The 126074-nt window shown below is 40.2% G+C and overlaps 2 protein-coding genes across 8 annotated transcripts; one reads left to right on the top strand and one right to left on the bottom strand.

The window, feature by feature from the left end:
- Positions 1 to 6920: 6920 nt before the first annotated feature.
- Positions 6921 to 20818, top strand: LOC124797808 (pyroglutamyl-peptidase 1). 5 transcript variants are annotated; one of them, XM_047260827.1, is made up of 4 exons: positions 6921 to 7019; positions 8220 to 8434; positions 16552 to 16784; positions 19957 to 20818. In XM_047260827.1, the coding sequence occupies exons 2-4, from the start codon at positions 8222 to 8224 to the stop codon at positions 20138 to 20140; spliced, it is 630 nt and encodes a 209-aa protein (XP_047116783.1). In that variant the 5' UTR covers positions 6921 to 7019; positions 8220 to 8221; the 3' UTR covers positions 20141 to 20818. The 5 variants fall into 5 exon arrangements, with proteins under 5 accessions (XP_047116783.1, XP_047116779.1, XP_047116781.1 ...); XM_047260823.1 differs by lacking the exon at positions 6921 to 7019 and adding an exon at positions 7528 to 7660; XM_047260825.1 differs by lacking the exon at positions 6921 to 7019 and adding an exon at positions 7774 to 7902.
- LOC124797806 (integrator complex subunit 14) lies at positions 20334 to 98491 on the bottom strand. 3 transcript variants are annotated; one of them, XM_047260820.1, is made up of 8 exons: positions 98342 to 98472; positions 65126 to 65207; positions 47801 to 47993; positions 40473 to 40643; positions 25778 to 26143; positions 21395 to 21554; positions 20865 to 21316; positions 20334 to 20610 (listed from the first exon to the last, which is right to left on the bottom strand). In XM_047260820.1, exons 3-8 carry the CDS (start codon positions 47960 to 47962, stop codon positions 20386 to 20388), a joined length of 1536 nt encoding a protein of 511 aa, XP_047116776.1. In that variant the 5' UTR covers positions 47963 to 47993; positions 65126 to 65207; positions 98342 to 98472; the 3' UTR covers positions 20334 to 20385. The 3 variants fall into 3 exon arrangements, with proteins under 3 accessions (XP_047116776.1, XP_047116778.1, XP_047116777.1); XM_047260822.1 differs by lacking the exon at positions 98342 to 98472 and adding an exon at positions 75196 to 75234; XM_047260821.1 differs by lacking the exon at positions 65126 to 65207 and having other exon boundaries at positions 98342 to 98491.
- Positions 98492 to 126074: the final 27583 nt, after the last annotated feature.

The raw sequence follows: 126074 nt of genomic DNA, 5'->3' as shown, positions 1-126074 counted from the left end.
CGTAAAAGCCACAAGACTAATTCACTCATGACAAAGAATGTATCAGGAGGAATCAATTGAGAAATGCTTTTTGGAATCCTTTCGTAAGTCGTAAGAAAGAACTGTCATTGGTTTTATAATTTTTCCAGTAGCAGAAACATTAGCCAGTACAGTGACAAAGTCTTCCCCTTTGCCAGGAGCAATAGTAAAAAAATTCTTATGGTTTTTTGGACGTAAGACTTCTGCAACATTCAACTCCTGTCTCATCAGTGTTAAATATTCAGCTACCATCAAGGAGAATGTCCTGATAATTTTCTTCTTGAAAGTATTTTTCAAGCTCCTCGAGCCAACGTTCTATGAAGCCTTCAGTCAAACCTGCTTTTCCTTTCGATATGATTTCCTTATTACGACATGAAATAGGTGGATTTCTTTTAAGAAATAGTTTCACCTATTTCTCTCCTGGCTTATAATTTGTAAAGGGATTCTTCTTCCTGTATCCGCCATAAATTTGTGCACAGAATCTTTCACATCATCTGGACGCATTGGAAAACCAGTTTTTGCTTTTACTAATATACAGTATTCCAGGAACTGGTCTTCCTGTGCTATTAAGATGTAGGTTGTCCCCATCTGCCTTCCTTCAATGCTTTTGGCACTTACCTTTGTTGATGACGTCGCTTTTGAAACATTGTGCTGTGCTAATGCTTTATTTAAAATCAAGATTCCAGGTTTTACTGCCTGTAATGCATCATCTAATCGCTTTTATGAATGTTTAAAGCTACTGCATTTTCTTCTGTTTCACTGTAGGTTCAATTCTTCGTCAGACATCTGTAAAAAAGAAAACAGACTATCAGGTTGATCTGAGGGAACAGATCCAGTTTACAGAAAATGACACTGTGTCAAACACTTCTTTGAAGTTCTTATAGGCGAATTCTTAACTGTTGTCTGGATTGGGGCTTAATTGTTTTGCATTTAGCTGAGTGGAATAATTTCTGGAAAAATCTCACAAGCCATGTTTATTCAATGAGAACCCATATCACTCCTTCCACTGAATGAACACACATTACATTTACATGCGAAATATTTTCTGAAGGCGAAAACGGAATTTTTGAAATCGTTTTTGCTGTTGTGTTTAGGTGTTATGGCTTGAAGCAGATTTGCTAGCCCAGTCAAATATGGCGCCTGGAAAACAGCTCTTCCACTTTCTGATTTAGTGAGTACGAGTTTACATCGGACCGAAAATCGACTGTGAAAGTGGAAATCCGGCACTTAGAACCAGATTTCCACAACTGATTTTGAAATGTTTACGTGACCAACCAGAAGCGGTATTGGGATACCACTTTACGTTATCCGGTTTCGGAAGCGCCATGTAAACACAGTGGCTGGGTGTTCAGTAAGTGGGCAGAGGTACAGAGAATATTAAAAACTGAATGTAAAATATGTTTGCCGTAGTGAGCGGTTTATTTAGGCTGATTTGGTTTCAAGAAGGTGTTAAAAACCCTAGTGAATTAAAAGACGTTCATTTGTCGGCAAATCTTGATTTTACTGTCCAGTTAGTAAACAACCCCCACCCCCACCTCAAAATAAAACACTTCTGATTTATTTTTTATCGTTCCAAATGTTATATATCCATTACAGTGTATACATACTATGCAAAACAAGCAACTATGTTTACGAAAATACTAATATTTGGAATAAAATGACTTATGATGCAACTCTTACCTTAGTACTGGACAGCACTACACAATAGCTACAGGTGCATCAAACAATCAAGTTGACGTCCAGTTAGCTGGCAGCCATATCCCAATTTCTCTATATAAGCATGTGTTCACAGTAGCACTGACAACGGACTCCAGACGTCGTCGCCAAAGATTGCTGGATAACATTGGCTGACAGCTTCGTCACTATGCGTCCGATCTCATTTGTTGGATTTTGAGGATTTTGACAGGACTGATGTAGTTAGGTTAGAATCAGTTTTACGAATGGAGTAGGTTATATTTTAACCTCCAAGTATAGGGTAGATACCGCGACGCCTCTGTGCTAGGAGGCGAGTGCTGCAGTGCAGATTTCACTCTTAAAATATGCATGTAAATGAGCTAAATCTGTCTCGAAAGGAACGTGGCGAGTACTGTACAATCTGTCCTCTGTTACTGGAATTATAAGACAAGTTTTACGAATATATGAGATGAAGGAAAAAAACACCAAGCCACAAAAGTTAAAAACGCTTTAAGTTTGTGACACCACTTTCCTTCTCTCACCAACAATTAAAGAAAAGGGACCACCATCTTATAAACTAACTGGCTGTAATTGATGTTTTTCATATTTATACGCGTGATACACTGTACTAATGATCTCTCCAAATCACATTCTTCATAATGTTGTTTATTATGTTACACTGGCAGGATGTGTGACTTGGGTGTGTACAGTTTTTGCCAGTGAGGTTTTGAGCACATAATGGTAATTTATATGGTGAAACTACGTGTTTCCATTATATGAAGAATGGATAAAATTTGGGTGTAAGCAAGCTACTAATATCTAACTAATGAAAGATAAATTTGTGGTTTCACAGCAACTCACTTTATTCTAAAAATGGTGAAAATTAATGCATTACTGGCAGGATATTCAGATAATCAGATTCTAGTACATTTCACTACATTCTAAACACTTACCCAGTCGATTTGAGAAAGGGGGTAACATTATTCCCTGAGGCAGTATTATTTTAGATTTATTGCTGCTTTTAATAAAAAAATCAACAATATTAAATTGTCTTTTAGTGCACTTGCACAGCTCCAAAATTCAGTATAGAAAAAATTAAAAACTTCATAGTATAGATAATTCAGGTGCAAGAGTGAAAATGTTGTTGTTGCTGTGGTCTTCAGTCCTGAGACTGGTTTGATGCAGCTTTCTATGCTACTCTATTCTGTGCAAGCTTCTTCATCTCCCAGTACCTACTGCAGCCTACATCCTTCTGAACCTGCTTAGTCTATTCATCTCTTAGTCTCCCTCTACGATTTTTACCCTCCACGCTGCCCTCCAATACTAAATTGGCATTCCCTCGATGTCTCAGAACATGTCCTACCAACTGATCCCTTCTTCTAGTCAAGTTGTGCCACAAGCTCCTCTTCTCCCCAATTCTATTCAATACCTCCTCATTAGTTATGTGATCTACCCATCTTGTCTTCAGCATTCTTCTGTAGCACCACATTTCGAAAGCTTCTATTCTCTTCTTGTCTAAACTATTTATCGTCCACGTTTCACTTCCATACATGGCTACACTCCATACAAATACTTTCAGAAACGACTTCCTGACATTTAAATTTACACTCGATGTTAACAAATTTTTCTTCTTCAGAAACGCTTCCCTTGCCATTGCCAGTCTACATTTTATATCCCCTCTACTTCGATCATCATCAGTTATTTTGCTCCCCAAATAGCAAAACTCCTTTACTACTTTAAGTGCCTCATTTCCTAATCTCATTCCCTCAGCATCACCCGACTTAATTCGACTACATTCCATTATCCTCGTTTTGCTTTTGTTGATGTATATCTTATATCCTCGTTTCAAGACACTGTCCATTCCATTCAACAGCTCTTCCAAGTCCTTTGCTGTCTCTGACAGATTACAATGTCATTGGCGAACCTCAAAGTTTTTATTTCTTCTCCATGGATTTAATACCTACTCCACATTTTTCTTTTGTTTCCTTTATTGCTTGCTCAATATACAGATTGAATAACATCGGGGATAGGCTACAACCCGGTCTCACTCCCATCCCAACCACTGCTTCCCTTTCATGCCCCTCGACTCTTATAACCGCCATCTGGTTTCTGTACAAATTGTAAATAGCTTTTCGCTCCCTGTATTTTACCCTGCCACCTTCAGAATTTGAAAGAGAGTATTCCAATCAACATTGTCAAAAGCTTTCTCTAAGTCTACAAATGCTAGAAACGTAGGTTTGCCTTTCCTTAATCTTTCTTCTAAGATAAGTCGTAGGGTCAGTATTGCCTCACGTGTTCCAACATTTCTACGGAATTCAAACTGATCTTCCCCGAGGTCGGCTTCTATCAGTTTTTACATTCGTCTGTAAAGAATTCGCGTTAGTATTTTGCAGCTGAGACTCATTAAACTGATAGTTCGGTAATTTTCACATCTGTCAACACCTGCTTTCTTTGGGATTGGAATTATTATATTATTCTTGAAGTCTGAGGGTATTTCGCATGTGTCATACATCTTGCTCACCAGATGGTAGAGTTTTGACAGGACTGGATTTCCCAAGGCTGTCAGTAGTTCTAATGGAATGTTGTCTACTCCGGGGGCCTTGTTTCGACTCAGGTCTTTCAGTGATCTGTCAAACTCTTCACGCAGTATCATATCTCCCATTTCATCTTCAACTACATCCTCTTCCATTTCCATAATATTGCCCTGAAGTACATCGCCCTTGTATAGACCCTCTATATACTGATTCCATCTTTCTGCTTTCCCTTCTTTGCTTAGATCTGGGTTTCCATCAAAGCTCTTGATATTCATGCAAGTGGTTCTCTTTTCTCCAAAGGTCTCTTTAATTTTCCTGTAGGCAGTATCTATCTTACCCCTAGTGAGATAAGCCTCTACATCCTTACATTTGTCCTCTAGCCATCCCCACTTAGCCATTTTGCAGTTCCTGTCGATCTCATTTTTGAGATGTTTGTATTCCTTTTTGCCTGCTTCATTGACTGAATTTTTATATTTTCTCCTTTCATCAATTACATTCAATATTTCTTCTGTTACCCAAGGGTTTCTGCTAGCCCTCGTCTTTTGCCTATTTGATCCTCTGCTGCCTTCACTACTTCATCCCTCAGAGCTACCCATTCTTCTTCTACTGTATTTCTTTCCCCCATTCCTGTCAATTGTTCCCTTATGCTCTCCCTGAAACTCTGTACAACCTCTGGTTCTTTCAGTTTATCCAGGTCCCATCTCCTTAAATTCCTACCTTTTTGCAGTTTCTTCAGTTTCAATCTACAGTTCATAACCAATAGATTGTGGTCAGAGTCCACATCTGCCCCTGAAAATGTCTTACAATTTAAAATCTGGTTTCTAAATCTCTGTCTTACCATTATATAATCTATCTGATACCTTTTAGTATCTCCAGGGTTCTTCCATGTATACAACCTTCTTTCATGATTCTTAAACCAAGTGTTAGCTATGATTAAGTTATGCTCTGTGCAAAATTCTACAAGGCGGCTTCCTCTTTCATTTCTTAGCCCCCAATCCATATTCACCTACTATGTTTCCTTCTCTCCCTTTTCCTACTCTTGAATTCCAGTCACCCATGACTACTAAATTTTCGTCTCCCTTCACTACCTGAATAATTTCTTTTATCTCATCATACATTTCATCAATTTCTTCGTCTTCTGCAGACCTAGTTGGCATATAAACTTGTACTACTGTAGTATGCGTGGGCTTTTGTGTCTATCTTGGCCACAATAATGCGTTCACTATGCTGTTTGTAGTAGCTTACCCATACTCCTATTTTTTATTCATTATTAAACCTACTCCTGCATTACCCCTATTTGATTTTGTATTTATAACCCTGTATTCACCTGACCAAAAGTCTTGTTCCTCCTGCCACAGAACTTCACTAATTCCCACTATATCTAACTTTAACCTATCCATTTCCCTTTTTAAATTTTCTAAGCTACCTGCCCAATTAATGGATCTGACATTCCACGCTTCGATCCGTAGAACGCCAGTTTTCTTTCTCCTGATAACGACGTCCTCTTGAGTAGTCCCCGCCCGGAGATCCGAATGGGGAACTATTTTACCTCCGGAATATTTTACCCAAGAGGACGCCATCATTTATCCATACAGTAGAGCTGCATGCACTCGGGAAAAATGACGGCTGAAGTTTCCCCTTGCTTTCAGCCGTTCGCAGTACCAGTACAGCAAGGCTATTTTGGTTAGTGTTACAAGGCCAGATCAGTCAATCATTCAGACTGTTGCTCCTGCTACTACTGAAAAGGCTGCTGCCCCTCTTCAGGAGCCACACGTTTGTCTGGCCTCTCAACAGATACCGCATACAAGCCTCCCCACCAACGGCAGGGTCCATGGTTCATGGGGGGAAGGGGTGGGCGGAGTGAAAATATTAGATTTTAAATTAGTATTTACAGTGTCGTAAATAACATGTAATATATCACACCAAAACTGAAGCTTTACTTTTCAGAAAGTAGTATAGGTGTAATTATTAGAAGGACGTAATCAACAGATGGCAAATATCAATGTGTCACTTCTGGTTTTACTTGAACCAAAACTGCATCTTTAAAATGAGAATTGGATTTTTTACTAGACCTCAAATCACACCTCTACGAGTAGGGGCGTACTCGAAATCTGTTTTGTTGAATTTATTGTCGTTGTGCAAGCATACGTCAATTAACCTTCAATGGCTCTTATTCAATATATATGTGAAATACAAACAAAGTTTACTGTAAGATACTTCGATCACCTAAAGCACTACATTTGCAAACCATTTCACGTAACTGAATCACCGTCCTACTGCAGTAAGCTGTAGTAACAATCTATAGACAGCTGATGTCCACCTTCCACAACCCAAAAGATTCATTACAGTAACTTTGAGTAAAAGATAAGCTATCGCTGTCACCTGAACAAATATTTTTCTATTTTTACGGTTCACAATCCACACCTAAAATTTCTGATAAAGATTTTGCCTTCATGTGGTTTCCAATAAACCTGCAGTTTCAGTACATAGATTCCGAACTGTATCCTGGTTATGATATTTTTTATGCTCGGGATGCCACAAACTCTGACTTTGACTAAACTTATCAATTTCTCGCAGCTCATGTTTCTTGTCGTGTCGGCTATTATGACCGAAAAAAAAACATATGAATTTCGCTGGTTGTTGTACGAAATATGTAGGCCATACGTTCGGACGATGAGGTCGGCTACATTGTGACCGCGCACGTAGTGGCGTACTGATTTGATACGACCGGCCGCCTTCGGCCGATGTAGGTCGTCGATGGATCCTCCGATATCGAGCCGCTGTGACCACATCGTAAGAAAACTAAGTTCACCGAATTGGGAGGGGGGGGGGGTTTCTTAGAGCGAGTTATTAAATTTATATCTTCTTTGTTCGTTCACTAGTGTCTGTTCACTGTACTGAGTAATAGTTACCCTGTCTTTTGTGCTGCCCTGTATACAATTACTGTACCGACAATCAAATACCTGCCAACTTTTGCCAGAACATCATTCTATGAGAATAATGTAATTCACTGCGTCATACGGTGCAATATAACACCAGAAGAAAATCGCTAGAATCAGTTTTCTAGATCAAACTAAACGTATTTCTAGTAAGTCATTTTGTCGCTGCGCAGGAATTTCTGAATATTCAAAATCAGTACCGTAATCGCTCTTTAAATGTATGCACTTTAACTAACGCAAGATGTTAGAAATATGTAGGCCTATATACTTTTTTATTTGTTGATACAATTTTGAGGCGCTTCTATAAAGAAAGACACGAAATGTCTGTTTTATGCGAGTATCATTTCGCGTGTGGGCCCCAGGCAGGTGACCAGTACCTACTTAGTCAACCAGAAAACATACCTACGCAATCAGCTATTACGTGCCGTATTTCTAAACCTGATCAGTGAAACGCCTAGGTTTATATGCTGCAAGTAGATATTCTCTGCTGACACGGTATGGAATTGTATAATATATTTCGGCACAAATAAATCGAAATATGTTATAACTTTATAAGCAGTCATTCTTCCTAGATTTAGTCCAATAATATTTATCGAAATGAAACAGAACTCATTTTCTCGCCGGTATTCAAGTGTAAGTTGGCAACATGTTGGAACTTATAAAGTGCACAATGTGATCTCGTGACAGGGATTATTGTTTATCGCGCTCATATGGATAGGTAAACCTGTGAATAATAGGTACCAGGTATTCTATTCGTAATATTACCCGTTATAATGTAAACAATAATTACAATACATACACACATACTTGCTTGCCCTACCTTGCCGCATGTTCTGTAGTTAAATCCGTTAGACGCACGTAAATGTGAATTTATTCCAGATTAGAAACATTGATTTAGCCTTTTCGTTATTCTTGCCAAGTCTTAAAGGACGATAGCCTACAAAAGACTTCAGTATAAACTTTTCAGCACTCACTATGATACTGGTACTCGTCAACCGTAAGTTGACATTTGTTTCCAAATTTTTGCAAATAATAGTGATCCAATTTTGTGCAGGTATGCCCGGAACCATTGAGGAATGTGTTGTTGTCACCGGTTTTGGGCCTTTTCAAGGCCACGACATCAATGCAAGCTGGGAGGCGGTGAAACTTTTGCCAGAACTAGAATCTGAGGAACAACTTGGAGTGAAACTGATAGTAATGAAGCTTCCTGTTGCGTACGAAGATGTTGTTAAAATGATCCCAGCAATTTGGACAGAACACAAACCAATGGTTCGTAAGTGATATGGTCATCGTTATAGAAGTTTTTGTATGGTGCTTTCAGGGTTAACTTTCGTTAGTAAGAGATTTAGCATTAAATAAGGGGAGCAAAGCCGTTTACTAGCTACTTCAAACGCAGGATCAATAATGTACTGATCTATTTTTGATACCTCTCTTGCAGACACTATATATACTGACAATAAATTATCTCCAGGTATTATCCTCACTAGTCTTGCATTTATACACTGACATAGGTAAACATAGATTTCTCCCAGTAACTATAATTGAAACAAATAGTTTTGGATTTACAGTCTTTCTGGTCTCATAGAATGTCCATCTGTGACTTACAAAACACTTACCTTACAGAAAACTTCCACTGCAATACTTTAGTAAATCAAAGCAGTTACCGAAATAATACTGAGAGAGATGGCACAGCGGTTAGCACACTGGACTCTCATTCGATAGGATGACAGGTCAAACCCAGTTTTCTGTGATTGCCCTATATCACTTCAGGCAAATGCCAGGACAGTTCCTTTGAAAGGGCGCTGCCAACTTCCTTCCCCATCCTTCCCTAATCTGATGGGACCAATGACCTCACTGTTTGGCCCAATCCCCTTTACGAACCAACCAACAAAAATAATATCTCAACAGTACACTATTGGCATCCAACAAAAATTGCGTCTTTTTCCTCATGTTATTATAAAAATGAAATGTCGTGTGGCTAGGGTCTCCCGTTGGGTAGTCCGGTCGCCGGGTGCAAGTCTTTTGAGTTGACGCCACTTCGGCGACTTGCACGTCAATGGGGATGAGATGATGATGATGATGATGATAAAGACAACACAACATCCAGTCCCTGAGTGGAGAAAGTCTCTGACCCAGCTGGGAATCAAACCTGGGCCCCTTAGCAGACCACACAGCTATTGGGGTGGACATGTTGTTCATGTCACTCACAGTGTTCTTTTTACACTGACCATATGCACAGAATACGAGGTGGATAAAACTCGGCACATTTTAAACATTTATCATTGCTAAAATATTTAAAAACACACAGCATCTTGCCCAAAAGGCCATATCCATATACATATTGCTTACTTATTTGTACCATGTAGCAAGCACCTGTAAGCAATATGTATATGGAAATGGCCTTTTAGACAAGATGCTGTGTTTTTTTAAATATTTTAGCAATGACAAATGTTTGTAATGTGCTGAGATTTTTTTAAAAATTGAATTTTCATATTGATCTCAGGACAGTGGCTGTGCTTTTTGAACGTGGCAGTTGCTGGCGTGTTTCAGTTCTCTGTTCTATGCCAGAACTATTGCTGGAAGTTCCTTATACTTTATGCCAGAAGATTATTGCATTTGAAAACTAGTGCTCTTTTTAAGTGACAGTTGGATCTACCATATAGCACATGATGGGGAGGACACATTTGCAAGCTACAATCACATTGAATCTTGACCAGTGAAACTGGAAGATAATGTGATTCACTATGCAACATCTGCATATGTAATTTTCATGCCTTTGTTAAAACATTTAAAAGTGACAGCCTTATATGGTAACTGTTGAATGTGGCAATTCCAATATTTGACAAAGAAATGATAAAATTGCTACAACTAATGCAGTATCTATTATATCTGTGTGTCAGTTTAATTATCTACATATACATCCATATTCCGCGAGCCACCTGACGGTGTGTGGCCGGAGGGTACCTACATGTTGCAGTTTGTTAGTGCATCTGTCAGAAATCTTATTTTCTGCAAGTTCCACTCGTTTGCAACCTCACAAGAAAATAGGGTGAAATCCTGCGAGTCAGAAGTCAGATTGTTAAAAAAAAAAAATGAGGCACATTACCTGTTTCTGGTCTGATGAAATATAACAGTTTGTAAGTGTAATAGCAATGCTTCTATTGTGTTGTAACTTGCTGGATGGAATACAAACAATGGAAAGAGTATAAGATAACCATCCACCATATAGTTGAGTCTTTGGTAGACAGGCATGTAATCAACATTCCACGTGTAGCTAAACTTTTGGGCAGCGTTCTTCCTTAGAACTAGAACTATAACACACACACACACACACACACACACACACACACACAAACTCTGTTGTCAGGATGCAGAGACCCAACTGATACTAAAAATATCTGACTATGTATGATGGAGGTGTTTCACAAACTGATTTCCTTCACTGAAATGTATTTGTTTTCTCTTTTTCATCACTCTAGAAGCCTGTGTCATTATCCTGTAACTGACAAGACAGTCACTGTAATTTTCTTCTTTTATATCACAGCCCATTCTTTTGTTCAAAATTTAGTAATCAGTATCAGCAACTGCTGGATTGCTCTTGTCATGTGAGTATTCATCTCAATGCATTAACTAAATTTCTTTTTGTTCATCAAACTATTTGTAAGCTTCCACCGAGTGATATAGAGCAGTGCTACGATATTTGACTCGCTTTCAGGATAGCAGTTCAGATCCTCATTAGGCCATCATGATGTAGGGTTCGGACATCATGATTTGGGTCTTCCATTGGCTCCCGAAACTGCTTAAGGAAAATGCTGGGATGGTTACTTTGATACAGAACTTGGCTGATTTTCTTCTGCAATCAGAACTTGTACTCCATCTGGGATAATGCGATGTTACACTCTAATCTTCCTCATTTCCTTTAAAAGCCCCCAATCTTTTTATAGCAGCATGTACTGCCACTAAAAGTAAGGGGGGAGGGGGGGGGGAGAGAGAGAGAGAGAGAGAGCTCAGGTAATACATAAGCTGACAAGAAAGAGATGATAACTGACATTATGCTGTTCTAAATCAAACAATGGAAAAAACAGGATTGGAATGTAACAGTATTATGAAAAGATAGTTGCTATTCACCATATAGTGGAGTTGCTGTTCTAAGATTCATCAAATTTATGAACCCAGTGGCAGTGGATGAACATCTTGTTAGAGATGCTTTACTGCACTCTATTGGAAAGTGAAAGCAGGGAAAATCTTGCTCAACCTCAAGGAAACTGAACACAGAAATGCTTTGAACAAGCAGTGGGGGGAATGCAGTTATCCATGGACAAAAACTTCAGCATCAGTCTCATTTCTTTTGTGTGAGGTTTTATAGGCAATACTTTCCAGCAGAGCATGAACACATCTGTGGTACATAGTTCATCCACTGACACTGAGTTGAGCAGTTTTCATGGAACTTTTCATATTGTGAGGACACACTTAAAAGATGAGAAATAGGCACATGCTTAACATACCATGACAAAGAATTCATTTTTATTGCAAGCGACCCTGTTGTACTTTTCCCCAGATCTTATACACAGTTGAACAGAATTTTTTTAAAAAATCAGCTACTTGTATGAGATAAAATACCAGATGGTAAAACTATTGGGTTGTGTTTAATGTTACAAAACAACATAACCACAGTTTTTCCTTTTGCTGTAAATAATTTGCCTCATAATTTTGTAAGCATTACTTTCTAAACTGATGGTTCAGAATTCAGACCTGTCAGCATCTTTCTTCTTGAATTAAAATTATTACATTCTTCTTGAAGTCTAAAGGTATGTCACATGTGTCATATAGAATAATTTAGTCATGGCTGGCTCTCCCAAAGATCTCAGTTATTCTGAGGGAAAGCCATCTACTCCAAGAGTCTGTTTCAACTTAGGTCTTTCACTGCTCTGTCAGATTCTTTTGTAGCGTCATATCTCCTGCCTCATCTAATTCCTCTTCCCTTTGTAAATTACTGCCTTTCAAGTTCATTTCCCTTCTACAGCTTTTCTGTATATGCTTTCCACTTTTCCCTTCATTGCTGAGCATGGTTGCCATTCGAGATCTAGATATTCAAACTGCTAAACAGCATCTATTTTACTCCCAGTTATACATGCTTCTATAGTCTTGCATTTGTATTGTAGGCCTAGCTTTTCCTGCTTTGCCATTTTGCATTTTCTGTCAACCTCATTTTTTAGATGCCTGCATTCCCTTTCACCTGCCTCATTTGTTGGATTTTCATACTTCCTCCTTTTGCCAATCAAATTCAATATCTTCTGTTATCCAGAGAATTTTAATAGACCTTTTTATGTGGTTGATCCTCTGTTGCCTTCTCTTACATCTCTCAAAGCTACCTATTCTTCTATTGTACTCTTTTGCCCTTTTTCAGTCCAACATTGTCCAATGCCCTTTCTGAAATCCTCAGTAACCCCTGTTTCTTTCAATCTATCCAGGTCCAATCTCTTCAGTTTCCTACCGCTTTGTAAATTCTTCAGTTTTATCCTTCAGTTCATAACCAATAAATTATTGTCAGAGTCCACATATGCCCCTGGAAAGATCTTACAGTTTAAAATCTGGTTCCAAAATCTCTGTTTTACCATTATGTAATCAATCTGGAATCTAGCAGTGTGTCTCCACGTCTCTTCCACATTTACAACATTTTTTTGTGTTTCTTGGAATTGCACCAGGCAGCTTCCTCTTTCATTCCCATCCTCCAGTCCATGTTCTATTATTTTTCCTACTCTTCCTACTACCAAATTTCAGTCACCCATCACAGTTAAATTTTCCTGTCCCTTAACTCTCTGTAGTATTTCTCTTATTTCATCATACATTTTTTTTCCCAATTTCCTTACTGTTGCTTAACTCTCTGTAGGATTTCTCTTATCTCATCATACTTTTTTTTTTTTTCAATTTTTCTTATCATTTACAGAACTAGTAGGAATATAAACTTGTGCTGCTATAGTGGTTGTTGACTTTGTTTCTATCTCAGCTACTATAATATCTTCACCAGGATGGCTACTCAAACTTGGGATAAAAATTTGTTGAGGATTCCAGTTGGGGAGTGGGAGGAGAGGGGGCAGCATACCACGATGACTTTTCTTTCCTCTCAGTTCAGCTATACCAGCCATAAGCAGTTTTTAAACATTGGTAATTTATATGGAATAATATTCATATAACAACACACTTTAAAATATTAAGTATTTTAAAATTAAGTATTTCCAAATGCCCACTCACACCTCAGCCGATTGGCCTGGACCGACGAGGGTGGCATGCTAGGGTAGTCTGGGCTGTTGTGTAAAGCCACTGTGCCAGGGTGGCGTAGGGGTAGCGCATCTTGCCTAGTGAGCAGGAGATCCGGGATTGAATCCCAGCCTTGGTGCAAACTTTCATTTGTCACTTCAAACGGCATATATACATAATAAACATTTGAGATTTGAAAAGGTCTCTAGAACCATATAATTTCATTTGACTCTCTTCTTGCTGATTAAAATCTCTTCTTTGATATTAGTGTTATGTGGCTGGCTCTGAGCACTATGGGACTTAACATCCATGGTCATCAGTCCCCTAGAACTTAGAACTACTTAGACCTAACTAACCTAAGGACAGCACACAACACCCAGCCATCACGAGGCAGAGAAAATCCCTGACCCCGCCGGGAATCGAACCCGGGAACCCGGGCGTGAGAAGCTAGAACGCTACCGCACGACCACGAGATGCGGGCTAGTGTTATGTTCCATGATACAAGTTGGTAGCGTTTTACAATACAGTGTTTCATCTCGCATCTTTTTTCATGTACATTTGACTCCAAATGAAAGAGAGAAAAAGTTGCAGTCAGCCGCATATGCATATGAATAACTAGAAATTTGCAAAATAATAAAGTATATAATGTTATGTAATTGCATGGTTAAAAAATCTACTCATCAAGCAGTGGCAGGTAAACACACACAAAAAGGATATTAAGTATGCGAGCTTTTGGAGCCAATGGCTCCTTCTTCTGGCAGAAGGGTTGAAGAGGAAGGATGAGGGGTGAAGAAAAAGGATTGGTGAGGTTTAGGGGAAGCGGTGGACTTCAGAAAGGTCACCCAGAACCCCAGGGTCTGGTAAGTCTCCCTAGATCTGCGATTCTGGTTGACTTTTTCCGAACTCTACCCTTTCTCCTTCACCCCTCTTCCTTCTCCTTCACCCTCCTGCTGGAAGAAGGGGCCATTGGCTCCAAAAGCTCGCATACGTAATACTTTTTATTTTTGTGTCTGCTGCAGCTGTTTGGCGAGTAGATTTTTTTATGTATCCAATTATATTTTCAAAAATTATTTTTGTTGAAGCATATAATTTGCTTACTTGCAGTAATTATTGTGGCAACTAATGGACATTGGAAAGTCTTAGTTGGAATAAAATCTGCTGTAAAAAGTAAAGCTAACTAAACACACACACACACACACACACACACACACACACACACAGTCACACTCTGATGCCCCTCTTTCCCATCACCTCTTCCTGTCTTTGCTCTTCTCACCCACACTCCATTTGATACAACCCCTCTCATTCCTGTCTCACAGCACCAGGATAAAGTAGCCCCTTCTCTCTCTCTCTCTCTCTCTCTCTCACTCATATGTGGGGGTGAGGGGAAGATTTTCACTGAAAGAGAGAGACTGACTCATTGTTACAGTTAAAATGTTGTTAGATTGGTCTGCACTTTGATGGTAAAATGTTAGCTAATATTGGCCACTTGTCACCAAGAATTTCAAAATGTTTTGTAATTATTCAAGATAAGGCAACTATCTTTCAACTTACACAGAGTCATACTTCGTTTTTTTCTCTGTACCTTCAAGACATCCTCTGATATTCCTTTGTGAAAGCTTTAGAATAACTGCTTCATAAAGCTGTAGCCTTTCCTCGTAAGATGAGATGGCCCTTTGGTCTGCTACTGTACCTGAAAGTGTGAGGCCCACAAAATTTCTTTTAGCCAACTGCTCAGCAGTTTGTATTTTACATGACAGTATCAGCTGGCTGCATCAATAACATTTTGTAGGACTTGCAGTTTGAGATACAAAAAAATTTGAAGAATATTTTGTTACAAAGATGGGTATGAGCAATGCCTACTAAGTATCTCTTTATCACATGTGATCTCATTTTATTATGTTTATGAGGATGTGCCATTTTCTTTGTTGTGCTGTTAACAATTTAGGGTTAGATAATTACTAATTTTGTTTGTGGGATTAGTCAATTAGTTTTAATTCTGTGTTAGCAGAACAAACAAACAATAACAAATTTTAATTTAAAAATATAATTTTTGAACTCAGTTATTTTTAATATCAGATTCATAACCCCTTAACCTACAACCATGTGCGAGACTAGTGGTTCGGTATTCGGGCCAAATGTGATTATCACAAACCTGGCTGGTGGTACATTGGTCAGGCAAAATGTAAATTGCATGGGCAAGGCCTTTTGTGCGTTGATCAGGTAAAGTTTGCACAAAGAATTAAAAAAAAGTAGTGAAACAATGTGGGTCTGCAAAAGATGCAAAGTTCCATCACATGTACCCATATGTTTTGAATGATAGAACACCCTTGAGGATTACTGCTTTGTGTTGTTGCATTTTTTAAAACTGCTATTTATGTTTAGAGGAATTGGATACAAATGGTATTGATTTATATTATATTGTATTGTTGTTGTTGTTGTTGTTGTGGTCTTCAGTCCTGAGACTGGTTTGATGCAGCTCTCCATGCTACTCTATCCTGTGCAAGCTTCTTCATCTCCCAGTACCTACTGCAACCTACATCCTTCTGAATCTGCTTAGTGTATTCATCTCTTGGTCTCCCCCTATGATTTTTACCCTCCACACTGCCCTCTAATACTAAATTGGTGATCCCTTATATTGTATTAATTGATGATAGATATTTTGTGGTATTTCTAACACTATTATTACATGAGATTAAGATTATGATTACGTATCAGGTATTTCACAAAATTAATCCAGCTGGATCTTACATATGTACTTACATTGCGTAAGTTGTGCATGATTGGTGGAACCAATTTGCCGAACGAAGAAATGGTTCGAAGGCCAGGCAGCAGTGTTTATATTTTGGGCCCGAGCCATTGGGACATAAATCATACGTTAAGGGGTTAAAATATAGCCATACTGAATGTTGATAACTCAGAAAATCTTCCTATCTATTATATCAGACCCATGAGATATTTTGTGCTTACTATAGTGTGGTATTCTCTTACTTCCAAATACTGCATAAGTAACACATTTCAAACTCAGAACATTTTTAAGGCATCAAGAATCTTAGCACCCACAGTCTTTTAGCTTCCAGCTGTTCACAGTGTTTATTTACTGATTGAACTTGTGGTATACATTACAGTTAGTTATCCATGTTGGTGTATCTGGTCTGGCAGACAAAATAACTCTTGAGAAAGTGGCACACAGATCAGGATACAAAAAAGCTGATATTTTTGGGCAGTTACCAGCAGAAGGCGAATGTTGCCTTGGTTGCAGCGATGAAGCTTGTTCCTCATTGGATGTTGAGCAGATATGCTGTAAACTGAATGAAAGCGAATGTGGACTTACTTCTTCTGTTTCATCAAATGCAGGAAGGTGAATTTGCATTTCTTTTTAATATTTCATTTACAAATGCATTAAAAGATTTTTTTTCTTAATTGCAGACACAAATATCATTGCAGTTGTAGACAGGAAACAAGTTCAAGACATGATAATGATGTGCTATCTACCACAGTGATCAGTTCTGAAAATTTAAGGTGTGTGTGTGTGTGTGTGTGTGTGTGTGTGTGTGTGTGTGTGTGTGTGTGTGTGTGTGTGAGAGAGAGAGAGAGAGAGAGAGAGAGAGAGAGAGAGAGCATGTGTGTGCGTGCCTGTGTTTATTATTATTATTATTATTATTATTTATTTATATATGAGATTGGTGCTTTGTTTTTGAGCTGAGTAGTTGTAATGTGTTTACTACTGAAATTGGAAAGATGTGTATTAAAAAGTATTTAGTGCTAGTTTCTCCGTGAACTCTGAGACCTGTATTAAGTTTCCTTTATGTGTGATGAAATACTGCATTTATGTTATCAAAAATTACTGGTATTTCCATCCCCCCTCCCCAACAGCCTGAGGGAGGGGGAGGAATATGAAAGTTTTGGATGATCATCTCTTATGGTTTAAACACTTATTTAAAATGTTTCTGGAACTCCTTTCATAATAGTGTCTTGACACATTAGTAGTGACATATGACTTAACATTCCGCAATTGGTAACATTTATTCAGTGACATATTGAAATGTCTGATTTTGGGCCATCTCTCTTAAATTTCCCAAATGTCATAAGGTGGTGCAAGCATGCTCAAAAAGTGATGAAGGGCATAGGTGTAGGAACTAAGAGAAGGTTTCACATAGGCTGAAACAGTGCTGCAAATGTGGGGAAAATGCTATCTTTCAAATTTCTGGTAAAGAAAGTACTAAGGTTAAGTGTGTAGTTTGGCTCCCACCATACACAAATAAGAGCAGAAGCATAGGTACATGAGAACAGTAATAGAAAATCCAGGATGGAATGTAACAATATTAGGGAAGGAAAGTTTCTACTCACCATATAGCGGAGATGTTCAGTCGCGATAGGCACAACAAAAAGGTTCACATAATTATAGCTTTCGGCCATGAAGGCCTTTTTCAGCAATAGATACACATACACACACACTCTCGCTAACACAACTTGCACACATGTCTGCTGTCTCAGAGAACAGTTGTCTGAGACAGCAGACGTGTGTGCAAGTTGCATTTGCGTACGCGTGTGCGTGTGTGTGTGTTTGTGTGTCTGTTGCTGACAAAGGCCTTAATGACCGAAAGCTATAATTGTGTGAATCTTTTTGTTGTGCCTATCGCGACTCAGCATCTCTGCTATATGGTGTGTAGCAACTTTCCTTTCCTAATATTGATAACAGTAATAAAAAAATGTTTTTTCTAGTCTTACTGTTCGATCTTGACCATAGGGCATGGAAGAACATAACAAAAGGGTACATACTTGACACCTCAAATGAACAAAAGCTAGTGCCATTGAAGTTAAATAATTATATTTGCTAGAACATTTACATTATTTAAAAATTTACTGGTACTTTAAACTGAGTTGACTACTACAGTGAGTGCTTAGTGATAAACATGAAATCACAAGTTGTGCCCTTCCCTTCTGTTGTTGCATTACAGCTGTTCAAGAAAAAAATTGTGCTATGACCGATGGCAAGATTGTGAAACTGGAACAGGCTCTTTGAGCATATTGTCAGGCAATTGGCAAATCATGGCTGATCAGGACACAAACAGTGAAATGAGCGACAACATCCACTAATGAAGACCATGAGTAATAGATAGCCCCATAAACAAGAATCTGAATGTAGCATCTCAACATATGAACATATGCTCCTTTTCAGAGTGCAAACACACATATAGAAACCATAGCTACAATGTCTCTGAGCTACGGCCGAAATCACAGTAGTCATGATGCTGAGGTGAATGTGCAGGATATGGAATGGGCAGAAGAGAGGATAAGAATATCACACCAAAGAAAGTTCCTCCTTGTAGGCAGAAGTTTGCCTCTGTATCCTCACAACATGCTACTATCCCTGCATACACAAAGATGAGTTATCTCTGATGCTGCCCCCCCCCCCCCCCCCCCCAAAAAAACATCTCTATCTCTATACCATGTTCACTCTGCTAGTGTCACAAGTAAGGCTACTGTTCATACCAGTCTGACCATAGTCCTGAGATAGTGTAAAGTGTTTGTCTATGCATATGCATGTCCCTCAACACCTCCAGTATATAGTGTCCAGATATCTCTGCACATTACAAGAAAAAAATTTTCTGAAGGAGATTTGAAAAATTAACTTACACAGTAATACTTCCTACTTCATCTTTGATGCAACAATTTGGTGTCGAAGAAACAAAAGTTAGACTTAAGTTCTTTGTGCATGTATCTAATTTCAAAGGACTAAAAGGGGATTTTTTTATAATATTCTCAATTTAAAGACCATTACCATTAAGAGTGGCTGTAACATTGTAAAAGAATGTTGCCCTAATTATCTACAATTTGCCTTATTTTTAACCTTTGTGATATTAAGTTATTGTCAGATTTATGGTTTTAGAAAAAAATCCTACTTGCCAAAAAGCAGCTAGGCACAGACACAAAAAAGTTGATACACTCTCAAAGTCAGAGGTCAATCAACAGGAAAGGAAAGGAAAGGAAAGGAAAGGAAAGAAAAGGGTTGAGAAAGCAATATTATTCTAACACACACAGAAAATACAATCGCACAGCATACACTTAAGCCTGCTAGCCTTGGCACCTACTTCATCATGTATACAATGTTTTTCTCCCTTGTAGTATTTTACAAATAGAAACTTCCCTTATAGCAGATACTTGGTACCAACCGACCAACTATATTCATCTCATTTATATACTGTAGCCACACACTTCTGTTACCTGTTGTTAGCATTTCATTATTGATTTTCCTCTGAACCTGTCGTGCTCTTCCTTTCACAATATCCAAGATGAAGAAGTATTATCTAACCTGGATTATTTTGTTTCTGCCAACTCTATCTCCTCTGTTTACAAAAGTCAATACTTATATCTACAACACCCTTTTTTTCCTCTTTTGCCTGGGTCTATGTCAGCTGGTGAGTATTTTCTACTTTTTTTGTGATTTTAATTTTTGTGTATGCTTCAGTGTCAAGTGTTTATGTAAAGCTCAGTTACATAAATCCTAAGTTTTTAATTTTCTTTTCCAGGTATCTGTGCGAGTTCACGTACTATTCCTCATTAAGTATTGATAATTCTCGAACACTGTTTATTCATGTACCTGATTTAAATAAGCCTTACTCAGCACTAGAGCTTGCCAGAGGAATAAAACAAATAATAAGTATCATTCTTAATGACATTCGTGGCACAGATCAAACCACAAATCATCTGTAGATGATACATTCAAAATTCAGAGCATCATTTTAAATAACCAAGGATGTTTAAGCATAATAAGATCATCATCACATTGAAACTAAATTATATCTATGGTTGCTGGAATGATCAGTAGATGCAAAGGGGTTATTCTTTCCAAGATCTGATGCCCACATTCTGTTAAGAGAATGGATATTCATTTATGAACAGTTACTGATATTTAAAAAAATATATTTGGTGGGACTTCACATATCACAAAGGTAGAGTTATTCACAAATTTGGAATTTTGTTAACAGAGGTGTCACATTGAACTTGATATCACGACAGTAAGGCCTGCGTAAAACTCCCGCTGCATGTGTAAGTTGCAATGCACAATCTGGATGGGCACCTCCAGGGAGTAGAGTGCACTCCCTCTCGAATATTGCTGCTAAACCATCCAGCAGTTCAATAAATCCAAATGATATTGCAGCTCTTTTCAACCTGTTTAACTCCTGCAACAGTTAAAGAAGTATTAATTGCCTGAAAGAATATGCTTACTACCAGTGCACAGTGCAGTCAATAACATGTTAGCACATCAAAGTCTTAACAAAGTTCCAATTATTTTTCTGGGATATGATAATATGTATTTTAAAGTGTGAGAATTTTATCATGCATTCTCTTTGAGAAAAATATTGAAATAAATTTTAAATGTTGCCTATATTGTCTGCTATTTAAATAAAATGCACAAAACTAATTCATTACACACCTTATAAAACTGTTGTGTTTTGTCTGGAAGTTTGCGAGCATGCCGCAAGATCTTTTGTATATCAGACTGTAATCCTGCCTGCCTTATCCAAACCACACAATTTTGTGAGTAACTTCTTTTTTCTAGAGGACGAACTGGAAACTGTGGTGGCGGATCTTCCTCACCATTCACTGCACGAAAATCTTCCAAAGAACCTAAGTTATTTAAATTTCCCAGCCATGGCACAACATTCGTTCCAGGTTCCAACACTGTTAACATTAAATTTGATTTCTTCTTGCTGTCAGCCCAAGAGTAAACAAAGCCAAACCAGTCCTTGGCTAAAAGACACAAGGCAGCCATGTTTTCCACTTTAAGTGCACCATGAAGTAGTACACAAAATGAGGCGACTTTTCCTTCATCTACACCTGAATCATCATCAGAGTCTCCTTCTGACTTCATGACAGAGGAAATACCTGCAAAAATATTTAAAATATTTTTATTTTTTATTTTTGAAACTGGTATCTGTATCTTACAAGTAAACAATAACGAACCATCTGCCTCCTCCATTTTCCCTGAACCATGAGGTAGCACCAGATGACGTGAAATAGCCATAGGGCTTCCAACATCAGCAACATCAATAAATCCGCATACTTCAATAGTATCTGATATATTCCTTTTGATATACTCAAAATCAGTAGCTTTATTGAAAGGCTGTAGGGGGAAAAAGCATACATACGAGGTATTACAGTTTTTAGCAACACAAGAGAGAATTAGCACAGCAATTAGTAGCTTGGACCACGGAGATAAACAAGGTAGCATGACACAAGGTAAGGAACTCTCAATTTTAGAATTACGAACTGGCAGTCTTTTGTTGCTTTCCCTTGAAAACTGGGCCAACTAAACACTTAGAGTATTAGCTCCCACATATAAAGACAAAATTTTCTGCAGTTCACAATCAAATGGCACATCTTTACACCAACAGTGGTTTAGACAGGATATTCAATTGCAGTAGCACATAAAGGATCTACCCAAAGAGGCCAAAAAAAGTTTTAGTTAAAAAAGAACTGTGAGAATGACCTTCAGGCTAAACAAAGATGTGGAATAAGAATAGAATTCGTTGAATTTTTCCGTTCATCCCAAGTAATTTCAATTCTAAATTGTGTTTGATTCAACTGAGAAGGGACCAAGTAGTGAAATACCCAAAACTTTGTTAATTTCAAATTTACAGGAAATATCACAAATTACATTTTTACAGCAGTAATGAACTTTGACAGCACCACCATTTGTATATCTTCTTTCCTTTTTAACCCCAAAACTCTCTCTCACTAGCTCCACATTTCAAAAGTTTATTGTTGAACCTGTTCAATTCTGTTCCTCTCTCAAAACTCAATTCCAATCACCTATCAGTTAAACAGCTTGTTTGTGTGGTTTTAATGACTGGATTGTTTCTGGTCTCTTAAGACTAATAAAATACTCAATGGGCCTCTTAATGACACAGCGAAATTTGAGTCTCAATTGCAAAGGTATGCATGGCCACATCATATTCCCCCGTCTTCATAAAAACTTTTTAATGACTGGATTGTTTCTGGTCTCTTAAGACTAATAAAATACTCAATGGGCCTCTTAATGACACAGCGAAATTTGAGTCTCAATTGCAAAGGTATGCATGTGTTCACAACATTGAACTTAATCTTCAGCCTTCCCCATCCCCCTCATAGTCGTTTGGCAATGTGACATAATGATTACACTAGTTTCAGCTCATACCAGACATGATGTGCGGGTTTGAGTTCCCAACTCAAAAGTAAATTGTGTCTGTTTAAGAGCCTCAAGAACCAACAACATTGTCAAGAGCACCAAAAGATTTCAAAACCTGAATTTCAACAAGAAAGCAGCTTTTGTGTTGTGAGACTTACAAGGCCTTCTTCTTTCTGATTTCATGTCTCTCTGATAAATTTTGATTCCTCTGTGCCATGGAACTACATGTTCCACAGCAACCTTTTTTCACTAATAGTTCAGGGGGGCACAGATCATTCTCTGAATTGCTCACTCTTGTTCAATTCAGACAAGATATCATGCTGTAACATGGCATGACAGTGTGACTGATTTGAATGAGAATGAGCACTTGAAATGGAACTGTTACCCCAAAACTAGTAATGAACAAAGAAATAAAGCAGTGCAGCTGTGAACTGTTACCCCCCAAAAGAATATACGTGGGATGTTCAATAAGCAATGCAACACATTATTTTTCCTCGACTAATTTCGGTGGAAAAAATGCATAATTTGTTGAAGGGCTGAAGTGGTAATATTCCCACTTCAGACTCATAGTTTCATGAAGGTTTGATAGGTGGTGGTTCTATGCATAGTTTTCAAAATAGCATCTGTAATGGAGGTGCATTCCAAGCAGAGAATCGTCACTTAGTTTCTCTTGGCGGAAAACCAGAGCATCACAGGTCTTCATAGGCACTTGCAGAATGTCTTTGGAGACTTGGCATTGAACAAAAGCATGGCAAGTCATTGTGCACGGCATCTATCATCATCACGACAAGGTCGTGCAAGCCTGTCCACTCTCCCATGTGCCAACCGGTCCCACACAGCTTTGACTCCTGCAATGTTGGAATGTGTGGACACACTAATGTGAGGTGATTGACTAATCACAAAGCAAGACCTCGCTGTACGACTGGACATTTCTGTTGATAGTATTGACATACACATCCACCAGCTGTGGTACTCACAGGATTCACTCACTGGATTCCTCATGCTTAACAGAAGATCATAAAAAGCAACGAAGGACCACTCGTGCAGAATTGCTTGTGCATTATGAGGCTCATCGAGATAATTCTTTGTCAAACATCTTCGCAGCGATGAAACATGGGTTCATCACTTCTAACCAGAAACAAAACAGCAATCCATAGGGTGACCCCGAACCGTCTACTCCAAAGAAAAATTTCAAAGCCACACCTTCAGCTGGTAAAGTCATGGTGACAGTCTTGAGGGAGTTTAATATCTCCCTTCATAGTGCATCGCAGTAAGGTGTCATAAGGCCTTTGCACTGACTAGAGATTATGTTGAAAAATAGGGTTTTCTAGACAAAAGGGTGGGGAATAATATGATTATTGGAATCCTGAATAACACCAACCTGCTTGCAGAAAAAAATGTGTTGCATTACTTATTGAACACCCCTCGTACTATGACAGTTGCCCAGAAAGTCATGCACCCCCTTATTTTCTCAGCCAAAAACAATGCTACAAATGTGAAACGTTACATATGTATTATTTGAAGTCTGCTGAGTGAGTGTGCCAAGTTTCCGTCACATTCAACAGCTAGCGTAGCTGCAGGAGAGTTTCAAAATGGCATCTATATGTGATGAAGCAATGCGCCCTCATTGAATTTCTCACTGTAGAAAAAGAAACTGTGGGGAATATTCACAAACACTTGTGTAAAGTCTATGGAGCATCTGCTGTTGACAGATGTACATTAGTCGCTGGGCACGGAAGGTGAGGTCATCAGAAGGCGGTTCGGCAGAGCTCCACGATTTGCAGCAGTTGGGGAGACCTGACATGCTCAGCACTGAATCTTCCACTTTTTTTGGCGATTAAAGGATGCCATTCGTGGAACAAATTTTGAGGATGATGAGGAGGTGATTCACACATTAAAGCGCTGGCTCCGCCATCAGAACAAGGATTGGTACCAACTGGACATACACGCCCTTGTTTCGCACTGGTCGAAGGCCATATAATGGGATGGAGACTGGAAAAATAGGGTGTGTCGATAAAACATCATTCTTTCAAGTGTGTAATTCTCATTATGTTCAATAAAGAATTGTCGAAGAAAAAAAATGTGGTGCATTACTTTCTGGGCAACCCTCTCGTATATTAGCTAAGGACAAACACAAAAAATTCTCCTTATAAAATAATAGGGAAGATCATGATAAATTTTTCTGTTCAACTGGTCAGAACCAGCACTGGGGTTTGTGAAAAATGTCATCAGAGGGTTGTTCACAAGTGTACAGTGAAAAGTGTCAAACAATCCCCTATGCAGTTCAAAATTTACAACTGGTATCTCCATATCTTTTTTAACCTCAAATGCAATCAACAAAAAAGGCAACGCTTTCAGTCACGATGAGTTCAAGACTGAAGTGTCTTTTTGACATGTTACAGGTGCATTCTATGGTAGTGACATATAAAATTTTTCAGTGTAGTTACAGTGCTGCAATAACTGAGACAATTTTATCACTCTGTGAGCTGAAGCTACAAAGTAGTAATGCTTTTCATTACCCATCTGGTTAACAAAAATATTTTCAAGCAATTTCTTGCTTTTTTACATCGGCTCTTATTTTTTGCAAGGTCAGTGTTACAGCCGTTACCGTGTTAGCGCTCATGCTTCTGTACTCTTCGAAAATCTTTTTCCTAGGCTAAAAATTTTCTCTGCGTTTCTCACACATTCATTTAATTATTTACTCTGGGTTGATCACGGTCTCCGATCAACCATCTCAGTTTTTACAACACTGCCACAAATACATGAGTGAGTGTCTTCAATTTATATAACTGTAACACAAAATCAAAGCCTACATCAATAATGAAAGAAGAGTGTGACTATATTTGGCTTGCAGTTTCATAATTTTAATATTCGTGGTCTTTTTTGTACTCTGACCTTCATGTCCAGTAAATCACACGGTAAGTTATTAGTACAATTAATATTATACTGAAAATCAATATCTCCAGAAGCTGCTGTCCAAACTCTTGACAATTTTTACCTGCATTTCACAATACACATTATTGTTTTCATTATAACTATAGAATTACAGTTAATATGTCTAAGGATTTGAGCTGCACATTTCTTATAGTTTAAGTCTGCTTTACTAATACTTTTGTGTATACACACAAGATAAAAATAATGATCAATGTAGACCTACGTAATGTAAGATTAAGTCATACCTGAGGGGCAGGTGAGAGAATAATGCGGGAACCCAAATTGCCACACTTCAGTGTGCCCTGAAAGGATGCAAAATTTGCCTCTGCCAGTTTCTGGAACATTGCCTGAACTGAAGAGATAGTAAGTGCTGCTTCAGGTACATGAACACAGCTATCAAGGCCTGCCAATTCAACAAGACGACTATACAGAGGAAGGCCTAACTGTAATGATGGATCATCAGGCGGAGCAATGCACATTACACTCAGTTTACATGGAAACGAAAACGGCAACGGGAACGGTGTAGCAAAATCTCGTTGTCCCAAAGTGCTCAGTGAATGCTTCAAGGACAATGGTCCTACACCAGGGCTGCCATCAGTAACAAGCACAACCTGAAAGAGAAGCTTTTCTTAAAAACTGAATACCACATAGAATTTTGAAATAATACAACAGTACAACTTTTCATAGAGAAGTTTCCTTTAATTTACATCTATGGTCACAAACTTTTTGTATAAAAAAAAAAAAAAAAAAAGGGGGGGGGCAGGTGGTTTAATTTTGGAAATATATACAAAAAACACAATTCATCATCAGTTCCAAATGCTTTTTATACTTCATTATTTTTTGATAAATAGATAATGAATAATTTTAAAAAAAATGATTACTTCCTGCTTGAGTAAAGGTAGTCCATCCAATACTTTGAAGTGCCCCAGAGGATAAGTATTGCACCATGCAAAACTGAGTTATACTGAGGTAACTAAACAGCTGTATCAGCATTGTGGGGAGGCCGTAACTTTAGTAGTTAAATATGTAACTTAAGGCTGAGGAGCAAGTTTATATTTTTTTCCTTTAATTTGAAACTGGCAGCTGCATTGGAGCAATGATGAGCTCAAGTGCATGGCTCCTTTTAACCTAGCAGATGGTGTTTGGATGTTCCTCATCTCTCATCGACAAAAGTTACTGTTACAGTTACATGAAGGGCTGTAACAGTATTACAGATCTAAAAGCAAATGTCGGTACTATAAGGAGGAGTTAAGGAACATTACAGGGATCACAGAATTTCTATATGATGCCAGGAAACTCGAACAGTGCTGATAATGTTAAGCACAGCTATCACGCATTAAGCAGAACAAGGAATTCTTGACTTTTTTCCTTTTAAGGCCTACCAGCAGACTTGTCCCACACAGTAAGATCTGAATTCCCAAAGATACTACAGGTCACAAATTCACAACTCCAGCTTTGGCAGAAATCAAAGCTGTAAAGCATTCCAGGTTAAGAAAGAGTATGCAACAGAGGTAAGTACACAAGGCACACACACAGGAAACACAGTACAGTGGAACTTCACTTAACGAGCACCTCCCTGAAACATGCAATTTGCATGATGAGAAAAACAAATTATAAAAAAAAATGACTAGCTTAACGAGCGATGTTTTGCATAACAAGGGACAATGATTTATTGTGACGTCATCAGCTGTTCGTGCACAGTGGGGGAAACGTTCAACAATACGAACACTTTTCACTGCCGGCAGCAGCATATCAACAATGTCTTTAGTACACACTGCAGTCTAGTTTAAGCACTCTTTCTGCTACAATCTTAGAGCAGCTTGTGATCACACATTTTTCTAAACTGGCACTCAGGCCAGCACTACCCATAAATGAAGCTACCACTGCTCACTGCGAACTATAGCAGCATAATTCCGTATTACTAAAGGGGCAGCATAATTCTGTATTACTACAGGGCAAGAATGTAAATTGTTATTGAACTCAGGATCATAAGTGCCCATACTTTGTCATAGAATACATGGAGCTGATTGTAAGGGTCTACCACAATGCAAATTGCATGCAATTGTAAGTACCAGTAAGTCCATAATAAGTTCAGCATTAGAAGATTTATAAACTTGCAGAAGGGAATTCTCCAGAGTTTCTATGGGTACACTATGTTGTAACTGACCATGTGGCATACTGTGGAGATTGAGGGTTATGTGGCCAAAATTAGCAAAGTGTCAAAAAGCACTACTAGAGACAATGGGGAGCCAAATAATCCACATACATGGTCATTTAGGCCCAATTTCCATGATTGGATTCTAAAAGGAATAGGATAAATACCATGGGTGGATGGCAGAATGGAAATACCTGTACCTGGGCCACTGAAACATGCTGCTTCAAATCACTCTACAAGTGCCATAAAATTGGAAGTATGATTGACGAACAAACAAGGATCTCGATGTGCTGCGTATTCTGAACTAATTACAGCACAGCAACAAAAGCTGATTCCAGCACCGACACTACCATGTTGCCAGCTTCTGTGTAAACATTGTGTGTTAATGTGCGACTACCTGCTTCTATATAGTTATGCTGTGTTACTGCCTAGACTACAGTTTCTGTTTACTGAAGAATGTCACAAAAATGACATTGTTCACCAAGTGACAACTTGTTGCATTGTAGAGTACCATTAAATAATCCGGCTTTGGAATTGCTATGAACAGCGTTTAAGTTTTATGAGCAAGAAAAAGAATTTGTTTCTGTTCATGGGCATGTATCGATACCTGCTGATAAAAGTTTTAGAATTTACCTTGAAAACTCCAGGATTCAGTCAAAGAACTGTTACAAGTAACGGGGTGCTACTTCCAGACTTGCAAGATTTTTAAGTAAACCGTGTGGAGCAAATACCCTTGTGGATAAAACAGTGTATTTTTAAGGACTACTGGATAGGAAAAAAAGCAGCCTCATTCAGTTACAAATTTTGATTACCAAACCGATGCAGTTTATTGGTACGTTTGGATATTATAATAGGAAAGATTAACCAACAAAAGCAAATTTCTAATTTCTTTAAAAGAATGTGAACTTTTCTCAGGTATGAAAACATCAATTAAAAATGTGTTAAAAAGTATTGGCTTCCATTTTGACAGTTAGACAGGCAAAAACTGTTGCTCAAAAAAGCTCGTGTTGTTGCAGCTCATAATGTTTCCTTGAATAAAATTGCAGAAAAAGGATATACATTCAATTACACAGTTATATGAAACCTGGGACAATGCTGGAGAAGCAGCTGATAAATGTTGGACAGACGATACTCTGAATAGCAGCAGTCATCAGCCAACAGGAAGAGGATCCCAATTAATTGTGACTCATGCAAGTTTTTCAAATCTTTTGTGCATGAAGGACTTTAAGCTTTTCAATCGAGAAAAACTGGTGACTGCCATGACGGTGTGGACCACCCATGATTTCTGCAGTGGTTTAAAACAGCTTAGTGTTACAAAAGTGTTTGTAATGGATAATGCACCTTACCATTCTGTGATTTTAACAAAACTCGAACTAGTGACCTCAAAGAAATTCTGTGCAGTGGTTGCAGATGAGAGGCGCTGCTGCAGACATGAGCGTAACAAAGTTGCTGTTATATTCACTTGTAAAACAAAATAACCCTGTTGCAGATGAAACTGCAAGGGAGCAGGGTCATATGGTAATCAGGCTACTGCCTTATCAGTGGCATTTTACCCCAACTGAACTGGTTAGGAATGATGTCAAGCCTTACATTCAAAATAATAACAAGGCATAATCCGTATCACTTCAGGCACGGGGGTTACTTTCATAGTATCGGATGTTATTGAATTTAGCATATGTTAAAATTTAGGAGTAAGTAAGAAATATGTATTTTCTTGTTTTCTCAAAAAAAAAAAAAAAAAAAAAAAAAAAAAAAAAAACACCTACCCCAAGATACAGGCCTCCAAATAGGACACTGTGAACACCATTTTGAAGATGTGAATTTCGGATTTTTTTTTTTTTTTAATGCTGTATGTCTGTTAACAGTTCTAGATATTTTGTTGGAGTTTTTTTCATCTGAAAGATAATTGCTTTATGATTACAATGGTATCTGTCAAAGTTCTCTTACTGTTGCCTTTTGAATTTTTTTTATAATTTACAGGAAAAACATTTTTTTTTTCAAAAATGCCAATCCAGAAAAGTTAGATTTTTTTCTGTTGATTAGTACCATGTAGTACTATATTCTCTGTAAATGAGAGCTCCACTTTTAAGTTGGACAGGTTTTATTTAATTTTTTTTTTTTTTACTTTCAAGGGTAATGTATGTCTTCACTGAAGTTATTTCTTACTAATTTCTTTGTTACAATGTTTATTTCTATTGTCTTTATTGCAGTTATTTCTTATCACTATTTTGTTGCAGTTATTTCTTTTCACTTTCATTGTTGCAGATACTACTTACACTATATGCAGTTTCTTGTCAGTTTCTTTGTCGTGGTTGTTCATTGCAGGTTTCCGTATTGTTGTTGTTCAGTGCTAATTTGTTTACTGAAAAGGCATCTTAGAAATCTGATACCATCCAGTGAGTTCTGTGTTTTCGTGAGGAAGTTGTCAGTTGACACAGGTTCAGTGTGTTTTGTAAAAGGACTGTTTGCAAACAAAAAAACAGACTTTGTTCAGGTTGGGAATACGTGTTCTCATCTGAAAAATGTTTCAAAGTGAAGATGTTTACAGTGACGACTTTTTGTGTTCTAAATGTTTTGACAGAGTATAATGATAATGATAGTATCTGAACAAGGTGAAGCCTCCCACAGTGGAGATGATGTAGATTCTGCATCAATAGAGGAAGAATTAAATACCCTGAATCAGTCATCAGTCAACTACAGAGGTAGCCGTTAGTCCTGTTAAGAAACCGTGGTCAGTGAAGTCGAGTCATAAGCTCTATGCATCAAGAAAGTGCAGAGAAATTACTAAAGCTACGGATGAATATACTACAGCAAAACTGACCACATTCTTCAAAGTAGATATTCCATCTTCAGAAGAAAATGAACCAAAGCACCCTTGCACCTCTTGCCATGAATTTTTCACAAATATCAATCCAGTTGTTGAATACTGTGCATCCTACAGTGAAAAGGTGCAAGTTTTAACTATTATTTCTGAGACATTTTCAAAGAAAACAATTTTGAACCACTTTCCATCAGTATCAAAGTACATCGTAGACAAATTAAGAAATGTGAGGTCTGCAAAAGGAGTCTTTGGAAGACCAGTCCCTATTATGGTCATCCTGTAGAAGCAACTAGTGCAGTCATTTTGTCTGGAACGTAAATGGGACTGTTCTCGCCAGAGTGCCAGCAAAAAAAGACACTTTAACTGTAATAGTTGAAGGACAAAAAAGTTGTGAAAGTGAAGAGGTGCGTGACTCGCAGTATTACAGAAACTTTTGCAATTTATAAGAGCAACTGTACGACTTCACATAAGATCAAAATCTTATGCACTACGACCTAAGTGGGTAGTTCCACACCTACCTAGAGATGTCTGTTTATGTGTATACTGCACGAATTTTGAACTTTGTGTGGTAACTTTGAAGAAATTACTGGAGCACGTGACATGCGACACCTTGGTTCGGCAGGTGAAGTTATTAGTAGCCTGTGACGTAAAGCGACAGACTTGTTTGTTTCAAGAATGTGGTGACTGCCTTGGAAAGGGAGGACTGCCTTTACAGATATTTGGCCTGGAAGACATAGCAGATAACTCTGCACAAATTACATATGCAACATGGGAGGAAAATAAACTAATTAAGAAAACTGTCGCCTTTGACAGTTTCATTGATGAACTTGGTAAATGGCCAGTGAAAGCAGTAACACACCAGCATCTGAAAAAATTGCAGCACCACCACGCTGCAGAAGCGAAAGGGTGTGTACAGGCTAAAGAACTATGTTTAGTGCTTCACTGTGATTTTGCTAAGAAATAGTCTGCAATTCTCCCACAAGAAGTACAAGGGTGTCATTGGAGTAATGATCAGGTTTCAATTTTTACAGGAGTGACATATTTTTGAAACAAGACCATAAGTATTGCAGTTATAAATGATGACACAGGACATGACTCAGCACATGCTTTGCTAGCAACGCACAAAATTCTTCAACTGTAAACAGGGGATGAGAAGATCATCATTATTTGTGATGGTGCTCCTAGTCATTTTAAAAATTGTTACCAGCTGTTTGAATTGAATATGTCACTTGTGCCAACTGACTGGGAATACCGTGATACTGGTCACGGGACAGGGCCTTGTGATGGTGTAGGAGGTCTGCTGAAGCACCATGCTACATAACACAATCTTTCCAGACCAAATACAGCTGCGATTCAGAATGCTGAGCGTTTTATGATAGTCATGAAATCTTACACATCCACAGCCCTCATTATTTTGTCCAAAGAGGAAATCGAAGAATTCCATAAGCAGAAAAAAGAAGAATGGTCCAAACAAACTACTCCTGTGAAAGGAATTCAGAAGACACATTTTTGGACCCAAAGTGATGGGCGAACTCATATTGCACGCACTTTAAAGAGCAAGAAGAAATTTCGCTCGTTCGGCCAACACCTCAGAAAAAGCAGGACAATATTCAGATTCACAAACTGAGAAGGGGGATGTTTGTGGTGCGTTTGTATGACTGTGAATGGTGCATTGCAGAGATTATAGACACCAGTTATGAGTTAAACGAAATTGTAGTGGACTTTATGCTACCGCATGGACTAGCTGCTGGACATAGGTTTGCAGCTGAAGGACAGCAACAACGACATCAGTGTTCACTTCCTGTTCACAATGTTTTGAAGATTGTATGTGCTCCAGTTCCTATTGGTTCAACAGGAAAGCGTCACTCTATATCAAAGGAAGATATTGGAGCAGTGGAACACATTTTTAGTTCATAGAATAGACAGGCCAATTTCAGTACAAAACAGAGTGCACACAAGTTGTATAAATTGAAACCTTCAAATTTTTGGAACTTTCACTCAATTTTGGAACCATTTAAAATGCTTGAAGAATGAGTCTCTTACTCATCTTTCCAAACTAAAATTATGTTCAATAAGGCTACGTTTTGATTTTTATGAGCCTGTAATGTGATAATGTGGTAATAAAACATGCTTTATGTATGGCAAAAATTTCAATTGTTTATAAAACCTGTTCAACCTAACAGTGGGAGCTCTCCTTTTCAGGGAATGTAGAACTATGTGGTACTAATCAACAGAAAAAAAAAATCAAAATTTAATGGATAGGCATTAAAAAAAAATTTTTCTCCTTAAATTATAAAAAAAGTTCAGAATGCTATAGTAAAAGAACTTTGACAGATAAGTCCAAATGGAGGATTTATTTGTTATCATAAATCAATTATCTTCCAAATCAAAAATAAATAAATAAATAAAATATCTAGAACTGGTCCAGAGATTTTAAATTTTTTTCCAAAATTTGCATCTTAAAGACAGTGTGTGCAGTGTCATCTTTCGAGGGCTGCATCTTGGAGAAGAAATTTTTTTGGAGAAAACAAAAAAATACATGTTCCTTACTTAGTCCTTCATTTTAACATAGGCTAAATTCAATAATATCCGAGACTGTGAAGGTAAGATTTTTTCCTAGCCTGCCTGAATTGATAGGACTATGCCACAAGTCTTTTATAACAAAACAAGTGGAAAGACTGCTACATGAAGGTCTTGCTACTGTAGACACCACGCCTTAGAAGAAGAAAGCAGACCATGTTGGTAAGCTTATCAGAGAAGCACAGACTATAGACAGAATTATAGAATTATACATGAGAATGAACAATTGATGATTTCTGTTAATGGTGATGACAATGATTTTGGCGCCAATTTCAATGATGGTGAAAGAGAACTGCACGTAATTGCGCCACTGACATCATAAATAGGTGGGTGTAAATGTATACAGAATTATTTCTTTCTCTCTGCAATTGAGTAGGCTGTGCATCTTTTTTTATTTAGTTATACGATTGTGGACAGTGTGTTATTTAGTATGCTCAGGTTTACATTATTGTATGATGTTTTATATACAGCCATTATAGTAACAATTTGTAGCAACTTCTCGTACAGATTGTCATTAACTTTGGGGATTGTTTTTATTTCACAGTTTTATATACTATCAAACACTTTTTCTCCATTGTTGTTCTCTCCACTGTTAAAAAAAATTCATACATGTATACATTATTACGCAATGGCTTATATACACATTGATTGTAGCTTACATTTACAAAACATACTTTAAGAGCTATCAGCTGTTGGCGTGTGCAGTGGCAACTACTGAAACTTTGCAGTCGCAGTACAGCCAACTACACATAAGCTGTCAAGTGACGTATTTCAGTGGCTCGGATATAACAACAAATTATATGTTGAAAAATTCTTGTGATAAAATGGAAATATGGATTAGGTGGGCAGTCTTATGTAAGGTGCAACAGATCATACGCTCATGGCGATAATGATTTTATGGCAACCATCATTGTTGATACTTTTATCTCAGGGTATCCCGGAAGTCAATCCGGGAGTAATAAAAGATAATTGGAGGAGAGAGAAGCTCTCTTGAAGCAGTCAACTGGGAAAACCTGTCAATGCCATCACAATTAGACACACATTATCACATTTCTAACATGAAAACAGAGGAAGGAAATTTTCTAATGCTATTAGTGGAGCATTCTGAGTGGTCCAATTTGATAGGCCTTCCATTTACGCATCACTGAACTGTGACTGTAAACTAGCTACTCCTTTATTGGAAATCCTATTGCTTTTCTCATCACTTTAAATCAATAATGAAAGATATCATTAAACTGCATGTAATTGCATTATAGAGGAAAATGCAAACCAGTTGGCTTCACCCAAGAAATGTGTGACTGGAGCCAATACGAACTGATTCTTTGTGACGGCATGCACTTGTGCCAGTGTGTAGTTTACCCAGTGGGCTGTTTAGACACACCTGAGGTTACAGAGATCCTAGACAATATGGGCAGTGCTTGTATTTTACTATCATGAGTTTATACAGTGGATATCATTGGCTTGAGATGCAAATAGAATCGTCCATTAACTACATTTACTATCACTTCACTTCAGGACTTTTTGAGTACTATAGAATGCCCTTTGGATTAAAAAAAATGAACCCATCAGTTACATCTGATGTGTGAACATTTTAAGCATACTAATGCATGGACAACACAGAGTGTATGAATCTGAATGATATACAAGGAGATTTCAAAAAGTAAGTTAAACATTATTATGGCAGACCATATAACTTTCATTTAATGCTGCACTACACTCCAAAGTGATACAGATACATGAAACTACTATTTTTCAACATAATCACAAAGTCTCTGTGAACAATGGTTGGAATGTTTTACGAAATGTTCAGTTCCTCAATGTCAGAAATCTGTTTCTTGGTCACAGGACCACTTGACAACCACTGTGTGAACATACGGATCATTGGACAATCTCCCTTGCCCCAACGTTTTTTCAGCTTGGGGAGGGGGGGGGGGGGGGGGGCGAAATCACATGGTTCATGATCCGGACTTTCCAATCAGCATCTGTGTGGTCTGATCAAATTATTGGCACCATTTCACTATGGCTGAGTGTGACTCTAAATTTGGTCCATATACCTTCAAAATTTCACGATGAATCTGTGTGCAATTTACACATTTTGCCAAGAATCATACTTTGGAGTATGTTTTCACCTGCTGTGCCGTTTTAATCACTCACTCTTATGCACCCGTTGTCCATACCACAGCAAAAACCCAGCATGTGTACACTCTTCTGACAATGTGCCACTCTTGTTGCACAATGGTCTAGCATTGGACCAAATGTGTAGCTTATTTTCTGGAGTCCTTACATTTGCTCTCTAAGGACACTGACAGATGTGAAATACGGATGTGCAACATCCTAAAATGCCTCACACTGAGTCTCAAAACCTGTTGTTCCACACTAGTAGTTGATACTCGCACATCATCAACTGGGATGGAATTTGACCAGATCTCCATCTATTAGAAGCTGTAAAATTGTCAAGCCAGTTGTGGACTTGTAGAGGAAAGGAGATACATTTCACCGGACAACAAAAGGTGAGGGAATTGTGCCTTAAGCCAGGAAGTAGATGGACAAAGTGCATTTGCTAGCTTATGCCTCATGGCAACTTAACAGAGGTGAAGAATATTATACACCACAGATAGACAATCTAAATCTGACCTATGGTAGTTCCAGTGTTATCTAACTGGATTAGTACACTGAGTAATTACCATCCATGCAACATTCAAATGGCAGCTGGTGCAAAGACGCATCCAGTCACACTGCCTGTCAGCAGGTTTGATTATGATGTGACACAGTGGCCTGGATATGCACAAGGCAACAGAGATGGGCCAAGTCAAAACGTGCAGTAGAATGTCAACAGTTCACACCAAAAGTGGAGTTTGTCAATGACAAAGAAATTCTGTTTATGGAAACGGAAGCATGGCACAAATCACAGCGCCAATTAGATTTCAACATGCCAAAACTATAGCACAAACTGCTGTAACACCCTCACTGTGGACCTGGGCACCAATCTTTTTTCAGAACGAATTATCTAATTGCGTCAGCTCATTAAGATCCCCAATTTACGAAATAGTGGGCTAGTTCTCTGCACCCACCTCCCAAGGGACGTACAGAATTAGCATACATGATAGTAAAGGAAATGCGGAATCACTACGGAAATAGTTAGCATAACAGTTAACATACACTTCTAACATATGCGGTAGCCACATATAATTCAAAGGTCACAAGAGCTCAAGACTCCTTGTGTATTAGATTGTGAATGGCTAGCAAATTGCTTCCCTGTTAGAACTGGTTATGCCCACCAACATCAGACATTTTTCATATTTGCAAAAAGATTAAAGTTTATGCTGAAGCCTTAGGAAGTCAAGAAACTTGAAGAACACGAAAGCAACACTTCTAAAATTATTATAGGACAGCGGGTATTCTTGAGTAATCTACAAACACTGAAGAGTAAACCAAAAAAAAAATTAGTTACTGGTTGCTAGAACAAAACATGAATGGTTCATAGCTTTACAATACATTCATATTAGTATGGAATGTTTGTTACTGAATTTACACCAGGGCTGAAGAAAGATTCTACACACAGTCATAACAATGCGTGCTTTCTCCTTCACTGGACTTGTGGTATTACTTGCTAAAGGAATTATGATTTACCAGCACAGGCAGCACATCAATGAATCTGCACGTGTAGTGCATGATACTAAGTGAACAAAGAATTTGTGTGCATACTGATGCAAAGCTGTTACCAAACGAATACCATGTCGATTTCACAATATTGTTCCGTAACATTCTGGTAAATTGGGGGAAATTTGCAAATTTACTGTGCTTTGTTTCTCTTTGCACCTGAAGTGGAGCTTGAGTGAAAACAGGTAGAAGAAGGTAGAGGAGGAAGTGGTTGGGGGGGGGGGGGGGCAGTAACGCAGAGCATAAAAATTGCATCATGCAGAAATGGTAGTGGTTAGACCTTGTTTATACTTCTTCACAAACAACAAACTGCCTCTACTTATTGACCATGATGTTGTCTGCCTGGATGAGCACCACCTGCCATGACACAGTATCGAGCCATCGACCTGCGAACCTAATACCTCAGCCCACAGGGTTCAGACCCAGCTGACTCTTTCTGACACACAAGTTGAGCCAGGCCTATATTATTTGTGAATTCACATGGATGAAGATGGACAGTCTGGTTAAATACATCCAAATGTCTTTAGAAATGTAGGTGCATCAAGTGAAAAATTACACATTTTCAACACTAGACCATACAATAATGTGTCCTCACTGGTGACAATGAGATTAATTTTGTCTTTTAAACATATGCCCATTTTTATTGACTGTGTGCTTTTCAAAAAGAAGAAAGAAGTTCTAATATTGTCTGAAATCAGTTTTTGTGTAGCTCAAATTACATTAGATACAACTAAAACTACCTTGAAAACAAATGACACACAAACAGTTTATGAGCAAAACTTAAGGACAAAACTAGCTCACGTTTTGCTCGATGGAACTCGGACCATATACAAAAAGAAATGTTGCCATATACTAAAGAAGATAACTACAAGAACTACTCAATGAGACAAACGGAAATGAACTTTTATTCAAAGACAATAATTACTCGGAAGTCACTACTATTTATGATGACCCCCAGACATTAAAAAAGGCAGGACATGGTTCTTAATAGCGTGTGATCACCATGGACAGCAATGCATACACTGCCATGTGCTCTCATAATGGCCACAAGGTTGGTAAGGAGTTCTTGTGGCAGGGCATCCCATTTCTCCACCAGTGTGGCTAACAACTGTTGGATGGTCATTGACATGTGGGCATGTTGCAATACGTCACCCCAACACGTCCCACACATGCTCAATATGATTTAAATCAGGGAAACGGGCAGGCCAGTCCATTCGCTGAATATCCTCTCATACAGAGAGCTCCTCCACCTGCGCTGTTCAGTGAAGTTGTGCATTGTCATCTATAAAAGTGAAGTCAGGACCAAATGCACTGCTCAAAAGAGGCACATGGGGGAGGAGTATCTTTTTAATCTTCACGGCTATAAAAATGTGGAAATCATATGGAGTGTGATTGGGACTCTGTGGAGGATGTGTGGTGGCTCCACACGTTGCCAAGGCTGTTTCACCCATACTGCAGAAGTTTCATTGGGAAGCCCTTTCATGTCCTCCCTGAATGAAGAAGAAGAACACGACGTTCCTCCAATAGAGACTGAAAGTGGCAACAGTTCGTCATCTGACTGACAAGTGTTCACCAGTACTCCGAGATAAATACAGCCATCGTACACCACCCAACTCCTCAAAGACTTCTGTTCACAGGTAACCATTGTGAAATAAATGGTTTTACTTCCTAGATTCATAGAAACTAAAGAATGACTTCAAGTTTCAGTATAATTCAGTCAAAGTCCAGTGCACGAGTATACTTGGAATTTTATTAATGGTGCTCTCCAAAAATTTGCAGCTCTTTATTGTGAACTTTAAGAGCTGCATTTATGTGTCTGTATGTGATGTCATTCAATATAAAAGTTTTATAATAATAAAAAATACTATTTTTTGGAACATAATTTGAAGAAAAAAAAAATCAATATCTTAAGGGGTTAATCAAGTATCTCCATACACTCTGAATAGTTTGGGAGACTTTCTACAACATTGTCACGTTCCACACTCAATTTTAAAACAATTGGTGCCACTGATCCTCCATTATAATTTTACATTTTGTTCCATAAACAAATTGTAAATTAATCACCAATTTTTGCAAACTACTCCAATTTGGATCAGTACTTTCAGAAACAGGAAGTAGATGAAGATAAGAGGGAAGTTCTAAGGGTTGCAGGGATCAAATACAGGGACCAAAAGGTTATCTGCAAAATGTACACAGAATCAATTGAAGTACCCTCTGCCTCCCACTTCACATGGTTTCCACACAGTATAGGCACAGGAGATCTACTGTATGGCTGTGGCCACACCAGCCGCTACCACCATAAGACTCAAAGGATATGAGAGGGAAGTAGCAGTTGTGCAGGGCATGGGAAAAGGCTGTAGTCTACTCATGATGTTAGCCAATCTGTACACTGTACAATTTGTGAAGGAAACAAAGAAGAAATTTGGAAATGGAATTATAGTTCAGTAGACAAAATTAAAACTTTGAGGTTTGCCACTGACACTGTAATATCTAGATGAATATCAACCAAAGTAAATATCAACCTTGTACAAAACCACATCTCCCATGCAACTGAATTACATTCTCTGCCAGGGTTTCGATTACCTCTCATCGTGTCCTGAAATGAGAAATTCCCTCCCCACTATCCTTCCCACCCCTCCCACAATGGTATTCTGCCGTCCATTGAACCTACACAACATACTCATCCATCCTTACACAATCCCTGTTTCCAATCCCTTACATCATAACTCTTACCCCTGTAATAGACCTAGATGCAAGATCTGTCCCATACATCCTCCCACCACCACCTACTCCAGTCGTCACTAACATCACCTATCCCATCAAAGGCAGGGCTACCTGTGAATCAATCATGTGGTCTACAAGCTAAGTTGCAAACAGTGTGCTGCATTCTATGTAGGCATGACAACCAATAAGCTGTCTGTCCGCATGAATGGCCACTGACAAACTGTGGTCAAGAAACAAGTGGACTACACTATTGCTGAACACACTGCCAATCATGATATCTCCATTTAAATGACTGCTTCACAGCCTGTGGCATGTGGATTCTTCCCAGTGACACCAGCTTTTCTGAACTGTGCAGGTGGGAACTTTCCCTGCAATACATCCTACATCCCTGTAACCCTCTGCCCTCAACCTTTGTTAATCACTGTCCTCACCCATCCAGCCCCTTCCCTGTTTCCATTTCAGCACTACACAGCCGTCATTACACCACCACATCGAGTCTTTTTATTATTTTTTTCTCTCTTTTTCCATTAAGTCCTCCCCCCCTTCCCATCTCTCCCCTACCCTCTGTCTAACCTGCAGCTTTTCACTGTCCACCACCCCCACCATAGTATCCCTCACCCTCCCCGCCCTTTACTCCTCCTTACCACCACCCAGTCACCCCAGTCACCACTCCCATCATGCACTGGTGCTGCTGCTCGCAGTGTGGTTTCAGTTGCCTGAGACTGCAGTTTGTGTGTGTGTGTGTGTGTGTGTGTGTGTGTGTGTGTGTGTGTGTGTGTGTGTGTGTGTGTCTTGTTGACAAAGGCCTTAATGGACAAAAGCTTTAACTGTGAGAGTCTTTTTGTTGTACATATCTGCAACTCAGCATCTCCACTATATGGTGAGTAGCAACTTTCCTTCTCATAGTATTGTTGCATTTCATCCTGGATTTTCTATTGTTTAAGTTTTGTTTTTCAGTATAATAATTATTTACAACATTCTGCCATACTGTTTTACTCACCTGGCAAGGTGTTGCACTTCCCCATTCACTCAATATAAGTCTATTTACTCCATGAAGAGCTGTTTCAACACATGTCTTATCAAATTCTTCTAGCTGCTGAAGCTTTGATTTTATTGTGTCAAAATCTCGTGTAAAAGGTGAAACAATTTCATAAAGTGATGAAAATGCAATCTGTACAAAGAAAGAATAACAAATTACAATGGTTATGTACTATGTAACATTAATGCACAAACTAAAGATAGTTACCAATAAGTACAAAAACTAATCACAAACAAATGTAGAGTAACTTTTGGGGGATTTCTGCACTTCTCAGATATCTAAATTTTGTTAACATGATAGCTACAGCAGATCCACTGAACATTTTAAGCTACATTTCACTTTTGAGATTAAAAAAAGAGATGATTCTAGGTCTGACAATTGCAGCAGACAGTGAAGAACTTTACCCTGTATGGCCCAAAACATAAAAACATGAGGATTAGCAAAGTGCCATGCCGTCATTAGAAGAAATTCTTTGTGTAATACCCAAACAAATACCTGAACACATTTACAAACATCTATTATAATTGAAACTACTTGGCACATTAAAACTGTGTGCCGGACCAAGACTCGAACTCAGGAGCTTTGCCTTTCGCGGGAAGGTGCTCTACTGCAGCTACTGTGCCATACTGGCAGAAATGAAACTGTGGGGATGGGTCGAGAGTCATGCTTGGGTAGCTCAGATGGTAGAACACTTGCCTGCAAAAGGCAAAGGTCGCAAGTTTGAGTCTCGCTCCAGCACACGGTTTTAATCTGCCAGTAAGTTTCATATCAGCACACACTCCGCTGCAGTGTGAAAATCTCATTCTGGAAACATCCCTCAGGCTGTGGCTCAGCCATGTCTCCACAATATCCTTTATTCCACGAGTGCTAGTTCTGCAAGGTTCGCAGAAGAGCTTCTGGCAGTTTGGAAGGTAGGAGACGAGATAGAGCACTTGCCCGTGAAAGGCAAAGGCCCCGAGTTCGAATCTCAGTCCGGCACACAGTTTTAATCTGCCAGGAAGTTTCATATCAGTACACACTCCACTGCAGAGTGAAACTCTCATTCTGGAACTATTATTATTATTATTATTATTATTATTATTATTATTTACTAGACCAGACTCTTAAAGACACCCTCCTCCTCAACAACAACCAAATGGTAACAAGTACAACTTATTTATTTATATTTATTTCATCTGACCATATTACTAGCTTCAGACTCACTGTTACATGGGACCACCAATAATGATGACGTTGATGAGGCATAAATATTCCCTACATCAGAGCTCTTGCAACTCAAAAACTAATATGGAAGCTGAATAGGTAAAAGAATCCACTTTTCCTCAAAGAGAGCAGGAATTACTTGATGGCTTTCTAACTATCTGCCTGTAGCAAACTTCTGAACATGATATATGAATCTGTTGAAGCTAGTAAAGTGAAAATAAAATTTTTGAGCAGCTGACAAATAATTTTTATTTTGATGAAAAGGACCCAGCAAGGGCTAACAATCTGAAAAAAGAGGTAGAGGCAATTCGCAAGCTCTTCCCTTGACACAGTGATTACTAAGAGTCATTCCAACACCTTCGATCAGATGTGAAGTGGATGGACCAATTAAAAAATAAAGGTTGGACGAAATGTGCTTTGTAACTTCCCCTCATATGATATGCCAACTGATGTTTGATCCCTCAAGTTAAGGAATTCAGTGATCTTATTATTTCCAAGCACATCAGGTAGTCTGTGGTGGACTGAAATAAAAACCATATTGCTACTGAGAAGATTCAAATCCTCAGATCAATTGGAGGTTTATCTCCTATGCAAGGGCGGTGATATAACAATTCTGACATTTGAAGTTCAATGAGAAAGGCAGAATATGCTCCATCAAGTTGTTGGACCTGAGCAACTGTATAGTGGCCACTGCAATTCTATTCTACTGTAAATGGTGTGTGTGTGTGTGTGTGTGTGTGTGTGTGTGTGTGTGTGTGTGTGTGTGTTTGGGGGGGGGGGAGGGAGGGAGGGAGGGAGAGGGAGAGAGGGAGGGGGGGGGGGAGAGAGAGAGAGAGAGAGAGAGAGAGAGAGAGAGAGAGAGAGAGTTGGAATCACTTTGCTGCCCTTATACAGGCTGAATGGTTTCTGCATGGTAGCTAAAAGGCCTAAGCATCTTTCGTCCTGTGATGAGACATCTATGGAGGCCCAATGGAGTCATTAAAATCGGCATTGTCTCATTGGCTGATGTCTGATCATCTACTTCATTCTGGGCACAAGGGTCATGACAGGTCTATAAAATTTGAGGGATTGGACCAAGTTACACATCATGAAAACATGAAGGTTCACAGCGCTGGCCACATCTATAGAAAACTTTTGCTGGCCAATGAATGTGATGTCTTCCATGGGTGACAAATAAATCCAGATTCAGAGCTAGGTGGAGTACTTGGGACTAATGAAGGCCTTAACAAATCATGTCTAGTGCCAGTTATTTTGTGGCACACTATAATAATAATAATAATAATAATAATAATAATAATAATAATAATAATCATCATCATCATCCTGTAGTCTTCGTTCACTAACCTCTTCAGTTTCTCATAACTGTTTTCTATCCTTATACTATCCACCATCTGGTATCTTCTATGTCCTTTTCTTCTTCTTTTATTCACCATTCCTTCTACAGCATCCAACAGTAAACAATTTCTCTCATTCACTGTCCAAGCCAATTCTGTTACCGCTTCCTGATTACCTTTAAAATTTCTCTCCCTTCCCCCCACCCTCTCTTCTAAACACCACCACAGTTCTCACTTTGTCTACCCATGTTATCCCTTCCATCTTCCTCCTAAGCCAGATTTCAAATGCTTCTGTCCTTTCTTCCTGTCCCCCCCCCCCCCCCCCCCCCCCCAGTGACCAAGTCTCAGCTCTGTGTAATGCCACATTTCATATAAAGCACTTCACTATTTCTTTCACAGGTCCCTGTCGATGCACCCACATAGAAGCCTCCTTCTCTTATTAAATGTCTCACTACCCTCGCAATTGTGCTTTCCTCTGCTGTCTCATTCCCAAGCTGTACTTGTATTTTTTGTTTTAGGTATAGATTCTTAATTAGCCTTCTATCCTTCCAATCGATTTCATTCTTAGAATGTCTATTAATTTAGTCAAATGTACTCTATCAAAGGCTTTCTTCAAGCCAATGAAAACAGTAAAAACTTTTCTTCTTCCTTCAATGTATCTCTCACCTATAATTCTCAACAGCCAAACTGCATCTCTTGTACCTTTACCTCTTATAAATTCATGCTGTTCCTCTGCAATACCTTTATCCAGTCTATCATGAAGTCTTATACTCATCACTCTTGTGTTGTTGTGGTCTTCAGTCCTGAGACTGGTTTGATGCAGTTCTCCATGCTACCCTATCCTGTGCAAGTTTCTTCATCTCCCAGTACCTACTGCAACCTACATCCTTCTCAATCTGCTTAGTGTATTCATCTCTTGGACTCCCTCTATGATTTTTACCATCCACACTGCCCTCCAATGCTAAATTTGTGATCCATTGATGCCTCAGAACATGTCCTACCAACCGGTCCCTTCTTCTCGTCAAGATGTGCCACAAACTCCTTGTCTCCCCAATTCTATTCAATACCTCCTCATTAGTTATATGATCTACCCATCTTATCTTCAGCATTCTTCTGTAGCACCACATTTCGAAAGTTTCTATTCTCTTATTGTCCAAACTATTTATCGTCCATGTTTCACTTCCATACATGGCTACACTCCATACGAATACATTCAGAAACGACTTCCTGACACTTAAATCTAAACTCGATGTTAACAAATTTCTCCTTCAGAAACGCTTCCCTTGCCATTGCCAGTCTACATTTTATATCCTCTCTACTTTGACCATCATCAGTTATTTTGCTCCCCAAATGGCAAAACTCCTTTACTACTTTAAGTGTCTCATTTCCTAATCTAATTCCCTCAGCATCACCTGACTTAATTCGACTACATTCCATTATCCTCGTTTTGCTTTTGTTGATGTTCATCTTATATCCTCTTTTCAAGACACTGTTCATTCCGCTCAACTGCTCTTCCAAGTCCTTTGCTGTCTCTGACAGAATTACAATGTCATCGGCGAACCTCAACGCTTTTATTTCTTCTCCATTGACTTTAATACCTACTCCGAATTTTTCTTTTGTTTCCTTTACTGCTTGCTCAATATACAGATTGAATAACATCGGGGACAGGCTACAACCCTGTCTCACTCCCTTCCCAACCACTGCTTCCCTTTCATGCCCCTTGATTCTTATAACTGCCATCTGGTTTCTGTACAAATTGTAAATAGCTTTTCGTTCCCTGTATTTTACCGAAGCCACCTTTAGAATTTGAAAGAGAGTATTCCAGTCAACATTGTCAAAAGCTTTCTCTAAGTCTACAAATGCTAGAAACGTAGGTTTGCCTTTCCTTAATCTTTCTTCTAAGACAAGTTGTAGGGTCAGTATTGCCTCACGTGTTCCAATATTTCTACGGAATCCAAACTGATCTTCCCCGAGGTTGGCTTCTACCAGCTTTTCCATTCTTCTGTAAAGAATTCATGTTCGTATTTTGCAGCAGTGACTTATTAAACTGATAGTTCGGTAATTTTCACATCTGTCAACACCTGCTTTCATTGAGATTGGAATTATTATATTCTTCTTGAAGCCCGAGGGTATTTCGCCTGTCTCATACATCTTGCTCACCAGATGGTAGAGTTTTGTCAGGACTGGCTCTCCCAAGGCCGTCAGTAGTTCTAATGGAATGCTGTCTACTCCCAGGGCCTTGTTTCGACTCAGATCTTTCAGTGCTCTGTCAAACTCTTCACGCAGTATCGTACCTCCCATTTCATCTTCATCTACATTCTCTTCCATTTCCACACTATTGTCCTCAAGTACATCGCCCTTGTATAGATCCTCTATATACTCCTTCCACCTTTCTGCTTTCCCTTCTTTGCTTAGAACTGGGTTTCCATCTGAGCTCTTGATATTCATACAAATGGTTCTCCTTTCTCCAAAGGTCTGTTTAATTTTCCTGTAGGCAGTATCTATCTTACCCCTAGTGAGATAAGCCTCCACATCCTTACATTTGTCCTGTAGCCATCCCTGCTTAGCCATTTTGCACTTCCTGTCGATATCATTTTCGAGACGTTTGTATTCCTTTTTGCCTGCTTCATTTACTGCATTTTTATATATTCTCCTTTCATCAATTAAATTCAATATATCTTTTGTTACCCAAGGGTTTCTAGTAGCCTACTTGCTCCTCTGCTGCCTTCACTACTTCATCCCTCAGAGCTACCCATTCTTCTTCTACTGTATTTCTTTCCCCCATTGCTGTCAATTGTTTCCTTATGCTCTCCCTGAAACTCTGTGCATCCTCTGGTTTAGTCAGTTTATTCAGGTCCCATCTCCTTAAATTCCCACCTTTTTGCAGTTTCTTCAGTTTTAATCTACAGTTCATAACCAATAGACTGTGGTCAGAGTCCACATCTGCCCCTGGAAATGTTTTACAATTTAAAACTTGGTTCCTAAATCTTTGTCTTACCATTATATAATCTATCTGATACCTTTTAGTATCTCCGGGATTCTTCCATGTATACAACCTTCTTTTATGATTCTTGAAAAAAGTGTTAGCTATGATTAAGTTATGCTCTGTGCAAAATTCTACCAGGCGGCTTCCTCTTTCATTTCTTACTCCCAATCCATATTGAACTACTATGTTTCCTTCTCTCCCTTTTCCTACTCTCAAATTCCAGTCACCCATAACTATTAAATTTTCATCCCCCTTCACTACCTGAATAATTTCTTTTATCTCATCATACATTTCATCAATTTCTTCTCATCATCTGCAGAGCTAGCTGGCATATAAACTAGTACTACTGTAGTAGGCGTGGGCGTCATGTCTATCTTGGCCACAATAATGCGCTCACTATGCTGTTTGTAGTAGCTTACCCGCACTCCTATTATTTTTTATTCATTATTAAACCTACTCCTGCATTACCCCTATTTGATTTTGTATTTATAACCCTGTATTCACCTGACCAAAAGTCTTGTTCCTCCTGCCACCGAACTTCACTAATTCCCACTATATCTAACTTTAACCTATCCATTTCCCTTTTTAAATTTTCTAACCTACCTGCTCGATTAAGGGATCTGACATTCCACGCTCCGATCCGCAGAACACCAGTTTTCTTTCTCCTGATAACGACGTCCTCCTGAGTAGTCCCCGCCCAGAGATCCAAATGGGGGACTATTTTATCTCCAGAATATTTTATCTAAGAGGACGCCATCATCATTGAACCATACAGTAAAGCTGCATGCCCTCGGGAAAAATTACGGCTGTAGTTTCCCCTTGCTTTCAGCCGTTCGCAGTACCAGCACAGCAAGGCCGTTTTGGTTATTGTTACAGGGCCAGATCAGTCAATCATCACTCTTAGTAGAACTATTTCTCCTTGAGAAATCAAACTTATGGTTCTAAAAATCCTCACTTTTATTGGCATTGGTTTTCTTCTCAATCAGTATCATCACTGTGAAGAGAAATTTATCAGGCCATCCACCTTTTTCATATATGTTATTACAAGGCTAAATTAACTCATTCATACCACTACCCCCAAGGTTCTTAAACAACTCTGCTGGTAATCCATTCTTTCCACTTCATCTCTCTTAAGTCCTTTCTACTTCTCTTCTTAAGATACAGCATCCTTTGCCCGCTTCTATCATAAGAAAAGTACAAAGACAGAACAGAAGCATGGAGTCATCTCTACATTTTGGCAGACAATGTTGAAAGAAAAAAATCAATAAATTAAAGCTTAAAGCTTACTAAGGAATTTATAGTGATCTCAATGTTTGTGTAGTGTCAACAGCTATTAGCTGCTTAACACACTTTGATGTCCATTTGATGCAATGGATCATGATGAGCAGTTTATTAGTTGGAATGATGTGAACTGTTTGAACATGAAACCTAACATCACTTCCAACAACCTTATATGATATGGAACTTATAATCCTTAAGCATTAAGATTTAGTCCAATTATCTTCCACTGGATAACATGAAAACCAACAGAACAATTATTCCTCTACAGACACACTCTTCAAATATGCTTCAGAACAAAGGCAGAAATAAAGAATTAACAACTGGGAACTTTAAAACAACTTATATTATGTATATCATACAGCACGGTTTCAAAACTGCCTTATGCCCTGATTTTAATAAGCAACTTACAAAAGTAAATGCATAACAATATATACTTAAATGCCATGCAAAAATGAATTATCAATACTTCTGTTCATAATTCTTACCAATGCTACAAATTCAAGTTTACTATGGACAGCTAGGTAGTCCAATAATGTGTTTATTCCATGAATTGCGAGGTTATGTCTGGTATATACTTCACCACTCTCAGGCAAAGCAACAGGTCTTGTCATCGACAATGACACATCAACAACTATTACCGTTGGCATCTTTGCACTGACTGTCAATCGTTGGGGCTACCTAAGCAATCAGGAAAACAGTTACATTAATTATAAAAGACAATTGGGGTTGGTTAAATGTAAAATATAATACACATGAAATCATTTAAAGTGGCTTTGGAAAATAGCAGTAGACATTTACAGTCAAAATTATGATTGGCCTATATGATAAATAGAAATGTATATTACACATAACAGTTTTCTTCTTCTTGATAAAGAAGGCTGATTGAGAATAATGTGAGATGAGCATGTTAATCTGAGATGTACATATAATAAATAAGGATTCTTGTTTTATGGCCACTATGCCGGGGTCCAAGGCAAGTTTCTGTGGCAAAAGTTTCATCTCATAATGTTAGAGACATCACTAAGGCTATACAGATACAAACAACGGTTTCAAACTGAAATAAGCTAAGCTGATAATGTCTGCACAGTAAAAACAGGATTTAACATTCTGGGGAGAATATGGTCATTAGAAATGAGCACAAAATTGAATGTCACAAGAATTAGGGAGGAAAAGACAGTATCCTCAAAGGAACTAGCCCAGCATTCGCCTTAGTGATTCAGGAGAGAGACACAAATCTGAATGGATAAACAGGGATGTGAATCCTACTATTCCCAAATTGTAGTACAGTGACTTAATCCCAAAAGGCAGTACAGTACCTTAACCATCACAACCTTACATAATTTGTATGGAATATGAATCTCCAAATATACAGAGGGTGGATGAAAAATTGAAACAGTGTGAGAAATGCATGCTGGGACATAAATGCAGAATGCAGTGGAAGACTCTGCAGGAGAGATGCTCAGTAGCTTGTTACGGGCTTTTGTTGAAGTTTCGAGAACATACCTTCACCGAGGAATCAAGCAGTATATTGCTCCCTCCTACGTATATCTTGCGAAGAGACCATGAGGATAAAATCAGAGAGATTAGAGCCCACACAGAGGCATACCGACAATCCTTCTTTCCACGAACAATACGAGACTGGAATAGAAGGGAGAACCGAAAGAGGTACTCAAGGTACCCTCCGCCACACACCATCAGGTGGCTTGCGGAGTATGGATGTAGATGTAGATGTAGATGCTACCCAAACCTGCAGGTCATGCCTTATATTTTACCACAAACAGCACCTGTGCTATGTCCTCAACATGTTACAAGAGGCAGTCATAGTCAGAACAGTGTTCTGTGTAGTTATGAGTGCATTATAATGGAGAAAAGGAAATTCAAACACAGTTGGTTCTTGTATTGCACATTCTTCTGTAACCAAGGGAGCCGAAGTGTTTGGTGTTTCACAAAGCATTGTATCTAAGATTCATACCACATACAAGTGGAATGGAAAAACACCATCTGCTAAGCCACAATATGGACAAAAGTGTGTGTGTGTGTGTGTTTGTGTGACATCGTGATGGACAATCACTGAAGAGGATTGTGATGAAAAATAAGAACAAGATTGCTGCAATGGTCACTGAATCTACATACCTCATATTACTGTAAAACAAGCAATGGAAATATAATGGAGAAAAGACTCTTTCAAATTAAAAAAAATGTTGCTGTAGTAAATAATTAAAAAAAACAGAAAGAAATTATAACCAAGCTCTTAACAGTAGCAGGGAAAGAGAAACATTGGGATTTAACATTCTGTCCACTACAAAATCATTAGAGGTAGAATTTGAGCCTCAAACTCATCAAGAATGAGAAAGGAAACTGACCATGCGATTTTTTAAAGGAACCATTCTGGGAATTTAGAGAAACTACAGATCACTATAGCGTCCCCAGTGCCATACTACGAAAAGACAATATTTATAAAGAAGACATTCATAATTTGTAAGAGATTTTTTTTTTGTGTAGCCGTAAAATAATAATTTCTCTGTGTAGGTTTAGATTGCAAAGAGATAATTTATGACAGAATGATCTAAAGAGACGACAAGTTACACTCTTTTGTTAATTTTTTAGTCGTCTTCACTTCTTCGCTTGTCTTGAATGTGTCTAGAGGGAATCTTGCGTGTGCTGACAAATGTAAGCATATTTGTATGAGTTAAGCATATAATATACCGATTTAATATTATTGTGTACTTTTAATTTGTAAGAGGTGATCCCGATTTCATGTCCGCCTTCCTTGAATTAATCTGCATTCAAGTAAATTACAGCTCAACAATCGCAGCGGCCGATGCAGCCAACGACGCCATTACGTGGCGAATTTAACTTATGAAAAATTAGCGGAAGCGGAAAACTCGCCCGCTATTAGCATAATATTAATTTTTCTCCACAGCCGCACGAAGTTGCAGAAATACTTAGGTTTAAGATTCTTATTTTCAGTAGCATAGCCGAGACCCAGAGCCAGGACTCTGACTACAATACAATGGTTAACGGAGGTAAGAAAAATACTCTCGCGCGTGTGTGGGCCGCAATCGTAATTAATAACTAAAGATCTTTTGCTTTAACGTCAACTGACTAGCCGAGGAAATTTATATGAAAAGTTTATTACATTGTTCAACTTAAATATCATTTTTATGAAGGCCCACCACGTAAGTCGGCAACAATCAAAAAATAATAATAACAATAATAATATATACATTAAATTACGACGGCCGACGGACGCGAGATTGGCGCCCAACGTGGGGCCCGATTAAAGAAAATACGAAAGTTACGAAATCTGACTCTATCGTAATGAATGTAATTATGTATGTGTCTAATTGTTGTAAAATATTAATGCTTGTATGAATTCTTTTACATGTACAACAACAAAACCACACCCTGAGGAGATCTGGAGAGGAAAAAGTGTAGAAAAGAAAAAGGATTGCGAGAAAGAAAAATAAGTAAGGTAAGGCCTATTGTGCAAGCATCCTGTGTAGCTCTGTGCGGAATATCGAACCCATGTGCACATGAGATACCTTCGGTGTTTTGTGTATTTATGTGTTTATTTTTGGAGGGGATAATTATTCGTTTTGTGTATTTATATGTTTATTTTTGGAGGGGATAATTAATCGTGTGTGTATCAGTGTTAAAGATTTGTCAGTGGCTTAAAGTGAATTTAGTATGGGTAAGATAGGACAACCTAAAGCATCCGTACCAGAAGAACAAAATTCTGTTAATATGGAAAGTGAGGATCATTTGCAATACGTAAACGAATCCCAAGCCACCGCCTCGGATAACATAATTTCCGGAGCGGGGGGCGAGGATCTGTGGACGGTGAATGACGCTCCACAGCAGAATGGGAATAGAGTAACAACTCCACTGCCTGGGCAGGGGGGCCAATCGAGTGCTAGATTAAGCGGGGCACCAGTATGCTCACCGATTGCAGACCCATTTGCAGAATTTCTGCGCAGGTTAGAAGAAAGAGATAGGGAAAGAGACGAAAAACTGGCTCAGATGCTACGTGAGCAAGAGCAGCGCAATGAAGCAAAACTAGATAGGATCCAAAGCGAACTAGCCGAGATGCGGGACGCGTGCAAAGAAATACCCGATCTTGTGCAAAGCTTAGCCGGCGAAATGCAAAAATTACAGATATCGCAGGCTAGGCTTGAAGATAATGTCCAGACTTTAACCAACCGCGTAGATAATGTGGAGATAGATGCACGGAAAAGTATTGACGCATATTTGGAAGTGCAAGCTCAAAAAGTAGAAAAAGAATTAAATGAATGGCTAGAAGTAAAGGATCGCGAGATATCTGCAAAGATTGAAAGCGACGTAAGAACAGCTGTAGAACAAGCGACTGCGGCCGCGAGTGTAAATATTGACGCTAGCGCTGCTGCACTACATGCCGAATTAACACAGATCAAGTCCCGTGTGACTGCGGAGTTGCCAAATTGGCAACAGGAGGTCGCGCGGAGACTGTCTGCGTTGGAAAGCAATGTAAACAGTGGCGGACAGATCATGAATCAGACTCCGCGTACTGATTACTATAATAACGCTGACGGTAGCCAGGGTGCGAGTGCGCAACCGCAACCTAATGCGAATTATGAGCACGAACAACATGCGATACCGTGCAGCGCACATCACGAAGTGATGAATGTCCCAGAATGTAGCAATCAGACATGCAAAAAAGAGGACAATGTAATAAAACACAGGACATTCCAACCCTTCAATAGCGAAAAACGAAATGTCCACCCTGTTGTATTTATTAAGAGCTTTAGGAATGTGTTTCCCAGGACATGGACGGAAAGACAAAGAATACAGTTCGTGGTCTCCTTTATTCAAGGTGACGCGGCACTGTGGGCCACCGACGTGTCCGAAAAATGTCTAACGATGCAACAGTTTGAAGGTGCATTCTTGCAAAAATTCTGGTCCGATAGCGTCCAAGAAAGACTACGAAAGGAGTTGTACAGTCCAGAAATGTACAATCCTAAGATGGGAACGTTACGCAAATATTTCGAAAAGTATATAAACAAAACCAGGTACTGGGACGAGCCAATGTCCGATCGTGATATAATCAGATTAATAAAAATGAAGTTGCCCAGTGAAATTAAAAGATATTTCATCAATGTGCCGGAATACGATATAGAACAATTCATGGAAATAGTGGATTCTGTTGACCTATTGATCGAAGATATGAAAACCGAAAACAAGTGGAACCATGCAGGCTATAATCAACACAAAGCCGATTACAATAGCAGCCACAGTAACGGTAGTAACTTAGTACCAAATGGTAACGGGAATAGGCAAGAGCACCGGCAACAGAATCAAGGCACAAACAATGGCAATGGTTATAACGGCAACGGTTATAATCGTGAAAATCGAAAGAGACATCATGATGGACGCATGAGTAATGGATATAATGGTAACGGCAATCCGCAATGGCGGAACAACCGAAACCAGTGGCGTGGTCGTAACGAACCGACACCACAGTGGCAACAAAACACAGCGCCACAATGGAACGCCAACCCAGGTCCATCACAGAACATGTCAGGAAGTTACAACCGACCACCGCAAAACCAGAGCCATACACAATATCAAAATACACCATCGGGGAGGCAGGGCGGCCAACGCAACAGTAGCAACAACAACAACCAGAACCACAATGTGAGGTTAGTGGTAGTGACAGACAACTGTCAACCCACTAATGCTCATCCGTTAAACTAAAGACAGCCACAATACGCTCTCCGTTGTTGGCTGCAGGATGGTGTAGTGAGGGCACATTCACGGATGACAGCCATAAACTTTGTATGCTGAGATACAATGAAGGAACAAAAATAGAAAAGGAACTTGTAGACATACCGCAGACATGTAACCGAACCGACAAAAGTGTTGTGCAGGCTATATTGCAAGCAGATATGTATGGAGCACCAATACACATAATAGTCGATACCGGTGCGTCAACCAATGTCATGAGTGCAAATTTTTACAAGTACTTGAGTCAAAATAATAGAATACCAGTATTGCCAGTGAAGAATTGTCGTGTAACAGGTGCAATAGGTGCACAATCTCATATCATAAAGCACCAGGTGCAAGTCGAGTTTACGGTAGGAAATGAAGCAATGAAAAGCTCGTTCCTAGTAGTTAAGGGATTAGGTGTTGCTTGCATCCTGGGGATGGAATTTTTACGCCAGAGGGACGCAAAAATCGACCTCTTGTGCGGGGAAGTAAGCCTTATGAATGAGGGTACACGTGTAGTTTTGCCATTGTTGAGGACACGGGAAGTGCACGGTAAATATTGCCGGAGCTTTCAAACGAGATTCGAAGGAATACAGGTAATGAATTTATATTCTGACTTAAGTACAAGACAAGCATGTTATAAGGAGTTTATTACTGAAGACAGAGAGGAAAAAAGGAAACTGATAGCCATGAAAGTTAGGGAGTCAGAACATTTGACTGAAGCACAACAAAACGAATTGACTCAGCTACTTACAGATTATGAGAGTGTGTTTTCGGAAAAACCCGGTGTTATCGAGGGCTACACCTATAACATCGAAGTGGTACCTCATGATACTTTCTGTCACGCAAACTACACCATCCCGTGGTCAAAGAGGGAGGCAGTTACGAAGGAAATAAGAAAAATGCTTGATTGGGGGATAATTGAACCATCTCTGTCCCCGTACAGCAGTCCGCTCGTGGCCGTAGCGAAAGCGGACGGCAGTATACGTCTCGTGCTTGATGCGCGCGACATTAACAAAATAATTGTACCTGTCAGAACGCGACCAGAAAACCTGGATGAACAGATACAGAAGTTTTATGGAGTTAAATATCTGACCTCTGTCGATATGCGTTCGTCGTATTGGCAAATCCCACTAACTGAATCATCAAGAAAGTACACTGCCTTTGTGTTTGCCGGCAGAAGTTACCAATTTAAAGTTTTACCATTTGGATTAAATGTTAGTGCAGGTGTCTTCATTGCAGCGCTCGATAAAGTATTAGGACCAGATTTGTTGGACCGAGTAACGTTGTATGTCGATGACTTATTAATAGCTACTCCCGATAGGGAAAGCCACATGGACACGCTGAGATGCGTACTAAAAAGATTTTCTGAGGTAGGCGTAACAGCAAACCTCGCAAAATCCAAATTTGCCAGGGAGAGAATAAAATTTCTTGGTCATGTAATATCACCTACAGGTATTGTGCCCGATCCGAAGAAAATGGCAGCAATTGAGAACTTCCCTCCTCCTAGAACCAAGAAACAGTTAAAGGCATTTCTGGGTCTAGTGTCATTTTTCAGACGATTCATACCTGACCAGCTTTTAAATGATAATACCCTGTTAAACTTGTTGAGAAAGAATACACCCTGGATATGGAATGAACTGTGCCAGCAGTCATTTGAGCAAATACGACAAGCCCTTCTAAATGCTAATCTACTGTCACATCCTGACATGTCAAAGGAATTTTGCCTTGCTACAGACGCCTCCACTGTCGGACTAGGCGCGTGTTTATTTCAAATCGATGAGGATGGTGGAAACAAGAACGTAAGAATAATCGGTTTCGCAAGCCGAGTGTTGTCAAGTTGTGAACGATCATATACAGTCACCGAACTCGAAACACTAGCAGTAGTATGGGCCATGAAGAAGTTCAGATACTATGTGTACGGAAAAAATGTAAAAATTTTCTGTGATCATCAGGCCTTAAGTTTTTTGCTGACATGCAAGTTAATGCACGACAGGTTGACTAGGTGGGTGCTTGCTCTGCAGGAATATCAATTTCAAATAATGTATATAAAAGGTTGTGACAACGTAGTGCCTGATGCTTTGTCACGGTTGCCGCAAGGTCTGCCTGAGTTAACAACAATACTAGAACAGGCAACAGAGTACAAAATTTTAGTTATGAAAGACCCTACTTGTCGAAAAAAGTTCCTGCAGACGTGCAAGCAACTGCCTAGTTTACAGGACGAAGATGCAGCTTGGGGAAAAGTCAAACAAGAACTCCTATCTTCGGGTGGAAATCAGATAGGTAGCCATTATTCTGTGCAAAATGGGGTATTATATTACCGGAAGGAGGTTAACAAGGACTTGTGGTGTGTCTGTGTACCAGAAGTATGTATCAGTGATTTAATCCGGCACGTGCACCTTTCGTGGGGACACGTGGGTATTGAAAAATGTAGAGCACTTCTCGCAAGACAATGTCATTTTAAGAATATGAAAAGAATAATTCAGAATGTTGTAAGGACATGTGTAGTTTGTCAAAGGACGAAACCTACAAATCTGCCCACTGTAAGTGAATTGCATCCTGTTGTTCCTAACAAACCATTACGACTAGTTTCTGTTGACATTCTAGGGCCACTACCCACTGGCAGAGGTGGTGTGAAATATGTATTTGCTGTATATGATGCCTTTTCCAAATTTCTAAAATTGTATCCTGTAAAAGCTTCAACGGCCACACCCCTCATTCAAAAATTACGAACAGATTATTTTGTTAATGTTGGCAAACCACAGATTATATTATCCGATAATGCCACCTATTTTACTGGTCTCAAATGGAAAACGTTTCTACAAGAGCAAGGTGTTAAACACATTTTTGTAGCTCGATTTCACCCGGAGAGCAGTCTTGTAGAGCGTACCTTTAAAGAGTTGAACAGGTTCATGAGAACTTACATTCCGAATCGCCACACCAAGTGGGCAGAATACGTTTCGACTTTTGAGGAACTCCATAATAGATTGCCACATTCAGCCACCGGTTATACTCCACTAGAAGTCATGTTTGGAAAGAATGAAACCGACAGCTGGCTGTCACCATTACCAACTGTACCACGACAAGTTGTACCTCACGAACAAATTATAGCTGAGACTAAATAACTTAACGAGGTGCGCGGAGCGCCGAAAGGAAAAGCATGACAAGAAAATAAAGAAGGTAACAGTGTATCAACCAGGTGACTTAGTTCTAATAAGGACTCATCCCAAGTCATCTCTGTTAGCGAAAAAGAATAAAAAATGGCAACTGGTGTATGCCGGGCCCTACAAAATCATAGACATACCACATGGATGTAGCTATTTGTTGGGTGACGTAGAATCGGGAGAGATTAAAGGACTCTATCCATACAAAGACTTAAAGAAGTTCGCTCAGTAGAGCAACGTTTACATATGTGTAGTAGGTTAAGTTTAGAGTGTATTTTTTTCTGTGTGTAAATGTTAAGATTTTAGTGTAACATTTAAAGACAATGACGCACACAAGATTAGTGCGATTTAATTTTGTAGACGTTAAGGAATAATAGTATTTTTAAGCAATTGCATTTTGAAAAAAAAATGAACGTAGGTTTAAGAATATTTTACAAATGTCATGTTTAAAAATGCTTTAAAAAAAATGTTTAAAAAAAAAAGTCAACAGCATGTAACGATGAAAGAATTTTTCATTAGTGTGTCATGAATATTTTTGAACTGTAGTAGTAATGCAACTTATGAAATTCAAAATTATAGTGTATAAGTCGTTTCATGTATTTATGTCTATACCGATTTTGAAATATGCTCAATCATAATTTACTAAACAACATGAGTGCAGGGTGTACATCACCCAAGGTACCTCATGTGTTATGGACAAGGTACAAAGCAAATCAGTAAACGCGACTACCGCTATGCACTGTTAAAATATATTGCCATCTGCTAAGGCAGAGATTTGCACGAATTTGTAGTGCAAACAAAAGTCACAAATCTAACATTAATCTAGGAACTTGCACGCTAGGCCTAGATTATAAAATGTCTACAATAATGCGAGAGGCAAAGTTTTGTAAAGTCGAGCCTGGCTCTGGGGAGCAAGTACGCAATGAGTGGGCAGACATGACATGGGGACTTACCTCAGATGAGACGGAAATACAATTGTATAGTCAAAAAATCTGAAGGCAAGTACGACTCTAAGTGGAAAATAAAAAGAGATAATTAGTGCGAGAGACTGGTAAAATCCAGCACTAGCCAAAATCCAGTTCAGACTGAACGAAATACATTCGTGTTTGTGAACTAATCGAAACAGTTACTTTAAGCAGTGTGAAAAACTGTGAAGGTGAAACTGTGATATGGACAGTGAGGTGCTAGTATTGAACGTTCAACAGCGGTGAGGACGCCAAACGCCAATATTACGCACGAAAAACTGTGAATTTGCTTATAAATGTGAACTGTTAACGTGAAGTGAACCCACAGTCAATATTTTTGGGACAGACTGTAGTTTCAGTGAGCACAATAATGCGAGATTGGAATGCGATGCGTGGACTGTTGCAAAACAGCGACCGCAGAAACGGCGAATGTTTGTGCTAAGCTCGTATTAGGACACTCACCAGTGCCTGCGAGTGCGGCGAAAACATAAATAATTTTATCAAGACAAAAACTGACGTGTAATGGAAACAGTATTGCATCAAAACTGCATTCATGGGAGAAGGTCCATGTCATGTTTTCTGCAAGACAGTGCTAGCTTGACACTCGGAAACTGGCGAAAACTTAACAACAACTGCCGCACTAATAAATGCTCCTTTCCCACTAGCGTAACCATCTGCAGCGGGAAACAAATATTACGTTGGTTGTGTGTGTGTTTCATGTACTACGTCGGAGATGCGTAGCAGAGCTGACTCCTGCCAACAAGAGCGGGGGGCGAATATCATCCCACTCCGCCACACCCGGGCGAGACAGAAGCGCATCGCCAACGGTGCAGCCGATCAGCTGATTCTGACGTTCCGCGACGGCGAGACACACGCTGGCGTCGAGCGGGCGTTGACCTCTCCGCAGCCGCCGCGAACGCCGAGCACCGAACACACCAACCGACGCCGTCGCGAGCCAAACGTCGCGGCGTAGATCATCAACGACACCGCAATCAATTGTTTTAATGACCTCATTTTTTGCATAGTGCAACAAAAATATTTGTATGCACATTCTGTACTCCAATGACATTCCAGAAACAATTAAGTGAAAGTGACCAAAGCAGTTAGTCTGTCGCTCCGCCGAGGTTTTCCCCAGGTTTCCCTACGGCCGCGCCAAATGGGGAGCGAACAGTTGACACCCCTGGGACTTCAAATATTCCGGACTAACTCGTGGTTGTATACCTTGAACCTCATCTGTATTACACTTTGTGGACAACACACCTCAGTAATTACAACATACGATGTGACATATATAGACTATGAAAGAAAACTCTGCGTGTGGACACTGTGGACATGAAAGTGGAAATATTTATGTCAAAAAACACGAACATTTTTTATGACATAAACATTTCGGGGGGCAATATAGCGTCCCCAGTGCCATACTACGAAAAGACAATATTTATAAAGAAGACATTCATAATTTGTAAGAGATTTTTTTTTTTGTGTAGCCGTAAAATAATAATTTCTCTGTGTAGGTTTAGATTGCAAAGAGATAATTTATGACAGAATGATCTAAAGAGACGACAAGTTACACTCTTTTGTTAATTTTTTAGTCGTCTTCACTTCTTCGCTTGTCTTGAATGTGTCTAGAGGGAATCTTGCGTGTGCTGACAAATGTAAGCATATTTGTATGAGTTAAGCATATAATATACCGATTTAATATTATTGTGTACTTTTAATTTGTAAGAGGTGATCCCGATTTCATGTCCGCCTTCCTTGAATTAATCTGCATTCAAGTAAATTACAGCTCAACAATCGCAGCGGCCGATGCAGCCAACGACGCCATTACGTGGCGAATTTAACTTATGAAAAATTAGCGGAAGCGGAAAACTCGCCCGCTATTAGCATAATATTAATTTTTCTCCACAGCCGCACGAAGTTGCAGAAATACTTAGGTTTAAGATTCTTATTTTCAGTAGCATAGCCGAGACCCAGAGCCAGGACTCTGACTACAATACAATGGTTAACGGAGGTAAGAAAAATACTCTCGCGCGTGTGTGGGCCGCAATCGTAATTAATAACTAAAGATCTTTTGCTTTAACGTCAACTGACTAGCCGAGGAAATTTATATGAAAAGTTTATTACATTGTTCAACTTAAATATCATTTTTATGAAGGCCCACCACGTAAGTCGGCAACAATCAAAAAATAATAATAACAATAATAATATATACATTAAATTACGACGGCCGACGGACGCGAGATCACACAAAACAGGATGACTAGCCAGGGATTTGTGTCCTGATCCTCCCATAAGAGAGCATCGCAAGTGGTAATGATAAACATCAATGCCACAATTTTACATAATAGTCTGCAAACCACTACGAAGTGAATGGCAGAGGTTACTCACAATAATACCCCAAATTAGGGGTTCTTCTCATTTCAATAACGTATGAAATGCAGGAAAGATGACTACGAGTGCTGTAAATAGTTTAATCTTACCATCACAAACCCCAGAGAGATGATTTGTAGGAAGCTGAAAATATCTCTAGATCCTTCACTTAAAACTAATTCTTGAAACTTCATAAGTTCGGTTTCCCAAGATAATTGGTGTCTATCTTCAAGGGTCTGTCAATTCAGATTTTTCCACATTTCTGGGACACTCTCTCTTGAGTCATACAATCCTGTGACCATTCACACCATATTTCTTTGTGCACGCTCAGTATCTTCTGTTATTATTTGTTGTGCGTGCCTTACATTTGGGTAATTTTCTACAGGGTGATTCAAAAAGAATACCACAACTTTAAAAATGTGTATTTAATGAAAGAAACATAATATAACCTTCTGTTATACATCATTACAAAGAGTATTTAAAAAGGTTTTTTTCTTTTTCACTCAAAAACAAGTTCAGAGATGTTCAATATGGCCCCCTCCAGACACACGAGAAATATCAACCCGATACTCCAACTCGTTCCACACTCTCTGTAGCATATCAGGCGTAACAGTTTGGATAGCTGCTGTTATTTCTAGTTTCAAATCATCAATGGTGGCTGGGAGAGGTGGCCGAAACACCATATCCTTAACATACCCCCATAAGAAAAAATCGCAGGGGGTAAGATCAGGGCTTCTTGGAGGCCAGTGATGATGTGCTCTGTCATGGGCTGCCTGGCGGCCGATCCATCGCCTCGGGTAGTTGACGTTCAGGTAGTTACGGACAGATAAGTGCCAATGTGGTGGCGCTCCATCCTGCTGAAATATGAATTGTTGTGCTTCTTGTTCGAGCTGAGGGAACAGCCAATTCTCTAACATCTCCAGATACTGTAGTCCAGTTACAGTAGCACCTTCGAAGAAAAAGGGACCAAAAACTTTATTGGCTGAAATGGCGAACAAATGTACAACTAAATGAAATTTTATAGCTCCCTTAATTCGCCGACAGATAGTGCTTAGCTCTGCCTTTTGTCGTTGCAGAGTTTTAAATTCCTAAAGTTGTGGTATTCTTTTTGAATCACCCTGTATAATGGGATGCACAAGTGATTTCTATGCCGTTCACTTTACAGACCAACTGCAATTTCTCAGTATCCTGCCAATGAACTAAGTAATGCCACCTGTATTATCTACAGCTGAGCCTCAGTGACTGTCCCATTTCATATTCCTGAAAATTGTTACAGTCAGATATTTGTAGGAGCTGACCGAGTCCAACTGTAGCTCACTGATGTTGCTCTCGTATGATACTTTTCTGCATTTTGTGAAGTACACAATTTTGCATTTCTGAATGATTAAAACAAGTTGCCAATCTTTGCACCATATAGAAATCCTCAATGGGAGTCAAATTTTGTTTGATACTCCATATAATCATACTTTTGTTAATAAGCTTCACTCTGGTATTGAGTTAAATTTTTTTTCAGAAGTCACTATATACCACATCCAGCAGATTGACTTGATCCTTGTTTTTACAAATGTCACGTGAGAAAAGCCCAAGTTAGATTTTCCATGAGCGACATTATCAGACACTGTGCTAGTTGGCATGGAGTAGGTCATTCTATTTGAGATGCCTCACTATGTTTACCTGTAAACATGTTCTAGGATTAGGATTATTCAACAGATGGATGCCAATGAAAGTGTGTGGTAATTTTGTGGATCACTTCCGCTACACTTTTTGCATACCGGTGTGACCTGTACTTTTTTCCAATTACTGGGCACAGTCTTTAGTTTGAGGGAGTACCAGGAAAAAGCAATCCGAAGGATCAGATAAAGTTACTACATAGAAATGTATGTTACTGAAACTTCAAATTCTGGCTTTTTAAATGCATACATTCTAATCATCAGTATGAAGCTCCATGAACATAAAGGAAGAAGAAGAAGAAGAAGGGGAAGAAGAAGAAGGGAGATGCTGTAACAAGTGAGTGGACACTCTTGTAAATGCACAAACCACTTAAATGCATTAAAAATATTCTGCCAGGACAAAGTCACAACTGATAAATTGCTCACTGTAGATTTAAATGAAATCTAGAAAACACACAATAAAACTGTAAAAAGAAAATGATGTGATAATGTTTTTATCAGACAGGTATAAAAATGAAAGATTTGAGGTGATCATATTTTCTTGACAGATTTACAAGTCTACTTTTCACAAAACTGGTTGGTTATCATAAAAAACGTATCACAGCATGCAAGCATGGTAGTTTGGAAAAGATTATTTTAGATGCTGCACACAACAAAACTAACTTAAAGAAATCTTGAATATATTTATTGAGAAAGTGTTATTATTATGTTTTAAGACTTGACCAATAACTGGTTGCTTTGTTGCTAGGTCAGCAATACTTCAGCAATGCAATAATAGTTTATTCACATGCTACGTATGCTCAGTGATTTTATTTCTTTTACAGCACTGAAATTAAATTACAGTTAATAAAATGTTCCGAGCTATTACGCCATGGTTGAATGGATTTCACCTTGGGCTCTTAAGGTGAAATTCATTTGACCACGGCACAACAGCCCGGAACATTTTATTAATTGTAGCTCTTCCGGACATGAAAGTTTACATCTTGCAGCATGGAAGTTGTTTTTACTTATTTATTGATCTCCCCCTCCCCACACACACACACACACACACACACACACACACACACACACACACAAAGTTGCAGCTCTTTTATATTTCTTAGAGCAGGAAAATCATCAATTGTACTTGTGACATACGGATTTGGCTTAAAACCTGCAGCATTTATAATATAACCAAGATACACAGTTTGCAACTTTGGGATTGAGTATTTCTCTAATTTCAAGCTCAAATTCGCAAACTGTGGACAAGACAGAATGTCTGTTCCTCAACTGACTGAGAAAAACAATGATGTCATCAAGATACCTGAGACACATATTGTACAAATCAGTAAACCGCTAAAATGTAGTGGAAGAATTCCTTAGCCCAAAAGGCAATCTGAGACATTCAGACAACCTGCACAGCATCAAGAAAACCATTTTGGCTCTATCCTAAGCTCATATATAAGGTGAAAAAATGCTTGTAATTCCCTAAGCAGTTGCCCACCTTGTCTAGTCGTAGTATCGCATAAATATCTGGCATGATAACTTTGTTTCCTCTCGCATGTAGACATATAAGCAATAGGTATTTTCCCCTCTGATTCTCTATGTACGTAAAATGACAATGGTCTGTGCCCAAAGGATACAAGAAGGCCAGATTATGCCCCTGTTTAACTGCTGCTTTATATTTTCCCTTCTATCGACTATAGATGGTATAGTATTCTGAGCTACTGGCTGTGTGTCTCCAGTCAGGATTTTGTGTTGTGTCAAGTCAGTGGCAGGAAAATACCGTCTTTCCTTGAACAACCATGTGAATCACTCCAATACCAGTTATAACACATTTAAATTCAACAAATGCAACAGTCTTTATTCTTACTGATTTTAAATAAATGGTAGGACTGAAACTTCCTGGCAGATTAAAACTGTGTGCCCGACCGAGACTCTGCAAGGTTCGCAGGAGAGCTTCTGTAAAGTTTGGAAGGTAGGAGACGAGATACTGGCAGAAGTAAAGCTGTGAGGACCGGGCGTGAGTCGTGCTTTGGTAGCTCAGATGGTAGAGCACTTGCCTGTGAAAGGCAAAGCTCCCGAGTTCGAGTCTCGGTCGGGCACACAGTTTTAATCTGCCAGGAAGTTTCATATCAGCGCACACTCCGCTGCAGAGTGAAAATCTCATTCTGAGTGGTAGGACTATTTACAAGGTGTGATAAAAAAGTAATGGAATTTTTTAAATTTTGTGGTTGCTATATATCCAACTTTCATTGTTTTTTTATCTTGTTAGCACACGTGTTCCTGACGTATGATTGCATTTTCAGCTGTTTTGAATCTTTAGTTTGTTGTTGACAGTCAAAGTTACGTGTGTTTTTGAGTATTTGGCAAATTTTAACTTTTCTAAAAGACGGTTCGGAGAATCTGCATTAAATTTTGCTTGAAAAATGTAACAAAGTGCAGCATGCATTAATGTTGACTGTGGCTTTTGATGGATCTACTATGAATAAAACAAGAGTGAGTGGTATAAACGTTTCAAAGAGCGTCAACAAGATGTTGAAGGTGATGACCACCCTGGATGCCCTAGCAAACCAACTACCGATGATAATGTGAAAGAAGTAAAGAAAATCATCTGCAAAATTGCAGAATCACAATCAGAGAGGTTGCTGATGATGTCAGCGTATCCTCTGGCTCACGACAAGCAATTTTTTAGAATGTATTGGGCATGATACAGGTAGCAATAACTTTGATCCACAACTGCTGAATTTTGACCGAATTGCTGAATGAAGCTGACAATGATCCAGAACTTCTAACAAAGGTTATAACAGGTAACAGAACATGGGTGTATGGGTATGATGTTGAAACCAAGATCCAACCATCCTAGTGGAAAATGCCTGGGGGAAAAAGAAACCTACCTGAAAGTTATGCACCATTTGCGTGAAGTAATCCAAAGAATACGACCAGAATTTATGCAAAACTACTTGCAGAAATTGCATCACAGTAATGCTCCCACTCACATCTCGATACTCGTTTGTGATATTTTGGCAAAAAATAAAAAAAAAACATTATGTTGCCTCAGTCATTATATTCGCTAGATATGACCCCCTGTGACTTCTTTCCATTCCCGCAGCTGAAGAGAACCATCAGAGGACGTTATTTTCCCATGACTGATTAGATAAAAACAGAATCGTTGAAGGATGCGAACACTGTCACAAAAAGTGAGTTCCAGAAGTGCTTCCAAGATTGGAAAAAGTGCTGACACGTTGATGAATAAATAAAGATTATTTAAGAAAAATAAAAATTCCCACTACTTTTTGATCACACCTCATATATTTTTCACCATGGCAACATTTTCAACCTGTTCAAAGTAATCCAACCATACAAGGACAAGTATTTCTTCTCTGATACTTTCAGCTTGTTGTATTCCTCTTTTTGCATGCAATTGGAGGTGGTTGTAACTTCATTTCTTGTAAGCAAATCAACCGTCAGCTCTTTGGTTTTGATAGTTATCCACAGAACTCTTGACATCCCATCAAAGTTTTTGAGGTATGTTCCTTCAACACTAATGCAACTGTGTGGAGACCATAAGGCTCCTTGTCACCAGGGGGGGAAAATGTATACTAAGTGACAGTACACGATCTTTACCAGTCAGAGGATAATGTTGCCCTGCACAATCAAGTCTGCCACCTTGGAAAATCCTTGAATACAGACTGGAAGATATCATTTTAATGGAAGCTTGGGGCGGAAGCAGAACTGTCTCTCTGTCCTTAGGCTGAATATCTCTTTCCCAGAAGTGTTTCCATTATTTGTCTAAAAGTTCTCACAATTTGTGGGTTTATACTCGCTTTAAGATTACGCTGTGATTGACAGACTGCAAGGGTAGGGCAGTACTGCCGGCCTGCAGCCAGCTATGTTTCACAAGGTGCTGCACGTACCTACAGAATAAGCATCACAGCAAGCATGTGGTGCTGCAAAGAACTACAATTGGATGGCGGCTGGCCCCTACCACTCAACTCACTGAAACATCAAACACAAAGTAATTTAGTATCAACTGCCAAGATGCCGGATAAGAAAAGTATAAATTTTATTGTTTAACAACATTTGAACCAATTATAGATGGTTATGTTCTAATGAAGGATGCTGTGGACCCTGCAAATAAATCGTTGATTATTAATTACAAAATAATGTATCTTTATTGCATACAGTATTCATGTTACCTACTTCCAACATGAATTCATCTTCCGCCACAGCTATGCAGACTGAGCTTTAGGTCAGACTGTCAGATATGTTAATGAAGACAGAGACACACACACACACACACACACACACACACACACACACACACACACACACACACGCTAATAAAGTTGGATTTGTGAGTTGTAACAATCCCACTCAGTTAAATTCCATGCTGTGCCAGCCACCTTTAGAAGGACTACCAAGCTAGTAAATTGATGAGAAAACACAAGAATCTAACTGTACAGTCAGCAAGTCACTGTAAATCTTATATATTTTCAGCCAGTTATAGGGTTTGTGATGTTCATACCTTACAAAAATATATGTCACCTTGCCAATTTGTCACTTTAACATCCAGCTTCATTATCAAATTTAAGCTGTCAACATAAAATTCAACACTGAGTACATCATCATGACAAAGGTTATATTGAAATTGTGTCTCCATGGGCAATTCACCAAATAACACCAACATGGTTTGCTTATAAAAATACTGCTCATAAATTCAACAGTTCGCTTTCACTTACATGCAGAATCTACAATCAAAAACACTTTCTGTTGTGACAGTGCCACGACATTTAACAGTGCCACCATGACAGTACGCGCAAACGGCGATAGAGGCGCTCCGCAACTCGGCTGAGCGCGGGAGCGCCACCTAGCTACAAACGGCGCCGGCCGCATGTCACGGCACGGCAGTCGAATAAGAGATACTGAGTTGTTATCATGTAACGAGCTATTGTTTCTAAGTGAGTGTGTTTGAATATCCAAGCAATTTTTGGTGATTAAAGGTTATAACACCTTTTGGCGACGAGGTCAGATATTTTCTCTGCGTTGTGGATTTGTGTGTTCGTGACGGGGCAGACATGGAACAGCTTATGCAAGCGCTCATTGAACAACAAACACAGCTGACGGCTACTATTCAGGTGTTGTCGACGTCGCTTACTCATTGTCTGTCTTCCTCTTCTCCGCCTCCATTCCCTCCTTACGACGAGGCCGCTGAAGATTGGGAGGATTATGAAAAGCGTTTGCGGCAACACTTCTTGGCTTTCGGCGTTTAAGTCGTTATTTCTATCTTGGATTTCTCCACTGATCTATTAGCTGCTATCTCAGTTAGCCCCTCTGCGGGAACCTGCCTATCTGTCCTTCCAAGAAATATGAGACTTATTGTCTAACTATTGCCGAAAAAACACCCACATCGTTGCCGCCCGCGTGGCGTTCTACCGGTGTCGTAAACAGTCCCATCAATCTTACCGGGTTTGGGCGGCGGAACTACACAGTCTGAGTAGGAAATGTCAGTTTGTCATGGACACTCATCATGAGTCTTATGCTGATTCAATGGTTAGGGATGCTATTCTACGGCTTGCTCCTGATAAACAAGTTCGGCAACATACCCTACAACTGCCAAACCCGTCGTTGTCGAAAGTTCTAAGCATCGCTCAATCCTTTGAAGTGTCTCACGCTGCTGGCGTGCAAATAGACACATGGTGTGATGTAGGCGCTGTACAGTCAACTTTCGACACAGACAATTTGCCTGTTTCACAGGAGAACGAAGATGTGGCGGCGGTTCACTCGTGTAAACAACGTCGCGTTGGGCCACAACACTCGCAGCGAAAACAGCAACCACAGAAGCAGGTTCGTTCCGCACTTCCTTCTTGTCCATGTTGTTTCTTACAGCATGACAGGGCCACGTGTCCAAAACGTTGGGCCACGTGTAATGCATGTAGGAAAAAAGGCCACATTGCTTCTGTGTGTCAGTCCCCTAAAGTTCCTGTCGACGAGGACGAGGCATCGGACATGGATGTTAACTGTGTGCTTTCTCAAACAAATAAGATGTTTGTTACTGTTCGTGTTCTGGAAAAAGACATTCGCATGCAAGTGGACACTGGCTCTGCAGTAACTCTCATTAATTGGCTCTGAGCACTATGGGACTTAACATCTATGGTCATCAGTCCCCTAGAACTTAGAACTACTTAAACCTAACTAACCTAAGGACATCACACAACACCCAGCCATCACGAGGCAGAGAAAATCCCTGACCCCGCCGGGAATCGAACCCGGGAACCCGGCTCTCATTAATTCTTGCACATATTTGGAGTTGGGCTCCCCTCCCTTGTCTCCAGTTACGCAAAATCTGAGAACTTATAATAAACAGACAATTCCTATCATTGGCCAGTTTGATGCTTCCACTGCCTACAAGTCTGTTGTTAGGCCCCTCACGTTTTATGTGGTGGATCATGCGGGCACTGAAAACCTGTTCGGTTATGATGCTTTCCAGTTGTTCGGGTTCTCCATTGATGATGATGTGCACCTCATATCTGAGGATATTCCGTATCAACAGCTGGATGGATTGTGTTCTGAATTTTCGTCCGTGTTCTCTGCTGGTCTGGGTCATGCCTAGGATTTTGAAGCCCACATTATCTTAAACCTACAGCTCGCCCTAAGTTTTTCCGGGCACGCCCTATTCCGGTGGCGTTGCATGCACCTGTCAAGGCTGAGATAGACAGGTTAACAGCTTCAGGGATTCTCCTTCCTGTTACCTCCAGCGAATGGGCATCGCCAATCGTGGTGGTTTCTAAACCAAACGGGAGTCTGCGATTGTGTGGTGATTTTAAAGCCACTGTCAATGCTCAGAGCCTCATTGACACTTATCCTCTTCCCCGTCCTGAGGAGTTATTTACCAAGCTAGCTGGGGGCCAGTTCTTTTCCAAACTTGACTTATCGGAGGCGTACCATCAGTTGCCGTTGGATGCTTCTTCCAAGGAATTTCTCGTCAATAACACTCCTTGTGGGTTGTATCAGTACCAGCGGTTACCATTTGGCGTTGCTAGTGCGCCGGCCATTTTTCAGCGGTTTTTGGAACAGCTCACGGCTTCCGTTCCCGGCTGGATAAACTATCTGGATGACATTGCTGTCACGGGGGCCTCCGCTGAGGAGCACCTTCGCAATTTGCGTTCACTGTTTCGGGTTTTGCATTCGGCTGGGTTGAGGTGCAATCTGAACAAGTCACAGTTCTTCCAACCCTCCATTGTGTATCTTGGCTTCCACTTGTCCCGTGAGGGTATACGTCCTCTACGTCAGCACGTTGTGGCCATTAACGCTCTACCCCGGCTGTCTACGGTCAAAGAACTTCAGGCGTTTCTAGTCAAGATTGCTTATTATCACAAATTCATTCCATCCGCGGCGGCAGTAGCTCATCCTCTGCATCAGCTATTACGCGAAAACGTCCCTTTCTGTTGGTCCGACGAGTGTGAGCAGGCTTTTGTCCGCCTGAAGGCTCATTTGCAGTCGGCGCCTTGTCTTGCCACATTCCGTCCGGGTCAGCACTTGGTTCTGGCGACTGACGCGTCACAGTATGGCCTAGGGGCTGTTCTCACCCATCGGTATGAGGATGGGTCAGAACAACCCATCGCCTATGCTTCCAAGACCCTCAACGATGCGCAACAGCATTACTCTCAAATCGAAAAGGAGGCGCTCGCTATCATTTATGCTCTAAAAAAGTTCAGCGTTTTTTTTGTATGGTTCTAAGTTTCACCTCATCACCGACCACAAGCTGCTGGTCTCTCTGTTCAGCCCATCGGCGTCGCTTCCGGACAAGGCAGCTCACCGCCTGCAACGTTAGGCTTTATACTTGTCTCGTTTTCACTATGAGATTCACTATCGCCCCACGGCCCAGCACGGCAACGCTGACGCATTGTCGCGATTGCCAGAGGGCCCCGACCCGGTTTTCGATCGTGATGAACTACTCTGTTTCCACATTGATGAGGAAGAATGTCGTGCGGTCGAGGGTTTTCCACTTACAGGTTTGCAGGTCGCGTTGGCTACTGCGCGGGACCCGGTCCTGTGTCAGGTGATCGGTTTGGTTCAATGGGGATGGCTGGACATGAGCAAGGGCCGGGCATCGGATCCCCTTCGCAACTACCGTGCCTTGCGCCTTCGTCTGTCTGTTTGTGATGGTGTTGTTCTTCTGGCCACAGATGATGCATCTCCACGGGTTGTGGTGCCAGCCTCTCTTTGCAAAGATGTTCTCAAACTGTTGCATGAAGGCCATTGGGGTATTTCTCGGACTAAGTCCCTGGCCCGCAGGCACGTTTATTGGCCCGGTATTGATTCGGACATCGCCCACATGGTTGCTGCGTGTGGTCAGTGTGCTCAACAACTGGCTGCACCTCATACAATGCCCTCTCCGTGGCCTGATCCAGCGCAGCCATGGGAACGGGTGCACGCTGACTTTGCCGGCCCCTTCCTCGGTACTTATTGGCTACTGTTGATTGACACCTTCTCGAAGTTTCTGTTTGTTGTTCGATGTCCGTCGCCCACCACTGCGGCGACGACGCTGGCTTTGTCCAAAATCTTTGCGCTAGAAGGTCTTCCATCCACGATCGTCACGGACAATGGCCCTCAGTTCTCTTCGCAGGCCTTCCGGGATTTTTGTACTGGACAAGGGATTCATCATGTTACAGCACCACCCTTCCATCCGCAATCGAATGGGGATGTCGAGCGCCTTGTCCGCACTTTCAAAAGCCACATGAAAAACTTCCTTAGTGATTTTTCCATAGATGACGCTCTGCTGCAATTTCTGAGTTCTTATCGCTTCACGCCTCTGGGTGATCGCAGCCCTGCTGAACTCCTGCATGGCCACCAACCATGCACTCTACTGCACCTGCTTCACCCTGTCAGGCCTTGTGCTGTGTCCCCTAGTGCGGGAAAATACTCGGTGGGCGCCGACGTGTGGGCACGAGGGTATGGATCTCGCCCTAAATGGATTCCAGGGGTGGTCAAGGCTCTTCGCGGCCGCCGGCTTTGTGAAATACGTACGGACTACGGCATGGTTGTTCGCCATTACGACCAGATGCACCCACGAGTGGTGGCCACGCCGGTGCCACCGCCCCTTCCTTCGCCTCCACCAGCCCGAGAAGCCAGTCCTGTCGCTGCTGCCGATCTACCGTACGTGTTGATGCAGCCGACGTCGCTACCGCTTCCGAGTACGCCAGAACCGGCCCCAGTCGCGACGCCGCCTCTCCGGGACCCATCTCGCTGGAGCACACCCCCGGGTCCACGACACCTATGGATGCTGCTCCGGAGTTTTCACCCATCATCTCATCCAGGAGGCACGTTCCACGCACGAGCTTCCGTCCTGGACATTTTCGACCATACTCTCGTGTCTCTCCATGGGATCTTCTCGGCGCCTCACAAGAGGCCATGGATGTCTCCACACTGTCCATGTCTCCAAGGAAGTGAGTGTTTTTTTGTTTTTTTTCAAGGGGGGAAAAGTGTTGTGACAGTGCCACGACATTTAACAGTGCCGCCATGACAGTACGCGCAAACAGCGATAGAGGCGCTCCGAAACTCGGCTGAGCGTGGGAGCGCCACCTAGCTACAAACGGCGCCGGCCGCATGTCACAGCACGGCAGTCGTATAAGAGATACTGAGTTGTTATCATGTAACGAGCTATTGTTTCTAAGTGAGTGTGTTTGAATATCCATGCAATTATTGGTGATTAAAGGTTATAACACTTTCATCATAAATTAAAAAATATTTGAAGGCAGACCCCCAACAATTACAGAGAAGTATCACTGCTGGATATAATATACAAGATTCTTTCTAAGTCCTTTTGAACAGGACAGAGCCGCAATTGGACCCACAAATCAGGGAATACCAGGGGGATTCTAGAAAGGGTAGATCACGTTCAGAACAAGTACTAAACCTTAAAAACATCATGGCATGCCAAAAACCACGGGCAAAGACATACGCAATCTCCTTCATTGATTTCAAAATAGCATATGATTCGACTGACAGAGAATCCTTATTATCAGTCCTGGAAGAAATTGGTTTGGATAAGAAAACAACTAATATTATAAGAGCGACCCTTACAAATACATTTTCGAAAGTTAAATTTATAGGCAAATTATCGGAACCCTTTGAAGTAAAAACAGCAGTGCGACAGGGGGATGGGCTCTCACTGTTGCTGTTCAATTGTGCGCTTGAGAAAGTAGTCAGAGTATGGAATACAAATATTAGGAGTGGTATAAGACTGGGTTGCAAAAAGAAGAAACTTAAAGTAAATTGCATTGCTTTTGCAGATGATATGGCCCTGTTTGCTGAAACAATAGAAGAATCATGGGAGCAAATCCTTGAACTAAGGAAACAAGCAACTAAAATAGGTCTTCACATCTCCTTTGAAAAAACTAAGATATTGACAAACATCAAGCACTCATGTAAATACCTCAAAGTTCAAGAACAAAAGATTGAAATAGTAAAAGAATTCAAATATCTCAGAGAATGAATTAGTTGGAATGCTGGGGAAAGCAAAGCAATGGAACCCAGAAAAAATAAACTTGAACTGGCCTTCCAACTAACAAAAAATACATACAACAAAAAATCCCTTTCATGGTGGTCCAAAATCACACATTACAAGACAGTGATTAAGCCAGAAGCACTGTATGCAGCAGAAACACTAAACAGAAAGAAAAATTTTAAGAAAAATCATAGGATCAAAATTTCCAGACAATAAGATTATGTACATCAAAACGAAAATCTCTAAAAGAAAACTGAAAAACTTTCAGATACTATGTGTAAGAGGAGGATACATTTTTATGATCATCTTCTCACAATGAATTCCAACAGATTAACCAAACAAATCTTTGACTTTTTCCGTAACTGCAAAACGAAATGCAACTGGTTTTAAGAAACTGAGAAAGACCTAGTAGAATTAAAGAGTCCAGAAATTTCACTTTTGGACCGAACAGCTAAATTAATTACTAAAGATGAAAACATTCCAAGACAAATCTACACAAAAGCCCAAACCCTTCATCTCAGAAGAAGAGAGGAAAAGAAGATCAGAAAGTATGAAGAAATACTGGGCCCTAAGAAAAGAACAACGCACAAAAAAATGATTGATTCAACGTACCCCAAAGAGGGTGAAACAAAAGAAGAAAAAGAAGAAATATTTAGACAGTTAAATGAAAAGTCTGTACCTTTAATGGCCTAATGGAGTTGCAAGGAAGGAAAAAATGACCCTTTATTTCAGTCATACTAAATATACACTTCTGAAAAGACCACATGGTTGATCTTTAGGTAGACACCAAAATACAACTTTAAGGTAATTTACAACCTGTAAAGTCTCTTGTACAAGGGCTATTCAGAAAATATGGAACATTTTGCCACAAAAAAAAAAAAAAAAAAAACTAAGTACAAGAAATTCATTTTATTATATACATCTGAAGGAGCGACTTACATACTACTTTTCCACATGGTCACCAAACACACTGAGGTGGTGGACAAGCTTTGAAAGACCTTCATCATAAAATTCTGCCGCCTGAGACTTCAGCCAGAAAGTCGCGCCCACCTGGAGTTCCGCTTTGTCATCAAAGTACTGCGTTGCAAGCCAGTTCTTCATCTTGCGAAACAAGTGGAAGTTGCTTGGTGCAAGACTGCAGCTGTAAGGTGGATGAGGGAAAATTTCCCATTTAAATGAACTAAGGAGCTCTTTAGTGCAGTTTGCCATGTGAGGTCAGGCGTTATCGTGCAAAAACAAAATTTTGGAAGTCAGCTTATCTCGGCATTTGTTTTGAACTGCTCTTCTAAGGCTCTGCAAAGTTTGACAGTACTGGGCAGAATTTATGGTTGCTCCATGTTCGAGAAGATCAATAAGAAGCACACCTTGCCTATCCCAAAACACTGTCGCCATCAACTTCCTTGCTGACAAGGTTTGCAAACATTTTCTTGGTTTATGGGGGGGACCTTGTGTGCCCCCACTCCATGGACTGTAATTTTGCCTTGCAATTGACGTGTTTTACTCAAGTCTCATCACTGGTTATGATTCGATCCAGCAATGAATGACCATGCTTGTGGTAGGCCTCCAGAAATGTCAACGTTGCCCCCATTCGCTGTTCTTTATGGCGCTCTGTAAGCATTTTGGGCACCCGTTGTGCACAAAATTTGTGATAGGCTAGCTTTTGAGTGACACTTTCAAACAACAAAGTCTGTGAAACTTGTGGAAAAAGAAAGCGAAAGCTCTGTTATTGTGAAGGGGCAGTTTTCACGAATCGTATCATCAACTTCAGCAACAAGATCGTCAGTCACAATGCTCGGGCGTACACTCTTCTCTTCATCATGAATGCTGGTTCAGTCATTTTTAAACTGAATGCACCATTTCCGGGCAGAACATTCACCCATTATGTTGTTTCCGTACACTTCACACAGTTCACAATAAATTTCTATAGGTTTTAGGATTTTTGCCAACAATAACCATATCACAGACGCACCTCGCAACTGGTGGGATTTTCGATTGCAGTGCACATTTCAAATTCGAATATCCAAAAAACCAGACGTGCAGAGATGTTCCCACTGTCACGGATGGATGCTGACTGAGCTGCCGAGCACGCACATCCCAAAATACATGAGGTCGACGCATGCCTAGCGGCGTCAGAAGGAAACGTTCCCTACTTTCTGAATAGCTCTCGTATTTCAGTTTCTTGGTTAGAGTGCACTTGATTTAAGACATCCACTTCACCTCCACAAATATCTGTCAGCCATTTCAGAGAGACCATGTGAGCCTGGATCTCTAATTACTGTGAAGGTTTCAAAGAAAAAATGGTTGGCTTGCTGATGCCCAGTGGACTCATGGATAACATTATGTTCTCATCAGTGTGACAATTATATCCTAGGGGACTTCTAGAAAGCAAGGTAGTGCAGTGGTAAGACACCAAACTTATTTTCAGGGAGACAGCTATTCACCTTCCCATCCAGCCACCAGATTTAAGTTTTCCCTGATTTCTGTAAACTGCTTAAGGCAAATGCTTCAATGGTTGTTCTGAAGGAGCACAGCCTTCCAGAGTTTGAGCTTGTGCTTTGTCTCTAGATGATCTAATCTTCCTTCCTTAGGGAATTCTGTTTCCAACAGGACCAGCCTCCCATATACACACATCTGTAACCACGCAAAGATGGTTTACGAAATGTAATGAGAGTGATTTTCTCAAGTAACAATATCATGGAAAGACATCAAACTCGACAGATATGTATGGTGGAGGTGACACAACATTTGTGCATCCCATCTTAGAATATTGTTCAAGTTTGGGGGATGCATACCCAGGAATAGAGAAAAAATATTCTATTTTATGGCCAATTTCAGCGTTATTTTTTTCTGTCAAGTTCAGTATTTTTTTAACAAAATTTGTGTTTTTCAATCAATTTTAGTGTTGTTAGCTGCCACTATTGGTGCAATTCTTTGCCATCTTCTGTAGAAGGTTCCAACTGCTTATTTTTGAAGTACAATATTTTCCTTGTCTTACTTGTTTTCAGTGTTATGGCGAAAGTGAAAATATACCCATCAATTATGTTATACTCATTTTCATCACATTTATTTAAATTGAAGGACAAAATTATTTAGTTAAAGACATTACATCTGATCATTTAAAGAAAAAATAACTCTGCAATCGCACACAGCTGGGAAGTGTTCCATAATGAAGCATTTTTCTGAAACATCATGCTGGCGATATTTCAACACTACACTATAGTGTGAAAACACATGCATGCATTCTATATTTGAATTCAGCACAACACAAGACATTTTCCAACACTCACATATCCCGCTGGTATGGAAAGCTGTTTTCCACCAAATTACTAATGAATTTGTATCTGTTTACAATATCTACATGACTAAGGACCTCCCATTCCAGTTACACTTAATGTCCTCTTTGCCATGCCGGTATTAACAATTTTCATCATTATCATTCTATAGTTGTAACAAGAAATTAGGGCTGTGAAAACAGACCTGAATGGATCTGTGGTCTAATTTGAAGGTGTGTTTCAGTTTTTCCTTCGCCTCTGCTTGAAGTATTCGCAACATGTTTTTCAGAAACTTGTTGCTTTTAATACCAAAATTCCTTTCCCCGCAATAATGAAGGAATCTCTTAATTCAGTACAGAAGTAACAGCTTTATTCAATGACATCACAGATGTCACATTTCCGAATATTTCTGCGCAACGAATCATACAAAAATAACGCATTTTGGAGAGATAATTAATTTGATGTATCAATTAAACTATATATTTTCATAGCACGCAAGTACAAATATGAAAATCACCAAATATGGCACTCGAGCTTCACAAACACATAAATCAATATTGCACCTGCTCGGTTTGCTTCTATCGCCTAATCATACCACAGGACACATGATGTCATGCAAATGTGTTTCTGCAGGAGAACATATCACTGAGAATGTTTTTTTAAATATTTAGTCAACATTATTTTTACCATTTTGTGAATGTAGATTGTGATGAAAGCCTGATGGGTTGCAAAGCACAAGGTCTAGGTTTTGAAGACAGGTCATAAGTTGGTTGCATGTTGACGAAACCAATGAACATGATTCCATAAGAAGTGATCAATTGTACAACTCATGCAGCATGATTTCAATTCTTCCATCAGTTGTGTACAATGACTGCTATTTGCATGGTGTCATTTATGCTGTACTTTGGCTGATAGAAGCAAACCGAGCAGATGCCATGTTCACTTGCAAGTTTGCAAAATAAAGTGCTATATTTGGCAGTGTTCTTATTTATATTTGCATGCTATGAAGCTATGCAATTTAATTGATGCATCACATTAAAGATCTCTACAAAATGTATGTTTTTTTTGTATGATTTGTTGAGCAAAAGTGTCAGAAATTGTGACATTGGTGATTAAAACTGTTGCAGCACTAAAGTATGAAGTATGATACCAGTATTTTTGTCACACATCACATCATAGTTCACTATGTGGGAAACAAGCTGCCATCTAAGATAATACTTGACCCTCAGCCTCAAGGAAGAAGTAAGTCAAAATTTAATTTTACGAATATTTACAAAACTGCTGTCTTCAGGTTCATAATATTTTTTACGGGAAAATGCCATAAGTTGAAAATTTCATTACAATCACCAATTTTGTGCTACTTCATTAAATCCCCCCCCCCCCCCCTGCATTATTGTTTTCCTGAAATTTTCCTGTCTCTCCCATATAACATAGGATTAACAGGAAATACTGAACATGTGCAAAGAAGAGCAACATGAATGGTCACAGGTTCATTTGATTCCCTTGGGAGAGTCCTGGAAATGTTGAAAAGCCAATATCGGCAGACATTTGAAGATAGCTGTCAAGTATTCCAAATAAGCTGGCTTACACAATTTCAAAAACCAGTGTCCAGTGAAGAAACTTGTGCTATTTTTCACCCTCTATGTATCACTCTTGTACGGGCAGAGAAGACAAGATTAGACTAAATACAGCACACACAGGTATTTACGCAATCGTTCTTCCCATGCTCCATATGCAATTGGTATGGGATGTGTGAAGCTCTTAAACTTTTACGGGATTAAGTTCAGGCCTATTCCTGTAAGTATTAGTAGCATGAAGTTTTTGAATCCTCAGTGTCATATATAAATGAGAAAGCAAGTCTGTACTTAATATTATAATAAAGTTTGGTTAAAAGGAAAATCACAAAGAAATGTGACAAATATAGAAAAAGGCAGATGGGTTGGCCAGTAATATCTTAGCTCAGTACAGCTGACAGTCACACAAAACCAATGAAAATAAATGAAAACTAGCTTTCAGAAACTTGTTCTTTTATCAGGAAGGAGGAGGAGAGAGGGAAAAACATGAAAAGAAGGGGAAGTGGATGCAGGTCACTCATAACCTAGGTTATGAGGCAACAAGGGGAGGTAAGCATAGCTGGAATAAAAGGTGCCAAAAGAAAGTGCGTTGTAAGTGCTATGCCAGCTTCAAAGTGAAGACGACACACACACACAGGTATATACGCAAGTGCACATACAAAAACTGTTCACCTGAGGCATGCCCAATACCCAGTGGCAAAGCATGCCCCTCCATTATAACTACAGGGATCTAAGCACCTGGTACACCAAACGACCCATTTGGATCCTCCCACCCAACACCAGTCTCTCGGAACTTTTTACATACTTTTCCCTATATATATATATACATGGAAAAGTATGTAAAAAGTTCCGAGAGACTGGTGTTGGGTGGGAGGATCCAAATGGGTCGTTTGGTGTACCAGGTGCTTAGATCCCTGTAGTTATAATGGAGGGGCATGCTTTGCCACTGGGTATTGGGCATGCCTCAGGTGAACAGTTTTTGTATGTGCACTTGCGTGTGTGTGTGTGTGTGTGTGTGTGTGTGTGTGTGTGTGTGTGTGTGTGTGTGTATATATATATATATATATATATATATATATATATATATATATAAAAACAAAGATGAGGTGACTTACCGAACGAAAGCACTGGCAGGTCGATAGACACACAAACAAACACAAACATACACACAAAATTCAAGCTTTCGCAACAAACTGTTGCCTCATCAGGAAAGAGGGAAGGGGAGGGGAAGACGAAAGGAAGTGGGTTTTAAGGGAGAGGGTAAGGAGTCATTCCAATCCCAGGAGCGGAAAGACTTACCTTAGGGGGAAAAAAAGGACAGGTATACACTCGCACACACACACGTATCCATCCACACATACAGACACAAGCAGACATATTTAAAGACAAAGAGTTTGGGCAGAGATGTCAGTCGAGGCAGAAGTGTAGAGGCAAAGAAGTTGTTGAAAGACAGGTGAGGTATGAGTGGTGGCAACTAATTTCAAGTATATATATATATGAGATGAGACTTACCAAACAAAAGTGCTGGTAGGTCGATAGACACACAAACATACACACAACCAACGGTTGCTTCGTCAGGAAAGAGGGAAGGAGAGGGAAAGACGAAAGGATGTGGGTTTTAAAGGAGAGGGTAAGGAGTCATTCCAATCCCGGGAGCGGAAAGACTTACCTTAGGGGGAAAAAAGGACGGGTATACACTCGTACACACACACATATCCACCCGCACATACACAGACACAAGCAAAATGTCTGCTTGCGCCAATGGATTACTGCTTCAATTAATTAACAAATGATGGGTGTGCAAAGTGTGAGGCTATCACTTTTGTAAAATGTGCCCATTGTGAACTGTCTCTCTGTCCATCTCACTGTTTATTTGATGAATTGCGCTTTGACCATCTCTTGTAATAGATTTTCTCTGAAATCAATACTAAGTCACATTTGCAACACCTCAACATATATTGTTTCTTTTCAATGAGCTGTTTCTCCCTTTATATTGAGATCTCCAACTTCTTATCATATTGTTTGTTTATATAAATACGTGAAATTAGCATTTTAGCAACTTTTGCTTTCATATTTCCAACACTTTACTGATACTTCGTGGGTCCTGTATTAGCTCCTAAATGCTTGTCCCTCTGCCCCTAAGATTTCTACTTGTGACATAAGCTTTCAGAAAATACTAGGGTTTCTGGTAAAATGTTATCAAAGGAGGAAAGGTTTACTTGTCAAAAGAAATCCTAACATGTGGTACCATATTAAGTATGCTATTCCATGCATTTCACAACGGTTTGCAGAGTACCATGTGTATGTTGATGTAGAAATAGTCGATATGATACAACTATACTGGCCATGCAACAAGAACCTGTGATGACCTTTGAAACATCATCATAGCTGCTTAGGGTAAATGGGCAGGAAGTTATACATTGTCCATCTCATGAAACCCTTTCCTTGTGGCCTTTATCAAGAAAGTATACATTTTCAGTCACACTCACATTAAATTTTCTTGGTTTAACGAGCAGTACAACATATGCTACAATCTTTGATTTGGCGTAAGAGGTGGGTAGCAGCGGCCATTTCTTGCACTATTAAGCATGGAACATGTGGTTAAAAGATGGTGGCCAAGTGACAAGTGTGATTATAGAGTTCATCAAAACATAAGCTTTGATCATGTTTCTGGGTTGTATTTTTCCTTCTTTTTTTCCATCTGTTTTGCACTCTGAGTACCTTCTGCAGCTTACTCAGTGATGAGTATATTAATGGTTTTCCTGTACAGTGAATTTCTGATGCTTGACACCTACATCTGACTTTGTTTACATACTAAATGCAACACTCTTAACAAACTGCAAATCTGCCTGTATTTTTATACATACCTTTTGCTATGAACAGATGCACTAGTCACTTTTTTCTTGTCCCACAAGTGAAGATTTGACATCTCTGAGTTATGTTTTGGAAATCATGTTGTTTTGACATTCTTTTAGGTGTGACTTCTGTTTAACATTTTTGTTTACATACATCTGACGGTACTGAACTTGCACTAGTAGCAAACTCAACACATTAATTGAGGTTAAATTCTTTTTATAGTGAAACGAACATAATAAATCTCAAAATATTACTTTAGTTTCATACATTTCAGTTTTTTTTTTTTTGCTTTTTTTGGCTTTCCTATAGACTTTTTATTTGTCCGGGAGTGGAAACTGTGGGAGTTTTCTTATGAAAGTAAGTAGTGGGATGCATTGTGGGAGCTATAGTAAATGGCTTCACTGTGGAGAATGCAATGGGGAGAACTCTGTGGAGGGCACCGAGACCCTCTTCTGGAACAGCAAAATACGCAGCAGGAACAAGTTAACAGAGGAGCAGGGAAGGAAGATCTGTGTCCTTCAGGCACATTTGGACCAAGCTAGGAGACAGCTAGTGAGGCTGAAGGAAAGTACTCATAACAGGGGGAGGGGGGGTTCAAAACTTGCAGCTGGGACGAGGGCTTGCAGGAGGAAGATGCAGTCTGACGGTGTTTGTTGCCTACCAGCAACAGTTTCCAGTTGCTGGAGTTCAGAGGAGGTGAGCCAGGAGATGGTGTAGGAGTGGGGAATGTGCAGAAGACTCTACCCATGAGTAGAAAGAATATGAAAAGCACAAATGTTAGGAAAAATATACTACTGCTTCTAAGTATCAGTAATGGAACTGTTGAAGGCCTTAACTACAAGGTAAGTTAGGGGAGGAGCATCATGTCACAAACATTTTGAAACCAAGTGCTGGGCTACATCAAGAGATCATGGGTTTATGGCCATTAGGTAGTGACATTGGTGGGGAACGGAACAGCTTGGATAGGGTCAGGGCATACGATGTAGGTGGTGACATGAGTAAATAGCTTCACTAACTGGTGGCACCAATGTGAGCATGGCTGAACTGTTTGGTGACATTACTGGCCTCATCTTGGCACTGCTGTATGGTGAATCAATGAGGGGCTGGAGATGGCACTGATGAGTGTTGACCGGATGCACATTGCACTGGTGGCAGTGGTGACTATTCGGAGATGGGGCTACATTAAGCATGGTCTCCACCGTAACAGGACTGGGAAGGGGAACCAGGCGGAGTGCAGCCTGTGGGTGTGGCTCCACAATAGTAAAATAGCTGCTTCCATGAAAAAGAGCTCCAGGTCATTTTCAGAATAACCATGACACCACATTCCACTCCATGAAATGTATCTCAAACTGTTTACAGATTACTTCATCGTGTACACAGAAAAAAGAATGTACCAGGCCAGAGTGCACAAACATCATAGAAATTTGCTTGGAATTATCTATTCTTCATCAATATGTGCAGTCCATTCAAGATAAGTACACCAGCTTGAAGTTGAATTGCAGTCTTTGAACAGCAAAATGGTATGCATTAGGGAGCACTGGTTTAGAGATAATGAACTGTGGCATATAGTGCCGTCATCACCTGAATATGCAAGCTGCTGCTGTAGAACTACCTTAAGGAGGGGGATCATGTATGTATACTACAGGTGGTACATATTTTAAAGCTGGAGAAAATCTGATTGAAATTAGAGTAGACAGACATTTTGAACAGGCAGCAATAAAATAACAAAGCCAGACATCTTTAAGGAGTGAATCTCTCTATATGTGTACCACTCATCTTGTAGTAATGTGGACATTTTTAGCAAATTAACTGAATCCTGGAAAATGTCTCAACCCCAAAACATAATAGCATTTAGCAACATGGACATTAACACAGGTGTTGAGGCTGAAATGAGTAATAACTTCCTAAACATTTTCAGTACTTTTGGTGTGGCACAAATACAAATGGTAAGCACCGCAACTAGGGTACCAGAAATTTCAGCATCAGTGGACCATGTGCTTACAGATATCAACAGGGAAAACTGTAAGTATGTTTAAGATATCTTGGCATTTCTGATCTTTGCTGTCAGATAATAAACCTAAAGATTGGCTTGGTAAAACCCGCAAAACTGTTCTTCTTGGAACATAAAATACTTATATTTTTTTAGAGCATTGGCAAATCAAATCTGGGATGAACTGTAAATGGAAAACCATGTACATGGTAAGTTATCTACATTCTACATATTGTTTGGATTAATTTTTCAGGAGATATTTCCAAAAGAGGCCACTTCTACAGCAGCAGCCTAGGAAAATAATGGACAGCTGCAGGTATTAGAAAGTCCTCCCAGACATTTAAATTTCTCAATTCTTTACAAAAGCACTACACTAATCCATGATTCATAGATTATCATCCAGGTATAAAAAATGGTGCTGCTTGCTGCAAAAATATCATTCAACAACAAAATAATATATAATGCAGAAATAAAAGCAAAAAATTGCGCCACATCATAAAGCAAGGAACTGGAAAAGAAAGACTCAAATGTAATGAAGTACTAATCAAAGATGGTAGTAGAATAACTGAAAATCTCCAGGAATTAGTAAATTTTGTAGTAACAAAATCTTCCTACATGTAAAACACACACAGCACCCACAGTGACTTACACAACAATTACAATGATGTTCTTTGCAACAGAGCTTGAAGTCAGGAAGACAATAGAGACATTAAAAAATAAAAAGTCTGCAGACACAGATAGTGCCTGGTCTCTATTCTAAAGGCATGCATAGAGAGCATACAAGCCCTATTAATAAAGATAACAGATGAGCCTTTTAGTTCAGGTATTTTTCCAGAGTACCTAAAGCATGCACGAGTTGTGCCCTTACTAAAGTAATGTAATGTTGATAGTACTGAAAACTGCAGGCCAGTTTCACTGTTGTCTGCATCCTCAAGAATAACTGAATCCATCATGAAAGACTGACTAATGAACTGCATGAATAAACACAACCTATTAATGAAGCACAATCTAGTTTCTGAAGTGGGAGAAGTCTGTCATTACAGAGTTCACAAAAATGGTATTTGAAGCTCTTGACAAGGATGGCTGGATTACAGGTATTTTCTTATACTTGTCCAAGGCTTCTGACACTGCTGACCATAAAATACTATTAACCAAGCTAGAAGCGCTAGAAAAATAGCAAATAACTGGATTCAGTATTACTTGGAGAATTGGGTGCACAAGGTACAGATAGTGCACATATCTGCTGATGATAATTTTTTTGTAAAGCAGTTGTTAGACAAGAAACATATAGGTTTTCCTCAGGGTAGTGTATTAAGTCCAGTTCTGTTCTTAATCTGCAAGGTGCTTGTTTTAATTTGGAACAACGAACTATCTCAAAAAATATGCATGGTACAAAAAAAAATTCCAAATAAAACATCAATGGTCCAATAAAAATTAAGTTGGCTTATTGACCAATCTTAAATATTTTAATTTTTTTGTATGTGATTGCCCTATAATTGAGAAGTTCAAAAGTTTTTCAAAAAAATTCACCTTTCACCTTTACTGAATGGCAGCCATTTTTGTTTGTAAGTGTGCGACGATGTTTCAGTTTAGAGATGTTAGCAAAAATATGAATATCTCTGCACTAAGTTACAACATTGCAACTGACATGAATGTTTCTACAAAAGTGTCCTCAACAACATTGTCTATTACACAAAATACCCTAAATTAAAAAATAACCAGTCTAAATGACCTCCAAAGTTGGTACCCAAATTTTCAAAAATCCACTTATAGGCCCAAAAGTAACAAACAAGGAGTGATTTATGAGAGTCTATTTTTTTCCTATAGTTAGGTATCATACACTACTAGCCTCGTATACAGCAAAAATACTTACAAATGTTTCCTTAATTTTTTATGAATTTTTGAAATTTAAAAATTTTAATTTTTTGTCAAGTTTGGGGTTAGTTATCTCAGGTGGGATGGAATATAAAAATATGATTTTTGCACAGTTTGTACACCTATATGGTAGCACGTACTGTAAAAATTTCAACATTGATATCTGACAGTGAACAAAGATATGAATTTTTGAAAATGAGGAGATAATTTACATTACTCTACAACTGGTCTTATGGCTGTTGCCTATTCATGTGTGATATTGGTGGGATATAATCAATTATTATTGAAGTGAGGTACTGAATTATACACAAAAAGTGGAAAAATCACTGAAATTAACATTTATATTATTTTGACATACTTAAAATAAATATTTTCAATTAACATCTTTTGAGATGTGACTGTTCCCACACCTGGTGGTGAATGTTAAGAACACTTATTTCTTCAGATAGCTTCTGTGATATAGAATAAGACCTCCCAGTTGCTGTGGTAAGTTCAAGCACTGAAAGTTTCCTTAAAACATTTTTCATCGGTATCCAAACTTTGTCACTAGTAGCTTTCTTGAAAGATGTTCTTGGGCCAGCAGGGTACTAAGAATGCACAGAAACATCATTGTTTTCCAAACTTATTCTTTCAACCTCTGCAAGCCACCACTGTCCATCATACACACATGCCACTATGTCATTCAACATTAAAGACAGAGATGTAATTTTACTGACACAATGATCCCTATAAATTTCGGTTTCTTATGTTTCATAGCATCGAACTAAGGTTTCTGCAATGCCAAGGAATTTGTGGAAATGCCTTGTTCTTTTTATTGCTATACAGTTTTCAAATCTGGTTTGAAGTGTTGTTTTCATATGCAGAACCACTTCTTTCTTATTCAGAAAATAGGTAATGCCTTTAATATTATCCTTGCAAAAGACATACATGTCCTGTACTGAGAATTTGGTCTGTGGTAGGTCTTTGTAGGCGGGCTTTACTTACTTCACATGTTGTTGTACCTCCTACTCCATCACATGCATTTTTACCATCGCAAGATGCAAAAAAGTGCCATTCAGCCTCCAACCCAAAGTCTACTTTGCGGTTGCACAGATGTGAAAAATTCTTTTTGTTCTTATACTGACTACCACTTCCATCTGAAAAGTATAACAGTTTCTCAACCTTGGCAAAATTTTCTTTTATGTAATTTATTACATACTTTTGAAACACGTGTACAGCCAGCCTGAAGCGTTGTGCTGCAAGTAGTCGTTTAGAATGCAAATAGAAGAACTGCAAACTTCATCTTTCTCATTAAAAAAAAAAGTGTGTGAAATCTTATGGGACTTAACTGCTAAGGTCATCAGTCCCTAAGCTTACACACTACTTAACCTAAATTATCCTAAGGACAAACGCACACACCCATGCCCGAGGGAGGACTCGAACCTCCGCCGGGACCAACCGCACAGTCCATGTCTGCAGCGCCTTAGACCGCTCAGCTAATTCCGCGTGGCTTTCTCATTTTTAAAGTAGAGAGTAAATGGCTGCACTGTTGCCTAGTCACTGACCCAGTGGTACCCTTGTATTGCATCTTGAATCAAAAATGTAAACCTTTCTGCAAAATCAGCTAGCACTATGTATTCAGTTTCATGAAGTTGTGCTTTCTTTGTCCTTCAGAAACTTACTTTTTAGAAACATAGTGGTGACTTTTGAGTTTTTGTAAGTTATCATTAAAGATTCCAAGTACTCTTCCTGAGATTTAACTACTGTTATCATTTCTGCCCTGTCAGTTGTGACCCACTGTTTGAAGGTAGTACTGTCTGGCATTTCCTCATCATATTCGTGAAACAATTCAATAACAGTTTCCTTACCAGGGCATTTATTACACAAACTCATCATGGAGTCATAACTGTTAGTGTCACAGACCATTAAATCCAGTAACTCTATTTAGTTAAGATCACTGAGTTTTGCACCCAAAATCATCAGTTTGACATACGGAGTATGTCCCTGAAGATCCAGCCAAAATACACCACTTAGGACAGAGGTCACAAAATTTTGACCTTCCAATTTTGCGTTCAGGATGAGAATTTTTGAAATCTACATAAAGTTCATTTAAATTGGACAGCACTAGTCGTTTCTGCTTTGTTACTTTAACTCCATTTATAACAAATCTTCTGCTATCTTTGCAACCTGGGCACATTCTACTGTTTTCATCATCTTCAAAAAACTGCTGGACCTTTTTAATCATTTTTTTCACTTATACCTACTCCTTTCTTCTTTCCTAAAACTGGAAGAATGCCTTGCTCTTTCATTAATTTTCGGGTTAGTTTAACGAAACGATGAGAAACATTGAATTCATGAATTATTTTTTCTCTTGACCATGAGTCAGGGAGCAAACTTAAAATTTTAACTTTTTCCTAATAGGATGTCACTGAACACTCAATATTTAATTTCTCTATTAAGCTTAAATATTCAGTGTCAGATTATGCTTCTTTAGAAATAATGTTGGTATCTGTATTATTAAAGCATGGTTCCAAGTCGTTTCTACTTTTGTCTGAAATTTGTTGTACCTTATTTTCAATAGCTGCTTTTCTCTTCCTGCTATTTAATTTTATTGTTTTCGAAGCAGGAGACATGTCTAACTTAGAACAAGCAAAATCCAATATGCTAACAGCTTCCTCATTAGGAATATAAATGTCATTAACAAGGTTACATGATTCTGGTTCTGGATTCACAACAAATATTTTTGAGTAACAATTTGGGCACAGGGAATTTCCAGGAATCACATTATGTTTCACTTGGGAAGCTGTTTCACTCTCACATAACAAGGACAAATGTTCAAGTTTTATTTCCCTCAAACCTTCAGTAATGGGCTTTTTATGAACTTTAAGTGGATCACATCACTTTATTCTAAAAGTGTGGTTGTATTTCAGAATATATTTCTTCTCATGATACTCACACACTGATGTTACAGAAGAACTTACTCGAAATTTAAACAAAGTTTGTCTAACTTCGTCAAAGTCATTCATATTTTTCAAGTTTTTTGAAACTGAACCTTAAACTGTTTTGTGACACACTTCACTTGCTATCTGTCCAACAGAGCATTGTTCATCCATGTTATTGCATTCCAGTTAATCTCTCAAAATTAATTACAAATTACACAGAACAAAGCACATAACACATTCTTCACTCTCGATAAAGTATGTACATCCACTCTAACAGGGTTTCAGGACAGACAGACTACAACAATGCCACACCCAACAATAATGTACTTCTTTAATGACAATAAATCTAAATGTAAATGGGTATTTTTATTACCATACAACAAAAGCGAAAGCTCCTATTGTTTAATATTGCATTATTAAAAATAAATAAACTAAATGAATACTGGGTGATAGTGTTAACTAAATATATGTCACAATTAAATTTTATTACAACAAAACAATAAACCATTTAAATAGGCAACAGCCATAAGATCAGGTGTAGAGTAATGTGAATTATTTCCTCATTTTCAAAAATTCATATTTTTGTTCACACTCAGATATCAATGTTGAAATGTTTACAGTATGTTGCTATCATATAGGTGTACAAACTGTGCAAAAATCATATTTTTATATTCCATCCCACCTGAGATAACTAACTGCAAACTTTACAAAACATGAAAATTTTCAAATTTCAAAAATTCATAAAAAATTAAGGAAGCATCTGTAGGTGTTCTTGCTGTATATGAGGCTAGTGGTGTATGACATCTAACTATAGGAAAAAAATAGACTCATAAATCACTTCTTGTTTGTTATTTTTGGGCCTAAAAAATGGATTTTTTAAAATTTGGATACCAAACTTTGGATGTCATTTTGACTGGCTTTTTTTTTTTTTTTTGAATTTAGGGTATTTTGTATAATAGACAATGTTGTAGAGGACACTTTTCTAAAAACAATCATGTTTATATGTGATTGCAGTCTTTCTCGGCGTTCCCCTCTTTGGGGAAGTGTGTGGGGGAGTTTGTAGCCTTTCAGCTTTTACTCCATGTGTTTCCTTGTATGTGTGGTTATTTCTGTAATTTTTGGGTGTCTGCATAATGTGATGAATGTTCCGTGTGTGTCTGGTACTTGCCTGAGGTTGGCAGATGATTGATATTATGGGGTAGGGTGAAGGATTAGGGATTGGATATGGGGATTTTCTCTTCGACTCAGTCAGCGAAGATCGTCATTGGGCATTTGTGCTTGTCGCAGGACATGTCATGCTAACCTAGGGAGTGGATAAGGACTTTTCCTGATCTGGAAGAGCCTTCATAGAAGGCCCTTGGCAGGTCTTGGAAACACTCTTTCAGGAGCGGGATTTCACCTGCGGCATGCAGATCATCGGTATGGAATCCGACAGGTAGATGCAGTGCCCTCCTGAGGGCGCTGTTCTGCAGCCTCTGGAGTTTGTTCAGGTGCTGTTTTGCCACGTATCCCCAGACAGGGCACGCATATTCCATTCTGGTCGTATCAGGGCCTCATACACATTCACACCTACACAGCAGGAAAGGAAGCTGGTTGAGTTGAGGACTGGGTATAGGATGTATATTCTGGCATATACACCTTCCTGTGGACCTCGTCTAGGTGCGGTTTCCATGTAAGATGAGAGTCCAAGGTTATGCCAAGGTACTTGGTGGTTTTGCGCCAGGGGAGTTGGGTTTAGTTTAGGTGATGGTGGAAGGGCGGGGGGCATTGAGGCGGTCTGCGCCTTTCGAGCCTCCGGATGATCAGCATAGCCTGTGTCTTTTCAGAGTTGGTACTGCGCCAGCGATGGGCCCAAGTGACTGTGTCATCTAAAACCCTTTGCAGCTTACGGATGACCAGGTCCTTGTTCGCATTTAGTGTGTAGAAGGCTGTGTCATCTGCGTACTGCGCGGTGTGCACAGGGGGGGGGGGGGGGGGGGGCATAGGTGTGTCCGCACTGTACAGACTGTACAAAACGGGCGCAGGACCAATCCCTGTGGCACCCCGGCACGGATTTGCCTTTTGGTGGAGGTGGCGGTTTCTACTTTGACAGAGAAAGTCCTATCTGTGAGATAGCTTTTGATCTGCTTAACTATGCTCCTGGGGAACCCTTGTGTGTACAACTTGTAAAGTAGCCCTCTGTGCCATACTGAGTTGATGGCTTTGGCTACATCTAGTAGCACTATCCCGCAGTAGCCTCTGTGGCTGCTTTAACCACTCTCATGATCCGTTGTGGGGCAGAGTGGTTCTGCTGGAATCCGAATTGGGAATCCGGCAGAAGTTGCTCTCTGGTAAAATGTTCCTGTATGGGTATTAGCAGGAGGCACTCGTAGATCTTGCTGAGAGTTGGCAAGAGGCTAATCGGCCTGTAGCCAGCAAGCTGGGAACTCGAGGGAACGAGTAATCTCGTTGAAGACATTCACGAGGTGTGTGATTGCCAATGGTTGGAGGTTTTTAACTAGGCCTAACTGATTGGTGACACTCATGTCCTGGCACCTTTTTTGTGGGGAGGGACCTAATTACCTTTGCCACATCTTCGGGGGCAAAAAGGGTGAGTTCGTCCTCTGGGCCCTCCTTCGAATGGAGGAAGACAGTCAGTTGACGACGGACTAAATCTTCATGTTCTTCATCCTGGGGTTCTGCCGCTTGAAACTGCTTCTTGAAGGAGTCGGCGAGGGCGTTGGCCTTTTCAGTATGGCTGTAGGCCAGACCCCACTTGCTGTGCAGTGGCAGCATCCTAGCACGTCTTTTTGTGAATTGCTTGGTTGCTTGCCATAGTGTGTGATCGTCTACTTTGAGAGCTCCAATGCGGTTTTGCCATTGCTGGTTTCTGTGCTCATTGAGTGCTACCTTCAGCTCTCTCTGCAGACGATTGAGCAGCCTCCTGGGGGCCTGATTTCTGGTGATCTTCCACTGTTTTGCCACTCTGTTCTTATGTCGAATTTGAGCTAGGAAGTATTCCAGGAGCTGTATTTGTGAGGGCAGTCCGTCCCTTTGTGGTGGGGAGGGGGGGGGGGCTTGGCTTCTTCTGCTGCCTGCAAGATGGTACCTGTTAGGTCTTGTAGTGCTTGTTCTACTGTTTCAGCAGTAGGTGGCGGAGTGCGAGCGATATCAGAGGTGACAGTTTCTCAGTATTGCTCCCAGTCTGTACATTTGTAAGATGTCTGGTACAGTGGCAGTGCTACCCATTCTCCCACATCAACCTCTAGAATCACTGGGTTGTGGTCAGAGGACATTGTGATGATTGTCATTGCGGCCACAAAACCCGTGATCTTCCTAGTGATTGCTATGTCTAACATGTTGTGCCTACCTCCATTTATTGGAAAATGTGTGGACTTGACCACACCTCATGTTTCGAAGTGGTGGTTGCACGCTAGTTGTTGCAGTTCGGCGCCTGCTCTGGAGTTACTCTAGAGTTCCAATTGGGTTGTTTGGCATTGAAGTTGCCTCCTATTATGAGTTTGCCTTCAATTTGCCTTAGAGCAGTTATGTCTCCGTCATCTATCTTGTCTTGTGGGTGTCGGTAGATTGCAAAACTTATTAGGGGTCCAGTGGCAGTGGTTACTTCAACCGCCACTGCTTCGATTTTATTGGTAGCTGATAAGAATACCTGGTGACGGGGGATCTCTCTTTTTATGTATATGGCCACTCCTCCGACTTGGATTGGCCTGTATTTACGGTAGCTAACATAGTTGGGAACTGTCACTTTTATTCTTGGTTTTAGGTGGGTGTCGAGTTGCTGTGTTTTGCGTATCTATATAGCTGCTTGGTTTCTGTAGGCCGCCCAATCACGTTCCTCCAGAAGGGGGTACCGCGTCGGTGGTGGTGGGGGACCACGGCCCAGTGTCGAGACCTGGTGGCTATCCAATCTGTCTGCAGAAGTCGCTGCCTTCAGATCGGAGCGTTCCTGACGTATTTTGTCAATTGCGGGATTCCACACTGCACTGAGCTGAAAACCACTATCACTGTTTATTAAATTGTTGTGCAGACATATCTCCACTGCGTCTTTGTAGATCGAGTCACAGAAACTGTGCCGCTCCACAGCTTCTTCGTTTTCTTGAATTCAAAAGTGTGTCCCTCGATAATGCTATGTTCTGCTACCACGGACTTGTTTATCTGTCCTAGTCGTACGTTCCTGATGTGTTCAGTACAGCACTGGGAGATACATTGTTGTATCTGCACGATATATTCCATCCCACATTCGCACTCAATACTGTAAATGCCCGGCATCTGCAACCCCAGCTAGTCTTTAGTAGAGCCAAATATATCTTTAACTTTTTGTGGTGCCCAAAACATGGTCCTTATTTTGTGCTTCTTTAATATTCTTGCAATCTTGGCTGTCAGCGGTATAGCAAACAGCAGAAACGCCACACGTTTTGCTTCATATTCTTCTGGTTTCTCCTCCTGCATCTTGTCTGCATGCAAGGCGAGTATTATTTGTGTCTTGGTGTAGCCGTTCTTTCAGAAGGTTTCCTGCAGATGTGCTAACTCATGCGGCAAACTCTCGCTGTCACAGATCGATCTGGCTCTTTGTATTAAGGTCTTTAGTGCCAAGTTACATTCTGATGGATGGTGGCAGCTCCAAGCATTGAGATATAAGTCCGTGTGCGCATTATTCCTGTAGACCGAGTGTCCCAAAGTACCGTCCTGATTTTTCCCAATCAAAATATCCAAAAAGGGAAGGCAGCCATTTTCTTCTTTTCTACCTCCATGGTGAATTTGATGCTGTCATGTATGTCATTCGTCTACGTATCTGTAGAACACCTTTAGTTTATGGAGTTTATGGCAGGCGGTGTTCAGTGCCACATCTTTAAAGTGCTCCATGCACAATTTGGCAATACCTGGGGCCAGGGGGGAACCCATGGCAACACCATCTGTTTGCTCATAGAATTTCCCACCACATTTGAAGTATGTTGTGATTAACATGAGACGAAAGAGTCTGAGTGTGTCTTCATCGAAGTGATCTTCGAGCATAGCTAAGGAATCATCCAGCGGCGCCCGGGTGAAAAGAGAAGTGACATCAAAGCTGACTAGCAGATCCTTCTCATCCAGGCAGAACCCACGGTGTACCTTAACAAAGCAGAAGAGTACAAGGCACTGTTGAGCCTTCGCGATGATAAGGATATAGTGGTCTTAGCAGCAGACGAAGGGAATGCGACAGTCCGACTGAAGTCAGAAGATTACTGGCAGAAGATCGACTCCTTACTACAAGATCCAGCATACAAAGAAGTGGCAAAAGACGCGACTGCTTCTGTTGGATGATTCCTTAGCTCTACTCGAAGATCACTTCGATGAAGACACACTCAGATTCTTTCATCTCGTGTTAACCACAATGAACTTCAAATGTGGCAGGAAATTCTATGAGCAAACAGATGGTGTTGCCATGGGTTCCCCCATGGCCCCAGGCATTGCCAGTTTGTACATGGAGAACTTTGAAGATGTGGCTCTGAACACAACCTGCCATAAACCAAAGGTGTTCTACAGATATGTAGACGACACTTTTGTAGTGTGGCCCCAAGGCAAGGAAAAACTACAGGAGTTCCCACGCCGTCTCAATGGCATACATGACAGCATCAAATTCACCATGGAGGTAGAAGAGAAGAGAATGGCTGCCTTCCCTTCTTGGATATTTTGATCAAGAAAAATCCAGATGGTACATTGGGACACTCGGTCTACAGAAAGAAAATGCACACGGACTTATATCTCAATGCTTGGAGCTGCCACCATCCAGCAGAACATAACTCGGTACTAAAGACCTTAGTACAAAGATCCAGGTCGATCTGTGACAGCGAGAGTTTGACGCATGAGTTAGCACATCTGCGGGAAACCTTCTGAAAGAACGGCTACATCAAGACACAAATAATACGCACCTTGCTTGCAGACAAGAGGCAGGAGGAGAAACCAGAAGAAGATGAAGCAAAACGTGTGGCATTTCTGCCATTTGCTGGACCGCTGACAGCTAAGATTGCAAGAATATTAAAGAAGCACAAAATAAGGACCATGTTTCGGGCACCGCAAAAAGTTAAAGATATACTTGGCTCAACCAAAGACCAGCTGAGGTTGCAGACGCTGGGCATTTACAGTATTGAGTGTAATAGTGGGATGGAATATGTCGAGCAGACACAACAATGTATCCCCCAAGGCTGTACTGAACACATCAGGAACGTACGACTAGGACAGATAAACAAGTCCGTGGTAGCAGAACATAGCATTATCGAGGGGCACACCTTTGAATTTGAAAAAAATGAAGAAGCTGTGCAGCGTCTGCAGTTTCTGGCACTTGATCTACAAAGAAGCAGTGGAGATATGTCTGCACAACAATTTAATAAACAGGGATAGCGGTTTTCAGTTCAGCGAAGCGTGGAATCCTGCAATTGACAAAATACGTCAGGAACGCTCCAATCTGAAGACAGTGGCATCTGCAGACAGATTGGATAGCCACTGGGTCTCCACACCGGGCCGCGGTCCCCCACCACCAACAATGCAGTACCCCCTTCAGGAGGAGCGGGATTGGCCAGCCTACGGAAGGGGATGACGGCCAAGCAGCTATATAGATATGCAGAACACAGCATCCCAACACTTCGCCAGAAGATGATGGATTCGAAACTCATTGAAACATTGCGACAAGATGATACCACCACTCTGCTGATAACCCGAGAAAAATTCATCAATTGAAATGTTGTAACTCAACCCAGTGCAGAGATATTTAAATTTGTGCTAATGTCTCAAGATTGAAAAATCGTCACACGCCTACAAATAAAAATGGCCGCCATCGAGTAAAGGTGCAAGATAAGTTATTTTAAAAAACTGTTTTGAACTTCTCAAATATAGGGCGATCATATATAAAAAATTAAAATATTTAAAAATGGCCAAGCAACCATCATTGGACCACTTCATATGGATTGACCCCAATATTTTCAAGTGAGACATCTGTCTATGCTAAAACTGATCACCCCACAACTTACACAACAGGAATAGTCAACTATTTATTTTCAAATGGGAGGCCCCCCCCCCCCCCCATTTTTATTGCAGGCAATGATTCTCTGCCAAAAAATTCCTAGGATTTACCAGAGACATTTTTTTCCGTTTAGGCTACCTGGCACACTAATTGACAAAATTCAATTTTTCTGATTTTAGGAATTAAGAAATGACTCATTTGATTCCATTTTTATAAATTTGGTTGCGTAGTAAAACATTTGTTTTTAGTAGTTTAAAAGTTTGGAAAATAGACTACATTTAATGTATAATGTAAGTTCTGTTCTTTTTGCGGTTGATTTCGGAGAATCCTCATACCACCAGGACACTTTATTTTGAAGAGCCCTCTAGAAACTCATCATCAAGGTGACTGATTTCAGTCTGTTCTTTCATCTATCTGCTGTAAGTCTCATGCTGATTCCAGTGCTATTGACCATGAATGGATGAAAAAAATCTACAATAAAGGGGGATTCCCATATGGGGGTGGGGGGGAGAGGGAGGGTTGGCCAGTTTTAGTACAGACTGACCTATTATATCTGGATCATTGCCCCTCCCCATCTCCTTCATATGACGAGACATTTAGTTATTCCAAGTTACAACAAACATCCTGCATATCAATGACTTTCCAAGAAGTATAAGACATGAAGAAAAACTTCTCTTTGCTGATGACAGCAACATCACAGTCACTGATAAAACACCAGAACTCAAATGAAACTCTCAAGGATATTTACAAATGGGAACATACTGTTGCATTAAGCATAGATTATAAATCTCTAGATTGTATAGCATACATAAAGTTTTTAGGGATTAATATTGATTGTCGACTAATGTAGAACGAACACGCAGGGATACTGGCATAAATAATGTAAACAGCATTCCATCACCAGTTTGTAACAGCCAATGTCATGCGCTGACATACTGTTCCTACATTCAGTTCTCAGCTAAGGGGATTCTTTTCCGGGGACTAAAGGCATAAAACATGAATACAATTTTCAAACTGCAGAATCACACCATCTGAATAATAACTACATGTAGTAGTAGTCAGACTCATTGTACAGAACTGTTTTTAAAAAAATTGAGTATACTAACGGAACCAAGTGAGTACATCTATCAATCTATTGTACATATCATTATATACGGAACCATGGAGCTAGAGCTTGCTTGGACAAACAAATAACTCAACAGCATTTTCCATCAGGGAATAAAACTATATAATAAACTGCCCAACATGAAGAAAAAGATTACTAAAATACATCAGTTTAATCAGGCAGCTGAAACGTTGTTTGTAAGTACTGTGTATAACATAATCAAGCATTACTTGAAGAGAATTCGCAGTAAGGGATTCATAATGAATGGGGATAATTACAACACCTTTTCACATAACAATGCTGTAATGCTTTTGCAAAGAAATCATATGCCTATCACCTGTTCTATCTTCATAAAGTATACTTATATATATATATATATATATATATCTAAAAAGAAAGATGATGAAACTTACCAAACAAAAGCGCTGGCAGGTCGATAGACACACAAACACAAACATACACACAAACAAACACAAACATACACACAAAATTCTAGCTTTCGCAACCAATGGTTGCCTCGTCAGGAAAGAGGGAAGGAGAAGGAAAGACAAAAGGATATGGGTTTTAAGGGAGAGGGTAAGGAGTCATTCCAATCCCGGGAGCGGAAAGACTTACCTTAGGGGGAAAAAAGGACAGGTATACACTCGCACACACACACATATCCATCCACACATACACAGACACAAGCAGACATTTGTAAAGGCAAAGAGTTTGGGCAGAGATGTCAGTCGGGGCGGATGTACAGAGGCAAAGATGAAGTTGAAAGACAGGTGAGGTATGAGCGGCGGCAAATTGAAATTAGAAATTAGCGGAGATTGAGGCCTGGCGGATAGCGAGAAGAAAGGATATGCTGAAGGGCAAGTTCCCATCTCCGGAGTTCTGACAGGTTGGTGTTAGTGGGAAGTATCCAGATAACCCGGACAGTGTAACACTGTGCCAAGATGTGCTGGCCGTGCACCAAGGCATGTTTAGCCACAGGGTGATCCTCATTACCAACAAACACTGTCTGCCTGTGTCCATTCATGCGAATGGACAGTTTGTTGCTGGTCATTCCCACATAGAACGCTTCACGTGGGTGCTTTCACACGTGGCTCTGCCTTTGATCGTGTACACCTTCCGGGTTACAGGACTGGAATAGGTGGTGGTGGGAGGGTGCATGGGACAGGTTTTACACCGGGGGCGGTTACAGGGGTAGGAGCCAGAGGGTAGGGAAGGTGGTTTGGGGATTTCATAGGGATGAACTAAGAGGTTGCGAAGGTTAGGTGGACGGCGGAAAGACACTCTTGGTGGAGTGGGGAGGATTTCATGAAGGATGGATCTCATTTCAGGGCAGGATTTGAGGAAGTCGTATCCCTGCTGGAGAGCCACATTCAGAATCTGATCCAGTCCCGGAAAGTATCCTGTCACAAGTGGGGCACTTTTGGGGTTCTTCTGTGGAAGGTTCCGGGTTTGAGGAGATGAGGATGTGGCTCTGGTTATTTGCTTCTGTACCAGGTCGGGAGGGTAGTTACGGGATGCAAAAGCTGTTTTCAGGTTGTTGGTGTAATGGTTCAAGGATTCCGGACTGGAGCAGATTCGTTTGCCACGAAGACCTAGGCTGTAGGGAAGGGACCGTTTGATGTGGAATGGGTGGCAGCTGTCATAATGGAGGTACTGTTGCTTGTTGGTGGGTTTAATGTGGACGGACGTGTGAAGCTGGCCATTGGACAGGTGGAGGTCAACGTCAAGGAAAGTGGCATGGGATTTGGAGTAGGACCAGGTGAATCTGATGGAACCAAAGGAGTTAAGGTTGGAGAGGAAATTCTGGAGTTCTTCTTCACTGTGAGTCCAGATCACGAAAATGTCATCAATAAATCTGTACCAAACTTCGGGTTGGCAGGCCTGGGTAACCAGGAAGGCTTCCTCTAAGCGACCCATGAATAGGTTGGCATACGAGGGGGCCATCCTGGTACCCATGGCTGTTCCCTTTAATTGTTGGTATGTCTGGCCTTCAAAAGTGAAGAAGTTGTGGGTCAGGATGAAGCTGGCTAAGGTAATGAGGAAAGAGGTTTTAGGTAGGGCGGCAGGTGATCGGCGTGAAAGGAAGTGCTCCATCGCAGCGAGGCCCTGGACATGCGGAATATTTGTGTATAAGGAAGTGGCATCAATGGTTACAAGGATGGTTTCCGCGGGTAACAGACTGGGTAGGGATTCCAGGCGTTTGAGAAAGTGGTTGGTGTCTTTGATGAAGGATGGGAGACTGCATGTAATGGGTTGAAGGTGTTGATCTACGTAGGCAGAGATGCGTTCGGTGGGGGCTTGGTAACCAGCTACAATGGGACGGCCGGGATGATTGGGTTTGTGAATTTTGGGAAGAAGGTAGAAGGTAGGGGTGCGGGGTGTTGGTGGGGTCAGGAGGTTGATGGAGTCGGGTGAAAGGTTTTGTAGGGGGCCTAAGGTTCTGAGGATTCCTTGAAGCTCCGCCTGGACATCAGGAATGGGATTGCCTTGGCAAACTTTGTAAGTAGTGTTGTCTGAAAGCTGACGCAGTCCCTCAGCCACATACTCCCGACGATCAAGTACCACAGTTGTGGAACCCTTGTCCGCCGGAAGAATGACGATGGATCGGTCAGCCTTCAGATCACGGATAGCCTGGGCTTCAGCAGTGGTGATGTTGGGAGTAGGATTAAGGTTTCTTAAGAAGGATTGAGAGGCAAGGCTGGAAGTCAGAAATTCCTGGAAGGTTAGGAGAGGGTGATTTTGAGGAAGAGGAGGTGGGTCCCGCTGTGACGGAGGACGGAACTGTTCCAGGCATGGTTCAATTTGGATAGTGTCTTGGGGAGTTGGATCATTAGGAGTAGGATTAGGATCATTTTTCTTCGTGGCAAAGTGATATTTCCAGCAGAGAGTACGGGTGTAGGACAGTAAATCTTTGACGAGGGCTGTTTGGTTAAATCTGGGAGTGGGGCTGAAGGTGAGGCCTTTGGATAGGACAGAGGTTTCGGATTGGGAGAGAGGTTTGGAGGAAAGGTTAACTACTGAATTGGGGTGTTGTGGTTCCAGATTGCGTTGATTGGAATTTTGAGGTTTTGGAGGGAGTGGAGCTGGAAGTGGGAGATTGAGCAGATGGGAGAGACTGGGTTTGTGTGCAATGAGAGGAGGTTGAGGTTTGCTGGAAAGGTTGTGAAGGGTGAGTGAGTTGCCTTTCCGGAGGTGGGAAACCAGGAGATTGGATAGTTTTTTAAGGTGGAGGGTGGCATGCTGTTCTAATTTGCGGTTGGCCTGTAGGAGGATGCTCTGAACAACAGGTGTGGATGTGTTTCTTATTAATACAAGAATATATCGATGGCTCGCGTTGTTCCGTAGACCGACTAATATGACAGAAATAACACAGGGTACAATGGCTATTGTGTACCCTAACATGTTCACAGCGGTACCGACAACAAAACTCAAAATCAACACAAATGCCTTTTTTGATTAGTGTTCGACCACAGCACCAGCCCATGTATATCTAAAAAATGACGGAATGGTAAAACTGCTCATTAATTTACCTCTATTTTGTTACAGGTTTTCATTAGTTGCAAATGTTCCGAACATTACACATGCTGCTGCATAGCAGCCTACTGATTATAGCACCAAAATATTGTGACGGCATCTATAAGTTATTTCAGGTGTGGTCGTCCGTGGCACCATGAAAGGGTCTATCAAGATCTGAGGATGCCTGGTGTTGATGCATAAGACGTCGGTTAACGTACGCTGATTTGGAAAATATACTTGTAAAAGCAACAAAGGTAAAGTCTCAAATCGGTATACGTTTTGACTATAGTTCTCATCAGTAAACCTAATTTCAAATCATTCACTTTCGCCAATGGACAACACATCTAATCAGTTCATTTTTATAAAATAAGTACCTCTTTGGATAACAGTAACTTGGATTCAAACTTAACCAGATATCGAACAGTCAACAGGTAGAGAGCAACAGCTCGTAAACAAAACGTAAATTCAGGTCTTATGCTTCCTCTTCAATTTCGTCAATAATCCATGTTACTCGTACCTTTTCATACACATATTATTCGATCAGCTGACACCTTTTCCTTCCTCTTCTGCTTCTCACAACAACAACAACAACAAAGTAGCTAAAACAGTACCTCAGGTAAACACTGATCAATGAGCTTCCACAAGATATGCCCAAAAACAGTGTGTAGACGCCCTATCTTTACGGGTAACAGCATAACACAAGGAGACAGGGAATACATAGAGAGACTGTGACACGTTATTCAGCACTGCCTGCAGTGCCACGCCATATTAGTAGCTCTTACGGCGGTGACGAGAGGTCATTCTGCGCTCTTTTGGAAAGCGAGAGAGTTCGTGTACGGTTTTGTGAGCTATACAGTTGCTGAGTTTCTTTTCGGAATCATCGCTGCCGCGTGCTCAGAGAAAAAAAACGCACATATCCAGAAAAAAGATTGAAGATAGATGTAATTATTCTTACAGAATGTATTCTGTAACTGTGCTGTGTTTTGTGTACAATGATGTATTTGCTTACTTGGGTAATAAAGATTGTTTCATCTATACGATATTCCAAGAATTTTGTGACGATGGAGAAGCTACCAAAGATCCGCATCATACTTTGTAACGTTTCCGAAACGTAAGCACCATAAGATCGTAAGCTTTCTTTATAATGGAAAACTTCGTTGCTAGTTGAGAGGTATGTTCGATTTTTTGTTTTGTTTTTGTATTATTCTTTTTTTGACAGTTGCAATAGGCATTACACCAATAACTGTTTTTGTTGCTTTCTGGAACCTAAATGAAGTATGCTTTCATATTAGAAAGTATTGTTTACTGGAGGAAACATGTGTAATTCTCTGAGAACATAAACTACGTTTTAAATTATAATAGTTGCCCTTTATATGCTAAGTATAGAGCACAAATTATTCTGTGAATCAATCGTGACATTGTTGAGGATTTGACAAGATTTATTTCAACATTTACGAAGCGTCACTACAGAGACAATGAGTAAAATACACTTCTGGCTACACGTAACAACCGTTAGTAAAACCAAAGAACATACAACACTATGACTGCATAACGTCTCATACATTTCTTTCACAAGCGGCACTATGCAGCAAGATAAAATTCCACTATCACCTCCCGCCTCCCCTCCCCCCAGTGTCAACAGTACCGTCGGTTGAAATGCACACGACGCCACGACCTCGTAACCACTTACTTTCGCTTCTTACAGCGTCACCAGCACCGTTGGTTGACCTCTGCTGCGTGGCGCCTGCACTCGTATGTGACAACTCGCGGAATACAAATGAATGATGGGACTGCCATTCTCTCGGTGCCACTGGGCGCAATTGCTATATGTGCGACCGCAGTTTCGTAACAAAGTCCGAGGCCTTGATCACATCACTTGGAGTGCCATCCATTTTCTTTAGTATGAAGTGGAGAAGCGAAGACAAGCTGCTGCTAGATGGTCAGCAGATTTCCTGTACGACCATGAAGGCAAACTCCCATTTTGCTGCTTCAAACTTACTGTTTTCAAATGCCTTGGTCGTGCGTGGATCAGTGGACCAGAAGTTGTTAGTACATAGTGCACCATATTGTGTTGTACTGGGGCAAGTCTGGGTGACTGCCACATAATCTCTGGATACTGCTGAAAGAGTGCGATATAGGTTGGTTTTCGTGTCCAGAAGACAGCAGTGTCTGAGGTTTGGAAGTAGTCCAAAGTATGACAAGAAGTCTGCTCCTTATATTGGATGCACTACATCGGCGACTATGAATCACCTGTCCACGTGTTTGATTGGTGGAGTCATTAGTGGCAAACAGGTGACAGCCGTCACGACTACAGTGAGGTAGACATTTGGCCAGGTAAACTGATACATCTGCTCAAGTGTCTACCAAGAACAGCTCTTTCATGTATTGCTAAGCGACGAAAAGGCAGCGGCTGTTATCTGAGTCAGTTGCCATCACCACTGGGCCCTTGTCGTTGCTTCCCATTTCACATGGCAAGTTACACTCCTTGGCCTCCATACTGAATCGTCTGTGGTACCAGCACACCCTCATGGTTGATGGTGAGTGGCTATGACCCTTTGGTGAGATACGACGTCGACGTCGGTTGGTACTTGCATACAGATCTGCGACCTGTGCTGTAAACTCTGCCTATAGTGATGCAAATGTTGCTGTGGCAGGACTTCGGTTGTGGTGCGACAACTGCTACATTTGCACATGGACACATTTCCACTATATATTTGGCTGTCCGCGCAAGCACGTCTAAATCTCCTGCAGAAACTACAAAATGGTTCAAATGGCTCTGAGCTGCGACCTGTGCTGTAAACTCTGCCTATAGTGATGCAAATGTTGCTGTGGCAGGACTTCGGTTGTGGTGCGACAACTGCTACATTTGCACATGGACACATTTCCACTATATATTTGGCTGTCCGCGCAAGCACGTCTAAATCTCCTGCAGAAACTACAAAATGGTTCAAATGGCTCTGAGCACTATGAGACTTAACATCTTAGGTCATCAGTCCCCTAGAACTTAGAACTACTTAAACCTAACTAACCTAAGGACATCACACACATCCATGCCCGAGGCAGGATTCGAACCTGCGACCGTAGCAGTCCCACGGTTCCGGACTGCAGTGCCTAGAACCGCACGGCCACCGCGGCCGGCTAGAAACTATATCTTTTGTGCTTCTACAGAGGGGTGTGACATCCAGATGCTCCTCAGTATGTCATCACTGACTGCACTATTTGCCAAAGTGCACAGACGACGTAATTATTGCGACGACTTGCGATCATGGAGCTCTTCTGTTCGCAACAGTTTCTTCAGTCTCTTGGTCTCAGACAATGACAGGCATTTGATTAGTGCACTTTTAATTGTTGCGTACGGTTCCATGGGTGGGGACATGGCTAGGATATCTTGTACTCCACTAGCCATCTCTTTGTTTAGTGCCACAACGACATAGCTGTACTTCGTCTCATTGGCGGTGATATTCACCAACACAAACTGGCTCTCAAACTGAGCAAACCAAAGCATTGAGCTTTGTTGCCACAAGAGAGGCAGTTTTACGGATGTGTGGCTGACTGCTGGCATCGTTGGCATCTTGCTTGTGGTCCTGGTTCCGACATGAGTATAGTCTAGGATCCTCTGTAAGTTGTGTGAGAAGTACACAGTGTGGCTTGTGCAGTTGTTATGTTTACAGAAGGTTTACGCATACACTGTAGTCGATGTGGTCGTTTAACTCGTTAGGCGGGGTGATCACGATGGAGTCACCACTAAATGTTGGGTATTTAACAAAATTTATTCAAACATTTACGAAGTGCAACTACAGAGACAATCTGTAAAATACATCTCTGGTTACACGTAGCAAACCAAAAGTAAAAACAAAGAATAAACAACACTATGACTACATAGCAGCTCATAAACTTATTTGATAAGCGGCACTTTGCAGCAAGTTAATTTTCCATTATCACTACAGTGTGAGTTTATACAGGGTGGTCCCGAATTCATGGTACAAACTTTAATGGTAGGTACAGGACATTGTAACAAGGATTTATTGTATAGGAATGTATAGTCGCAGGTGACGCGGTGAGGCGTAAACAGGGGAAAGAGAAATGGAGTGATCGGTTGGTGTCACTGCCGGTAGAGGGCAGTAGATGAACATGATGTATCGCAGTAGGGACAAGCGCCATTCACAATTGTGCTGCCGTAGACGATGGGTGACTTTACGTATGCAGAAAAAGCAGACATGCATTACATGTACGGCCGTGCAAATGGTAACGCCAGAGCTGCGTTACGAATGTATCGCGCGGAGTATCCTAATCGACGAATGCCGGATCATAGAATTTTTCAACGGTTACATCGTCAACTTTGTGAAACAGGTACGTTCGACGTCAACAGACATGACGCTGGTCGATTAAGAGCTGTACGCACTCCAAGACTGGAAGAACGCATCTTGAACATAGTGGCTGATAGACCCGAGTCAAGCACAAGAACTGTTGCGCGTGACGTACATGTGAGTCATCAGACTGTATGCAGAGTGTTAAATGAAAATCGCTTACACCCCTTCCATTTTCAAAAAGTACAAGCATTGAATCCGGCAGATTATCCTCTTCGCGTGAACTTCTGCCAGTGGTTGTTGCAGCAATGTGCGTTGCAGCCGGATTTCGTAGGTCATGTGCTATTTACAGATGAAGCGACATTTTCACGCGAGGGTGTCTTTAATGCGCACAATTCCCATGTGTGGGCAACAGATAATCCACATGCAACGCGTCCACATGCGTATCAACAACGTTTCGGTATTAATGTGTGGGCTGGTATTGTGAACGACTTTTTGATTGGGCCATACTTACTACCCACGCGACTCTGTGGCGAAAGCTATCTTATTTTTCTGCAAGAAGTGTTACCAGAACTGCTGCAAGATGTTCCGCTCGCCATTCGTAACCGCATGTGGTTTCAGCACGATGGAGCGCCAGCACACTTCAGCACTGCTGTACGGAATTACCTGAATGCCACGTTTGGTGCTAGATGGATTGGGCGTGGTGGACCAGTCCCTTGGCCACCCCGATCTCCTGATTTCTCTTGCCTCGATTACTTTTTATGGGGACATCTTAAGAGTCTTGTTTATGAGACTCCAGTTGACTCAGATGAGGATCTCGTTGCTCGCATATCTGTAGCTGCTGCAGGTGTGCGTGAAATACCAGGCATCTTTGAACGTGTACGCCAATCGCTGCACCGACGCTGTCAAGCATGTATCGCTCATGGTGGACGCAATTTTGAACACTTACTGTAAACATGACACTTGTCAACAACGATTTCAATAAAATCTTTCGTTTTCCTTTCGGCCGTTATTTCCCCTGTTTACGCCTCACCGCGTCACCTGGGACTATACATTCCTATACAATATATCCTTGTTACAATGTCCTGCACCTACCATTAAAGTTTGTACCATGAATTCGGGACCACCCTGTATAAGGATAGCCATTTTTTAAAGTTTGGATCTACAACAGGTAGTTACATATTTTAAATTATAACTTCTAATGAGCATGTAGATAAGATATAATGTGCAAGGGGTAAATTAGTCTCATGCTGAGTCTTAGAAATCGAAATATAGAAGATTAATCATGGGGCTAAAGTGCTACATTGGACGACCCCACTCTCACCTCCTCCACCCCCCCCCCACCCTCCTCTTAAATCTTGGTTCTGGTGAGACTGACCTGTAACAAAGCCTAATGTATACTTTCAGCCCTTTTCTATAACGCATGTTTCGTCATAAAAACTAAAACTGCAGGGTAAATTCAAAAAATACATCTTAGAGAATAGGCAAGTCTACAAGTGTATTGATGTAGTTATGCACATACATCATAGATAAACTAAGAAAAATGTGAGTGGAGTCTACTTCATAACTCTGCAACATTTGGCTCTATTTGTACCTATATTAAGCAGAGTAATCTGATTCATGTGAAAGACAAGGTACTATATTGGCTGTTGTTGTAATAAACTTATGGTCAACCAAAAACTTCATTACATATTCGACTGCCTGCATGGCTTATGGCGTAATATACCCTCTGGGGAGAGGGGGGGGGGGGGGGGGGGGTTGGGTGGTGTCTTCCAGCTCGGTGCAGCAGAGTTTTCGCTTTCAATGTCAAACTAACAATGCATGCGATCGAGAATACTGTAATATTTTTGTAGAACGTTTTTCCCTTAAATACACTAAAGCGCCAAAGAAACTGGTATAGGCAAGGGTATTCAAATACAGAGATGTGTAAACAGGCAGAATATGGCGCTGCGGATGGCAACACCTATATAAGACAACAAGTGACTGGTACAGTTGTTAGATCGGCTACTGCTGATACAATAGCAGGTTATCAAGGTTTAGGTGAGTTTGAATATGGTGTTACAGTCAACGCACAAGCGATTGGACACAGCCTCATTGAGGTAGCGGTGAAGGGGAGATTTTCCTAAACGACCATTTCACCAGTGTACCGTGAATATTAGGAATCTGGTAAAACATCAAATCTTCGACATTGCTGCGGTCAGAAAAAGATCCTGCAAGAATGGGACCAACGATGACGGAAGAGAATCGTTCAACGTGACAGAAGTGCAGTCCTTCCGCAAATAGCTGTAAATTTCACTACTGGGCCATCAACATGTGTCAGCATGTGAACCATTCAACAAAACATCATCAATATAGGCTTTCAGAGCTGAAGGTCCACGCGTGTACCCTTGATGACGGCAAAAACAAAGGTTTACGCCTCGCTTGGGCCTATCAACGCCGACATTGGACTGTTGACAACTGGAAACATCTTGCCTGGTCGCAAATTCTCTTTTTCAATTGTATCAAGTGCATGGACATGTGTGGGTATGGAAACAACCTCATGAATCCATGGCCCCTGCATTTCAACAGGGAGCTGTTAAAACAGGTGGATGCTGCATAATGGTGTGGGGTATGTGCAATTGTAGTGATACAGGACCCCTGATATGTCCAGATACAACTCTGACAGGTGACACATACATAAACATCATGTCTGATCACATGCATAAATTTATGTCCATTGTGAATTCCGACGGACTTGGACAATCCCAGCAGGACAATGCGACACCACACGCGTCCAGAACTACTACAGAATGGCTCCAGGAATACTCTTCTCAGTTTGAACACTTCCACTGGCCACCAAACACCCCAGACATGAACATTATTGAGCATATCTGGAATGCCTTGCAACATGCTGTTCAGAAGAGATCTCCACCCCCATGTACTGTTACGGATTTATGGACAGCCCTGCAGGATTCATGATGTCAGTTCCCTCCAACACTACTTAAGACATTATTTGAGTCCATGCCACGTCGTGTTGCGGCACTTCTGTGTGCTCGCGGGGGCCCTACACAATATTAGGCTGGTGTACCAGTTTCTTTGGCTCTTCAGTGTAGTTGTTATACTTCTAAAGTTTTCTGTAGAAAAGGGTGTACTGAAACAAACGAAGTTGGTTCCCAAACTAAATTTTACCGACTTTATCTTTTACTTGTAAATGCTCTGCTAATGACCATCTAGAAATACAGTGTTTAAATGAAATCTACTGATTCTGTTGGGAGACGGTGTAGATAAAATGTTACTGCACTATGCTCAGGTCTTTGCAAGCAAAACAACCTTCAAAAACACCACTCGAAAAATTCAAGTCCTCTCTGCAAAAGCCTGAACTCACCACCCCCTTATGAACAGAAACAACTCCCTCCATCCTCCACCTACTGTCAAAGATATAATCCGTTTAATAGCATTAATCCTACAGAACATTCATCCTTTTGCAAGACCCCCACATCCTACAACAAATAACCCTCGCCATAGGCACCATCTCCCATCTCAATACCTACATCACAAACTCCCAAAATCAAGCCCATTTCATTTCCAATCGTCTCGAAACACTAGTCTAATGTACCCCTCAAAATCCTTGTTTTACTGAAAACAGGGCAGCAGAATACAACATCCTCTACCAAAATATGCGTTCCCTCCATTTTAATAAACATCTTCTTATCCATACCCTCCAACACATAAAATCCACGCCCTCCTCCTCCTCAACGAAACATCTCTCGATCCTGACCATTCCATCTGCATGTCTCCTTACATCTTACATTGCACTGATAATCCCTGTCCTATTGCCCATGGTGGAATAGCCATCACCCATCTCTGAAATATCTCTTCTACTCCCCAACCACTCCCCAGTGATCCAACTGAGCACCTCATCCTCACCATCTTTCTCCCAAAACTAACAGTAGCCCTTGCCAATATCTACATCCACCCTACCCATTGCATCCCCTAAGATTTCCTGACCAATGTAGACCAAACCTTTACCACATACACAGTCACAGCTGGCCTTAACCTTCAATCCCACACAACGTCGAACAATGGCGGTTGCGTCAGTTTAGCAACATCCTCAATGGTCATGATATCATTTTCCCTGTGCACACCCACTCTGACACAGATACCACCCCAATATCATTATTGTCTCTCCCAACCTCTTGAGGTGCACCACAGTAGAAGTCTGAGATCCAGCTCGGAGTGATCTCCTACCTGTCCTTCTTCATACCTCGTACAGTGTACCCAACCCAACTCGCACCACTCCTAATCATCAACCCCCACATATCCATGATTATTCCCATGCAGACTGGGATGCATACTGTGCCCACATTCATACCTTAATCGAAAGCCATGATTCCAACCTTCAGAATCATAGCGACATCCAAAGTAAGATTGACTTCCTACAACACACTGTCTTGGTGCCATTTCCAACCATATCTCACTCTGAACTCTGTACTACAACCATCCTCCTCTTCCTCCAAGTGCTCTTGCCCTGCTCCAAGAATACTGTTGCGGCTGTAGCAAATTCTTTAATACACATGGTCAAGACACGTTCACAGGTCACCGACAGCAAGGTGATACGCTTGCAGTTACTTACAAGCCAAACGGGTGCCTCCTTAAGCCATCCCATGGTCATCCCAGGAAAGGGTCCTAGGTGAACTACGAAGAATGCAGGACGAAGGTGTAATTGAGGCTGTAAGATCTGAGTATAATAGTCCACTACGCATAGTAGACAAAAAGGACAGTGGAATTCGACGGGTGTTGTCATTAAATAAGGTTTTTGTGGATATTATGAACCGTTTACTGCTTTACCATAAATTCAGCAAACGAGTTTTGTTCAGTTTTGAACAGCCACAACGAATGTAGAAAAAATGGAGTAAAACTGGATGACCAATAGATGTTGTTGTTGTTGTTGTTGTTGTTGTTGTCGTGGTCTTCAGTCCTGAGACTGGTTTGATGCAGCTCTCCACGCTACTCTATCCTGTGCAAGCTTCTTCATCTCCCAATCGTAAAATGCATTTTAGACAGGTACGTGCCGAGTAAAACTGTGAGGGATGGGAAAAACCCACCGTGGTACAACAACAAAGTTAGGAAACTACTGCGAAAGCAAAGAGAGCTCCACTCCAAGTTTAAACGCAGCCAAAACCTCTCAGACAAACAGAAGCTAAACGATGTGAAAGTCAGCGTAAGGAGGGCTATGCGTGAAGCGTTCAGTGAATTCGAAAGTAAAATTCTATGTACCGACTTGACAGAAAATCCTAGGAAGTTCTGGTCTTACGTTAAATCAGTAAGTGGCTCGAAACATCATATCCAGACACTACGGGATGATGATGGCATTGAAACAGAGGATGACACGCGTAAAGCTGAAATACTAAACACCTTTTTCCAAAGCTGTTTCACAGAGGAAGACCGCACTGCAGTTCCTTCTCTAAATCCTCGCACAAACGAAAAAATGTCTGACATCGAAATAAGTGTCCAAGGAATAGAAAAGCAACTGGAATCACTCAATAGAGGAAAGTCCACTGGACCTGACGGGATACCAATTCGATTCTACACAGAGTACGCGAAAGAACTTGCCCCCCTTCTAACAGCCGTGTACCGCAAATCTCTAGAGGAACGGAGGGTTCCAAAAGATTGGAAAAGAGCACAGATAGTCCCAGTCTTCAAGAAGGGTCGTCGAGCAGATGCGCAAAACTATAGACCTATATCTCTGACGTCGATCTGTTGTAGAATTTTAGAACATGTTTTTTGCTCGAGTATCATGTCGTTTTTGGAAACCCAGAATCTACTATGTAGGAATCAACATGGATTCCGGAAACAGCGATCGTGTGAGACCCAACTCGCTTTATTTGTTCATGAGACCCAGAAAATATTAGATACAGGCTCCCAGGTAGATGCTATTTTTCTTGACTTCCGGAAGGCGTTCGATACAGTTCCACACTGTCGCCTGATAAACAAAGTAAGAACCTACGGAATATCAGACCAGCTGTGTGGCTGGATTGAAGAGTTTTTAGCAAACAGAACACAGCATGTTGTTATCAATGGAGAGACGTCTACAGACGTTAAAGTAACCTCTGGCGTGCCACAGGGGAGTGTTATGGGACCATTGCTTTTCACAATATATATAAATGACGTAGTAGATAGTGTCGGAAGTTCCATGCGGCTTTTCGCCGATGATGCTGTAGTATACAGAGAAGTTGCAGCATTAGAAAATTGTAGCGAAATGCAGGAAGATCTGCAGCGGATAGGCACTTGGTGCAGGGAATGGCAACTGACCCTTAACATAGACAAATGTAATGTATTGCGAATACATAGAAAGAAGGATCCTTTATTGTATGATTATATGATAGCGGAACAAACACTGGTAGCAGTTACTTCTGTAAAATATCTGGGAGTATGCGTGCGGAACGATTTGAAGTGGAATGATCATATAAAATTAATTGTTGGTAAGGCGGGTACCAGGTTGAGATTCATTGGGAGAGTGCTTAGAAAATGTAGTCCATCAACAAAGGAGGTGGCTTACAAAACACTCGTTCGACCTATACTTGAGTATTGCTCATCAGTGTGGGATCCGTACCAGATCGGTCTGATGGAGGAGATAGAGAAGATCCAAAGAAGAGCGGCGCGTTTCGTCACAGGGTTATTTGGTAACCGTGATAGTGTTACGGAGATGTTTAATAAACTCAAGTGGCAGACTCTGCAAGAGAGGCGCTCTGCATCGCGGTGTAGCTTGCTCGCCAAGTTTCGAGAGGATGCGTTTCTGGATGAGGTATCGAATATATTGCTTCCCCCTACTTATACCTCCCGAGGAGATCACGAATGTAAAATTAGAGAGATTAGAGCGCGCAAGGAGGCTTTCAGACAGTCGTTCTTCCCGCGAACCATACGCGACTGGAACAGGAAAGGGAGGTAATGAAAAGTGGCACGTAAAGTGCCCTCCGCCACACACCGTTGGGTGGCTTGCGGAGTATAAATGTAGATGTAGATGTAGATGTACTCACTGCAACCTACATCCCTCTCAATCTGCTTAGTGTATTCAACTCATGGTCTCCCTCTACGATTTTTACCCTCCACGCTGACTAAATTTGTGATCCCTTGATGCCTCAGAACATGTCCTATCAACCGATCCCTTCTTCTAGTCAAGTTGTGCCACAAACTCCTCTTCTCCCCAATCCTATTCCGTACCTCCTCATTCGTTATGTGATCTACTCATCTAATCTTCAGCATTCTTCTGTAGCACCACATTTCGAAAGCTTCTATTCTCTTCTTGTCCAAACTATTTATCGTCCATGTTTCACTTCCATACATGGCTACACTCCATACATATACTTTCAGAAACGACTTCCTGACACTTAAATCTGTACTCGATGTTAACAAATTATTCTTCTTCAGAAACGCTTTCCTTGCCATTGCCAGTCTAGATTTTATATCCTCTCTACTTCGACCATCATCAGTTATTTTGCTCCCCAAATAGCAAAACTCCTTTACTGCTTTAAGTGTCTCATTTCCTAATCTAATTCCCTCAGCATCACCCGACTTAATTCGACTACATTCCATTATCCTCGTTTTGCTTTTGTTGATGTTCGTCTTATAACCTCCTTTCAAGACAATGTCCATTCCATTCAACTGCTCTTCCAAGTCCTTTGCTGTCTCTGACAGAATTACAATGTCATCGGCGAACCTCAAAGTTTTTATTTCTTCTCCATGGATTTTAATACCTACTCCGAATTTTTCTTTTGTTTCCTCTACTGCTTGCTCAATATACAGATTGAATAACATGGGGGAGAGGCTACAGCCCTGTCTCACTCCCTTCCCAACCACTGCTTCCCTTTCATGTCCCTCGACTCTTATAACTGTCATCTGGTTTCTGTACAAATTGTGAATAGCCTTTCTCTCCCTGTGTTTTACTCCTGCCACTATCAGAATTTGAAAGAGAGTATTCCAGTCAACATTGTCAAAAGCTTTCTCTGAGTCTACAAATGCTAGAAACGTAGGTTTGCCTTTTCGTAATCTAGCTTCTAAAATAAGTTGTAGGGTCAGTATTGCCTCACGTGTCCCCATATTTCTATGGAATCCAAACTGATCTTCCCCAAGGTTGGCTTCTACCAGCTTTTCCATTCGTCTGTAAAGAATTCGCGTTAGTATTTTGCAGCAGTGACTTATTAAACTGATAGTTCGGTAATTTTCACATCTGTCAACGCCTGCTATCTTTGGGATTGGAATTATTACATTCTTCTTGAAGTCTGAGGGTATTTCGCCTGTCTCATACCTTTTGTTCACCAGACGGTAGAGTTTTGTCAGGACTGGCTCTCCCAAGGCTGTCAGTAGTTCTAATGGAATGTTGTCTACTCCCGGGGCCTTGTTTCGACTCATGTCTTTCAGCGCTCTGTCAGATTCTTCACTCAGTATCATATCTCCCATTTCATCTTCACCTACATCCTCTTCCATTTCCATAATATTGTCCTCAATTACATCGCCCTTGTATAGACCCTCTATATACTCTTTCCACCTTTCTGCTTTCCCTTCTTTGGTTAGAACTGGGTTTTCATCTGAGTTCTTGATATTCATGCAAGTGGTTCTCTTTTCTCCAAAGGTCTGTTTAATTTTCCTGTAGGCAGTATCTATCTTACCCCTAGTGAGATAAGCCTCTATATCCATACATTTGTCCTCTAGCCATGCCTGCTTAGCCATTTTGAACTTCCAGTCGATCTTATTTTTCAGACGTTTGTATTCCTTTTTGCCTGCTTCATTTACTGCATTTTTATATTTTCTCCTTTCGTCAATGAAATTCAATTTTTCTTCTGTCACCCAAGGATTTCTATTAGCCCTCATCTCTTTACCTACTTGATCCTCTGCTGCCTTCACTACTTCATCCCTCAGAGCTATCCATTCTTCTTCTACTGTATTTCTTTCCCCTATTCTTGTCAATTGTTCCCTTATGCTCTCCCTGAAACTCTGTACAACCTCTGGTTTAGTCTGTTTATCCAGGTCCCATCTCCTTAAGTTCCCGCTTTTTTGCAGTTTCTTCAGTTTTAATCTACAGTTTATAACCAATAGATTGTGGTCAGAGTCCACATCTGCCCCTGGAAATGTCTTACAATTTAAAACCTGGTTCCTAAATCTCTGTCTTACCATTATATAATCTATATCAACCTTTTAGTATCTCCAGGGTTCTTCCATGCATACAACCTTCTTTGATGATTCTTGAAGCAAGTGTTAGCTATGATTAAGTTATGCTCTGCACAAAATTCTACCAGGCGGCTTCCTCTTTCATTTCTTACCCCCAATCCATATTCACCTACTGCGTTTCCTTCTCTCCCTTTTCCTACTACCGAATTCCAGTCACCTATGACTATTAAATTTTCGTCTCCCTTCACTATCTGAATAATTTCTTTTATTTCATCATACATTTCTTCAATTTCTTCGTCATCTGCAGAGCTAGTTGGCATATAGACTTGTACTACTGCCGTAGGCATGCGCTTTGTATCTATCTTGGCCACAACAATGCGTTCGATGTGCTGTTTGTAGTAGCTTACCCGCATTCCTATTGTTTTATTCATTATTAAACCTATTCCTGCATTACCCCTATTTGATTTTGTATTTATAACCCTGTATTCACCTGACCAAAAGTCTTGTTCCTCCTGCCATCGAACTTCACTAATTCCCACTATATCCAACTTTAACCTATCCATTTCCCTTTTTAAATTTTCTAACCTACCTGCCCGATTAAGGGATCTGACATTCCACACTCCGATCCGTAGAACGCCAGATTTCTTTCTCCTGATAACGATGTCCTCCTGAGTAGTCCCCGCCCGGAGATCCGAATGGGGGACTATTTTACCTCCGGAATATTTTACCCAAGAGGACGACATCGTCATTTATTCATACAGTTAAGCTGCATGCCCTCGGGAAAAATTACGGCCGTAGTTTCCCCTTGCTTTCAGCCATTCGCAGTACCATCACAGCAAGGCCGTTTTGGTTAGTGTTACAAGGCCAAATTAGTCAATCATCCAGACTGTTGCCCCTGCAACTACTGAAAAGGCTGCTGCCCCTCTTCAGGAACCACACGTTTGTCTGGCCTCCCAACAGATACCCCTCCATTGTGGTTGCTGTACGGCTATCTGTATCGCTCAGGCACGCAAGCCTCCCCACCAATGGCAAGGTCTATCGTTCATGGGGGGGGGTGCTAGACTCACGCCAACTAAAAACCATTATTGGGCCAGAGACAGATCACCCTGAAAGGCTTGAGGAGCTCCTTCAAAGATTTCACGGGGGTTTCGGAGTTTTCCTCACTTGATTTGTGATAGAGCTTTTGGCAGATAGAGCTCGATCCTGACTGCCGAAAATACGCGGCATTTATTGCCTTCGGAAGGTATTTTCAATTCAAAAGGCTCTCTTTTTGATTGAATATATCTTGAGCTGCATTTATCAGAGGTTTTAGCAAAATATTGACTGAGGAGTTAAAAGATTAAGTCCCATAGTGCTTAGAGCCATTTGAACCAGTTAAAAGAGAAGCTCATGTGTTATGTAGACAATATACTGATAGCAGAAAATACTTGGGATAGACATAACAAACTCTTAGGGGAAGTGTTAGGCAGTTTGAAAAGGTATGTGGGACTGCAAATATTGATAACTCTTGTTTTGGAAGCAGTAGGGTTAGCTTTCTAGGACATGTGATAACAGGAGAAGAGATTAGTCCTGACCCAGAGAGGATGTCAGCAATTGCAGAGTTTGCCACTTCTAAAACCAGAAAACAACTGAGAGGGTTTCTAGGGATAATAAATTTTTATAAAAAGTTTATCTATGTAAAAACATTAGCTAGTCCACAACTCTGGCAACTGACAGGAAAAGGAACACCCTGGGCGTGGGATGAGTGTGCACAACGAGAAATCAATAATTTGAAGGCGGCACTCTTCAATGCTCCTATTTTATCACAGGATTTTTGTATGGCCACTGACAGTGCGAAGACCAGTTTGGGAGTTATGTTGTTTCAGGAGTTTGAACAAGATGGCAAATTGGGACACAGAACAATCGCCTTTTGTAGCAGGATACTATCAAAAAGTATAAGGAATTAGTCTGTGACCGAACATGAGGCCCTTGCATTGGTATAGGGATTTAAAAAGTTTAGATACTGTCTGTTCGGTAGAAAAACAAAAGTCTATATGGACCATAGGGCCCTAGAATTTCTCCTCACCGCCAAACTTCCACATGGAAGGTTAGCAAGGTCTTCAAGAATACCAGTTTTCAACCGTCTATGTCCCTGGTCCGACAAACGAAATTCCTGGCGCCCTGTCCCACTCACCTATTCGTATAACAGAAGAGACAGCTGAAGCACTAGATCAAGAGCACTTTTCGTTGTTCTACCTCAAAGCGGTTGCATTTGAAAACTTTGTCAACGCAACGATGCGGAATATTCAAAATGAACAGGACAAAAACCCAGATTTAGTCAAAATAAAGAAAAAATTGAAGGATCGGATGCAGGCCCGCATAAGACAGCACTACCTGTTGAGAAAAGGGATTCTGTTTTATACGACAAACGTTAATGAATCGTTGTGGGTGGTGGGCATACCAAATGAGTTAATAAATAAGCTTATACGGTATATATACCTAAGTTACACACATTTCGGTCCATGAAAATCTTTTATGAAAATGAGGAGTGTCTGCTATTTTAAAAACATGGAGAAACGTATAAGGAAAGTAATAGCCATCTGTAAAAACTGCCAAAAGGCGAAATCCACAACTGTAGAGACCAGGCTGATGTATGCCAAATTATTCCTGAGAAACTAAGGCATATAGCAGTGATTCAATGGGACCATTACTCAACACACCGAGGGGCCATCAATATATATTGGTAGTACTGGAGCTGACATCCAAATTTGTGACGTTGACACCACTAAAAATGGCAACTGATGCAACTGTGAGTAGAGCCTTGTGCAGAGATTTCATAAGTGGGAACAGTGGATTGTATTATCTCAGACAATGGACCTCAATATAAATCTGAGGCACGGAAAAGAACACTAAGAAGGTATAAAATAAAGTCCATATTTATCAGTAGATTCCATCCAAGTTGGAGCCCTGCGGAAAGAATGATGAAAGATTTGGGTAATTTATTTTTCCACAAAGGACGTGCCGACAACATAAAGTCATGGTGTAGGAGGCTTTGCGCAATATTTGGGTCGCTGGAGAGAAGTGCAATGTGTGGCATGACCAAAAGGTGCACGTAAAGGAACTTGTAGTTGGACAAAAATTCTTAGTTAAGTCTTATAGGTTGTCCAATAAACAAATGAAGCTACGTCGAAAGTTCTTCAAGAGATACAACAGCCCTGTATGTATATGCACAGAAAGCTGAGCATACAATTTAAAAGATGTTTAAAGTTTAACATGTGCTGTCTGTCCATGAAGGAATAAAGTAAAAATGAGAAACGTATGTTGCTGCAAAAATTTTGTCAAGATCTGTGAATATGTAAATTTTTTACCCAATTGATGTTAAATGTATTAGCAGAGAACGACAGCAGTTAAAAAAAATTTTAGAACTGCTTCATGAAATGAGTGTCTATTTTCTATGTTTAGCAATTGGGTCACAAACGAGTGACTTGCTAGTAGTGGTTTGTAGTGACACGCAGGTGTGCCGTCTCCATTCAGAGAAACAAGAGTTCACTAGATGGCCTACTCCACATGGCTACGTGAGAGCGCACCGTTATTTGTATATGGAAACATTGTATTTTTGTACTGTTCAGAGAGACAGAATAATTGCGTACATGGTGGCCATTACTGCGGAATACTGTATGAGGGCACCAAAATATTGTTTGAGTGTTATAGCGACAGGAAATTGAAGTGCAACAAGAGGATATAGATATGTAAAAATTAATAAAGAAAAGTAAGAAATTGTAGGATGTGAGGTCCGCAAAGTATGTAAGTAAGAAATGCTATTTGTTCAAAGCACATGACAGCGTGAGTCATACATAGGGGCATGTCAGCTGTGTTGATGAGAAGTGATTTTATATAACATACTAAAATCTTTATATTTGCAGGTACCACTAGTAAAATAAAAAGTATCTATAGTAAACTAACAGGAAGAGTTAATGACATATAAAGGTAATGGCTGTAGCACCAGAAAAAGAACAGACAGTTAAGATATTACTAAGTAAAAACCTGAAAGAAGGTATGTGACTGTGTGATTAAGGAAAGTATCAGTAATTTTGTACTAAACTTGCTATGTATTTTTTGATTGTCCACAGGAATGAAGAAGAGGCCCGCCAAATCATTTGTTCAAGTATGTTTTGTGCAGACATGCACTTCATTGATGATATTAATTACAAAACCAAGATCCATGAGAGTGGACGATCTTGTGATACCCAACGACAGTGTAGTACTTTGAATAGGGGTTGTGCTTAGACTAGTATAAACATCCTACTGACCAGTACCTTAACGAGTAGCTTAAGAAATAATATTTGCAATTATTAACATTGGGATCTGGTGAGGATTATAATTCTACTGTTGTATGGATAACTAATGAACATGTATTTTTTTATAGTTACACAGGTGCGGACGGATAATTAATAATTAAATTACCTAGGTTGAGGAATATGTTCCTTTATAATTAATATTAAGTTTGTACATGAAATTTTGATCAGAATAATAAGAGTAAATAAGTGAGTGTCTTGGCTGATTGTACAACTAGAACAATAATAAATGTAAAGATAAATGACCTCACTAATGAAAGCATCTTAAAAATTCATATTTCATAACTGAAACATGTCAATGATTTTGTGTTATGTATTGTATAATATTTGTGTAAATCGGAAACTAATTGTATGTATTAGTGGGAACAGGTGTCAGAAAATGAAAATTTTTTGAGACACACTGGAAGCAACAACATTATGTGTGGATGGAACAGGAGGCTAACAGCACAGCTGCAAAGAATAGCGGATGCAAGGGACGCCGTCACGAAGACAAAGCCATGTCGCTGATGTGGGGAAGCAGCTGGGCTATTCAAATGCGGCTAATGAAGACCTCACGCAGCAATAACAGAGTAGGTAGCAAACAGCCATCCGCAATATCGGGTCAAGATGGGTGTTTTGAAATGGCCCACTAATGACTTGTCTCCACTGTTGTACTACATTATGGAGACAAGTTAAACAAATTGCATACATAAGACAGTCAGTTAAGCCTACAGCGCAATTGGTAATAGCTGTATGGAACTGTGAACTCTATTTGCTTTTTCTTCTGCTGTTCTCTGCCAGACAGAGACTGATAAACATCATAATCTGTAGCAGTCAGTCACCTGGCACTGACTCCTGAGGAATCTGAGTCACACACAACAACTCAAGTTCCATGTATAATGAACTAAACAGGTAACCTACCTGTCCAGAATTATCGATATCCTTATCCAAAATGTAATATTTATATCAAGAGAAAGAAGAGACATGAAGAACAGAAGAGTAAGAATTCAAACACAGTAAAAAGAAGAAACATGAAAAACTGAAGACTAGGTACCACAACACTTCTCTTAGTTAATGCAGAAGAATTTTAGGTGACCTACAAATATCCTACCTGACTATACATCCCTCATACAGTGTGCAAATTCTTCGAAAACTGGACTGTATCTAAACATACACCAACTTACCTTGCTGTATATTCTGAGGATCCTTCCATATCATCAACTCTGCGAGAGACTTGTAACCTGATGGGATCAACAATGGGCTTCGGGTCCGAAGACCGATTTGCAAAGCCACCAAGACCGATCTCAATCAATCTTCACTTCCTAATCTTCACAAAAACTGTAGCTTCCATCCCCATACACAAATTAAGATGAAACCATGTTATGAAATCCGTATCAGTGTGTGATTCTCGACAAAAAAAGGTGTATAATTTAATGAACACTGAACTGTTACATCCACAAACTAACAGTTTCCGATATTTATCATTTTTGTAAAAACCTTTTACTTATTTTTCAGGGTAGTTTTAAGAAAATACTTGTGTATTTACTCATGAAAAAGTATTTTATGTCATTCTCTTAGATAATAATGCTATGTCCTTCACTGTTTTTAAATGTTTGTGCATTTCCAGAATTTTATTTGCGTTTTTATTTATGTAAAATTATTGTTTGTCATTTTCTTTGATAAAGATGCTATGGATTTAATGTTTTAATGTACTACATTTGTATACACTGTGAACAAGAACATTAGTTAAAATTAGTAGTTGATCTGAACTGTTATTATAAATATTAGTTTTCACAGTAAATGTAAATGCAGTTAGTCAAATAACACTTTGTAATGTCAAGAAAATTATGATGACATTATTTGTTTGGTAGACGAGCCAAGTGAAAAAATAGATGAACTCCATTCAGAAATAAACAAAGCTCATAAGAACATAAAATTCACACTTGAAAAAGAAAAAGAAAATCAAATAAATTTTCTTGACATTACAATTAAAAAAGAAAATGGAAAACATACATTTAACATCTTTAGAAAACCAACAACCACGGACACAATAATACATTCCACATCCAACCACCCCCAAAGCCAGAAATTTGCAGCACTAAGACACATGTTACATAGATTAAACAGAATCCCACTCAGTAAGAGAAACTATGAACAAGAAATGAACACAATCATACAAATAGCTAGGAACAACGGGCATGACACACATGTCGTACACAGGCTCAATCAAAAAATAAAAACACAAATAAAAAACAAACACAACATTTCCACAATACAAAAGAACTCACAAGCTGAAAACTTACAAACACACTCAACAAACACACACAATGACAACACCACACAGAAAAGAACCAGATGGTACACCATGACCTACACACATAAACTAACACACAGAGTTGCAAACATCCTAAAGAGACAGGGCTTCAAAATAGCATATAAGCCTGGGAAAACCCTTCAATCACACCTAAGCCAGCCAGCTACCAAGAGGGACAAATTCCAACAATCAGGAATATATAAACTTGAATGTCAAAGTTGTGATGCAGTATACATAGGCATGACATGCAGGAATTTTGAAACAAGATACAAAGAACATATCAGATGTTGGAAGTAAGAAATAAACCATTCCACATTTGCAGAGCATTTAAAACACTACAACCATCATCCTACAAACATGGAACAAGAAATGAAAATAATGAGAATAAGCAACCATGACAAACATCTTATACAAATGCAAGAAAACTTCCACATCCAGAAAGCCATAGCAGAAAACAAACATGTGATAAATGAACAAACACACATCAGCACAGGCTCCTTACTACACTTAATAAAGGAAATGATAACATAAAAAAAGTATATAACACACACACACACACACACACACACACACACACACACACACACACACACACACACACACACACACACACACCACAGATACTTCGATAGTTACACTCATAAGTTTGGCAGTAATATTCGATCTTTGGCAAAAACATTTGACAGTCGGCAACAGAAACCAAAAAAGCGTTCAGTGCATAGTGCTGTGGAATGCAGAAAAACAGCAAATTGGCACTCATAGGAAGAAGAACAAGACCAAAAATGCAACAGGAGCGTAATATGTAAGAAACTGTCTACGCAAGCTGTAAGTACAGTTCAAAACTTACTACTTAATAGGAAATACCAACCACCAGAACTGTTTGTAACCTATAGGCACAGTGACAAAAATGTAAATAAAATAGCTAACATATGTACATATTACAGGCCACTGATGATGCCTTGCAGAAAATAAAGGCGAAACGCGTATGGCACTAAAATTGTGTTTTATTCAGTTGCTGTCAGACGGTCCATAAGTGAAAATCATCAACCTCTAGAATGATTGACATAGCTGCTTGTTTTGCGCATTAATGGCTAAATGATGCACATGTAATTTCTAGAATGAAATTTTCACTCTACATCGGAGTGTGCGCTGATATGAAGCTTCCTGACAGATTAAAACTGTGTGCCGGACCGAGACTCGAACTCAGGACCTTTTCCTTTCGTGAGCAAGTGCTCTACCATCTGAGCCATCCAAGCATGACCCACGCCCCGTCCTTACAGCTTTAATTCCGCAAATACCTCTTCTCCTACCTTCCAAACTTCACAGAAGCTCTCCTGCACTGCTGGAAGAAAGGATATTGCGGAGACATGGCTTAGCCACAGCCTAGGGGATATTTCTAGAATGAAATTTTCTCTCTACAGCTGAGTGTGCGCTTCTGTGAAGTTTGGAAGGTAGGAGACGAGGTACTGGCGGAATTAAAGCTGTGAGGACAGGGCGTGAGTCGTGCTTGGGTAGCTCAGGTGGTAGAGCACTTGCCCACGAAAGGCAAAGATCCCGAGTTCGAGTCTCGGTCCGGCACACAGTTTTAATCGGCTAGGAAGTTTCACATGTAATTTATTGGACAACCACTTTGAAAAGATAGGGATATTTTACGTTAATATTTCTTGCTTCAATCTATCTCTTAAGGATGGATGAATGACAGAGAGCATGGCCCTTAAGTCTAAAGAAAGATGGGAACTGCCATCTTTGAAAGAGCAAAAAAATGTGTGATGTTAGTTAAATTTCGTTTGATAACATGGGTTACTTTGTGTGTTATTGTATATTGTTATGTCACAAAAAAAGTTCCAAACATAAGGAGCAGACAGATTAAAATAAACATGTAGTAAATAAATTTATGCCAGTAAGACCATTAATGAATGCAGAATGACTGTAGAAGAATATATCACGATTCAATTGTTCCTCTGCCCTCATATTCTTATTAGTTCACTTGTACAGACAATTGATGGTTATATTATTTTGTACTGCATGAGACAATACTATAAGAATTACCCCATCCTAGTACAAAATAGTTCATTAGGTGGGGGTATTGTAAGGTGGCTATAATTTCGCACCTCTCAAGCACTCATCTACATAGTTTGCCGTGATTCACAACTGGAATTATGTATCGTTTTATAGGCTGTACATCGTATATATGAATATTTAAAGAAGACTGACATTTTCATGTACACCTTGTAAATAATTGTTAATGCTTATTGCATGAAAGGTGACAGAGCGTCTTTATTATCAAAATGGCATAATGATTGATTGCCTATACCAGTAGAGGTCGGAACGCCAATGAATATGAAACAGCAGGCGTAACTGAAGCCTTGGGTGGAAAAGCCTGGGTGTTGGTCCTGATTCACACAAGTGCCAAGACGGACGGTCTGGGCACCTGAGCGTGGAAGCACAATATAGCGGCGGCCGGCCGGTGTTGTAGTGGGGCCAGAAGGATAACCGGATAATACTTTGGAAACTCTGAAAATCGTGGATGCAGCATAGAGGAACGAGGAAGCGTTACCTCAGAAATCAAGCAGGCTTGGTTATTTCCTAAGGATTTTTACTCTGAGAAGCGTACCATTGTGTAAGTATAGGTGTTTCGTCGCAAACTGTCCGCGCTGGACGACAAATGACTAATATATGGTTGGTCATCGTTCAGAAGAAACTGTAGAGATGGAGAATAACTGTGGTTTCGAGAATATGATTCGCCCTCTGCAGTTATGAGGGAGGAGAACCGAGTTTTGCTGGGAAGCCAGCGGTGGAGAGGCGAGGTCTTCCGTTTTGAGTGCTTATGTTGGATGGTCACTCAGTATCAGCTTTTGATGGTACAGACGGACTTGCTGTCTTCGTTCTCAGGAGATTTTATAGTTAGAACGGTTAGGTACTAAACTGCTGCGAACTTATACGATTCTGGACTTCGCCTCTGGGTTGGGAGTCGTCATTGAGTATGCAGTGTTCAGTGATTGAGAGCACTTCTTCTGCCTATACCCATGTTGAGACGTTGTCTGCACTCCGTCCTTGTGGCTGAGAGTTCGCGTTTCTTGTCTGTAGAACACAGAGAGGAGGAAACAGTATTAGATTATACTAGTCAGATGACCGTCTTGCGCCATCCTAGTCTTTGAATGACCTTTTTTTTATATTTTGTGGCTGTAGTTCTTCTGTCATTGGAGATGTGTACGAGAACCATCACTTCGACGCACTGAATGCAGTACATACAGTGATATTGCTAATTGCTTCTGCTTATTAGGCCTATAAAGCTAAACAGCTATGATTACGTAAATTTTATTTCCACTGAGGTTGCACACCACTGTAGATTATCTTTGAAAGTAGTGTCTTCTAGTGTTTGGTACGTAGATGATGTCAGTCGTCTCACGTGATTTATATTAGATCATGTGGGCATAAAAGGGGCAGATTTGGGCTACTGATCAATTGTATTAGTTAAGATATTCATTTGTATCTCTGTATGTCCACTGGACATTGATATATAAATATTTGTAATATAAAGGGGTGTTAATCTACAATAAATGTATGAGCGGAAAGAGCATTTATCATTTTGTAGTTAATAGTTCCCTTAATCATTCATTTATATTTATGGTGTAATTTATCTGTTAAAGTGCAAGAAGGAGGAGATAATCACCATTAAGAGATCCTAAGATCTACTTCAGGGGGTAGTCAAACAGGACCAAATCTTCATTTTCACTTTCAGTATTTCCGTTGTGCATATTCATTTTACACCCACTTGGAATAGCATCTTGTAATACATCCAAACAAATGCTAGGAAAGAACAATTTCCAGACAGATTAAATAAGTGACTTTTTTATATCCAGTCGGTGAGAGAGTAGTACCAAATGTCATTAGAGGACTTAAATCAGAACTCTCAGCTGCCATTGACAACATCCCTGATGATACTTTACAGAAATCCTCAGCAGTAAACAAAACCCTCTGCAGATGATTGTAATTCCTCACTGGTTACTGAGAATTTTTCTGAAAAGTTGAAAATAGCAAAAGTGAGGCCTCTATTTAAAAAGGGTCAAAGAGCAGAAGTAAAACATTACATACCAGTCTCTCTACTCTCTCTCTCTCTCTCTCTCTCTCTCTCTCTCTCTCTCTCCCAATGGTCTTGATGTCTGGAGAGTTCCATCAAATGGGGCAGACAGAGCTCTCTACTGTCTGGCTTTTCTAAAATATTTAATAAGGTTCTGATCATTTTATAGAAGAAATTAACCTCTTCTTAAAATCACACCACAGCTTCCATAAATGTAGGTCCACAGAAATTGCGATCTTTGATTTCGTAAATGAGGCCCTGACCTCAGTAGACTGTAAACAACACTTACCTGAAATATTTTTGACCTCACCAAAGGTTTTGATGTTATAGACCATAAACTACTACCCTCCAAATTGGAACAATTATGTGTCAGGGGACTGAGACACAAATTGATACAATTCTGAACAACAGACAACAAATAATGGACTTAAATATCAAGAAGAAAACAATATACATTAATATCAGTCAGGGCAACAGAATATTGAATATGTTGCACCCCATGGTTCCATTCTAGATCCAATCTTGTTACTGCTGTTTATAAACGACATAGAGCCAGAAACCACTTCCCAGATATGTATAAAATTTGCAGATGACAAAAACATTCTGATAAAAGAGGAGACTGTAGAGGAGCTAGAGAATGAAATCAAAGTATGTATGTTACACATACATGATTAGCATGTTTAGTTCTCCATAAATAATATTATCATAAATGCAGAAAAGACAACATTTTCATGTGACAAAAAGCATACACCCCACAAGCCCAATCATGATTGTTGTTGTTGTGGTCTTCAGTCCTGAGACTGGTTTGATGCAGCTCTCCATGCTACTCTATCCTGTGCAAGCTTTTTCATCTCCCAGTACCTACTGCAACCTACATCCTTCTGAATCTGCTTAGTGTATTCATCTCTTGGTCTCCCTCTACGATTTTTACCCTCCACGCTGCCCTCCAATACTAAATTGGGATCCCTTGATGCCTCAGAACATGTCCTACCAACCGATCCCTTCTTCTGGTCAAGTTGTGCCACAAACTTCTCTTCTCTCCAATCCTATTCAATACTTCCCCATTAGTTATGTGATCTACCCATCTAATCTTCAGCATTCTTCTGTAGCACCACATTTCAAAAGCTTCTATTCTCTTCTTGTCCAAACTATTTATCGTCCATGTTTCACTTCCATACATGGCTACACTCCATACGAATACTTTCAGAAATGACTTCCTGACACTTAAATCTATACTGGATGTTAACAAATTTCTCTTCTTCAGAAACGCTTTCCTTGCCATTGCCAGCCTACATTTTATATCCTCTCTACTTCGACCATCATCAGTTATTTTGCTCCCCAAATAGCAAAACTCCTTTACTACTTTAAGTGCCTCATTTCCTAATCTAATTCCCTCAGCATCACCCGAATTAATTAGACTACATTCCATTATCCTTGTTTTGCTTTTGTTGATGTTCATCTTATATCCTCCTTTCAAGACACTGTCCATTCCATTCAACTGCTCTTCCAAGTCCTTTGCTGTCTCTGACAGAATTACAATGTCATCGGCGAACCTCAAAGTTTTTATTTCTTCTCCATGAATTTTAATACCTACTCCGAATTTTTCTTTTGTTTCCTTTACTGCTTGCTCAATATACAGATTGAACAACATCGGGGAGAGGCTACAACCCTGTCTTACTCCCTTCCCAACCACTGCTTCCCTTTTATGTCCCTCGACTCTTATAATTGCCGTCTGGTTTCTGTACAAATTGTAAATAGCCTTTCGCTCCCTGTATTTTACCCCTGCCACCTTTATAATTTGAAAGAGAGTATTCCAGTCAACATTGTCAAAAGCTTTCTCTAAGTCTACAAATGCTAGAAACGTAGGTTTGCCTTTCCTTAATCTTTCTTCTAAGATAAGTCGTAAGGTCAGTATTGCCTCACGTGTTCCAGTGTTTCTACGGAATCCAAACTGATCTTCCCCGAGGTTGGCTTCTACTAGTTTTTCCATTCGTCTGTAAAGAATTCGTGTTAGTATTTTGCAGCTGTGACTTATTAAGCTGATAGTTCGGTAATTTTCACATCTGTCAACACCTGCTTTCTTTGGGATTGGAATTATTATATTCTTCTTGAAGTCTGAGGGTATTTCGCCTGTTTCATACATCTTGCTCACCAGATGGTAGAGTTTTGTCAGGACTGGCTCTCCCACGGCCGTCAGTAGTTCCAATGGAATATTGTCTACTCCGGGGGCCTTCTTTCGACTCAGGTCTTTCAGTGCTCTGTCAAACTCTTCACGCAGTATCATATCTCCCATTTCATCTTCATCTACATCCTCTTCTATTTCCATAATATTGTCCTCAAGTACATCGCCCTTGTATAGACCCTCTATATACTCCTTCCACCTTTCTGCTTTCCCTTCTTTGCTTAGAACTGGGTTTCCATCTGAGCTCTTGATATTCATACAAGTCGTTCTCTTATCTCCAAAGGTCTCTTTAATTTTCCTGTAGGCGGTATCTATCTTACCCCTAGTGAGATAGGCCTCTACATCCTTACATTTGTCCTCTAGCCATCCCTGCTTAGCCATTTTGCACTTCCTGTCGATCTCATTTTTGAGACGTTTGTATTCCTTTTTGCCTGCTTCATTTACTGCATTTTTATATTTTCTCCTTTCATCAATTAAATTCAATATTTCTTCTGTCACCCAAGGATTTCTACTAGCCCTCGTCTTTTTACCTACTTGATCCTCTGCTGCCTTCACTACTTCATCCCTCAAAGCTACCCATTCTTCTTCTACTGTATTTCTTTCCCCCATTGCTGTCAATTGCTCCCTTATGCTCTCCCTGAATCTCTGTACAACCTCTGGTTCTTTTAGTTTATCCATGTCCCATCTCCTTAAATTCCCACCTTTTTGCAGTTTCTTCAGTTTTAATCTACAGGTCATAACCAATAGATTGTGGTCAGAGTCCACATCTGCCCCTGGAAATGTCTTACAATTTAAAACCTGGTTCCTAAATCTCTGTCTTACCATTATATAATCTATCTGATACCTTTTAGTATCTCCAGGGTTCTTCCATGTATACAACCTTCTTTCATGATTCTTAAACCAAGTGTTAGTTATGATTATGTTGTGCTCTGTGCAAAATTCGACCAGGCGGCTTCCTCTTTCATTTCTGTCCCCCAATCCATATTCACCTACTATGTTTCCTTCTCTCCCTTTTCCTACACTCGAATTCCAGTCACCCATGACTATTAAATTTTCGTCTCCCTTCACAATCTGAATAATTTCTTTTATTTCGTCATACATTTCTTCAATTTCTTTGTCATCTGCAGAGCTAGTTGGCATATAAACTTGTACTACTGTAGTAGGCATGGGCTTCGTATCTATCTTGGCCACAATAATGCGTTCACTATGCTGTTTGTAGTAGCTTACCCGCATTCCTATTTTCCTATTCATTATTAAACCTACTCCTGCATTACCCCTATTTGATTTTGTGTTTATAACCCTATAGTCACCTGACCAGAAGTCTTGTTCCTCCTGCCACCGAACTTCACTAATTCCCACTATATCTAACTTCAACCTATCCATTTCCCTTTTTAAATTTTCTAACCTACCTGCCCGATTAAGGGATCTGACATTCCACGCTCCGATCCGTAGAACGCCAGTTTTCTTTCTCCTGATAACGACATCCTCTTGAGTAGTCCCCGCCCGGAGATCCGAATGGGGGACTATTTTACCTCCGGAATATTTTACCCAAGAGGACGCCATCATCATGTAATCATACAGTAAAGCTGCATGCCCTCGGGAAAAATTACGGCTGTAGTTTCCCCTTGCTTTCAGCCGTTCGCAGTACCAGCACAGCAAGGCCGTTTTGGTGTTATCTGGCAAAGAATTACAAACTGTAAACAGCACCAAATTTCTTGGAATATGGATTCAGGGAAACCTAAAGTGGGACAAACATCTAAGCTTCATCAATAAGAAATTATGTGACACCTGCTGTTACATATTACACACAGGTGGAATCGCTGTTGAGAAATATCATAATGTTTTGGGGCAACTCACCTGTCATCAGAAGTTGCTTTACTGTCCAAAAAGGAATTTAAGGACCATAGGA

The sequence above is a fragment of the Schistocerca piceifrons genome, chromosome 5 (assembly GCF_021461385.2).
Source record: "Schistocerca piceifrons isolate TAMUIC-IGC-003096 chromosome 5, iqSchPice1.1, whole genome shotgun sequence".
In the NCBI taxonomy this organism is placed as follows: domain Eukaryota; kingdom Metazoa; phylum Arthropoda; class Insecta; order Orthoptera; family Acrididae; genus Schistocerca; species Schistocerca piceifrons.
The sequence above is the reverse complement of the archived record's forward strand: the minus strand, read 5'-3'. Positions and strand labels throughout refer to the sequence as shown.

Coding starts and splice junctions, on each gene's coding strand:
- LOC124797808 (XM_047260827.1), top strand. CDS start 8,222: ATGCCCGGAACCATTGAGGAATGTGTTGTTGTCACCGGTTTTGGGCCT. Junction 8,435..16,551: donor GGACAGAACACAAACCAATG/GTTCGTAAGTGA, acceptor TATACATTACAG/TTAGTTATCCATGTTGGTGT. Junction 16,785..19,956: donor GTTTCATCAAATGCAGGAAG/GTGAATTTGCAT, acceptor TTTCTTTTCCAG/GTATCTGTGCGAGTTCACGT.
- LOC124797806 (XM_047260821.1), bottom strand. CDS start 47,962: ATGCCAACGGTAATAGTTGTTGATGTGTCATTGTCGATGACAAGACCT. Junction 26,144..40,472: donor GAAGTGCAACACCTTGCCAG/GTGAGTAAAACA, acceptor CTTCTCTTTCAG/GTTGTGCTTGTTACTGATGG. Junction 21,555..25,777: donor TTCTCTCACCTGCCCCTCAG/GTATGACTTAAT, acceptor TTCCCCCTACAG/CCTTTCAATAAAGCTACTGA.